Below are 144,179 nucleotides of genomic sequence, written 5' to 3' on the forward strand. Positions count from 1 at the left end.
CGCCAGACAGTCCACCATCTCCCTCCTGTCTGCCGCCACCTGTGGCCCATACACCCCAATTAACCTATATCTAGCTTCTCTAAACTTAACATCTATCCCCAAAACTCTACCCTGCATTATTACAAAAGTGTTCTCTATTTTAACCTCTCTATGCCCACACAACATCCCTACTCCTGTTGAGTGCACCCCTCCTATGCCCCAAAAAGATTCCCCCTTATCCCACTCCCTCTTAAATCTACACACATCCCCACCATCCCTCAGGTGAACCTCCTGTAAAAAACAGAAATCAAACCCCACACCCTCTAAATAACAAAAAACCGCCCTCCTTTTAACATTATCCCTTAACCCCCTAACATTTAGACTAAAAAAAGAAACAGAACTATTCATTTAATTATTAACAACAAATAAAAAACCAAAAAACCAAAAAAAAACAGGAGACTCACCCGATGCTCCCCTGGTCCATCTCCACCGGCGGGGACGTCCTCTCCTCTCCTGACGCCCCCCCGTCCTCCATCCCAACCCATGACCCAGGCAGTGTGTTGGGTCCTCCCTCCCCACCCACCATCCCCCCCTCCCTGTTTGCCTCGGGGCTGCATGTAGGGGACCCCATCTCCTCAAACAGGAGTTGGGATCCCTCTAGCAAACAGCCCACCGACCCCTCACTGGAGTCATCCACTAAAATGCAAGGGGCTGAGGCAAACCGGGAGGACAAATTACCCTCCCCCCGCCACTCTCTTAGCCCCCCCCTCCCCCTCCACACCCCCCTCCCTCTCACTTCCTGCCAAGCTCCCCCTCTTCATCCCTTTCTTCTTTGGTGAAGGAGGTAGCGGGGAGACACAACGTCCCATCCCCGCTAACTCCTCCACCAAATCCCTCATTTCGACCTTGAGGAAACCTGGCAGGCTGTCCCCCCACTCCTTCCCCCCATCCCCCCCCCCCTCCCAACTCCACTCCTCCCTCCTTCTCCGTCACTGTCCCCGTTCCTTCTTCCACTCCTTCTCGTACCACTGTCCCCTTCTCCCTCTTCTCAGCTCCTCCACGTTCTTCCACCTTCTTTTTAATCTCTCCTTCTTTTTCCTTCTTTCCATCTTCTCTCCTCTTTCTTTTCGCCTCTTCCTTCTTCCCTTCTTCGTCCTTCTCCTTCCTTTCCCCTGTGCCATCCGTACAATCCGCATGCGTCCTCTCTTTCCTCCCCCCATCCCCCGCTCCCCCCCCAGCTGCAGACGCGTATGACCTGTGACGAGCCGGGCAATCACGCCACAGGTGTACTTTCGAGCCACACCCGTGGCAAGCCTTGGGCTCGTCACACTCCTTGGCCTCGTGCTCTTCCGACCCACAAAAACGACATTTCTTGGCGCTGCACGAGGCCAGGATATGGCCGTAGGCCATACAACGCCTGCAGAACGGGGGCTGACGTGCATAGTAGAGTGTTCCCCTGTCAGCCCCCAGGGAGAACATCGCCGGAGGATGGAGGTAGCCATCCACACTCTTCGGGGACTCCCTGAGTAACGCCTGGAACCCTCTCCTCCCGTTCCAGAAACCCAGGGAGTCCCTGAGGTACCTCGCTGAGGAGACATTGTCCATGTACCTCCCCAGAAAGGCCCTCACCTCTTCATCCTCCACGCGGATTGTACATGGTTACGGTGACCACCCTGAAGTTGTTCTTCGCCAGGCTGGTCACCGCATAATGGCACAATACATCATCATGTTTCTCCTCTTTGTGAAACGTCACATCGAAAGCCTTCTCATTCGGGTTCCCTTGAAGGCAGAGTACCTCCTTCACCTCTATCCTGAGGCATCCCATCAATATAGTCCTTCCAAAAGTTTCCCTGCCCCAAGGTTCCATCTCCTTTTCAGTCCATGAAAATCTTACGTTATTTGCTATACCAATCCCCGGAACCGACCAGGTTTGCTTGTTTGTATTCATTTTTCTTAAAAAAAGCTCTCTTCAGAAAGAAGCTTCAACCTAAAATGAAAACATCTTAAAACAAAAAGGTGGAGCAACTAAAGGTGTTGACTCTCCACATCTATCAAGACAACTGGAGCACTGGGCTAGACACTCTTAAATAGCACCTGGACCAGCTCAGCTGAAACACCTTCCCACTAACGAGATGGACAAGCCAGCACAGGTGTAACACATACTGACTAACGAGCTATACGTGCTAACGAGCTATACGTGCTAATGAGCTATACGTGCTAAAGTCCAACCTCAAAACATAAATGGAAAAACCAAACACCTTCCCCCTTAAGACAACAAATATATCCTATATTTTCACCACTAGCTTCTAGAACTCTCATCTTCCTAAAACTCCCTACGTTCTAGAACTCTTGTCCCCTTGAAACGAGCCCAAAGAAAACTCCTCTCCAATACAGAAAAACGTGCAATAAATTGTGATCCATGGCACTGGCTAAACGCAAAACTTGTTGACTGCCCACCCTTAAGACAACCAGCGACCAACTCCTGCAATATCCGTAGAAACTGTCCACCTCACAGAGGAGCTTCTCTCTCTTTTCAGGGGTCACTCGATAGGCATGTTGTTGGATCAGGGCCCAGTCCCGAATGTCATGCTCTAGTACATTTGGATTTGCACATCTGAGAATGAACCCTTGATATTCTAAAAGCAGGGCAACCATGTCAATATAATTGTACCCCAAAATTGTCAGTTGGTTGCATAAATAATTATGATTACTAAATGTTACATGAATTGGAAATATCAAAAACAAATGTACAGACCTTTGTTAATATGTATTGGCAATAATTCACTTAATGGTGAGGCATGGAATAATAAAACATGTATCTTTTGTCAGGCTGATTATATACCAATTTATTATACTGCGTCCATGTGTATAGGCTGCAAATACGTTGAAATTAATGTCACAGTTTAAACGTGTCCAAATCAATAGTCCAAATGCAGAAACAGTTTGTGATGAATTGAAATCCTAAACATAAAATGTACTATCTACACAAACATCTGCCACAATAATCATATTACTTGTATTTTTTTTAAACAAGCACCTTATAAACTGCACAATAAACTGCACAACACCAAAAATGTTGTTTTGACAAGTAGCAATAAATCACTGATATCGATTAGGGGGGAAATCAGGTTGTATGTGTTGTTGAAACTAACACAACAAAAAAAAAACACATGGAAATGGGAGATACCTTTTACCTCACTGGTTAGAGGACAACCTGCAGAAGACAGTCAGCTACATTTTGGAGTGATGCATTTAACTGTAGGGGTCGCTAAACAAAGGAATGCAACACTTATTTGTCATCACTCATCGATATCATGCTGAAATAAATCGTCGAGAGGAGGGAAATATGGTTGCAAGTCCTGGTTGCAAAAACAGCTCAAAAACCACACGGAGTCTGGGAATAATGTGTACATCACTGGTTAGAGGAAAATTTGTAGAAAACAGCTAGCTACATTTGAGTGTTGCATTTGATTCAAGTGGGTCCCCAACGTGGTAAATGTAACAACTTTTTAAAGGGACGTTTTGTTAAATCAAACGTTTAGGGTTCTACATTGTGAAATTAATTCAAATAATTCTACCACAATGTTAAAAACATTCTACATTTACATTATTTAATTGATTCCATGAAACAACTCCTTCATGTATGTATTTTCTGACGTTTGATCAGAGATCTTTTATCAGACTATCTCAGCTAGAAGGTTTGTCTCCTGTGTATGTTCTCTGGTGTGTCTTCAGATAGTCAGATGTACCAAAACTCTTCCCACGTAGATCACAGCTAAAAGATTGCTCTCCTGTGTGTGTTCTGTGTGTGTTCATCTTTCCCTCGATCCTGACTAGTCTCCCAGTCCCTGCAGCTGAAAAACATCCCCACAGTATGATGATGCCACCACCATGCTTTACGCCAGGAGAGACGCTTGGCATTCAGGCCAAAGAGTTCATCAGGCCAGAGAATCTTGTTTCTCATGGTCTGAGAGTCATTAGGTGCCCTTTGGCAAACTCCAAGTGGGCTGTCATGTGCCTTTTACTGAGGAGTGGCTTCTGTCTGGCCACTCTACCATAAAGGCCTGATTGGTGGAGTGCTGCAGAGATGGTTGTCCTTCTGGAAGGTTCTTCCATCTCCACAGAGGAACTCTGTCAGAGTGAACATCGGGTTCTTGGTCACCTCCCTGACCAAGGTCCTTCTCCCCCGATTGCTCAGTTTGGCCGGGCGGCCAGCTTTAGGAAGAGTCTTGGTGGTTCCAAACTTCTTCCATTTAAGAATGATGACGGCCACTGGAGACCTTCAATGCTGCAGACCTTTTTTGGCACCCTTCCCCAGATCTGTGCCTCGACACAATCCTGTCTCTGGGCTCTACGGACAATTTCTTCGACCTCTATTTCTTCGACCTCATGGCTTGGAGTTTGCTCTGACGTGCATTGCCAACTGTCGGACCTTATATAGACGGGTATAATCATAAACAATATGATTTCATGTGGCACAAAACAAAACCACAAATTCTCAGTCAAAAATATAAGTAGGAATACAGCCTTTCTCATGTGATTTCAGGATCGCTGACTGGGAAAATGTCCTTCCACACAGAGAGAGAGCAGTGGTTGGACTTTTATTGTGTGTGTCCTCTTATGCTCCTTCAGGCTCCTTAACCAGGTAAAACTCTTTCCACACTGGGAACATTGGAAAGGCTTTTCTCCTGTGTGTACTCGCACGTGAGCTTTTAGGTCCCCTACTCGTGAAATCATTTTTTCACTGTGAGCAGTGGTAAGGCTTTTCTCCTGTGTGTGTCCACTCATGGTCCTTCAGGCTCCCTAACTGAATAAAACTCATTCCACAGTGGGAACAGTGATAAGTCTGGTCCCTCTCCTACCAAAGACAGAGTATTTATTTAGTTAAATACTAAAGAGAGAACGGAATTAAACCGCCATAAAATAAAACTGTCTTCCTGCGAGGCTAGACTCCTCAAAAACCTGAAGTCAGTTTTCAGAACATACCATAATTTTCATAACTTGGCGGCTGCCCTAATAATAATAATGTTGAACATTAAATATAACCTTGCTTTCATGTTTATAGGCTGAGCAGAGCTCTATAATAGGGAATGGGTGACACCTAGTCAGTTGTACAAATGAATGCATTCAACTGAAACGTGTCTTCCGCATTTAACCCAACCACTCTAAATCAGAGAGGTGCGGGGGCTGCCTTATTCGACATCCACATCTTCGATGCCTCGCTTTTCTTCTGTGTGTATTCTCTCATGCCTTTTCAGGGTAGCTAACACGGTAAAACTCTTTCTACACTGGGAACATTGGAAAGGCTTTTCTCCTGTATGTGTCCTCTCGTGAGCTTTTAGGTCCCCTACTCTGGAAAATGTATTTTTACACTGGGAGCAGCGGTAAGGCTTTTCTCCTGTGTGTATTCTCTCATGCTCTTTTAGGTGCCCTCTCTGAGTAAAACTGTTTCCACAATGTGAACATTGGAATGGCTTTTCTCCTGTGTGTATTCTCTCATGCCTTTTTAGGTTACTTAACACGATAAAACTCTTTCCACACTGGGAACATTGGAAAGGCTTTTCTCCTGTGTGTGTCCACTCATGCTCCTTCAGGCTCCTTGACTGAATAAATCTCATTCCACAGTGGGAACAGTGATGAGGCTTTTCTCCTGTGTGTATTCTCTCATGCCTTTTCAGGTTAGCTAACACAGTAAAACGCTTTCTACACTGGAAGCAATGGAAAGGTTCTTGTCCTGTGTGTGTCCATTCATGAGCTTTTAGGTCCCCTGATCGGGAAAATCTCTTTTCACATTGGAAGCAGTGGTAAGGCTTTTCTCCTGTGTGTATTCTCTCATGCCTTTTCAGGTTAGCTAACAGGGTAAAAATCTTTCCACACTGGGAACACTGGAAAGGCTTTTCTTCTGAGTGTGTCCACTCATGTGCCTTCAGGCTCGCTAACTGAATAAAACTCATTCCACAGTGGGAACAGTGATAAGGATTTTCTCCTGTGTGTATTCTCTCATGCCTTTTCAGATTAGCTAACAGGGTAAAACTCTTTCCACACTGGGAACATTGAAAAGGCTTTTCTCCTGTGTGTGTCCTCTCGTGAGCTTTTAGGTCCCCTGATCGGGAAAATCTCTTTTCACATAAGAAGCAGTGGTAAGGCTTTAATCCTGTGTGTGTACTTTCATGAGCTTTTAGGTCCCCTACTCGTGAAAATCTATTTTTACACTGGGAGCAGTGGTAAGGCTTTTCTCCTGTGTGTATTCTCTCGTGCTCTTGTAGGTGCCCGCTCTGAGTAAAACGCTTTCCACAATGGGAACATTGAAATGGCTTTTCTCCTTTGTGTATTCTCTCATGCCTTTTCAGGTTATTTAACACAGTAAAACTCTTTCCACACTGGGAACAGTGATGACGCTTTTCTCCTGTGTGCATCCCCTCATGCTCCTTCAGGCTTCCTAACTGAATAAAACTCTTTCCAATGTTCCCAGCGTGGAAAGGCTTTTCTCCTGTGTGTGTCCTCTCATGAGCTTTTAAGTCCCCTAATCCGGAAAATCTCTTTTCACATTGTAAGCAGTGGTATGGCTTTTCTCCTGTGTGTGTCCTCTCATGGCGTTTTAGGTTCCCTAACCAGCTAAAACTCCTTTCACAGTGGGAGCAGTTGTGTTGTCTCGCTGGTTTGGGCGTCTCTGGGTCTGGTTCCTCTGAAGGACTCTTCCTGCTGTCATAGTGAGAGTCTGGTCTCTCTCCTGCCAAAGACAAACAGTATCTAGTTAAACAGAGACCTGAATGAAACCTACACATGATAAAGCGGTCTTCCTATGAGGTTTAACCTAGAGTAGATACCTCAATAAAAGAGCAGAACTGGTCATCACAGAGTGGCTGTAGTGCTTTGTAGGCTGGGTAAATCTATTTGAATTCAAAACATTTTGACAGCATCCCTTTTGATTAAAAAAAAGAAGCTTTCCTTACATTGTTTGACTATGGAAGAAGTAGTAAAAAAAGTGGTTTTCGTAACTGAATGTAAAAACATTCATGAGATATACAGTACCAGACAAAAGTTTGGACACACCTACTCATTCAAGGGTAATTCTTATTTTTTATTTCTACATTGTAGAAAATAGTGAAAACTATGAAAACACATATGGAATCATGTAGTAACCAAAAAAGTGGTAAACTACTCAAAATACACTGCTCAAAAAAATACAGGGAACACTAAAATAATACATCCTAGATCTGAATGAATGAAATATTCTTATTGAATATTTTTTCTTTACATAGTTGAATGTGCTGACAACAAAATCACACAAAAATTATCAATGGAAATCAAATTTATCAACCCATGGAGGTCTGGATTTGGAGTCACACTCAAAATTAAAGTAGAAAACCACACTACAGGCTGATCCAACTTTGATGTAATGTCCTTAAAACAAGTCAAAAGGAGGCTCAGTAGTGTGTGTGACCTCCCTACAACGCCTGGGCATGCTCCTGATGAGGTGGCGGATGGTCTCCTGAGGGATCTCCTCCCAGACCTGGACTAAAGCATCCGACAGTCTGTGGTGCAATCAGGAGACGTGGAGAAGGCCGTAGGAGGGCAACAACCCAGCAGCAGGACCGCTACCTCCGCCTTTGTGCAAGGAGGAGCAGGAGGAGCACTGCCAGAGCCCTGCAAAATGACCTCCAGCAGGCCACAAATGTGCATGTGTCTGCTCAAACAGTCAGAAACAGACTCCATGAGGGTGGTAGGAGGGCCCGACGTCCACAGGTGGGGGTTGTGCTTACAGCCCAACACCGTGCAGGACGTTTGGCATTTGCCAGAGAACACCAAGATTGGCAAATTGGTGGATGGAGCGAGACAGGATGTCCCAGATGTGCTCAATTGGATTCAGGTCTGGGGAACGGGCGGGCCAGTCCATAGCATCAATGCCTTCCTCTTGCAGGAACTGCTGACACACTCCAGCCACATGAGGTCTAGCATTGACTTGCATTAGGAGGGCCAACTGCACCAGCATATGGTCTCACAAGGGGTCTGAGGATCTCATCTCGGTACCTAATGGCAGTCAGGCTACCTCTGGCGGAGCACATGGAGGGCTGTGCGGCCCCCCAAATAAATGCCACCCCACACCATGACTGACCCACCGCCAAACCGGTCATGCTGGAGGATGTTGCAGGCAGCAGAACGTTCTCCACGGCGTCTCCAGACTGTCACATCTGTCACATGTACTCAGTGTGAACCTGCTTTCATCTGTGAAGAGCACAGGGCGCAAGTGGCGAATTTGCCAATCTTGGTGTTCTCTGGCAAATGCCAAACGTCCTGCACGGTGTTGGGCTGTAAGCACAACCCCCACCTGTGGAGGTGTGGAGGTATTTTTGTTGATACTTCAAGAGGTCTTACAATTCAAAATCAGAACGCCAAATTATCCTTGGTATAACCTTCTTAAAACAGTACTATACTGGGGAAGGCCTTCATGTTGGAGGGTGTTTCTACAGTACTATACTGGGGAAGGCCTTCATGTTGGAGGGTGTTTCTACAGTACTATACTGGGGAAGCCCTTCATGTTGGAGGGTGTTTCTACAGTACTATACTGGGGAAGGCCTTCATGTTGGAGGGTGTTTCTACAGTACTATACTGGGGAAGGCCTTCATGTTGGAGGGTGTTTCTACAGTACTATACTGGGGAAGGCCTTCATGTTGGAGGGTGTTTCTACAGTACTATACTGGGGAAGGCCTTCATGTTGGAGGGTGTTTCTACAGTACTATACTGGGGAAGGCCTTCATGTTGGAGGGTGTTTCTACAGTACTATACTGGGGAAGCCCTTCATGTTGGAGGGTGTTTCTACAGTACTATACTGGGGAAGGCCTTCATGTTGGAGGGTGTTTCTACAGTACTATACTGGGGAAGGCCTTCATGTTGGAGGGTGTTTCTACAGTACTATACTGGGGAAGGCCTTCATGTTGGAGGGTGTTTCTACAGTACTATACTGGGGAAGGCCTTCATGTTGGAGGGTGTTTCTACAGTACTATACTGGGGAAGGCCTTCATGTTGGAGGGTGTTTCTACAGTACTATACTGGGGAAGGCCTTCATGTTGGAGGGTGTTTCTACAGTACTATACTGGGGAAGGCCTTCATGTCGGAGGGTGTTTCTACAGTACTATACTGGGGAAGCCCTTCATGTCGGAGGGTGTTTCTACAGTACTATACTGGGGAAGGCCTTCATGTCGGAGGGTGTTTCTACAGTACTATACTGGGGAAGCCCTTCATGTCGGAGGGTGTTTCTACAGTACTATACTGGGGAAGCCCTTCATGTCGGAGGGTGTTTCTACAGTACTATACTGGGGAAGCCCTTCATGTCGGAGGGTGTTTCTACAGTACTATACTGGGGAAGCCCTTCATGTCGGAGGGTGTTTCTACAGTACTATACTGGGGAAGCCCTTCATGTCGGAGGGTGTTTCTACAGTACTATACTGGGGAAGCCCTTCATGTCGGAGGGTGTTTCTACAGTACTATACTGGGGAAGCCCTTCATGTCGGAGGGTGTTTCTACAGTACTATACTGGGGAAGCCCTTCATGTCGGAGGGTGTTTCTACAGTACTATACTGGGGAAGCCCTTCATGTCGGAGGGTGTTTCTACAGTACTATACTGGGGAAGCCCTTCATGTCGGAGGGTGTTTCTACAGTACTATACTGGGGAAGCCCTTCATGTCGGAGGGTGTTTCTACAGTACTATACTGGGGAAGCCCTTCATGTCGGAGGGTGTTTCTACAGTACTATACTGGGGAAGCCCTTCATGTCGGAGGGTGTTTCTACAGTACTATACTGGGGAAGCCCTTCATGTCGGAGGGTGTTTCTACAGTACTATACTGGGGAAGCCCTTCATGTCGGAGGGTGTTTCTACAGTACTATACTGGGGAAGCCCTTCATGTCGGAGGGTGTTTCTACAGTACTATACTGGGGAAGCCCTTCATGTCGGAGGGTGTTTCTACAGTACTATACTGGGGAAGTCCTTCATGTCGGAGGGTGTTTCTACAGTACTATACTGGGGAAGCCCTTCATGTCGGAGGGTGTTTCTACAGTACTATACTGGGGAAGCCCTTCATGTTGGAGGGTGTTTCTACAGTACTACACTGGGGAAGCCTTTCATGTCGGAGGGTGTTTCTACAGTACTATACTGGGGAAGCCCTTCATGTTGGAGGGTGTTTCTACAGTACTATACTGGGGAAGCCCTTCATGTTGGAGGGTGTTTCTACAGTACTACACTGGGGAAGCCTTTCATGTCGGAGGGTGTTTCTACAGTACTATACTGGGGAAGCCCTTCATGTTGGAGGGTGTTTCTACAGTACTACACTGGGGAAGCCCTTCATGTTGGAGGGTGTTTCTACAGTACTATACTGGGGAAGCCCTTCACGTTGGAGGGTGTTTCTACAGTACTACACTGGGGAAGCCCTTCATGTTGGAGGGTGTTTTATCTTTTGACACTTCAGCAACTGGTTACAGTGTGTTAGTACAAGGCATGGAGACAGGTTGCATGGAAGTTCCTTTATATAATGTGGAACTGGAATCGGATCTTATTTCTGCACTCCACAAGGAGACTGTCTGTTATGCAAATGCAGTAAGCCAAGGCAAGTTGCTAGCTAGCATTAAACTTATCTTATAAAAAACAATCAATCATAATCACTAGTTAACTACACATGGTTGATGATACTACTAGATATTATTTAGAGTGTCCTGCGTTGCATATAATCTGACTGAGCATACAAGCATACAAGTATCTAAGTATGACTGAGCAGTGGTAGGCAGCAGCAGGCTCGTAAGCATTCATTCAAACAGCACTTTAGTGCGTTTTGCCAGCAGCTCTTCGTTGTGCATCAAGCATTGCGCTGTTTATGACTTCAAACCTATCAACTCCCGAGATGAGGCTGGTGTGACCGAAGTGAAATGGCTGGCTAGTTAGCGCGTGCTAATAGCGTTTCAAACTTCACTCGCTCTGAGCCTTGGGGTGGTTGTTTCCCTTGCTCTGCATGGGTAATGCTGCTTTGATGTGGTGGCTGTTGTCGTTGTGTTGCTGGTTCGAGCTCAGGGAGGAGCGAGGAGGGGGACGGAAGTTATACTGTTACACTGGCAATACTAAAGTGCCTATAAGAACATCCAATAGTCAAAGGTTAATGAAATACAAATGGTATAGAGGGAAATAGTCCTATAATAACTACAACCTAAAACTTCTTACCTGGGAATATTGAAGACTCATGTTAAAAGGAACCACCAGCTTTCATATGTTCTCATGTTCTGAGCAAGGAACTGAAACGTTAGCTTTCTTACATAGCGCATATTGCACTTTTACGTTCTTCACCAACACTTTGTTTTTGCATTATTTAAAAAAAAATGGAACATGTTTCATTATCTACTTGAGGCTAAATTGATTTTATTGATGTATTATATTATCATTCATATTGGGAAATTATTTGGCTGGAGGGAAGGTTGCGCCAAATCCTGTCGTTTGTAAGGAACCCAGAATTGAGGAACCTGATGGGTTATCAGAAAAGTACCCTACAGTGTAATCCGCATGTGCCATTACACGTGCTCGGTCTAGGAAATTCACCGGGAGCAAGTCTAGTGTTAAGGATGTCAGCGATCCCACCATGGTCGATCTGCCAAACATTTATGGGTGATCCTGATTTCGGTAAACCTCCAGAGTTGACCTCTCCTTTGAAAAACCCAAAGGTGAGAGTTTGCAGAACCTCTGAATGAAGAGAGGATCCCTATAGTTGACACTTGGATGTCTAGGAAGCAGCTGAATGATGAACAGAGTCCAGATGTTTCTAGGAAGCAGCTGATTGCTGAACAGAATAAAGATGTTTCACCCTCTCCTATTTTTGCTGAGATACATCCAGAAGAGGAGTTTAATGAAGTTTCCATTGGTAATTTTGACAGAAATGGTGTTCTAACGAGGAAACTGTGTTCTAACGGGGAAACTGTGTTCTAACGGGGAAACTGTGCTCTAATGAGGAAATGGTGTTCTCGCTCCACTTCTGGACAACACGATTGTCCCAATTTATCTAAAATTGTTGTTCCAGTTGCACTTCAAGAAGAGATACTGAGGTTGGCTCACGATGGTAGTATTGCAGGCCATCTTGGGGTCAACAAGACGTCTGAAACAGGATGTTGTGGCTCACTGTAAATCCTGTGGCGTTTGCCAGCGGACAGGTAAACCGAACCAAGCCGTACCAGTTGCACCTTTGCAGCCTATTCCTGCTTTTGACAAACCTTTCAGCAGGTTTCTGGTGGACTGTGTTGGTCCTTTGGCTAAAGCCAAGAGTGGTAAGTATTTCAGTTAACTAGTGAGACTATTTATAATGCAGACATGATATGGCAGTTCATGTGTATTACTGGTTGAGTGTACTCTTCTGGTTGAGAGACATTTTTGGCTATCTTGCCGGGGAAGGTCACAATGAATGTTTAAAAAAAAATGATGCTACATCTCATTCATGTAAAAACATTGAGATATACAGTACTAGTCAAAAGTTTGGACACACATACTCATTCCAGGGTTTGTCTTTATTTTTTACAATTTTCTACAAAGTGAAATAATAGTGAAGACATGAAAACTATGAAATACACATATGGAATCATGTAGTAACCAAAAAAGTGGTAAATCAAAATATATTTTAGATTTTTCAAAGTAGCCACCTTTGCCTTGATGACAGATTTGCACACTCTTGGCATTCTCTCAACCAGCTTCAACTGGACTGCTTTTCCAAAAGTTTTGAAGGAGTTCCCACATATGCTGAGCACTCATTGGCTGCTTTTCCTTCACTCTGCAGTCCAATTCATCCCAAACCATCTCAATTGGGTTGAGGTCAGGTGATTGTGGAGGCCAGGTCATCTGATGCAACGCTCCATCACTATCCTTTTTGGTCAAATAGCCCTTACACAGCCTGGAGGTGTGTTGGGTCATTGTCCTGCTGAAAAACAAATGATAGTCCCACTAAGCGCAAACCAGATGGGATGGCGTATCGCTGCAGAATGCTGTGGTAGCCAGACAGGTGTGTGCCTTTCCAATAAATTGAATTTACCACAGGTGGACTCAAATCAAGTTGTAGAAACATCTCAACGATGATCAATGGAAACATGCACCTGAGCTCAATTTCGAGTCTCATAGTAAATGGTCTGAATACTTATAATAATAATAAATAATAATAAAGTTCTTTTAATAAATGTGTAAGTTTTCTAAAAACCTTTTTTCACTTTTTCATTATGGGGCATTGCTTGTAGATTGATGAGGATGTTTATTTATTGTAGAATAAGGCTGTAACGTAACAAAATGTGGAAAGACTTTAGTGAAATAAATAAGGGATTAAAGACATCCAAAAAAAGTATATATATATATAGCATTTTATTTATTTCTGTATAGACAGGAGTAATTACAGTGGGGCAAAAAAAGTATTTAGTCAGACACCAATTGTGCAAGTTCTCCCACTTAAAAAGACGAGAGGCCTGTAATTTTCATCATAGGTACACTTCAACTATGACAGACAAAATGAAAATATATATATTTTTTTACAAAGGGTATATAACAAAGTATTGAGATAAACTTTTGTTATTGACCAAATACTTATTTTCCACCATAATTTGCAAATAAATTCATTAAAAATCCTACAATGTGATTTTCTGGAATTCTTTTTCTCATTTTGTCTGTCATAGTTGAAGTGTACCTATGATGAAAATTACAGGCCTCTCATCTTTTTAAGTGGGAGAACATGCACAATTGGTGGCTGACTAAATACTTTTTTGCCCCACTGTATATCATTTTTACATCATTGAGCAAATGTATTTACCTCTCTGCCATTTCTCTCCTGTTCTATTAGAACCACCGCTATGCCAATTCTCTCCTGTTCAATTAGACCCACCACTATGCCATTTCTCTCCTGTTCTATTAGAACCACCGCTATGCCAATTCTCTCCTGTTCAATTAGACCCACCACTATGCCATTTCTCTCCTGTTCTATTGGACCCACCACTGTGTCATTTCTCTCCTGTCCAATGTGACCCACCACTATGTAATTTCTCTCCTGTTCTATTGGACCCACCACTATGTAATTTCTCTCCTGTTCTATTGGACCCACCACTATGTAATTTCTCTCCTGTTCTATTGGACCCACCACTATGTAATTTCTCTCCTGTTCTATTGGACCCATCACATCTAATTTCTCTCCTGTTCTATTGGACCCACCACTATGTCATTTCTCTCCTGTTCTATTAGACCCACCACTATGTAATTTCTCTCCTGTTCTATTAGACCCACCACTATGTAATTTCTCTCCTGTTCTATTGGACCCACCACTATGTCATTTCTCTCCTGTTCTATTAGATCCACCACTATGTAATTTCTCTCCTGTTCTATTAGACCCACCACTATGTAATTTCTCTCCTGTTCTATTGGACCCACCACTATGTCATTTCTCTCCTGTTCTATTAGACCCACCACTATGTCATTTCTCTCCTGTTCTATTGGACCCACCACTGTGTCATTTCTCTCCTGTTCTATTAGACCCACCACTATGTAATTTCTCTCCTGTTCTATTAGACCCACCACTATGTAATTTCTCTCCTGTTCTATTAGACCCACCACTATGTAATTTCTCTCCTGTTCTATTGGACCCACCACTATGTAATTTCTCTCCTGTTCTATTGGAGACCCACCACTATGTCATTTCTCTCCTGTTCTATTGGTTTTCATATCAACTTTATTTCGTTGTCCAGAAGCCAAAAGGCACAATTCTAGTTGTTGCAGCTTTAGACTCCCCCTCTTTCTAAGTTCCTAAAAGAGATTTTCATCTGTCAGATATGAACCTCTATCAGATGGACTGTATAGAACGGTGTGTTCATCTCTGTCAGATATGAACCTCTACCTGGTGGACTGTATAGAACACTGTGTTCATCTCTGTCAGATATGAACCTGTACCAGGTGGACTGTATAGAACGGTGTGTTCTAATAAAACACTGTAGGAGTTGTCTCCAGATGGTTATGCATATTCATGACATGAGGCTAGTAGCTTAGCATCTCTCTCCATTGAATACAGGCGGTTGACTTCAACAACTCTCATAGAATATATTTAAAAAAAATGATTACAATAATTATTAGTATACACCAATCCAAAGAAAGGTGTGAGCTAGAGAACCAGCAGTGCCGCTTTGTGGACAACGGCTCCCCTTGTTAGGGCGAAGAGACATCTTGTCAGTATATCCATAATCTTTGGTGTAGTCAACTCAACTCTCGCATGGCACTATTGGGCAGCAACGTGTGTAGTAAAAAATCACTACATGAAAACCACTACAAGCCATGCCCCCCAGTCTGCAGTCAGCAGATAGACTATTCTCAAATATATATGTTAAGTCAAACAAGGGGTAGCTTGCTCTCTACATAGTCTGATTCTAGACATAACAGTCATAATTCTAGTGCCCTCCGTTGAAGAGGTATTGACGAGCCAACTCCGAATATCCAAAGTTAAAAACTAATTTAAGGCGATACTTACTGGTGTTACTCAGATCTCGGATTTCCACCTCTTCATCTTTCAATGTGACAGTAATCTCTCCTTCCTTCTTCACTCCAAAAACGGCATCCTCCTCTTCTTTTACTGTAACATCCTCCTCCTCTTTCACTCTGAACGAGTCTTCCTCTTCTTCTTTCACGGTAACAGCCTCACCCTCTACTTCTTGTTTTACTGTGACATCCTCCTCTTCCTTCTCTTCTTTCACGACAATGTTCAGCCCCAGAGCTTCTTTCTCCGTCCAGCAGACCTCCTCTTCTTTAACAGGAGGGGAGTAGTTTAGGGAGCTCATGTTCGGGGATGTTAGCTAGCTAGCTATCATTAGCGACTAGGCTAGTGCTAACTTAACCAGCCAGCTACTATAGTTGACTAATAAAAAATAACGTAATATGAAATAGGTTAACAAGTAAATAAGACAGAAGCGTGTCTAAAACACAGAAGCTAATATACACTGAAAGCGTCTAAATAGCTTGAATCTTTCGGCTCTGTTGGCTAGCAAGCTACCGAGGTGGTTGACGAGCTGTTTATGAAGAACCGTCCACTAGATTATACGTCACGCTAGCAGCATCGCCTGAAAGACGCACGTCGCCGTCTGCTGACTGGAGTGGGAAACGCAGTTGAGGATCATATTTTAGTGTCAGACAATGATGTTTTGAAAGGGATTTAATTAAAGAATACTATTATATTGAGACGTCAAAGACAGGAATGTGTCGATTGATTAGTGCAAATATATATATTTTTTACTACAGCACATTTAAGACAGTTTCATTAAGTTAAACTAAATTTAAATAAGTAGCTAGCTACTTGTAGGTCTATACTGCTCCTACATGGAGTAACAATACATCATGTAGATATATATAATGAACAGACTAGGTCTATACTGCTCCTACATGGTGTAACAATACATAATGTAGATGTATATAATGGACAGACTAGGTCTATACTGCTCCTACATGGTGTAACAATACATAATGTAGATGTATATAATGGACAGACTAGGTCTATACTGCTCCTACATGGTGTAACAATACATCATGTAGATGTACACTACCGTTCAAAAGTTTGGGGTCACTTGGAAATGTCCTTGCTTTTGAAAGAAAATCTAAAATGTTGTCCATTAAAATAACATCAAATTGATCAGAAATACAGTGTAGACATTGTTAATGGTGTAAATGAATATTGTAGCTGAAAACAACTGATTTTTATGGAATATCTACATAGGCATACAGAGGCCCATTATCAGCAACCATCACTCCTGTGTTCCAATGGCACATTGTGTTATCTTATCCAAGTTTATCATTTTAAAAGGCTAATTGATCATTAGAAAACCCTTTTGCAATTATGGTAGCGCCACTGAAAACTGTTGTGCTGATTTAACAAAGCTTTTGTAAACAGTTTTGTTGCATAACAATCACGCAGTAGAACAACAATGATCATCACCCTCTTGACCAATCTTCCCTCCGCTTAACATTTGGTTTGATTCTGACCCTGTCAGTGTGCCATGTGGACCTAGGGTTTGATTCAGACACTGACAGTGTACCAGGTGGATATTGGGTTTGATTCAGAGCCTGCCAGTGTGCCAGGTGGACATTATGTTTGATTAAGACCCTGCCAGTATGCCAGGTGGACATTGGGTTTGATTCAGACCCTGCCAGTGTGCCAGGTGGACATTTATTCAGACCCTGCCAGGTGGACATTGGGTTTGATTCACACCCTGCCAGTGTGCCAGGTGGACATTGGGTTTGATTCACACCCTTCCAGCATGGGCAGAAATGTATTCCAAGGTCAGTAACTTATAACCACAGAATCACCCCAGAAGTTTCATGCATGACTAAAAACACCTACGTATTAGATTTACTGCCATGGTCTAGTATGTCACTGCATCAGACACCATTCACAATGCTGGCTGAGGTAACAGTAAAAATGACATTATTTCCTAATTGTAAAAAATGGCAAGGCCATTGTTGAGGAAGCAGGGGAAGTGTTGTGAGTAACAGAACTGCCTGAGATGTGGGGGAAGGGAAGCTGCTCACTGATTGGCTGTAGTGAAAGGGGCCCTCCAAAAATCTATCACTATTCCAACTGACATGTCAAATTCTCCCCAAATCTACCACTAATAGGCCAAGCTTCCACAGACCCAGTCTTGTATTGGCAAACATAACAAATAATTTGACATTCAAATATGTCATTTTAAATAGCTCAATTCAATCCAGCTGGGCATTTTTAACACACACATTTGTTCCTGCTGTAGATGTTATGCCTTTGTACAGATCTAGGAGCAGTTCTCATCCACAGTGCATACACAGTACTGGTCAATTGTTTGGACACACCTCCAAATTCAATGTTTTTTCTTTATTTTAACAATTGTCTACATTGTAGAATAATAGTGAAGACAACACAACTATTAAATAACACATATGGAATCATGTAGTAACCAAAAAAGTGTTAAACAAATCAAAACATATGTTATATTTGAGATTCTTCAAAGTATTCACCATGTGCCTTGATTACAGCGTTGTCCCCTCTTGGCATTGGATGTTGGAGTTATTACATAAAACCAATCAGAATTCAGAAGAATGCCAAAGTCAGTTGTGATGTAATATGGAGGACCAGCCTATTCCCTGTGATGCAAACTACAACGGAAATAACTTAACATGTAGAACTTAAAATTAAACCAATCGTTTGCACTCATGACTCGAGTGATTCAAGTAAATCAAAGTTTTGGAAAAACATAATGCCATCTAACCAAATATCAAAGAATGTTAGCAATATGCAGTTATCTTAGCCAGCCAGCTAACATGAGCGATTTAGCCAATGAGCTATGGTCAGTGAGCTGGAAGTACCTTAGACCATTCTGAACCCAACTAACAAAATCCAACTAAAACATGACTGCAGATCAAAAGAGCAGAGACATACAGAATGATGCCAGGGAAAATCCCTAACACCCAAAATAGATAGATTCCAGATGTCAGTTAGCAGCAGTAAGCCAAGGTGGAAAAGTTACAAAACTTCCGTAGTCTACTTCACAGAGAACATGCTGAAGAGTAGTTATGGGGAAACAAAGCTTCCTGAAGCATTGGCGCTTTCAGCCTGTTGTGTCAAAAATAGGTTCATTACTCAAGGCTTTGAGCAACACAGAATTTATAACAGCCACATTTTTATAGATGATGTCCCACACCATAGCGCGTGCGCAGCATAGCCTTTATGTCATCTACTAAACCACTGACCGTGTCCGAGAGCATCAAATCCATGCTGCATTGTGGGTAAACCGTTACTGGCTGACTGTTTTATAAATAATAATGAGTAGTTATTTATGATGCAAGGTTATTTGTAGATCAGTCAGTCAGCAGTCACCTGCACTGTCGCCTGCAATGTTGAACAAGCCCATTACCAAACCAATCAGGTGGTTGTTTGACGAAATTAATCGGGTTGATTTCCTTTGGCATTTTGAGCCCACGGCAAGAAGTCACCAGCGCCTACCCTGTTAACGGGTTCCCACTAGATAACACAACCACACAGTTTATGAAAGGCATGAGGTGTGGTTAATGTTTGCAAACTTGAGCTAGATATGGACCTAGTGTGACCTTCCTGGTCCCGTCCCTCAAGTCAGTGAGTCAACACAGGAAGGAGCAACAGATGGATAGTTCATTTATTTCCAAAGCTGCAATGATGGGACACACACAGTATGGATGAATGATCAGTAGTGACGGGATATAAATAGCACTCCCACAACAATTCTCCATAAATCTGCCCTATAATATACTAACAAAAAAACTATTGAAATGTCTATCAAAGTCATTGTGATCGTATAGTGGATTTAACAATTCCTAATAATTCTTAATTTACTATAATAAAAATGAATACATTGTTTCCATGTGTCTAATACTCACTGCATCAGAATAAAATATAATCCATTTTAGTATTAAAATATATCAAAATAACCTGAAATATGACTCAATGTTCCCCTCTGGTGGTGAAGAAGTATAATACACCTCAACTAACAAAACCGGGATAATAAACTGGCTGGTGTTCATGAGTTTATAAAACATAGACTTTATACATGTGTCATAAATTACCTGTATTGACGGGACACACTGTGTGGATGAATGATCAGCAGTCGACAGGGTAAAAATAGCACTCCTAAAGAAGATGCATTTTCCAGTTAGCTACCAACTTGAAAGAGGTAACTTTAGCATAAAACCCACCTGGAAAACTGAGATTTGGCAAATAACATATAAAGAGAGGCTTATTTGATGCCAAACCAACAACAGTAGTAACTAAAACATAAATTGTTGATGTATGATGTAAAAGGTGGATTTTATTATGTAATGTCAACTTTTTACATTTCTATCCCTGGACCATTCATTTTTCAATTTACCCACAGCAATTCTCCATAAACCTGCTGTGGATTACCCAGAAACCCATACCTTTATCACAGAGGTGGAACGTTTAAATTCCTCGGCGTACACATCACAGACAAACTTAAATGGTCCACCCACACAGACAGCGTGGGGAAAAGGCGCAACAGCACCTCTTCAACCTCACGAGGCTGAAGAAATTTGGCTTGTCAAGTAAAACCCTGACAATCTTTTACAGATGCACAGTCGAGAGCATCCTGTCGCGCTGTATCACCGCCTGGTACGGAAACTGACCCGCCCTCAACTGCAAGGCTCTCATCACCGGGGGCAAACTGGCTGCCCTCCAAGACACCTACAGCACCTGATGTCACAGAAAGGCCGAAAAGATCATCAAGGACAACCACTGCCTGTTCAATGCTGGGACTGAGAGACTGAAAAACAGCTTCTATCTATCTCACTAGCTCAGAGAGGCTGCTGGCTGCATTGAGACTCAAATCACTGGCCACTTTAATAAATGGATCACTAGTCACTTTTAAACAATGACACTTTAATCATGTTAAGATATCTTACATTACTCATATCACATGTATATACTGTATTATATACCATCTACGGCACCTTGCCTATGCCTTGCCATCGCTCATCCATATATTTATGTGTACATATTCTTATTCACCCCTTTAGATTTGTGTGTATTAGGTAGTTGTTGAGGAATTGTTAGACTACTTGTTCGATATTACTATAATGTCGGAACTAGAAGCACAAGCATTTCACTACACTCACATTAACATCTGCTAACCATGTGCACGTGACCAATAACATTTTATTTTATTTGAGTGTATAAGACAATGTAAACACACTACTCGACCAGGAGGTGACATAATACCCATTTTATGCAGGAATTTAACAACTTAATTACACCGTTACACTTAACATACAAACTCGGTAGCACAGAGTAGATCCTCCATATGACGTTGAGAAATAGTGCATTGTGGGTAGTTTAGAAGATATCCCAAAATAAATTAATACATATAATATTGCAAAAACATAACTTATAAGTAACCAGATGGTGAATACAACTAGGTTACTAAGTCTTTAACCACACTGTATTGTTACACTGGTGAGTAAAAAAATCATGCTTCCTACACTTTAACTTGTCTGAAAATAAAATATACATTTTACTCAACTACGTTACCCACTCCAGTCAGCAGGTGGCGGTATGTGGCTTTAAGGTAATGCTGTTGGTGTGACGTATAATCTAGTGGAAGGAACGCTTCTTTCAACAGCAGCAACAGTTTGTCAGCCACCTCGGTAGCAACTCGGTAAGCAACCTCGGTAAGCAACCTCGGTAGCTTGCTATCCAAAATAGCTGAACCAATAAACCTCTTTAGACGATTTAGTTTATATTAGCCACTGTTTTAAACCAACTTCTGTCGTCTAGTTAGTTATCCTATTTCATTTCATATTTACAGTGTTGTTGTTTTTAGTCAGTTAGCGGGCTGGTTAAATTAGCATAGCTAGCTAACATCTCCGACCATGAGTTCACTAAGCTACTGTCCTGGTAAAGAAGAGGAGGTCTGCTGGACGGAGAATGAAGCTCTCATCAAAGAGGAGGGAGGAGAGGCTGTTACAATACAAAAAGTAGATGCTGAGGCTGTTACAGTGAAAGATGAAGAGAAGGACGTTTCAGTGAAAGAAGAGGAAGACTCGTTCAGAGTGAAAGAGGAGAAGGAAGAGGAGGCTGTTACAATACAAAAACAAGTAGACAGTGAGGGTGTTACCGTGAAAGAAGAAGAAAAATACGTTACAGTAAAGGAAGAGGAGTTCAGAGTGAAAGAGGAGGAGGATGTTACAGTAAAAGAAGAGAAAGAGGAAGTTGCAGTTTTTGGAGTGAAAGAGGAGGAGATTACTGTCACATCGAAAAAGGAAGAGGAGGAAACTGGATATCTGGGCCCGGTTTCCCAAACTCATCTTACGGCATCCAATGGTTCTAACGATGAACGTGCCCTGGTTTACACTCGTAAGTACTGTCTTAAATACAGAGGCACAAGCTCTGCAGTTGTTGAACTGATGTGTGGTGTTAAAGGGGAAATATGCAATTGCTACATCAATATTTAAATGTTTTTTTATTTATTTCTAGCCATTGATTCTTGAAGAATATAACACATGCCTCATGAGGTTAGTTCAACTGTTGTACCCCATCAGAACCCCAAATAACCTTTTTTACTCCAATGTTTAGAAACAATGTAAACCAACACTGTATAGCCTCAACATGGTTAAAACTATAATGTTGGTATCATGGATGGTCAGTCCTTGTATCCATGTCTATGCATTTGAGACTAGTTACATTTCTCCAACCCCATCCATCTTATTAGCAAAACAGTGGTGGAATTACAGCTTTGTTATTGTTTGTACTGCATATTGGTTGATTGATTGTTGTGTGGCTTTTTTAAAGGGGCAACTTAGTTTTTAAACATAAACAAAATGGCAGAGACCTGAGCTGTGTTAGAATACTCATACTAACTGTACTATTTGTGATGTGAATTGAGTATATAGTATGCTTATTGGTCATAGTATGATGTAGTTAGTATGCCAAAAGTTCCCGGATGTCGTACTACATTCGCCAATAATTGGGCGTGGTTGAACTATTTTCAGATTTGAACAAAATGGCGGAAAATACGCATCCAAAGTCCGACGGGAGAATTGAACTGACACATGAACTAAATCCCCTTTTGCGCTATTGACACACAATCAGCATCATACCGCTCCTGGTCACTCGAAACGATTCCACTTTACCCAATTCATCCTTCACCATCTTTGAGACCGCGAACGGGTCACCCAAAAAAACATCCTTGCTGATGATTCCCACTTCAACCATAAACTGCTGTTCATGACCAACTAACCCTTTTCACTCCACTGTTCTTCACCATCGTCCACTCATTCTCAACAACTGTACAGAGTCAATGTGTGGGGGTACCGGTTAGTTGAGGTAATATGTACATATAGGTAGAGATAAAGTGACTGCATAGATAATAACAACGGAGCGTAGCAGCGGTGTAAAAAGGTGGGGAGGGGCAGTGCAAATAGTCTGGGTAGCCGTTTGATTAGATGTTCAGGAGTCTTATGGCTTGGGGAAAGAAGCTGTTTAGAAGCCGCTTGCCGTGCTGTAGCAGGGAGAACAGTCTATGACTAGGGTGGCTGGAGTCTTTGACAATTTTTAGGGCCTTCCTCTGACACAGCCTGGTATAGAGGTCATGGATGGCAGGAAGCTTGGCCCCAGTGATGTACTGGGCCATTCGCACTACCCTCTGTAGTGCCTTGCGGTCAGAGGCCGAGCAGTTGCCATACAAGGCAGTGATGCAACCAGTCGGGATGCTATCGATGGTGCAGCTGTAGAACCTTTTGAGGATCTGAGGACCCATGCCACATCTTTTCAGTCTCCTGAGGGGAAATACGTTTTATCGTGCCCTTTTCACAACTGTCTTGGTGTGCTTAGACCATGTTAGTTTGTTGGTGATGTGCTGACCTGCTCAACTACAGCCCCGTTGATGAGAATGGGGGCATGCTCGGTCCTCTTTTTCCTGTAGTCCACAATCATCTCCTTAGTCTTGATCACGTTTCCTTGCACCACACGGCCAGGTCTCTGACCTCCCTATAGGCTGTCTCGTCGTTGATCAGGCCTACCACTGTTGTCATCGGCAAACTTAATGATGATGTTGGAGTTGTGCCTGGTTGTGCAGTCATGAGTGAACACGGAGTACTGGACGGGACTGAGCACGCATCCCTTAGTGGCCCCTGTGTTGAGGATCAGCATGGCGGATGTGTTGTTACATACACTTACAACATGGGGGCGGCCCATCAGGAAGTACAGTATCCAGTTGCAGAGGGAGGTGTTTAGTCCCAGGTTCCTTAGTTTATTGATGAGCTTTGAGTGCACGATGGTGTTGAATGCTTATCTGTAGTCAATGAATAGCATTCTGACATAGGTGTTCCTTTTGTCCAGGTGGGAAAGGGCAGTGTGGAGTGCAATAGAGATTGCATCATCTGTGGATCTGTTAGGGCGGTATGCAAATTGAAGTGGGTCTAGGGTTTCTGGGATAATGTTGTTGATGTGAGCCGTGACCAGCCTTTCAAAGCACTTCATGGCTACAAACATGAGTGCTACAGGTCGGTAGTCATTTAGGCAGGTTACCTTAGTGTTCTTGGGCACAAGGACTATGATGGTCTGCTTAAAACATGTTGGTATTACAGACTCGGACAGGGAGAGGTTGAAAATATCAGTGAAAACACTTGCCGGTTGGTCAGCACATGGTCACAGTAAACATCCTGGTAATTCGTCTGGCCCTGCGGCCCTGTGAATGTTGACCTGTTTAAAGGTCTTACTCACATCGGCTGCGTAGAGCGTGATCACACAGTCTTCCGGAACAGCTGGTGCTCTCATGCACGTGTCAGTGTTATTTGCCGTAGTTTAGCTCATCTGCTAGGCTTGTGTCACTGGACATCTATCGGCTGTGCTTCCCTTTGTAGTCTGTAATGGTTTGCAAGCCCTGCCACATCCGACGAGCGTCAGAGCCTTTGTAGTACGATTTGATCTTATTGACACTTTGCCTGTTTGATGGTTCGTTGGAGGGCATAGCGGGATTTCTTATAAGCTTCCGGGTTAGAGTCCCGCTCCTTTAAAGCAGCAGCTCTAGCCTTTAGCTCAGTGCGGATGTTGCCTGTAATCCATGGCTTCTGGTTGGGGTATGTACGTACGGTCACTGTGGGGACAACGTCATCGATGCACTGATTGATGAAGCCAATGACCTTTGTGGTGTACTCCTGAATGCTATCGGAGGAATCCTGGAACATATTCCAGGCTGTGCTAGCAAAACAGTTCTGTAGCTTAGCATCTGCTTCATCTGACCACTTTCTTATTGATCGAGTCACTGGTGCTTCTTGCTTTAATTTGAGCTTGTAAGCAGGAAACAGGAGGATGGATAGATTTGCCAAATGGGGTGCAGGGGAGAGCTTTGTATGTGTCTCTGTGTGTGGAGTAAAGGTGGTCCAGAGTTGTTTTCCCTCTGGTTGCTCATTTAACATGCTGATAGAAATTTGGTAAGACGGATTTAAGTTTCCCTGCATTAAAGTCCCCGGCTACTAGGAATACTGCCTCTGGGGGAGCTTTTCCTGTTTGTTTATGGTGGAATACAGCTCATTCAATGCGGTCATAGTGCCAGCCTCAGTCTGTGGTGGTATGTAAAACAGCTACGAAAAATACAAATAAACTCTCTAGGTAGATAGTGTGGTCTACAGCTTATCATGAGATACTCTACCTCAGGCGAGCAATACCTCGACTTCCTTAGATATCGTGCACTAGCTGTTATTTACAAAAATATATAGTCCACCTCCCCTTGTCTTACTAGACCCGCTGTTCTATCCTGCTGGTACAGTGTATAGTATACAGCGTGACATCCGTCACCAAGATGGCATAGCAGTCAGACGTCCAGCGCAGCTCGGACCGGAACTTACCGGACCTATTTTTCTCTCCATGTCCCCGGATTTCAACCGTAAGCTCTGGAAATTTATACCTGGATCTCGCAGCTAGCTAGATGCTATCCGTGTGACTATCGGCTTACGTCGATCCCGGAGCAAACATCAATTATTCCGGAGCTAGCCAGCTGAAGAGTTCCATCAGCCACTCCTGGGCTACAATCACCTATCCGGACCCGTTTTACTGCTAACACGGAGCCCCACCGGGCCTTCACAACTGTACTACCAACGTTATCTGCCCGAGGGAGTTATCCAGCTGGCTCCTCCGTCGCGATGTTACCTGGAAGCCCATCTGCGGCCCGCTAATCGTTAGCTGTCTTATCGGCTGCTATCTGAATAGATCTATCGGACAATTATATATTTTTTTCTTGGGCCTCTATAACTATATATATTTTTTTGCTAATTGGATTGATCCCCTCTACCACACGGAACCCCACTAATCCTACCGACGGAAACGCACGAGGTGGCTAAAAACAGACCTCCATCCTATGCTAGCTTGCTACCGATGACCCGGCTAGCTCTCTGAATCGCCGTGACCGCAACCAACCTCACTACTCACTGGACCCTTTTGATCACTCGACTAAGCATGCCTCTCCTTATTGTCAATATGCCTTGTCCATTGCTGTTCTGGTTAGTGTTTATTGGCTTATTTCACTGTAGAGCCTCTGGTAGCCTTGGTTTCATGCATGTTAACATTAGAAGCCTCCTGCCTAAGTTTGTTTTATTCACTGCTTTAGCACACTCTGCCAACCCGGATGTTCTAGCTGTGTCTGAATCCTGGCTTAGGAAGACCACCAAAAATTCTGAAATGTTCATCCCTAACTACAACATTTTCAGACAAGATAGAACTGCCAAAGGGGGAGGTGTTGCAATCTACTGCAAAGATAGACTGCAGAGTTCTGTCCGACTATCCAGGTCTGTACCCCAAAAATTTGAACTTCTACTTTTAAAAATCCACCTCTCTAAAAACAAGTCTCTCACCGTTGCCGCCTGCTATAGACCACCCTCTGCCCCCAGCTGTGCTCTGGACACCATATGTGAACTGATTGCCCCCCATCTATCTTCAGAGCTCGTGCTGCTAGGCGACATAAACTGGAACATGCTTAACACTCCAGCCATCCTCCAATCTAAGCTTGATGCCCTCAATCTCACACAAATTATCAATGAACCTACCAGGTACCTCCCTAAAGCCGTAAACACGGGCACCCTCATAGATATCATCCTAACCAACTTGCCCTCTAAATACGCTTCTGCTGTCTTCAACCAAGATCTTTGCGATCACTGCCTCATTGCCTGCATCCGTAATGGGTCAGCGGTCAAACGACCTCCACTCACCACTGTCAAACGCAGTTCTTTCTAATCGACCTGGCCGGGGTATCCTGGAAGGATATTGATCTCATCCCGTCAGTAGAGGATGCCTGGTTATTTTTTAAATGCCTTCCTAACCATCTTAAATAAGCATGCCCCATTCAAGAAATTTAGAACCAGGAACAGATATAGCCCTTGGTTCACCCCAGACCCGACTGCCCTTAATCAACAAAAAGAACATCCTATGGCATTCTTCATTAGCATCAAACAGCCCCCGTGATATGCAGCTATTCAGGGAAGCTAGAAACCAATATACACAGGCAGTTAGAAAAACCAAGGCTAGCTTTTTCAAGCAGAAATTTGCTTCCTGCAACACTAACTCAAAAAAGTTCTGGGACACTGTAAAGTCCATGGAGAATAAGAACACCTCCTCCCAGCTGCCCATTGCACTGAAGATAGGAAACACTGTCACCACTGATAAATCCACTATAATTGAGAACTTCAATAAGCATCTTTCTACGGCTGGCCATGCTTTCCACCTGGCTACCCCTTCCCCGGTCAACAGTACTGCACCCCCCACAGCAACTCGCCCAAGCCTTCCCCATTTCTCCTTCTCCCAAATCCAGTCAGCTGATGTTCTGAAAGAGCTGCAAAATCTGGACCCCGACAAATCAGCCGGGCTAGACAATCTGGACCCTTTCTTTCTAAAATTATCTGCCGAAATTGTTGCCACCCCTATTACTAGCCTGTTCAACCTCTCTTTCGTGTCGTCTGAGATTCCCAAAGATTGGAAAGCAGCTGCGGTCATCCCCTCACTTCAAAGGGGGGACACTCTTGACCCAAACTGCTACAGAGCTACATCTATCCTACCCTGCCTTTCTAAGGACTTCAAAAGCCAAGTCAACAAACAGATTACCGACCATTTCGAATATCACCATACCCTCTCTGCTATGCAATCTGGTTTCAGAGCTGGTCATGGGTGCACCTCAGCCACGATCAAGGTCCTAAAAGATTTCTTAACCTTCATCGATAAGAAACATTACTGTGCAGCCGTATTCATTGATCTGGCCAAGGCTTTCGACTCTGTCAATCACCACATCCTCATCGGCAGACTCGACACCCTTGGTTTCTCAAATGATTGCCTCGCCTGGTTCACCAACTCCTTCTCTGATAGAGTTCAGTGTGTCAAATCGGAGGGTCTGTTTGGACCTCTGGCAGTCTCTATGGGGGTTCCACAGGGTTCAATTCTTGGACCGACTCTCTTCTCTGTAAACATCAATGATGTCGCTCTTGCTGTTGGTGAGTCTCTGATCCACCTCTACGCAGACGACACCATTCTGTATACTTCTGGCCCTTCTTTGGACACTGTGTTAACAACCCTCCAGGCAAGCTTCAATGCCATACAACTCTCCATCTGTGGCCTCCAATTGCTCTTAAGTACAAGTAAAACTAAATGCATGCTCTTCAACCAATCGCTACCTGCCCGCCTGTCCAACATCACTACTCTGGACGGCTCTGACTTAAAATACGTGGACAACTACAAATACCTAGGTGTCTGGTTAGACTGTAAACTCTTCTTCCAGACCCACATCAAACATCTCCAATCCAAAGTTAAATCTAGAATTAGCTTCCTATTTCACAACAAAGCATCCTTCACTCATGCTGCCAAACATACCCTTATAAAACTGACCATCCTACCAATCCTCGACTTTGGCGATGTCATTTACAAAATAGCCTCCAATACCTACTCAACAAATTGGATGCAGTCTATCACAGTTCCATCCGTTTTGTCACCAAAGCCCCATATACTACCCACCATTGTGACCTGTACGCTCTCGTTGGCTGGCCCTCGCTTCATACTCGTCGCCAAACCCACTGGCTCCATGTCACTTACAAGACCCTGCTAGGTAATGTCCCCCTTATCTCAGCTCGCTGGTCACCATAGCATCACCCACCTGTAGCACGCACTCCAGCAGGTATATCTCTCTGGTCACCCCCAAAACCAATTCTTTCTTTGGCCGCCTCTCCTTCCAATGAATGGAACAAACAACAAAAATCTCTGAAACTGGAAACACTTATCTCCCTCACTAGCTTAAAGCACCAGCTGTCAGAGCAGCTCACATATTGCTGCACCTGTACATAGCCCATCTATAATTTAGCCCAAGCAACTACCTCTTTCCCTAGTGTATTTATTTATTTTGCTCCTTTGCACATCCCTTGCACATTCTTCCACTGCAAATCTACCATTCCAGTGTTTTACTTGCTATATTGTATTTACTTTGCAACACTTTACTCTGTGTTGTTGTATGTGTCGAACTGCTTTGCTTTATCTTGGCCAGGTCGCAATTGTAAATGAGAACTTGTTCTCAACTTGCCTACCTGGTTAAATAAAGGTGAAATAAAATAAATAAATAAAAAATACCCAGTCAGCTGTATGTTGATAATGTTGTTTAGCCACGACTCCATGAATCATAAGATATTACAGTTTTGAATGTTCCTTTGGTAGTCTGTCCCCGGGAAAGCAGTATATCGTTCACGTCGGGCTCGTCGGACTTATTAAAGGAAAAAAATGATTCTGACAGTCCGTGGTGAGTAATCGCAGTTTTAATGTCTGGAAGTTATCTTCGGTCATAAGAGACGGTAGCGACAACATCATGTACAAAATAAGTTTAAAAAATAAGTTCCAAACAACGCAAAGAAACTATCAAAAAAACACAATTGATTGGGAATGCGTAAAACGTCAGCCTTGCTCTCCGTCTTAAAGATAGTTATACCATGCTCCACATTGGATCCAACCTCCCTAAACAAATTGATGTTTATAATGTTTGTTGTCTACTTGATTTCCAGTAAGGTCTCGTTAGTCTGTTAGGACACAGAGATTCTTAGCTCATAATGTGTAGAGAACTGTTCCTTGATGTATAAGCTATTGTACAACACACAGAGCTAATTTCCTTTATTCAGGACATTTAGAATGACAACACATTACAGAGTAGCCTAGTGGGATTATTCACAAAATTATCTGGTGATCAGGTTATGAAATGTCATGACAAAGACATTTTAGTTGCCATGTTTCACCAAAAATATTACATGATTTATAGTCCTAGGTCTATGTTGTTAGGTGAAGTTATGGGCCAATTTGGCATACACAACGTGTACAAACACTCATTGTCAGGCTAATGGAAAAGCTATCCAAAGAGCATTTTACTTGTTGAAGTATAAAGCAGTTGATTTGCGGCAATAACACAAACATATTACGCAGGAGATTCAAACGAGCCTTACAATTATAATCCAAAGTTGTAATATTCAGAACACATAGTGGAAAAACTAAAACCTTCGTACAAAACTAGCGATTTCCACATTAGCAGGGAGGAGTTTCTACAACCAAATTGCCTGCGCATTGTCCTCCTGACACAATTTTTGCATACACAGAAAAGGGGCACATATTGGAGACCAATAGTTGTCTGGCACACTGCTTAGGATTTCACAACTTTATTATAACTGAACAGTCATCAATGTTACTATTAACATAGTTACGGCCATAAAGGGAAGGCCATAAAGGTCATCAAGGACATCAACCACCCGAGCCACTGCCTGTTCACCCCGCTATCATCCAGAAGGCGAGGTCAGTACAGGTGCATCAAAGCTGGGACCGAGAGACTGAAAAACAGCTTCTATCTCAAGGCCATCAGACTGTTAAACAGCCACCACTAACATTGAGTGGCAGCTGCCAACACGCTGACTCAACTCCAGCCACTTTAATAATGGGAATTGATAGGAAATATATCACTAGCCACTTTAAACAATGCTACCTTATATAATGTTACTTACCCTACATTATTCATCTCATATGCATACGTATATACTGTACTCTATATCATCGACTGCATCCTTATGTAATACATGTATCACTAGCCACTTTATCTATGCAACTTTAAGTCAGTTAAGAACAAATTCTTATTTTCAATGACGGCCTAGGAACAGTGGGTTAACTGCCTGTTCAGGGGCAGAACGACAGATTTGTACCTTGTCAGCTCGGGGGTTTGAACTTGCAACCTTCCGGTTACTAGTCCAACGCTCTAACCACTAGGCTACCCTGCCGCCCCGTATCTTGCCTATGCTGCTCTGTACCATCACTCATTCATATATCCTTATGTACATATTCTTTATCCCCTTACACTGTGTATAAGACAGTAGTTTTGGAATTGTTAGTTAGATTACTTGTTGGTTATTACTGCATTGTCGGAACTAGAAGCACAAGCATTTCGCTACACTCGCATTAACATCTGCTAACCATGTGTATGTGACAAATAAAATTTGATTTATTAATGTGAAAACAAGACAAAATATGACTTGTTGCTAACTTGACTCTTAATTGTCAAATAATTTAACAGACGTCAATTATTGTACAACTTCATGGGTACGCTCTGGGCATCACCTTTCACCTCAAATAAACAATGGATTTCTGCTGTTGTGGGCCTTTAACCATCAGTCTGACTTTGTTGTTCACTCAGGAGAGAGACCGGACTATCGTGGATCATCTGGGGAGCTTCAACAACCTCATGATGCTGACGAGGCAGAGAAGAGTCTCTCCAGATCAGAACACCTCAAGAAACACCAGCAGAGACCCACAGGAAAGAAATCTCACTGCTGCTCTGACTGTGGGAAATGTTGCAAATATTCATCAGACCTTAAAATACACCAGCGAGTACACACAGGAGAGAAATCTCACCACTGTTCAGATTGTGGGAAAAGCTTTTCAACATCACAGATTTTGAAGCTGCACCAGAGAACACACACAGGAGAGAAACCTCATAGCTGTGATCAATGTGGGAAGAGTTTTACTCAGTCAGGCTCCCTGAAATCACACCGGAAACTACACACAGGAGAGAAACCGTATAGCTGTATTCAATGTGGGAAGAGTTTTACTACATCTAGCAATCTGACTATACACCAGAGAACACACACAGGAGAGAGATCATTTAGTTGTAATCAATGTGGGAAGAGTTTTGTTCAGTCTAGCGATCTGACAGTACACCAGAGAACACACACAGGAGAGAAACCTTTTAGCTGTGATCAATGCGGTAAGAGATTTATTACATCTAGCTATCTGAATATACACCACCGGACACACACAGGAGAGAAATCTTATAGCTGTGATCAGTGCGGTAAGAGATTTATTACATCTAGCCAGCTGACTACACACCATCGAGTACACACAGGAGAGAAATTTCACCACTGTTCAGGTTGTGGGAAAAGCTTTTCTACATCACAGACTTTGAAGCTGCACCAGAATACACACAGGAGAGAAATCATATAGCTGTAATCAATGTGGGAAGAGTTTTAATACATCTAGCCATCTGACTACACACAGGAGAGAAGCTTCACCACTGCTCAAATTGTGGGAAAAGCTTTTCAACATCAGTCTTTGAAGCTACACCAGAGAACACACACAGGAGAGAAATCTCAAGCTGTGATCAATGTGGAAAGAGTTTTACTCCATCTAGCAATCTGACTATATGCCAGAGAACACACAGGAGAGAGATCCTTTAGTTGTAATCAATGTGGGAAGAGTTTTGTTCAGTCTAGCGATCTGACAGTACACCAGAGAACACACACAGGAGAGAAATCTTATAACTGTGATCAATGTGACAAGAGATACTCTGATAAAAGATCTCTGAACAAACATCAGAAAATACATGAAGGAGTTGTTTCATGATATCAATTCAATAATTTCACAATGTAGAATGTGTTTAACATTGTAGTAGGATTATTTTAAGGAATCTCACAATGTAGAACCCTAAATGTTTCCCGCATTCAATTGATTTCAGCATGATTTGGATATTAGCCTCTGGAAAAATCCAGGGTCTGAATTTCACCTGAGCTGCTCCAGTTGTCTTGATAGATGTGGAGCGGCAACACCTTTAGTTGCGCTACGTTTTTGGTTTGCTTCCTGTCTTTAAGTTTGGTGTGTTTTTTTTTTTTTGTGTGTTTTTTTTCTCCCAGTTTTTGTTACTAGTCAACATTCAGAGCCCCTCCTAAAAAACAAGCCTATATTTTGGATTGGATATTGCATCCAATTCATATTTTAATCAATGCTCATTAGACAGTTTTTTAAATCTTATGTTTGTGTACTAAATATTTGTTTATTTTCATATTTTTTTCCTATGAAGCCTTTGTGTTGCATCCATATCTGAAATGTACTGTATAAATAAAGCTTGATTTGAACATATTGTAAGACAAATGAACCCAATGACCGACCAATCAAGACTTACGTCAAACCAATGAACAAATATGTGTAACAGCAACACGTATCTTGGTCCATCTTGGTATGAAAAACAGTACCAATCCCACTTTTCCAGCCTGCTGAAGGTGTGGTGGAGTGGTAAACACCACCCCTGGCTCTACCAGGGGCTTGAGGTGGTCTCCCATAGCTCTGCTTATGTTCTGTGGCCTTGCCGTTCCATTTCTTGACTGCCCCTGTAACACAGAAAGAAACACATTTAGTCATATTATATTAAACACTCAAAGTAATGGATATGGAGCATCTTTGGCCTCAGTTACACCTGGCACCTAAATGTGACTTCTGTCATCTGATCACGCAGAGCTGCATTATTAGGTTCAGATCTACCAGGATGGGCCTTTGACATTGTCTGGACACGGTCAGGCCACTGAATATGCATAAGCGGTGTGAATGAGTGGGGAAAAGTACCTTTGACACAAATTACCTTCATAATAACAAAGAACAAATGTGTGTGCCTGAGGGGAAATTTACTTTCATTCAGCTAAAAGGGTTGAGAAATTACACCAATATCAGTGGTCAATTTGCACTAATGTAAATAAACATAGATGGAACATATTACCTTTTGCTTTTGTGATGAACCACTAAGGCAACATAAATATTTACCATCTAAACCATGTGTGACCTCTCACCTCTCTGGCTGTAGAAGTGTTCTTCCTAAGCAGTCCCGCAACAGTTCTCTGACTGAGCTCCACCCTCACTGGGTCTTCAGGGGAGAGGAAGGCTGAGGAGGGATGGAAGGATGACTGGATCAGTCAGTCAATAAAGTGTAGAGCTGCTGTCTATGCTGTCTGACAAAATCACTATTTTAGTAGTTCATTAAAGTAAATTAGGCTTCATGACTGCTGAATACCAACTATCAATCACTTAGATCATGTATTTTCAGGTAGAGATACATCCTTGGGACATCCCTAGCCCGTTGAAGTTGACATTTAAAATGGTTAAGGTAGGATTTAGGGTAGGGATGTCCCAAGGATCCCGGATAGGATTGACCATTATTCTGTCTCTTTTACATAGCAGGTGATGGGTTCTGACTTCTGAACTTGAAAATATGAAATATGCTTATTATGTGAATTTGAATGGAACAATAATGTATGTTGATGCTAATATGAAGTAAAATATTCCATTTTCCTATAGGATAACAATAGTGTAATATATTTAATATGCAATATACTATTTTTTAACAATTTCACTAATTCATTTTAATTAACTTAATCATTATGACACACCCCTCACTACTGTCATTGGTTACACTAATTTTACTGTTTGTCTACATAACCTGGTTCAAGTATTCATGACATTACCCTGAGGAAGGCACAGTGATGCCCGAAATGTTGGTAAATACCCATTAAATTGCACGCCCAATTTTTCAGTTTTTGATTTGTTAAAAAAGTTTGAAATGTCCAATAAATGTCGTTCCACTTCATGATTGTGTCCCACTTGTTGTTGATTCTTCACAAAAAAATACAGTTTTATATCTTTATGTTTGAAGCCTGAAATGTGGCAAAAGGTCGCAAAGTTCAAGGGGGCCGAATACTTTCGCAAGGCACTGTAGTATGGGTCCTCAGATCCTCAAAAGGTTCTACAGCTGCACCATTGAGAGCATCCTGACTGGTTGCATCCCTGCCTGGTATGGAACTGCTCTGCCTCCGACCGCAAGGCACTTCAGAGGGGAGTGCGTACAGCCCAGTACATCACTGGGGCCAAGCTTCCTGCCATCCAGGACCTCTATACCAGGCAGTGTCAGAGGAAGTCCCCTTTGTTACCGCTTCGGTACCCCCTGTATATAGTCTAGCTATTGTTATTCAACTTCTACTCTTTAATTACTTGTTCCTTTTATTTCTTATTTTAATTTGTACTTAAAAAAAACTGCATTGCTGGTTAGGGGCTTGTAAGTCAGCATTTCACTGTAAGGTCTACACCTGTTGTATTCGGTGCATGTGACAAATTACATTTGTTAGACCAGACTCATAGTTCAGAATGAATGACTGACTGCCCAGTTCACCGTCTCACCTCATACTGTATTGGAGCAGCAGCAGCTGACTGCCAGGTTCAACTTCAGTTCACTAGGTTTGGATTATTTCCTCAACTATATTCTTTACCATATATTGTATATCGTTTCGAAAAAGCCAACATGGCTTTACACTCTCATTAACGTAAATTTCCAATCTAGAGAAGTTCTCACTTTTGTGATAATGAACTAGCTGACGTTAGCTTCGTTGACGTTAACTAACTAACTAAGGACGGTGACCTGTCCAGACGAGATGTTACAACGAACTGAATCGTCAAAGGAGGTCTTCCTCTTTATATAGCCTGCTACAGCATGCAATACTATTAACTCACAAGGGGGCATAACGTTACATGTACAATACTATCCCCTTTTGGAAACATGACATGTACAATACTATCCCATTTTGGAAATGTTACATGTATGCCCCCTTGTGGAGGGAAATTAATAGCTTAGAAGAACCTCCCCAACTCCTCTCATACTGGGAAGAACCCCCCCCCAACTCCTCTCAAAGGGGGAAGAACCCCCCCCCCCCCACTACTCCTTTCATACTGGGAATACCTCCCCCCCTACTCCTTTCATACTTGGAAGAACCCCCTCCCCACCAATTCCTCTCATACTGGGAATAAACCCCCCCCAACACCTCTCATACTGGGAAGAACCCCCCCAACTCCTCTCATACCGGGAAGAACCACCCCCCCCCCCTTCAGGCCTTAAGGGCATGTTTCATTTCAAATGTAGTGCCCGGATGGAGAAAATCCAGTAAGCGTTTTATAGTTACATAGTTAGGGTAAGTTAACCTAAAGTGGACACACTCCAATCAGTTTCTGAGACAATTGCCCGTAATCGATTATACACACATATAATTCATCATATTTTCATATATTCACAGAATCCATATAAAATGTAAGAAATTCTTAGGTACTCATAACATAACAACTCTCATATCACAGTCACACAATGCTATTCCCAAACATACCTAGTCAATTCGGGTTTTTTTCAACAATATTTTAACCTGCAGGAATATTTCCACATGTCTTTGTAGTCTCCCTGTGATTCCAATTTAGAGGGATCTCTCGTGCACCATTTACCCAGGTTGTCAGGAGCGGTCACCAAGTGAAGATTCACATCCCTGTCGCCAAATGTGGTGGTTAATTTCTTAAATATCAAATGAGGAGAGACAAACTTATCACACAAGTCAGAGTTATTCTTAAACTAAATATTTAATCACTTAATAATGGAGCAGGTCAAGACAACACACAAATATAAAGTGAATCAATTGAGTCCTCTACGATAATGATGGCTGGTCGACGAATCACCCCCAGATGATTCGTTGAGAGCCACGATACAAAGGTCTTTTACAGCCAAGATAACTACATGACGAACAACAGATGTATAGAACGGGTCACAAGATTAAGATTTGTATGAAAGATACTTATTATTCTCAGCAGACAATATCTGATGTAAAAACAGTATTCTTTGTGTAGAGACCAGGGTCTGGCCCTGAGGTTGTCTCTCCCTGGTACCATATAGAACAGAAACATTAACTCATGCTCTGGAATGCAGTCTCTTTAGGTTTTATCACCCAAAAGATATTGTAAATCTCCGGTCAGTGTTTTCTCCCAGAGGCCCATCCTTAGTAGAACACACAGACACAATAGTTATAAGAACCCTCTATTCTGTTGCATAAAACAACCATTTGAGGCAATAAAAGTATTATAACATAATCTTGCAGTTTTGCACTCAGTGTCCACAGAAAGTTGACTAGTAACAACAACTGGGACCTAAAAGACAGCCACCATGAGACCCACTAAATCTGCCCAAGAGGAAAACAAAAGAAAAACCCACAAACTAAAAAAGAAGAAACAAACGGTAGTGCAACTAAAGTTGTTGACTCTCCACATCTATCAAGACAACTGGAGCACAGGGCCAGACACTCTTATTAAATAGAACCTGGAACAGCTCAGGTGAAACACCTTCCCACTAATGAGATGGACAAGCCAGCACAGGTGTAACACATACTGACTAACAAGGTGACACCAATCAGTGCGTCCTACGAGCTAACGAGCTAATGAGATATACGTGCTAAAATCCAAACCTCAAAACATAAATGGAAAAACCAAAGACTGTAACACCGTAAGAGAATGCTTACAACCAACAGAAAACAACTTCCATTTCACATTATAATCAACTACAATGCTTCAACTTCACCAATATAAACATGGTGTCACCTAACTGTCAATAATTAAAATCAAGAAAAAAAAAATTTCTTCCCATCTAGCTTCTAGAACTCACTAGCTTCTAGAACTCTCGTTCCCTTGGAACGAGCCCAAACATAACTCATCTCCAATACGGAAAATCTAAATAAATTGTGATCCATGGCAACTCACTGGCTAAATGCAGAACCCCCCCTTTTTTTCACCTAAAATTACATAACAAAATGTAACTGTCTGAAGCTCAGGCCCTAAAGCAAGGATATGCATATTTGTGGTACTATTTGAAAGGAAATACTTTGAAAGTTGTGGAAATGTGAAAGGAATGTAGGAGAATATAACAGAAAAGATCTGGTTAAAGATAATCCAAAGAAACAAACAACTGTTTTTTGTATTTTTTTTTGTACCATCATCTTTTAAATGCAATAGAAAGGCCATAATGTATTATTCCAGCCCAGGTGCAATTTAGATTTTGTCCACTAGATGGTAGCAGTGTATGTGCAACGTTTTAGACTGATCCAATGAACCATTGCATCTCTGTACAAATGTATCAAGACTGCTAAAATGTGCCTAATGTTTTTTTTTTATATGTTTTCATGTTCAAAATTATGCACACTCCTCAAACAATAGCATGGTATTCTTTCACAGTAATCGCTACTGTAAATTGGACATTACTGTTAGATTAACAATAATTTAAGCTTTCTGCCAATATCAGATATATCCATGTCCTAGGAAATGTTCTTGTAACTTACAACCGTATGCTAATTGGATTAGCCTACGTTAGCTCAACCGTCCCATGGTTTGGTGCAGCATGGAATAATAAAAACATGTATCTTTTGTCAGACTGGATGTTTGAAATATGAGTAGGTGATTTGAGACTTGCTTCTTCAGTAGTGGCAGGTAGCCTAGTGGTTAGAGCGTTGGGCCAGTAACCGAAAGGTTGCTGGATCTGAATCCCGGAGCTGACAATGTAAAAATCTGTCGTTCTGAGCAAGGCAGGTAACTTGCCGTGGACGTTGATTAAGGCACCTCTCTGATTTAGAGGGGTTGGGTTAAATGTAGAAGATGCATTCAGTTGAACAACTAACTTCCTTGAAGACAATTAGCGTCACATTTTGTCAAGAAATACTGGAGTGATGTAAGATTGTTAATAAAATGGACTATTGGCCAATTTATTATTCTGCGTCCATGTGTATAGGCTGCAAGTACGTTGAAATTAAGTTGTTTTAAAGTCATTGACAAAATCACATAATTTCAACTAAAACCTAACGTATATTGGTCAACAACATTTAGCTATTTTGGTGGGATAGCCCCAATGTCAAAACACAGTTTTAACGTGTCCAAATCAATAACCAATATGCAGAAACAGGTTGTGATATATTGAAAACCTAAACATACCATGTACAATATAAACAAACATCTGCCACAATAATCATATTACTTGTATTTTTTAAACAAGCACCTTATAAACTGCACAAGCACCAGAAACACTGTTGTTTTGACGAGTAGCAATGAATCCCTGATTTCGATTAGGGGGGGAAATCAGGTTGTACGTGCTGTTGAAACTAACACAGCTAAAAAAACAAATGGAAATGGGAGATATGTTACCTCACTGGTTAGAAGACAACATGCAGAAGACAGTCAGCTACATTTTGGAGAAATGGAACACTTATTTGTCATCACTCAACAAACTAACAGCTCAAAAGCCACACGGAATCTGGGAATACATATTGATTCAAGTGGGTCGCCAACGCGGTAAGTGCAACACAACTCTTTTTTTGTTAGTCACTTTTTGTTAGACCACATAAATAGTACTCTTCCATTTCAGAGCCTGGATTTTTCCCGAGGCTAATCTCCATATCACACTGAAATCAATTGAACAGGGGGCAAACGTTTAGGGTTCTACATTGTGACTTCATTAAAATACTCCTACTACAATGTTAAAACATTCTACATTTTGAGATTTTATTTAATTGATATCGTGAAACAACTCCTTCATGTATGTTTTTTCTGATGTTTGATCAGAGATCTTTTGCTAGAGTATCTCTTGTCACATTGATCACAGCTATAAGGTTTCTCTCCTGTGTGTGTTCTCTGGTGTATAGTCAGACTGCTAGAAGTAACAAAACTCTTCCCACATTGATCACATCTATAAGGCTTCTCTCCTGTGTGTGTTCTCTGGTGTGATATCAGGCTGAATGACTGACTAAAAGTCTTCCCACATTGTTTACAGTTATACGGTTTCTCTCCTGTGTGTGTTCTCTGGTGTTTAGTCAGACTGCTAGAAGTAACAAAACTCTTCCCACATTGATCACATCTATAAGGTTTCTCTCCTGTGTGTGTTCTCTGGTGTGATTCTAAACATCCTGAAGAAACAAAACTTTTTCCACAGTCAGAGCAGCTAAAAAGTTTCTCTCCTGTGTGTGTTCTCTGGTGTTTAGTTAGACTGCTACATGTAAGATATCTCTTCCCACATTGATCACAGCAATAAGGTTTCTCTCCTGTGTGGATTCTTTGATGAATTGTAATGCCTGCTGAGGAGGTGAATTTCTTCCCACAGTCAGAGCAGCAGTGAGATTTTTTCCCTGTGGGTCTCTGCTGGTGCTTCTTGAGGAGTTCAGATCTGGAGAGACCTTTCTCTGCCTCGTCAGCATCATGAGGTTGTTGAGGCTCCCCAGAGGATCCAAGATAGTCACGTCTCTTTCCTGTGTGAACAGAGTCAGGCAGATGGTTAAAGGCCCACTATGGCCAAGACCAAAGAGCAGTCAAAGGACACCAGAAACAAAATTGTAGACCTGCACCAGGCTGGGAATTCTGAATCTGCAATAGGTAAGCAGCTTGGTTTGAAGAAATCAACTGTGGGAGCAATTATTAGGAAATGGAAGACATACAAGACCACTGATAATCTCCCTCGATCTGGGGCTCCACGCAAGATCTCACCCCGTGGGGTCAAAGTGATCACAAGAACGGTGAGCAAAAATCCCAGAACCACACGGGGGGACCTAGTGAATGACCTGCAGAGAGCTGGGACCAAAGTAGCAAAGCCTACCATCAGCAAGGGCATTGAAGATGAAACGTGGCTGGGTCTTTCAACATGACAATGATCCCAAACACACCGCCCGGGCAACGAAGGAGTGGCTTCGTAAGAAGCATTTCAAGGTCCTGGAGTGGCCTAGCCAGTCTCCAGATCTCAACCCCATAGAAAATCTTTGGAGGGAGTTGAAAGTCCGTGTTGCCCAGCAACAGCCCCAAAACATTACTGCTCTAGAGGAGATCTGCATGGAGGAATGGGCCAAAATACCAGCAACAGTGAGTGAAAACCTTGTGAAGACTTACAGAAAACGTTTGACCTCTGTCATTGCCAACAAAGGGTATATAACAAAGTATTGAGATAAGTATTTGGTCAATAACAAAAGTTTAATTTTCCACCATAATATGCAAATAAATTCATTAAAATTCCTACAAATGTGATTTTCTGGATTTTTTTTCTCATTTTGTCTGTCATAGTTGAAGTGTACCTATGATGGAAATTACAGGCCTCTCTCGTCTTTTTAAGTGGGAGAACTTGCACAATTGGTGGCTGACTAAATACTTTTTTGCCCCACTGTACACATGGTTAGCAGATGTTAATGCGAGTGTAGCGAAATGCTTCAGAATGCTGTGGTAGCCAGACAGGTGTGTGCTTTTGCAAATCATGTCCAATCAACTGAATTTACCACAGGTGGACTCCAATCAAGTTGTAGAAACTTCAAGGATGATTAATGGAAACAGGATGCACCTGGACTCAATTTCGAGTCTCATAGCAAAGGGTCTGAATATGTAAATAAGGTATTTGATTTTTCTTTATAATAAATGTGATTTTTTTTCTAAAAACCTATTTTCCCTTTGTCAATATGGGGTATTGTGATGTCATTATGGGGTATTGTGTGTAGATTGATGAGGATTTGTATTTATTTAATCCATTGTAGAATAAGGCTGTAACGTAACAAAATGTGGAAAGACTTTAGTGACATAAATAAGGGGTTAAAAACATTTTTTTATTCTCTCTCAGATAGAGGACAGACACTTCAGAACAAACTTCCTTTAGATGTTTTGGGGAAAACAATGTTACTATGGTTACTGTTGTTCCATGTGAATGTTATCCAATGTGTTACTATAGTTACTGTTGTTCCATGTTGTGAATGTTATCTAATGTGTTACTATAGTTACTGTTGTTGCATGTTGTGAGTGTTATCCAATGTGTTACTATGGCTAATGTTGTTCCATGTTATGAATGTTATCTAATGTGTTACTATGGGTTACAGCAGTATGGACTAATAATTGTGTCTTACAATTCAAAATCAGAAAGACAAACTAACCTTGGAGGGTGTTTCTACAGTACTATACTGGGGAAGCCCTTCATGTTGGAGGGTGTTTCTACAGTACTATACTGGGGAAGCCCTTCATGTTGGAGGGTGTTTCTACAGTACTATACTGGGGAAGCCATTCATGTTGGAGGGTGTTTCTACAGTACTATACTGGGGAAGCCCTTCATGTTGGAGGGTGTTTCTACAGTACAACACTTTTTCTAAAGAGACTCACTTATATCTTCACCACACAACCCTCCCCTTCTTCTTGCCTCAACATTTTAAATTATACTCAAGAAACATTATCTTCACACCAATTTGAGATGCTTGTCACTAACAGCCGAACTCAGTAATCAACGAGGCCTATTGCCACACACACTACCCAAATAGGCATAAGCCTACAAGCTTGTGATTTGAAACCATACACAGCTATTTTTTTAAAGAAGCTAATGATCCCTGATTCCTCTGTGGCAACGTCACGCTTTCTGGTAAAGGATTTTCTTTCTTTATGTATAGACAGGAGTTATTATATAATTTGGGCAAATTATCTCATTTATTTACCTGTTGGACCCACCCACTATGCCATTTCTCTCCTGTTCTATTGGACCCATCACTCTGTCATTTCTCTACTGTTCTATTGGAGACCCACCACTATGTCATTTCTCTCCTGTTCTATTGGACCCACCACTCTGTAATTTCTCTACTGTTCTATTGGAGACCCACCACTATGTCATTTCTCTCCTGTTCTATTGGACCCACCACTGTGTCATTTCTCTCCTGTTCTATTGGACCCACCACTCTGTAATTTCTCTACTGTTCTATTGGAGACCCACCACTATGTCATTTCTCTCCTGTTCTATTGGACCCACCACTGTGTCATTTCTCTCCTGTTCTATTGGACCCACCACTCTGTAATTTCTCTACTGTTCTATTGGACCCACCACTCTGTAATTTCTCTACTGTTCTATTGGACCCACCACTGTGTCATTTCTCTCCTGTTCTATTGGACCCACCACTATGCCATTTCTCTCCTGTTCTATTGGACCCACCACTATGCCATTTCTCTCCTGTTCTATTGGACCCATCACTGTCATTTCTCTCCTGTTCTATTGGACCCACCACTGTGTCATTTCTCTCCTGTTCTATTGGACCCACCACTGTGTCATTTCTCTCCTGTTCTATTGGACCCATCACTGTGCCATTTCTCTCCTGTTCTATTGGACCCACCACTATGCCATTTCTCTCCTGTTCTATTGGACCCACCACTGTGTCATTTCTCTCCAGTTCTATTGGACCCATCACTGTCATTTCTCTCCTGTTCTATTGGACCCACCACTGTGTCATTTCTCTCCTGTTCTATTGGACCCACCACTGTGCCATTTCTCTCCTGTTCTATTGGACCCATCACTGTGCCATTTCTCTCCTGTTCTATTGGACCCACCACTGTGCCATTTCTCTCCTGTTCTATTGGACCCACCACTGTGTCATTTCCCTCCAGTTCTATTGGACCCATCACTGTCATTTTTCTCCTGTTCTATTGGACCCACCACTGTGTCATTTCTCTCCTGTTTTATTGGACCCACCACTGTGTCATTTCTCTCCTGTTCTATTGGAGACCCACCACTATGCCACTTCTCTCCTGTTCTATTGGTTTTCATATCAACTTTATTTCGTTGTCCAGAAGCCAAAGGCACAATCCTAGTTGGTGCAGCTTTAGACTCCCCCTCTTTCTAAGTTCCTAAAAGAGATTTTCATCTGTCAGATATGAACCTCTATCAGGTGGACTGTATAGAATGGTGTGTTCATGTCTGTGGATTACAATGGATGACAATAATAAGAAGTATACCCAAAGAAAGGGGAGGCGGGAGCTAGAGAATCTGCAGTGCCGCTTTGTGGACAACGACTCCCCTTGTTTGGGCGGAGAGACATCTTGTTATTATATCCATAATCTTTGGTGTAGCCAACCCAACTCTCACATGGCACTATTGGGGAGAACAGTGTGCCGTAAAACATCACTACACGCCGTGCCCCCCAGTCTGCGGTCAGCAGATAGACCCTTCTTAAATATATATGTTAAGTCACTTTTTGGAAACAGAATGGAAAAAACAAGGGGTAGCTTGCTCTCTGCGCCGTCTGATTCTAGACATATCGGTCCTCATCATAGGGCCCTTCATTGAAGAGGTATTGACAAGCCAACTCCGAATATCCACAGTTAAATACCGATTTAAGGTGGTACTTACTGGTGTTAATCAGATATCCTATCTCCTCTTCTTCATCTTTCAATGTGACAGTAATCTCCCCTTCCTTCTTCACTCCAAAAATTGCAGCCTCCTCTTCTTTTACTGTAACAACCTCCTCTTTCACTCTGAACGAGTCTTTCTCTTCTTCTTTCACTGTAACAGCCTCACCCTCTACTTGTTTTTGTATTTTGACATCCTCTTCCTCCTCTTTCACGACAACGTTCAGCCACAGACCCTCTTCCTCCGTCCAGCAGACTTCCTCTTCTTTAACAGGAGGGGAGAAGTTTAGGGAGCTCATGTTCGGAGATGTTAGCTAGCTAGCTAGCTATCATTAGTGACCATGCTAGTGCTAACTTACACAGCCACCTACTATAGCCGACTAATAAAAAATTACGTAATATTAAATTAAATAGGTTAACAAGTAGATACGACAGACGTGTGTCTAAAACATATTAGCTAATATACGCCGAAAGCGTATAAACAGCTGGAATCTTTCGGCTATGTTGGCTAGCAAGCTACCGAGGTTGTTGACGAGCTGTTTATGAAGAACCGTCTCCTAGATTATACGTAACTCTAGCAGCATCGCATGAAAGACGCATATCGCCGTCTGCTGACTGGAGTGGGAAACGCAGTTGAGGATCATATTTTATTTTCAGACAAAGACTATTTTAAATGAGTTTAATTCAATAATACCATTATATTGAGACATACAAAGACAGGAATGTGTTGATTGATTAGTGCGAATAAAATATGTTTACCACAGCATATTTAAGGCAGTTTCATAAAGTCAAATTAGCAGCTAGCTACTGTAGATCTATTCTAATCCTACAAGGTGTAACAATACCTCATACAGATGTATATAATGAACAGACTAGGTGTATACTGCTCCTACAAGGTGTAACAATACATCATGTAGATGTATATAATGAACAGACTAGGTCTATACTGCTCCTACATGGTGTAACAATACACCATGTAGATGTATATGATGAACAGACTAGGTCTGGTGTGCGGCTTTAAGGCGATGCTGTTAGTGTGACGTCTAATCTAGTGGACGGAAGGCTTCTTTCAACAACTGCAACAGTTAGTCATTCACCTCAGTAGCTTACTAGACAAAATAGCCGAACCAATTAAGCTCTTTAGACGCTTTAGTGTATATTAGCCACTGTGTTTTAAACCCACTTCTGTCGTCTAGTTAGTTATCCGTTTTAATGCAATATTTACGGTGTTGTTATTAGTCATCTAGCGGGCGTGTTAAGTTAGCATTAGCCCAGCTAGCTAACATCTCCGACCATGAGCTCACTAAGAAAAGAGGGAATGTGGCTGAACGTTCTTGTGAAAGAGGAAGAGGTGGATGTCACAATACAAAAACAAATAGAGGGTGAGGCTGTTATAGTGAAAGAAGAAGAGAAAGACGTTTCAGTTAAACAAGAGGAAGACGCGTTCAGAGTGAAAGAGGAGGATGTTACTGTTAAAGAAGAGGAGGGGGAGATGAGTCACATTGGAAGAAGACGAGGATGAAACTGGATATCTGGGCTCGGTTTCCCAATGGCATCCAATGGTTCTAACGATAAACGGGCCCAGATTAACACTAGTAAGTACTGTCTTAAAAACAGAGGTACAAACTCTGCAGTTGTTGAACTGATGTGTCGTGTTACAGGGGAAATATGCAATTAACTACATCCATATTTAGACTTTTTTAAATTATTTATTTATAGCCATTGATTCTTGAAGAAAATAACACAGCTTAGTTCAACTCTTTACCCCATGAGAACCCCAAATAGGCTTTGTTTACTCCAATGTTTAGAAACAATTTAAATGATAAACAAACACTGTAAACACTCAACATGGTTAAAACTATGTTGATATCATGGATGGTCAGTCCTTGCATCCGTAGGTACTTCTATGAATTTGAGAGTGTCAGGTGTCAGTAAACGTAGGCAAAAAGGAGCAAAGAAATGTTTTCCAGCAGTACAGTTAGTTACCAACGCTCTGGCTAACATGAAAACTGCCTAACCAGCTCTGCTAGGGCGAGTAAAATGGTCAGAGTCTCGATTGTGTCTGGAAGTAGCTAGCAAGCTAAGGTCAGAACGGTCAAATCAACCTAACTCCTCGACCGAAGCGGCCAGTGGCTCCGAGAGAGAAACTGGATGAATTTACAAACAGACAATCTGACAACGGTCTGAATTTATGAAGCACTCTGGTATTCAAGATTGAATTTAAAAACACACCCGAAGTCGTAAAATGTCCAACTAGTAATGTGTTATGCTAACTAGCTCGCAAGAGGTTGCATAGCAACAGCATAAACTTCAGGCAGACCGGAGAAGAGCGCTCAACTGAAAGGATACGGTTCGGTTACAGTATACTACAATTAACTAATAGTATGTAGTATATACTCATTAAGTATATAGTTACAGTATACTAGGCCAATGAAATCTGCGCTTGGTTGGAAGTCCCGCATTCCACAGGTGATGAGCGTCAGGCTCAGAATCATTCCTTCAATTATCCCGCTCTTCACCTCGGTGTGAACAGGAGCAATTCATACTACTAAAACAAACAATTGGAACATGGGACTGTCTTAAGTTGCTCCAACTAAATTGACCCTTGGTGGTAGAGCGTGATCACCCCCTGGACTTTGTGTGGTTCTCATAGTTTCCTAATCACTAACAATATCCTGGCTTTAACAATGAGTAAGATGGCTAAAAATGAGACCTAGACAATGAAAGTTAAGACCTAGGTAAAGTTGGATTTATATTCACACATTCAGACATTGGCCAATATAATTACATTTGTAAAAATCAATAACTAATTCATTGATTGTCACATAAATATTAAACTAGGTATGATTTATTATATAAATGTCGAGCATACTTTTACAACCTATGTTTTGAATAAAAATTCCAGTTTTTATTTTATAGAAATACATAATCTATAAAATGCCATTTAAAAGCGGTATAAATAAATAACTAATTCGCCATTTGTTACAGAGAATTAATCATTAAAAGTTCATTTGTGGAATTTCTTTCCTTAATGCGTTTGAGCCAATCAGTTGTCTTGTGACAAGGTAGGGTTTTCTCACTTTCTAGTAGGCTTACATTGAAGATATGGCAAATAGGAGTGGCAATGTCGTCTGCTATTATCCTCAGTAATTTTCCATCCAAGTTGTCAGACCGCGGTGGCCTGAAAAATAAATGGAGAACCTCACACTCTAGGAGCTCAGATGCAATAATTTAATAACCTGATACCAATGTTTTCACAGACAAGCTGTCTTCATCAGGGTATAATGACAAACACTGCGTGTAACTGGTTTGTGTCAAAGGACACACACAGGTGTCTAATCATGTCCGAGTGTGGCCTAATATCATTGGTTAATTTACAGATATAAGTAGAACGTGTAAAAACATAAATGGATAGCATACGGTCATAGATACAATTTGGCTACATAGACCTACAAACATTTACAATGAATAGCAATATTACAATAATGGCTATGTTGATACCGACGGGAGCAAGGCTCTTTAAATTAAAGATCCAGGCAACCTCTCGTTTTAACAATAAATTGTCGAGGTCACCCCCTCCCCTAGGGAGGGTGATGTGTTCGATGCCGATATAAATGTAGTGACGAAATCAAGGGGTTCGCTTCCAAAAAGTTATAAGATGGGGCCACATCTATAAGTTAGAACTGCCTTAGTGGTGCATGTGATAACACCTTTGATTGGGATCTGTTTCCCTGTTTGGGGGTGTTTTTGGAGGATCTATATTTGTAAGTGCCATTGCATTGAGCACAGCCATTACACTTGTAGTTTCCATCCGGGAGAGGCGCAAATAGACGTTGTGCAGGAGTATTTTGGGGTGGTATATGAGAGTTTACCAATCGATCTCTGACATTTCTGCCCCGTGAGAATAAGACCAAGAGAGGGTCTGGAAACACATTACCGATACTGTCATCGTATCTTATGTGCCAATGTTTGTGAACGATTCCTTTCATTTGTTCACAGCACTTTGAATAGCGGGTAGTTTTTGCGAAACTGTGCTTGAAAGAGAATTTATTGATTTTAGTACCCCCTCTCCTCTGTCAATCGTTTGCAAATTCTTTTGATTCAAGTGTGAGACTCTCCTTTAGAGTTTGTTATTAGGTCTATGTTATTGTTAGGGGAAATTATGGGTCCTACAGTAGGTCTATGTTATTGTTAGGATCTTCCAGTAGTTATCGATGTTACTACTAATGTGAAAACAAGACAAAATATTACTTTTGTTGCTCAATTGACAATTAAGACAATTGTAAAATAATTTTAACAGTTGTTGTACAATTGTTGTACAACTTCATGGGTACGCTCTGGGCATCACCTTTTACCTCAAATAAACAGTGGATTTCTGCTGTTGTGGGACTTTAACCATCTGACTTTGTCGTTCACACAGGAGAGAGATGTGACTATCTTGGGTCCTCTGGGGACTCTCAACAACATCATGATGCTGAAGAGGCAGAGAAGAGTCTCTCCAGATCAGAACACCCCAAGAAACACCAGCAGAGACCCACATTGAAGAATCCTTACTGCTGCTCTGACTGTGAGAAGAACTGCAAATCTAAATCAGAACTTAAAATCCACCAGAGAATCCACACAGGAGAAAAAACGTAACACTGCTCTCATTGTGGAATGAGTTTCTCTAGATCATATTCATTGAAAACACACCTGCTAATTCACACAGGAGAGAAATCTTATATCTGTACTCAATGTGGGTAGAGTTTTACTACATCTTCCAATCTGACTAAACATCAGAAAACACACAACAGAGAAACCTTATAGCTGTGATCAATGTAGGAAGAGTTGTTACATCTGGCTATCTGACTGTACACCAGAGAACACACACAGGAGAGAAACATTTTAACAGTACTCAATGTGGGAAGAGTTTTATTTAGGCAAGCTGCCTGAAAGAACACCTAAGAACGCACACAGGAGAGAAATCTTAACACTGCTCTGACTGCGAAAAGAGTTTTGTTGGCTTAAGTGATTTAAAGATCAGAGAACACACAGTAGAGTTCCCATATAGCTGTGATCAATGTGACAAGAGATACTTTGATGAAAGATCTCTGATCAAACATCAGAAAATACATAGATGAAGGATTTGTTTTAATAATGTCAAATCAAATGTATTTATATAGCCCTTCGTACATCAGTTGATATCTCAATGTGCTGTACAGAAACCCAGACTAAAACTCCAAACAGCAAGCAATGCAGGTGTAGAAGCCCAAACCTAGGAAGAAACCTAGAGAGGAACCAGGCTATGTGGGGTGGCCAGTCCTCTTCTGGCTGTGCCGGGTGGAGATTATAACAGAACATGGCCAAGATGTTCAAATGTTCATAAATGACCAACATGGTCAAATAATAATAATCACAGGCAGAACAATTGAAACTGGAGGAGCAGCAGCACCGCCAGGTGGACTGGGGACAGCAAGGAGTCATGTCAGGTAGTCCTGAGGCATGGTCCTAGGGCTCAGGTCCTCCGAGAAAGAGAATTAGAGAGAGCATACTTAAATTCACACAGGACACCGGATAGGACAGGAGAAGTACTCCAGATATAACAAACTGACCCTAGCCCCGACACAAACTACTGCAGCATAAATACTGGAGGCTGAGACAGGAGGGGTCAGTAGACACTGTGGCCCCATCCGAGGACACCCCCGGACAGGGCCAAACAGGAAGGATATAATCCCACCCACTTTGCCAAAGCACAGCCCCCACACCACGAGGGATATCTTCAACCACCAACTTACCATCCTGAGACAAGGCTGAGTATAGCCCACAAAGATCTCCGCCACGGCCCAACCCAGACAGGATCACCATATAGGTTAATAATGTCACAATGTCTGTAGTGGCTTCCTTTCGTCCTTACCATAGCCACTGCCCAAGCCTGAAGCGGGGTTGTTTGGTACGCATACAGTACACACTCAAGGTTTCTAAACGGCCAAACATTCAATGACATCCAGGGATATGGTGCAACAAAAATGCTTATTCTTCTTATATCTAACAAATAAATGATACTCCAATCAACTTAAAGCATAGAATACTTGATATGGAAAACACATATTATGACCTGTCTGTATGGTCAAAAAACTATACCGCTCCCGCATCTAGCAAGGACTCCCTCCCCCGAAGGCCCAACTTCCTGCCTTTATCCTAACACACTTACCACAATACAATGAATAGGCAAGAGGGGGGGGGGGGCAAAAACTGAGTTACACTAACAAATGATTGTTTGTTGAATGTTTTTTCAATGACTTGAAAACAATTTAATTTCAACATACTAGCAGCCTATACACATGGACGCAGTATAATAAATTAGCCTATAATCAATTTTATTAACAATCCTACATCACTCCAGTATTTTTTGACAACATTCAAGTGCTAATTGTCTTTATTCCACTACTGAAGAAGCATGTCTCAAATCACCTCATATATTCAAACATCCAGCCTGACAAAATATACATTTTATTATTCCATGCCTCACCATTAAGTTAATTATTGCCAAAACATATTAACAAAGGGGTGTACATTTGGCTTTGATATTTCATATTTACAATTCATGTAACATTTAGTAATCATGATTATTTATGCAACCAACTGACCATTTTTAGGTACAATTATATTGACATTGTTGTCCTGCTTTTAGAATATCTGGGTTCATTCTCAGATGTGCAAATCCAAATGTACTAGAGCATGACATTGGGGACTGGGCCCTGATCCAACAACATGCCTGTCGAGTGAACCCTGAAAAGAGAGAGAAGCTCCACAGTGAGGTGGAAAGTTACGAATATTGCAGGTTCCTCTTAAAATCAGCCCGTGGTAAGGACAACTTGGTTGCTGAAATTATCAATAGTGGGCATTGAAAAATGTTTTGCATTTAGCCAGTGCGTTGCTATGGATCCCAATTTCTTTTGACTGCACGTTTTTCCATATTGGAGAGAGTTTTGTTTGGGTTCGTTCCAAGGGGACGAGAGTTCTAGAAGAATAACATTGTAGAAAAATATATATATTTAGAAATACGTGTTCTTGTTTTTAATTGTTGACAGCCAGTAGACACCATGTTTATATTGGTGAAGCATTGAAGTTGATTATAATGTGAAATGGAAGTTGTTTTCTTTTGGTGGTGAGCAAACTTGTCCAACAAAAATATAGGATATATTTGTTGTCTTAAGGGGGAAAGTAGTTACAGGTTTTGGTTTTTCCAAAACCGTTAGCACGTAGGACGCACTGAATGGTGTCACCTCGTTAGTCAGTATGTGTTACACCTGTGCTGGCTTGTCCATCTCGTTAGTGGGAAGGTGTTTCACCTGAGCTGGTCCAGGTTCTATTTATGAGTGTCTGGCCCAGTGCTCCAGTTGTCTTGATAGATGTGGAGAATCAACACCTTTAGTCAATCCACCTTTTTGGTTAAAGATGTTTTTCATTTCAGGTTGAAGCTTCTTTCTGAAGAGAGCTTATTTTTTTAAATGAATCAATACAAGCAAACAAGATCGGTTCCGGGGATTGGTATGGCAAATACCTTACGATTTGCCTGGACTGAAAAGGAGATGGAGCCGTGGAGTAGAGAGACATTTGGAAGGACCATTTTGATGGGATGCCTCAGGATAGAGGTGAAGGAAGTGCTCTGCCTTCAAGGGAACCCGAATGAGAAGGCTTTCGATGTGACGTTTCACAAAGAAGAAAAACATTACGAAGTTATGAAGATGGCAAAGGAAGCGGAGAAAACGGGACCCCTGTGCCATTATGCGGTGACCAGCCTGGCGAAGAACAACTTCAGGGTGGTCACCGTAACCATGTACAATCCGCATGTGAAAGATGAAGAGGTGAGGGCCTTTCTGGGGAGGTACATGGACAATGTCTCCTCAGCGAGGTACCTCAGGGACTCCCTGGGTTTCTGGAATGGGAGGAGAGGGTTCCAGGCGTTACTCAGGGAGTCCCTGAAGAGTGGATGGCTACCTCCATCCTCCGGCGATGTTCTCCCTGGGGGCTGACAGGGGAACACTCTACTATGCCCGTCAGCCCCCGTTCTGCAGGCGTTGTATGGCCTACGGCCATATCCTGGCCTCGTGCAGCGCCAAGAGGTGTCGATTTTGGGTCGGAAGAGCACGAGGCCAAGGAATGTGACGAGCCCAAGGCTTGCCACGGGTGTGGCTCAAGAGCACACCTGTGGCGTGATTGCCCGGCTCGTCACAGGTCATACGCGTCTGCAGGTGGGGGGGGAGCGGGGGATGGGGGGAGGAAAGAGAGGACGCATGCGGATTGTACGGATGGCACAGGGGAAAGGACGGAGAAGGACGAAGAAGGGAAGAAGGAAGAGGCGAAAAGAAAGAGGAGAGAAGATGGAAAGAAGGAAAAAGGAGAGATTAAAAAGAAGGTGGAAGAACGTGGAGGAGCAGAGAAGAGGGAGAAGGGGACAGTGGTACGAGAAGGAGTGGAAGAGGGAACGGGGACAGTGACGGAGAAGGAGGGAGGAGGGGAGGGGATGGGGGGAAGGAGTGGGGGGACAGCCTGCCAGGCTTCCTCGAGGTCGAAATGAGGGATTTGGTGGAGGAGTTAGCGGGGATGGGATGTTGTGTCTCCCCGCTACCTCCTTCACCAAAGAAGAAAGGGATGAAGAGGGGGAGCTTGGCAGGAAGTGAGAGGGAGGGGTGTGTGGAGGGGGAGGGGGGGGCTAAGAGAGTGGAGTGGGAGGGGAGGGTAATTTGACCTCCCGGTTTGCCTCAGCCCCTTGCATTTTAGTGGATGACTCCAGTGAGGGGTCGGTGGGCTGTTTGCTAGAGGGATCCCAACTCCTGTTTGAGGAGATGGGGTCCCCTACATGCAGCCCCGAGGCAAACAGGGAGGGGGGGATGGTGGGTGGGGAGGGAGGACCCAACACACTGCCTGGGTCATGGGTTGGGATGGAGGACGGGGGGGCGTCAGGAGAGGAGAGGACGTCCCCGCCGGTGGAGATGGACCAGGGGAGCATCGGGTGAGTCTCCTGGTTTTTTTGGTTTTTTGGTTTTTTATTTGTTGTTAATAATTAAATGAATAGTTCTGTTTCTTTTTTTAGTCTAAATGTTAGGGGGTTAAGGAATAATGTTAAAAGGAGGGCGGTTTTTTGTTATTTAGAGGGTGTGGGGTTTGATTTCTGTTTTTTTTTTTGAGGGATGGTGGGGATGTGTGTAGATTTAAGAGGGAGTGGGATAAGGGGGAATCTTTTTGGGGCATAGGAGGGGTGCACTCAACAGGAGTAGGGATTTTGTGTGGGCATAGAGAGGTTAAAATAGAGAACACTTTTGTAATAATGCAGGGTAGAGTTTTGGGGATAGATGTTAAGTTTAGAGAAGCTAGATATAGGTTAATTGGGGTGTATGGGCCACAGGTGGCGGTAGACAGGAGGGAGATGGTGGACTGTCTGGCGCCCCTGTGTGTTACAAACAGGCACTTGGTGATAGGAGGAGACTTTAATATAGATTTAGGGGTAGGCGGTGATAGCAGTGCAGGTGCCATCTCTGGGCTAATGGCTTGCCATGGTCTGGTTGATGGTGGCCTGCACACTACTCCGGCAATGGTCGGTCCTACATGGCGCAACTCCAGGGGGGTTGCGCGGAGGCTCGACTACATTTTTGTATCCAGATCTTTGGGTCAGTTGTCTGGGCGGCTGTTGCCTGTTTTCTTCACGGATCACGACGGGGTGTTCCTGCAGGTGGGGTCGCCAGTCTGCCTCTTCGGTAGGGAGTACTGGAAGTTAGATCGGGATATACTGGAGGAGCAGGCTTTCGTTGACGCATTTTTTGGTTTCTTTCGGAGGCTTGACGGCCTCCGGTCCATGTGCAAGGGGGTGTTAGAGTGGTGGGATTTAGTTAAGGTGAGGATTAGGGCTTTTATAATAGGATATTGTAGAAGGAAAAAAAGGGAGGAAAGGAGGGAGGTGGATCGTATCCAAAGGTTAATTGAACTCGAGTACGAGGCAGGCAACCTCGGCGGGTCGATTGACTGGGAGAGATTCGCAGCCCTAAAGGCGCAGCTCAGGGAGCTGCAGGAGCAGAAGGCTCAAGCTTTCCTGGAGCGTGCGCATAGTGGCTTTCTAGAACATAATGAGACTTGTTCCGCTATGTTCTTTAAGTCGGTTAGGGCCAGGCAGAGTAGGAAGGTAATGCATGGAGTTAGGGAAGAAAATGGTAGTATATTAAGTAAACCAGAGGAAATGGTCAGGGTGACAACTGATCATTTCCAAGGTTTATTTAAGGAAAGGGAAATAGATGTAGAGCAGGGAAACGTGTTTTTAGAACACTTGTCCCGGCGGTTGCCAGAGGACATTAGAGACGTGATGGAGGCCCAGATCTCACTAGAAGAGGTTGAGAGCGCTCTTAGGAGGATGGGAAAAGGGAAGGTGCCTGGGATGGATGGGCTGCCGCCTGAGTTTTACCTCAAGTTTTGGGGTATACTTGGACCAGTGGTTCTCGAAGTCTTGAAGGCCATCCTCGAGACGGGGGTCCCGGGGGGATCAATGTCTGTTGGTGTGCTGTCACTTCTTTATAAGAAGGGGGAAGCAACTGACCTTGGCAACTGGCGGCCATTGACCATGCTGTGTGTAGATTACAAGATTCTTGCAAAGGTTTTAGCAGACCGGTTGCGCACAGCCCTTCCCTACGTCGTCCACGAGGATCAGACGTGCGGGGTAGAGGGCCGCTCTATAAGATGGAACCTACAGTTGATCAGGGATTCCATCGCTTGGGTTGAAGATAGAGGGCTGCCTTTAATGGTAGCAGCGCTAGATCAGGCGAAAGCTTTTGATCGCGTGAATAGATCTTTTCTATTCAGGGTGTTAGGTAGATTAGGATTTGGGGAGAAGTTTATAGGATGGATCCGTACTTTATATGTCGGAGCGGGGTGTCGAGTTAGTGTAAATAGTCACTTAGGTGACGTTTTTGACCTCTCGTCTGGGGTCAGGCAGGGATGCCCACTCTCGGCTCTCCTCTTCGTTCTGTACATGGAGCCTCTGGGGGCTGCCATTAGGGCAGACACAGGGGTGGAAGGCTTGTTGATCCCTGGAAGTGGTGGGCTGCGTGTTAAGATGACGCAGTACGCCGACGACACTTCCTTGCTGTTGTGCAAGGACTCGTGCCTGACAAGGTCCCTTGCCATCTTTGGGGATTTCACCCGAGCGTCGGGAGCAGTTCTGAACCATGCAAAGTCTTCCGTCAAGTTTTTCGGAAGATGGCACGGTAGAACGGATGTGCCTGGGGGGTTATCTCTCTGTGAAGGGGCCCTGAGGATTCTCTGGGTTCATTTTGAGACCTCCGGCTCAGCGACGCTAAACTGGAACATGCGTATCGCAGTGGTACAGAGGAAGCTAGCAATGTGGAAGGCTAGGTATTTGTCTATTATGGGCAAAGTCCTGGTCCTAAAGGTGGATGTGTTGCCGTCTCTTTTGTATTTGGCATACATCTACCCATTGCCGGCTTGTCTGAGGAGGCCTCTAGTGAGGCTTGTGTTTCAGTTTATGTGGAGTGGCAGGTGCGAGTGGGTCGCCAGGGCACGCATGATCTGTCCCATCGGGGAGGGAGGTAGGGGGGTACCACATTTCCCCCTCAAGCTGGACGCCATTTTTGTTTCTTTCTTGTTGACGGAGCTTGCTCGTCCGGTTATACACCCGTCCGGTTACCTCCTGCGGGTGTTCTTCTCGTATAAGGCGAGAAGCGTAATGGTGTGGTCTAACGCGGGTCCTCGGGCGGAACAGCTGCCGTGGCACTTTGGCCATGCGGCCAAGTGGCTGCGTGCGCACCCCGAGGTTGAAGTTGCCCGAGTAGGTTTAGACCACAGGCACCTGTACGAGGAGGTCAGGCAGGCAGGGAGTCCTGCGCCTGTAGCGGGCATCTCGTCAGTGGTCTGGGAGGGAGTGCAGGCGCGGGGCCTGGACAACAGGCTCAAGGACCTGAATTGGTTGGTCCTCCATAAGCGCTTGCCGGTACGTGCCATCTTGTACCGGTATAGTTTGGTGCAATCCCCCACCTGTCCAAGATCCTCTTGTGGCAGGGAGGAGACTGTGCGCCATGCCTTCTGGGACTGTGCCTTTGCCGGACTAGTCTGGGCTAGGGCACGGGTGATGCTAGGTGTGGTTAGGAGTGATTTTGTTTTGACATGGGCTAGGCTAGAGAGAGGCGTAGGGAGAGCAAAGGGAACGGATAGGGACAGGTTTCTGCTCTGGCTTCTCATGAGTCTCTTTAAAAGGGGACTGTGGGAAGCCAGGCAGAATTTAGTCAAGACAGGGAGAGATTTGGGGGTGGAAGGGATAGTGAGAAGGGTGGAAGGTGATTTGAGGGGGAAGATGAAGAGGGAGGAGAGGAAGTGGGGGAAGCATGCGGCACGGGAGAGGTGGAAAGGGGGTTTAGGGCTGGGAGTGTTAGAGTGAGTTTGGTAAGGGGATAGATTAGGGAAGGAGAGATAGGGAAAGGGTTAGGTATTGGTTAGGTATGATGGGGAGGGACGATGCTCCCCTGAGGTTTGTTTTTGTTTGATGTTTTTGTAAATAGAATTAATTAAGAATGAATGAGAATTATGATTTTGTAATAGTATGAATGGTTTTGATTGTAATAAATTATTTTAACCACCACTTTTTTTTTTTTGGTTTGCTTCCTGTTTTTAAGTTTGGTGTGGGTTTTTATTTTGTCTGCTTCTTGGGCAGATTTAATGGGTCTCATGGGGGGTGTCTTTTTATGTCTCAGTTGTTGTTACTAGTCAACTTTCAGTGGACACCCCCATAGTGTCTATCAGAACCCCACCTGTTTAGTTGTGGTTGTTGTCAGTGACTCTTTATTAATTCCCTCTTCTATTTAAGGGCCATTTCTGGTTTTCTTTCTGGGGAACGTAACAACAAACAATGGAGTAAAACAAGCTTATATTTTGGGTTGGATATTGCATGCAATTGTTAATATTTTAATCAATGGCATTTCTTGAGGATGCTCATTGGTCTTTCAGTTGTTAATCTTCTGTTTCTAATCCTCATGTTTGTGTGCTCAATATTTTCCTGCGAAGCCATTGTGTTGCATCCATGTCTGAAATGTGCTGTATAAATAAAGCTTGTTTTGATTTGAACATATTGCAAAACAAATAACCCAATGACCGACCAATCAACAGACTCTTGCTAAACCAATTTACAAATATGTGCAAAAGCAACACATATCTTTGTCCATCTTATTATGAGAAACAGTATAAATTCAGTATTTCTCCCACTGTCAAAATAGTGCATGGTTCGTAAGTTTAGTGTCACTTTTCAACCAATCCAGTGCATTTTTTTAAATCGACAATATGTCAAACGATTCAACTACAGAAAACAAACAATCAAATTGATCAAACAGATCAATCCCACTTTTCAAGCCTGCTGGAGTGGTAAACCACCCCCTGCTCTACCAGGGGCTTGAGGTGGTCTCCCACAGCTCTGCTTATGTCATGTTCTGTGGCCATGCTGTTCCATTTCTTGACTGCCCCTGCAACCCAGAAACACATTTAGTTATATTATATAAAACACTCAAAGTAATGGATATGGAGCATCTATGGCCTCAGTTACACCTGGCACCTAAATGTGACTTCTGTCATCTGATCACTCCAAGCTGCATTAGGTTCAGATCTACCAGGATGGGCCTTTGACGCAGTCAGGCTACTGAATATGCATAAGCAATATAAAGAAATGGTGTGAATGAGTGGGGAAAAGTACATTTAACACTGAAAGATTAGTGGAATCTGTGTGGGTAGCTGGACAGGTAGGATGACTGACAGTGAAGGTGAACAGGTGGTCACGTGTCAGGTGACAGAGGAATGGATGAGACTGAGGCAGGAATTCCTTTAACCATAAAGTGGTATATTTACTGAGTAGTCTGTGCTGCATCACAAAGGAAACAAATAACATGTATCCAATCAAATTCATAATCAAAGATCAAATCATATCATTCATTATTAACATAATTTAGGGAATTCAACAGTCCAGTTCATTAAGAAGTCAATAGTAATCATCCGTGAGTAATTTAGGCTCCTAACTATTTATCATAAATCATGAAAGAATACATCCAGGGAATGGTTATACAATCTATAATCCCCATTATCAAAGTCAATCAGTTAGCAAACAATGACGTTTCTCATTTCACTCTTTCAATTGTCTTCATGTGTACATATAATTAATTTCAATACACATGAACCATATCGATTGCATAATTGGCCTATGAGGATCCGTAGGGCCGTGATCATTGACAATTCACATTACACAATATGTTTGAAGCTGCGCTCCAAGCCCCGCGGTAATAACTATTAACAATAACTGAATGGCCCACTCTCCCGATCGCCACAGATAATTCAGATGAAAGGTAACATAGTCGGTGGATTCATGGACGCACAGAACTTCTGGATCAGATGGAGTTAAGGAAGAGAAAGCAGCGAGATCAGGCGATGGCAATTTCCTCCTTTTATGGAGTTGAGATCTGTCGGACATTTCCACCTGACCTAATTAAAGCGCCCCTGGCCCAGCTGAGTAAATGGCAATGAATTAAAGGATTATTCCACCAACTCCATGGGCCTTTTCTACAGACACAAATGACCTTCATAATATCAAAGAACAAATGTGTGTGCCTGAGGGGAAATTAACTTTCATACAGCCAAAAGGGTTGAGAAATTGCACCAATATCAGTGGACAATTTGCACAAATGTAAATCAACATAGATGATGGAACATATTCCTTTTTGCTTCTGTGATAAACCACTAAGGGGGCATAAATATTTACCATCTAAACCATGTGTGACCTCTCCCCTCTCTGGCTGTAGAAGTGTTCTTCCTAACCAGTCCCTCAACAGCTCTCTGACTGAGCTCCACCCTCACTGGGTCTTCAGAGGAGAGGAAGACTGAGGATCAGTGGTGATTTTAGCATGTAAGTCTTGGTGGGGGAAAAAAACAAACATGTTTTTCAACACTGAACAATACATTAATTGCACTATAACGGTGACAAACGGTGCTCACAAACTGTTAGGGCCTACATAAAGCTGTCCAAACAGCAGTCCCAACATTTTACCACTGCTACACCTGATTATAAGTAGAGCCTTGTCTGGCAGCAAAACATTGCATTCAGCCTCAATTACTGCTTTTAAAATAACATAGCTGATTTGGCTAACTTGCTTAAACACGTGGTTTCTAATGACAATTGAGATGTACAAACTATGGCATAAGGGGACGACGAGGGGATAAGAGGCAATCCGTAATTTTGATTTAGATATTCATGGGCGAGCTAGGACGGACGTAGTCAATATAACTATTTGTTTAGCACTTTTGAAATGTACAGTGACAGAATTCAGAACATGGGCCGTTCTTACAGTGTCCTCCCTGTACACCAAGTCAGAACTGTATGATAAATAAAAGGGGCATATAAGCAGACAATGAAAGCTCTTACAATATTCAATGATTACATTTCTCTAAAACAGGTTATAGGCTACATGTGCACCACCAAGTCAGAACAGTAGGCAAAATTAAGAGGGGAAAATAGACAGAATTATTATGGTGAGAAACATGGGCTACTAATAGCTTACTACAAAAGATTCACTTAGTATTACTTTCTTAGCTACAGTATACATATCTCCCTGGCATATTACATAACTTATGCAGCAGCATGCAAGATATTTTTGGATTCACTGTGTTGTTCTGTGCTCACTTGAACAGGAAGTTGTCCTTCGTGGGCAAATGTTGTCATCAACATCTGTCATTTTCTGGATTTATGGTGATTTCAAGACAACTGGGAACTCTGGGTTAAAAAACAAGGTTGGATCCTGATGATGTCAGTGATCTTCAGTTTGTAGCTCTAGAAAGAGGCCCGAGTTCCGGATGTACAATTCCGAGTTGGATGACTGTTCAAAACGTTTTTTCCCAGTCAGAGCTTGTTTTTTCCCCGAGTTCCCAGTTGTCTTGAACTCACTGAAGTCAAGTTTTCATAGTTCCGAGTTAACATTTGTTTTGAGTGTGGCACAAATTATGCTTCATTGACAATTCATTCAAATTGGGTTTGATTCACACCCTGCCAGTGTGCCTGGAGGACATTGGGTTTGATTCAGACCCTGCCAGTGTACCAGGTGGACATTGGGTTTGATTCAGACCCTGCCAGCATGGGCAGAAATGTATTCCAAGGTCAGTAACTTATAACCACAGAACCACCCCCAGACCTTTCATGCATGACTAAAAATACCTAAGTATTAGATTTACTGCCATGGTCTAGTATATCACCGTGTATGTCACCGTCTCAGAGACCATTCACAATGCTGGATGAGGTACGAGTAAAACATTACATATTATTTCCTAACCATTCACAATGCTGGCTGAGGTATGAGTAAAACATGACATATTATTTCCTAACCATTCACAATGCTGGCTTAGGTACGAGTAAAACATGACATATTATTTCTTAATCATTCACAATGCAGGAAGAGGTACGAGTAAAACATAACATATTCTTTCCTAACCATTCACAATGCTGGTTGAGGTACGAGTAAAACATGACATATTATAGACCTACAAGGTGTTTGCCTACGGAGCAGAAAGCCACTCTACCTTCAGGCTCAAATCCAACGCCCGACCGAGTAGTTTATAGTTTGGGTTCTGACGAGGTACGACAGTTGAACAAAACTCATGAGACAAGTTATATTCTTCAATAATCAATGGGTACATATAATGAATTTATGAGTGTAAAAAAATGATGTAGCCACTGTGGATCACCAATTCATTAAAAAAAACATATGACAAAGTTGTTTTTGTTTTTTTACGCGGTGCAGCCAGCGTGTGACGTATAATCTAGTGGACGGGACACTTCAACAATAACAGCTCGTCCGACACCTCAGCAGCTAGTGAACCAATATAGCCGAAAGATTCAAGCTCTTTAGACTGTTTCGGTTGATATTAGTCACCATGTTTTAAGCCCACTTCTTTCGTATCTACCAGTTGCCCCATTTGATTTAATATTTACGTTGTTGTTGGTAGTCAGCTACATCAGCTGTCTCGTTAATTTAACACTAGCCGCTAATTCTGGCTAGCTAGTATCCCGACCATGAGCTCCCTAAACTACTCACTCGTTAAAGAAGAGGAGGTCTGCTGGACGGAGAAAGAAGCTCTGGGGCTGAACATTGTCGTGAAAGAGGAGAAAGAAGAGGAGGATGTCACAGTAAAAATAGAAGTAGAGAGTGAGGAGGAGGGAGCGATAACTGTCATATTGAAAGAGGAGGAAGAAGAGGAGGAGAGAGGTCAGATAAACACTATTACGTACTAATCTCAATAACGGGCACAAACTCTGCAGTTGTTGAACTGATTTGTGGTTTTAAAACGGCATTATGCACTTCCTACATTCATTTATATATACCAATGCCATGTATTGTTGAACAAAGTAACTTATAAATGCTAAATTCAACTTTCGCACCCCCATCAAATCCAAAATAGGGTGTTTTACTCCTATGTTTGTAAACAATGTGGAAACAAACACTGTAGCCTATATCCTAACAACAGAGTAAAACTATAATGTTGGATGGATGGATGGTCGGTCCTTGGATCCACAGTGGTTACGTTTCTCCAGCCACATCCCTCATCCTATTACCGAAACAGTTGTGGGTTGCCCACTTCGGTCAACATTGATTCTGATTTAAATGTAAAAAGCATGGCTGTCCTATCGTGGAATCGCCCCATGACTAAGAAAAACCATGAATGATGAGTGAGAAAGCTGGGGGTGTTTGATCTTTGTGCATCTAACTTTGTCACTCATCATGAATTCATTCATGATTATCCATAAGCATCATGGTAGTGTTCAGAAACATCTTCTATTCTGACTGAAAATAAAAGTAACTTCAAAATGACCGTTCATTCAGTTCCTATGGGCAAAACACAACCTGCAAGTGCATGCAACATGTTTGTATTCACAAGCTTACGGTTTGACTATTTTTCCAAAGACGTATGACTTCTCCAAATGGGGGGACTAGCTACATAAAGTGCTATCATTGTTGTTTTTCAATATTGGAGTTTGCTGTCTGCTGCTGGTGAAGAGACGTCAGATTCTCGTCTTTCAATCACAGACGCGTAATTTTTTGATTTCCGCTCGTATTCTGGACAAGACACGCCCCCACTGAAGATGAAGTGCTGTGATTGGCTGCTGGTCGTTAGCCCTGCCAGACTGCCTTCGAGCGCTTTGCCTGCTGCCCCTGAAATCAGAGCGTGAAACTGACCAGACTGACTTCAGATGGTTTCCCCATCAGCTGGTGAAGATGGAGGACTCAGATAGGACACAGACAATGTCATAATGTTGATATATCCTCTGAGTCCTATTTTCTGTTTTGGTAAACTAGTTACCAGCTGTTATTCAACACTAGGTTACAGAGTGAATGATCCACCAGCTAGCTAGCTAGGAATTAGTTATTCAACGCTAGGTTACAGAGTGAATGAGTCACTAGTTAGCTAACTAGCTAACTATTTGTTATTCAACACTAAGTTATAGAGTGAATGAGTCACTAGCTAGCTAGGTATTAGTTATTCAACGCTAGGTTATAGAGTGAATGAGTCACTAGCTAGCTAGCTATTTGTTATTCCACGCTAGGTTACAGAGTGAATGAGTCACTAGTTAGCTAGGTATTAGTTATTCAACACTAGGTTATAGAGTGAATGAGTCACTAGCTAGCTAGCTATTTGTTATTCAACGCTAGGTTACAGAGTGGATGGGTCACTAGCTGGCTAGCTATTTGTTATTCAATGCTAGGTTACAGAGTGAATGAGTCGCTAGCTAGCTAGGTATTTCTTAGTCAATGGTAGGTTATAGAGTGAATGAGTCACTAGCTAGCTAGCTAGGTATTTGTTAGTCAACACTAGGCACTAGCTAGGTATTTTTTATTCAACGCTAGGTTACAGAGTCAATGAGTCGCTAGCTATTCAATGCTTCACGGATGGATGACTTGTGTTTTGAAGTGAAGACCTCACCTGATCTACATAGTAGACATGTACCTGGAGAGCTGATCCTAACCTGATCTACATAGTAGACATGAACCTGGAGGACTGGTCCTCACCTGATCTACATAGTAGACATGAACCTGGAGGACTGGTCCTCACCTGATCTACATAGTAGACATGTACATAGAGAACTGGTCCTCACCTGATCTACATAGTAGACATGTACCTAGAGAACTGGTCCTCAACTGATCTACATAGTAAACATGAACCTGGAGGATATACATCGTAGACAGCAGAAGAAAGTCGGACTGAGTAAAGCCCTTGACAACCTGGCACACTGTGGTAGTGAGTAAAGCCCTTGACAGCCTGGCACACTGTGGTAGTGACTAAAGTCTCCCAAAATCCTAAATAAAGGCCCTAGAGCATCATGGTAGTTGTAGGCTAAATGTGTTTGACATTAATATATGAGGCTATTTATTCAGATCCATGTCATGTTGACGTCACCATATTATTTTTCTTCCATTTAAAAGTTGTTCAAAAGTGGTCTGTTTTGTCTAACTTGTTTTCCCAAGATGAAAGACGAAACCCCCGACCCCATAGAAAAGACCCACTCCCAACAGACCAATGCTGCACTTCTACCAGAAGCTCCCAGAGCAGTTTTTTTAGGGTCAGAGTTGAGATAGTCAGGGATTCTAGAACCTTGTGGGAGCAGAGTCTGTATTTATTAAGTATTTATTTCGGCACTAATGGAATATTGTACAGTTGATTGATCCACATAATGAATGTACAGTATGTATTTCATGATTCATGTGACATTGCAAAATAAATTGATCCAATTACGTTTTTAAATGTCAATGTGTCAATGCTTTGTTAGTTTGATATAATTTATATATATATATATATAATTTACATGTTAAATGAAAAATGTGTTTGTTGTATGAGTGGCATTGCTGTCTCAGATCAGTCATGAATGGCTGTGGTATTGGTGGACAGAATGTAACAGGGCCTACTGCATTTGCTACTATATTCTGCCACTGTTGTGTGCAACTTCAAGGTAGACATTTTTCCTTTGAAAGATGGGATGTTTGGCTTCCATAAGTGTTGGAAGGAACTGCAATTTAGGAACTCGTATAAACCAGCTGAGCCAGTGGAGGTGTTGATCTGTGTGTTTATTGTTAAGGGGGAAGAAAGCTATAAAACGCATTGCTCTCCAAAGTAAGTATTTCATAGGTAGAATGCTTATAATAGACATGTTGTGTCTGTCGGCAAGGAGAAAATAAATCAGTCTGCCTGACCCCTCTGAGTTTATTAGTGGTCTCTAGTAGGAAGGCTGCAACCATAGAGATGGATAGAGGACTCATCTTTATATCTGTGCCATTATAGAGTCTGTGACCGCATGGACAATATCCATTTTAAACTAGTCAATTTTCTTCATCATGATTGGCTGATCCCTCCTGATGGTAGGACATGACTCCAACAGGGTCTACCAGGAGGGATCAGCCATTGAAGTTGGAAGTCCCACCCAGTTGCCTACATTAAAATGGTGGAAGCCCTCAATGGCTCTGCCCATGCTAATACGCTCTTTTGGCCACTAGAGGCCTTTATCATTCTCTGGCATTAACGCACCTAGCAAGCAAGCTATATCATGGAGCCTGGTGCTCTCTTCAGCTAGCCAATCAGGAGTATTATCGAGATTAGCGGTGAGTAACCAATCGCAGCACTTCAGCTTCAGTGGGCGTGTTTTGCCCAGAAGACAAGTGGGAAATCAAAATAACACATCACAGACACCCAGCGCCCTGTTACCACGTTAACGGCCCTAATGCTCCAATACTTTCATTGAACATGGAACACTCACAAAACCTTCTAAAACACTCTAATACGTGTGCTCCTAAATGTATTTGTGCGTTCTTAACTTAGGAGCACATGTACTCCTTGTAATAAATGTCAGCGTAGAGCCATAAACTCAGCAGTTTATCTATCAGGACAGTGTGGTGGGTAGTGATCAGCAGTTTATCTGTCAGGACAGTGTGGTGGGTAGTGATCAGCAGTTTATCTGTCAGGACAGTGTGGTGGGTAGTGAGACAGTGTGGTGGGTAGTGATCAGCAGTTTATCTGTCAGGACAGTGTGGTGGGTAGTGATCGGCAGTTTATCTGTCAGTGTGGTGGGTAATGATCAGCAGTTTATCTGTCAGGACAGTGTGGTGTGTAGTGATGTGTTATGGAGGCACGTTGGTGATTCTTGATGTTCAGTTGTACCACTGTTCATCATTACTATTGTATCTAAATGAATTATTTTAACACATTGGTTAAAAGAGACGGTAAAAAAAAAACATTATATGGAGCAAATATCCCACATTACTTCTTACTACTAATACATTTCTGGTTTTAGAAACATTACAAAGCTTATTCGTCTTTTGTGGGGGGGGTTTCATCTACCTGCCGCATTGGCTGGTGGACCAAAAACAGACTTGGAAGACAATTGTCAAAGTGTGTAAAAACATTTAACATTCACTCTATTGACTATCTGACGTTGATGTTCACACAGGAGAGAGACTTGACTATCGTGGATCTTCTGGGGAGCCTCAACAACATCATGATGCTGACAACGCAGAGAAGAGTCTCTCCAGATCAGAACACCTCAAGGAACACCAGCGGAAACCTACGGGGAAGAAACCTCACTGCTGCTCTGACTGTGGGAAGAGTTACTCAAGATCTGATTCACTAAAAGTACACCAGAGAATTCACACAGGAGAGAAATCTTACAACTGTGATCAATGTGGAAAGAGATGCTCTTCTTTATCAGAACTTACAATACACCAGAGAATCCATACAGGAGAGAAACCTTATAGCTGCTCTCAGTGTGGAATGAGTTTCTCTCGATCATATTCATTGAAATCACACCTAAGAATTCACACAGGAGAGAAACCATATGGCTGTGATCAATGTGGGAAAAGTTTTGCTACCTCAGCTAACCTGACTGCACACAAGAGAATACACACAGGACAGAAGCCTTACCACTGCTCTGACTGCGGAATGAGCTTTATCACTTCAAGGGAACTACTCCTACACCAGAGAACACACACAGGAGAGCAACCTTATAGCTGTGATCAATGTGGGAAGAGTTTTACTCAGTCAAACAACCTGATATCACACCAGAGAACACACACAGGACAGAAGCCCTATACCTGTGATCGGTGTGGGAAAAGCTTTACTCAGTCAGGTCACCTGAAATCACACCAGAGAACCCACACAGGAGAGAAGCCTTATAGCTGTGATCAGTGTGGGAAGAGATATTCTGATTTAAGAGATCTGAATAAACATAATAACATACATCCAGATTGTGGAATGACTGCCAACACCAGTCCTGGGTAGTAGAACACAGATTGTGGAATGACCTCCAACACCAGACCTGGGTAGTAGAACACTGCATCGTGAGGTTTTTATATAGTACTTGCGCAGAGCATTCTATATTGGACATTTAGAAAAAAGTGTGTTTGTGTTGGAGGGGTTGTTATTCACACTCATTATCTTTCCTGATTGAAGTCAACTTTATTTTAATCTTTAGTTTTTCCTCACCACATGGAATGAATGTCAGAATCCTCTCAAATTACACTCCCTAGTGTCTTTTGGTCACTTCAGGGATTTGGTGAGATACCTGGACACAGGGGAATGGACGTGTTTCTCAGAACTTCTGATGACAAATATAACTGTCTTGATGAGTTGGTGAATTCGGATATTCTGGTTGATTGCGGCTAGTTTCCTGTTTGTTTCTTTGTATTTATCATGCCCCCCCTTCAGTTAATTGAACCTAGTTTATGATCAAATGATTGAAGCTACATGACAGACCCATTACAGTACATCCCATCCATCCTCCCCAGACTAAGATATTTTACCAGACGTTATAGTATGCCTGCCAACGGGTCCTGGTCGGAGGACGCTACGTGTTGGTGGTATGCCCTGGTCGGAGGACGCTACATGTTGGGGGTATGCCCTGGTCAAGGATACCGTTCATACATAAATAAATAAATTTCATAAATACAGTTGAAAAATAAATAGTTAATAAACAGTTGATACAGTGCCTTTGGAAAGTATTCAGACCCCTTGAATTTTTTCACATTTTGTTACTTACAGCCTCATTCTAAAATGGATTAAATGATGTTGCTTTAGTCAAATCCTTCTACTCAGCACACATAGTGGACTGGTGTGTGTATGTGCTTGTAATTGGTTTGTAAACTTTAAATGTTTCAAATTATCACTTTGAATTTGCTTTATTCAATGTATGTTTCCCTCTATGTACGTTTCATATAATGTTATATAAATTCATTAAATGAAAACTGGTTGAAAGTGAGACTTTTTTCCCTGAACTGCATTACCCACTCCAGTCAGCAGATGGCGATGTGCATTTTTCAGGCAATGCTGCCTGAGTGTGACGTATGATCTAGTGGACGGGACGCTTCTTCAACAGTAACAGCTAATCGGCCACCTCAGTAGAACCGAGGTAAAGACAGTTTCAGGTTGGATATTTGATGGATATTCGCCTTTAGTTTTCCTGACGTCCACCAACTGCAGTTAGGGACTGACAACATAGTGACAAATAAAAAAAAATCTAATTTCAATAGCTTTTTAACCATTACTCCAAACACTTTCAAAACTGGCTGTAGCTAACCGGATGGCATAGCACACCCTTTAGTTTGTCCATTTTTATCTCACATGGTTTTACATACATTTTTCTAAATGTAGAATTTCAATAAAGAATTTCCTTGGTCATGTGACCTACTGACCTCAAACAAGGTTCAGAATGTCCACTGACTCTACCTTCATAACGCACACTGATTCATATCATGCTATTAGACTTAAATCTGTAAACTTTGCAGGCCTTCATTTTACATGGGTGTTAAATTATAATTTTTTAAGCAAACAAATGTTCCATCCTCGCAGTAACTATCTTTCACAGGGACACTGAAAAGATCCGCAAATGGCTGTATGTGGTATGTATCAAGGACAGGAGAGGTGTTCGAACAGAGGTGCTTAAAGGAATGCGAACAGGTAGGCCTCATGAAAAACAATGTTTCATATGCGCTTTTTAATCATAGTAATAGGCAGTGATTTGTCAGTCACAGTGAGCTTGATATCATGATAGAATCCTTTTCATAGCATCACTTTCATATACTGTACATTAAGACAAATCCTTCTACGTTGAGTATTAGAACTCAGTTTACATAACCTGATAATGACTTGCTATTTGAGTGCATTCACAACAAGCCACCTGCAGACAACTTACAAAATGCAATATTGCATTTGAGGGTTCGTTTTTCTGATGAAAATAGTTATGATGCATGGCCTACTATTTCTAACTGGGAAAATAAATTCCTACTATTTCTAACTGGGAAAATAAATTCCTACGTCTTTTGTGAGTAAAATCCTTTTTCCAAAATTGATTTAGGTACATTTTTGTGAAGAGGTATGAGGGTTGTGATATGGGTCATTTAATAGTAAAATCATTTTAAGGGATCAATACATTTCTATATTGCTTCCCCAGTATCTGCATGAACCATCAGGCCAAGTGTTTTTGGTTGACCCTGCTGGGCAGAAAGAGAAGGAGGAATTGGAACACGCTGCATTCAAATTCATATCTTAGTTATTCCATTGTACTGGATCTAATACATATTAGCATTTTACATACATTCATAAGTGTAATACTTTTTTATGACATACTGTGTAAAACTCTCTTGGCTGCTGCCTCTGTCACTTTCAGACATGCACAGAGCAGACTTGAACCACAGGGGTTCTCTGTAAAGAGAGAGTAATCCAAAAGGCACAGACACACCCCTTGACTTTCAATTGGCACCGTTGACCTGTATGTATTCTCTCCTGATTGGCTCTGTGGTGAACAGTCTGGCAGTCTGACTAAAGTGCCAGAGGTATGAGGAGACATCCTCCTTTGTATATATGGGAACAGATATTTCCTAACACTTCGGATCCTATTCTTCGACAGTTAGAAGACACATTGTTTTTTTGCATTGATGCATTGTATTACTAATTACTGTCCACGAGTAACCTCAACCTTGTGGGTCTATAGGTGTTTGGGCCAATAAAGTGGCAACTCAATTCTACCACTGACTAGTCTCTCATTCCCCTATGAACGGGGACACAGGGCAATAGTTTTTAATCTAAACCAGCCCTTTTTTACTGGAGTAAGCTAACCCCTAATTGGGGCAATTTTCTTGACACATAGTAGCAGTTTACCAGATAACAAGTCAAGAAGAACAAAATGTAGATTGTTGTAATTGTGTATTACATCCTGTGCTGGCCCCATTGTCACATCCATTCTGGATTCTGAGTGCTAAAATCATAGCTGAAAAGTGCCTTTATGTATGTGTTTCCATCCCTAACTATAACATTTTCCGCCAAGACAGAACTGCCAAAGGGGGTGGAGTTGCAGTCTACTGCAGAGACAGCCAGCAGAGTTCTGTCTTGCTGTCTAGGTCTGTGCCCAAACAGTTCGAGCTTCTACTTTTAAAAATTCACCTTTCCAGAAATAAGCCTCTCACTGTTGCCGCTTGGTACAGAACCCCCTCAGACCCCAGCTGCGCCCTGAACACCATATGTGAATTAATTGCCCCCCATTTATCTTCAGAGTTTGTAATGTTGCCAGGTCGCAATTGTAAATGAGAACTTGTTCTCAACTTGCCTACCTGGTTAAATAAAGGTAAAATAAATAAAAATGTTAGGTGACCTAAACTGGGATATGCTTAACACCCCGGCCGTCCTACAATCTAAGATAGATGCCCTCAATCTCACCCAAATTATCATGGAACCTACCAGGTACAACCCCAAATCTGTAAACTCGGGCACCCTCATAGATATCATCCTGACCAAGCTGTCCTCTAAATACACCTCTGCTGTCTTCAACCAGGATCTCAGCGATCACTGCCTCATTGCCTGCATCAGTAATGGGTCCGCGGTCAAACGACCACCCCTCATCACAGTCAAACGCTCCCTAAAACACTTCAGCGAGCAGGCCTTTCTAATCGACCTGGCCTGGGTATCCTAGAAAGATATTGACCGCATTCCGTCAGTAGAGGATGCCTGGTTATTATTTAAAAGTGTTTTCCTCACCATCTTAAATAAGCATGCCCCATTCAAAAAATCCTTGGTTCACTCCAGACCTGACTGCCCTTGAAAAGCACAAAAACATCCTGTGGCGTACTGCATTAGCATCGAATAGCCCCCACAATATGCAACTTTTCAGGGAAGTTAGGAACAAATATACACTGGCAGTTAGGAAAGCAAAGTCTAGCTTTTTCAAACTGAAATTGACATCCTGTAGGACAAACTCCAAAAGGTTCTGGGATACTGTAAAGTCCATGGAGAATAAGAGCACCTCCTCCCAGCTGCCCACTGCACTGAGGCTAGGAAACACTGTCACCACCGATAAATCTACAATTATCGAGAATTTCAATAAGCATTTTTCTAAGGCTGAGCTTGCTTTCCACCTGGCTACCCCTACCCCGGTCAACAGCTCTGCACCCTCTGCAGCAACTTGCCCAAGTCCCCCCCCCCCCCCCCCCCGGCTTCCCCTTCATCCAATTCCAGATAGCTGATATTCTGAAAGAGCTGCAATATATGGACCCTACAAATCAGCTGGGCTAGACAATCATGACCCTCTCTTTCTAAAATGATCCGCCGCAATTGTTGCAACCCCTATTACTAGCCTATTACTAGCCTGTTCAACCTCTTTCATATCATCTGAGATCCCCAAAGATTGGAAAGCTGTTGCGGTCATCCCCCTCTTCAAAGGGGGTGACACTCTAGACCCAAACTGTTACAGACATATATCCATCCTGCCCTGCCTTTCTAAAATCTTCGTATGCCAAGTGAACAAACCGATCACCGACCATTTTGAATCCCACTGTACCTTCTTCGCTATGCAATCTGGTTTCCAAACTGGTCATGGGTGCACCTCAGCCACACTCAAGGTCCTAAACAATTTCATAACCGTCATCGATAAAAGACAGTACTGTGCAGCCGTCTTCATCGACCTGGTCAAGGCATTCGACCGAGTACCAAACTGCTGCTTGAATTGGATTTGATATATGATTTGGATATTGCTAAATGAATTTGATTGGATACAGTTGCAGATAAACATATTGGCACCGTTTCACTTTTCTTAAATAATAACCTATTTCTTCTAAAATAAGTTGAAATTGATGGTCTCCATACCTTATAGGATTTTCAACATTGCAGAACCAATACATTTTGTTGTTAGCTTGAGTTTACATTCGGCTATTTCAGCCACACCCATTGCTGACAGGTGTATAAAATCGAGCACACAGCCATGCAATCTCCAGAGACTAACATTGGCAGTAGAATGGCCGACCGACCCACCCACCCACCCACCCACCATAATAGGTAGTGTTAGTAGGTATGAACAGCCTCCCGAGTGGTGCTAGCAATTATAATAGGTAGTGCTAGGTATCAACAGTCTCTCATGTGGTGCTAGCAAGCATAATAAGTAGTGCTAGGTATCAACAGCTTCTCATGTGGTGCTAGCAAGCATAATAGGTAGTGCTATGTATCAACAGCCTCCCGAGTGGCGCTAGCAAGCATAATAGGTAGTGCTATGTATCAACAGCCTCCCGAGTGGCGCTAGCAAGCATAATAGGTAGTGTTAGCTATCAACAGTCTCCCGAGTGGCGCTAGCAAGCATAATAGGTAGTGCTATGTATCAACAGCATCTCGTGTGGCACTAGCAAGCATAATAGGTAGTGCTAGGTATCAACAGGCTCCCGAGTGGCGCTAGCAAGCATAATAGGTAGTGCTAGGTATCAACAGTCTCCTGAGTGGCGCAGCTCTGCATCGCACTACAGATCCGGGTTTGGTCCTGGACTATGTTGCAGCAGGCCGCAACTGGGAGACTCATGAGGCGGCATACAATTTGCCCAGCATCGTCCAGGATAGGGGAGGGTTTGGCCGGGTTGGATGTCCTTGTCCCACCGATCATAAGATCAAAAGATAGTTTTACAGTCTAAGCCCTGTCTGAGGGGGAGGTTCTTCTAAGCTATATGGAACTGTTTTAAGAAGGTTATACCAAGGATAATTTTCAACTGTAAGACACATGGAAGTATCAATAAAGAAACATTCCAAAGTTATTTTATTTAAAACATTATTTGGCCATACTGCTATAACCCATACTAACACATTGCATAACATTCACAACATGGAACAACAGTCCCCCCAAACACCTAACGGAAGTTTGTTCTGAAGTGTCTGTCAAATATCTGCGAGATACATGTCTTTAACCCCTTATTTTGCCACTTAAGTCTTTCCACATTTTGTTATGTTACAGCCTTATTCTATAATGGATTAAATAAATAAAAATCATCATCAGTCTACACACAATACCCCATAATGACAAAGAGAAAATAGGTTTGGAGAAAAAATGTCACATTTATTAAATATAAAAAACAGAAATACCTTATTTATGGAAGTGTTTATTTCTGTATTTCAATGTTGCAACGTGTTTAATTCTGTATTTCATTGTTGCAAATTGCTGAAAATTGTCCACCATGTTCCTTTCATCTAGTTTAAACAGTACTGCAAAATGTTTTACTTACAGAGTGAATCAAACATGATTTAGACCTTGTTCATGGAAAAGTGTTTATTTCTATATTTCCTGGTTGCAACTTGCTGAAAATTGTCCACAGTGTTCCTATCATCTAGTTTAGCCTCTCTAGGGTAGGTGAGACGCTAACCAGGCCAACCAGGCCAACATCCGGTGAAACTGCAGAGCGCTAAGATTCTAAATACACCATTTGTTATAGTAAACATTCTTGTAAATACATGTACCTTACGTCATTAAAAAATGAACGTCTTATTAATCCAGCCGCTGTGTCAGATTTCAAAAAGGCTTTACTGTGAAAGCAAACCATGCAATTTTCTGATTTTCTGAATTTACACACACTAAACAAACATTTATCCAGTCATGGTTGGTTTCATTGCAATCCCCTGGTTGTTACTAACACGACCATACTTGATGTTTCTTTTCCCTGGACATATTGACTGAAACAAACCGATTTGAAGACACCAATCAATGACATCATTGCGCACCAATGGTAGGACTGGTTTATCGTTGATTGACTGTATTTTGGCCCAATGACCACTGATCATCTTGAAATCTAGCTTGGAAGACAGCGAATGAGCTGAGGTACACGACAATATGTAATGCTTATACATTCGAAGATTAGCCTTTGTCGTAAACTCTGACTAAAAGAGGTTCATTCGCCATTGCAAATCCTACTTGACGGAGCCACGAGTGTTACGCATAGCAGTACATAGTCAATAGCATTTTCAGCAAGTTTATATATTTAAATTATGGCGAATAAATCAGGGAAAGCTAAAACAATGTCTAGGAATACTGATTTAACCCAAATTATAGAGGAAATTGATATAGAAGCGAGACCGAGTTGCTTCAGGAAGATGAATCTTTCAGCGAAGCTAGTTTTGATGCCCAGGCGGAAGACATGTTTCTGCACGGCGAGGATGCCATGCTGGACTGCTAAGTTCTAATGCTAATGTCATTGTTTGAAATTAATAATATCAAATATTATTTGTTTGAGATACTTTTTCAGATTTTCTTATTTTATTTGCAACATATAAAAATATCATCAGTAATGAAATGTGTAAAGTACACATTGGCTATTCTGTGTGTGTAATATTTTTTACATTTATTTTTCATAAACATGGAATGGAACAGCACTTCACCATAGTGATTATGTTCCCTGTACTCTATATATATATCTGTTTATTTTACAATTTGATACAGGTCTCATACGTGAAAGTATTGTTACTGATTTTTTTTAAATCTTTCACATTGGCAGTGATTCTGATTATGAGCCGCCAATGTCTAGGTGTCCATCTCCCTGTGAAGCTGGTTCATCCAGCTGGACCCCTGCTGTCTCCAGCTCCACACCTACCTGGCCATCTAGAGATGTGAAGTCAGTGACAGAGAAGAGGAGGTGGGGAAGAAAGAAACCTGCAGAGGGCCAGAGGGTCATTGGCACTCTGTGTTAGAAGATGATGTGGAACCAAATCCACCAGTATTTAGACCCAAAAGGCAGCCAGGACCTCCACTAGACATGACTGCAAAGTACAGCCCCCTTCAACTTTTTCAACTGTTTTTCACCTCATCAGTTGTTTACTCCCTGGTGTCGAACACCAATAAGTATGGGGCTAAGAAGCAGGCAGGAAAAAAAGAGGCATGGAAGACCATTTCCATGTCAGACCTTTTCTGCTACCTTTCAATGGTCATTTACATGGGGCTGCTGAAGTTGAAAACTCTAAGGGACTACTGGAAAACGTCAGCTCTCTATCAACTGCCTTTCTTCATGACTATCATGTCTTGTAAAAGGTTTCTGACTATCTCATGGGCGCTTCACATTAGTGACCCAGACGTTGATGGGGAGAATGACAAGAAGAGAGGCACACCAAGGTTTGATAGGCTCTGCAAAATCAAACCTCTCTACCCCAACATCGTTGAGGCCTGCAATACCTATTTTCAGCCTGTCCAGAACCTGTCCATCGATGAGAGTATGTTAGCCTCAAACAATACATGCGTAACAAACCAACCAAATGGGGTTACAAACTGCTTGTTTTGTCTGATTCTGTGTGTGCCTACACTTGCAATTCTTTTGTTTATGAGGGGAAAAACAGTTTTGCTACCGGTAATGGACTGAGTCATGATTCCGTTATGGAGTTATTGGATTTTCAACTGCCGGGGAAGGGCTACAAACGGTTTGTGGACAACATCTACACAAGCCCTACCCTGTTTACAGAGGTGAGGAAGCGGGATGTGTGGGCACCATTCGGATCAACAGAGTGGGCTTTCCAAAAACAAAGGTGAACGACATGCCTAAGCGGGCTCCATGCGATGGATTCGTGAAGATGGCCTGCTCTTTGTAAAGTGGATGGATACCAGAGAGGTGGTCATGTGCACAACTATCCACAAAATATGTCCCCATTCCAGCTGCTGTGAAGGACTACAACAAGGGCATGGGAGGTGTGGACCTGTCAGATGCACTGATAGGATACTACAATGTTGTCCACGAGACCATGAAATGGTACAAGACATGTTTCTATCATTTCATTGACATTGCTGTGGTGAATGCCTTCATTCTCCAGAAGGAAATGGCCAAGAGCTGTGGACAGCCCCCCATCTCACAGCTAGCCTTCAGGGAGCTGCTCATCCAGGAGCTTGCTAGCTAAAGCAAGTCCACTGTAGCACCTTCTGTCCCCTCTACCTCTGTCCCTTCTGCTCCAACCAGTGGTGTTCACCTGCCCAGATTCATCTCTGCAGGCATAAATGTGCATCAGGGCAAAAAGGGCACAGTAGGGAGACGTCGTTGTGCCCTTTGTCACAGGAAATTCCCCATCACCTGCACACCTGTTCAGTAAGCCTCTGCTTTACAGCAGAAAAAGACTGCTATGGGCCATGGCACCAGCAGCACAATATTGTGTAGAGGACTGAGGGTCTTCACAATATTGTAAATATAAAATGTGTAAATAGTTACCCTTGTTATTTGTTTAATTATTATTATTATTTAAAACATATTTTTTACATATATTTTTTTTTGGGGGGGGGGTGTTAGAATAGCATGTATGTATATTTGTATATAGTTATTTCCTAAAAAATTTATCACTGCACCAATTCAGCCACTTGGGTACATTTAGGTACATTTGTGTGGGACACCTGGGTGACTTCATGCTCAATGTCATGTAGCTTGCTCATTTTTGAAGTTATTTGTCTAAAACCTTGCTCAGCTATTGTTGCCATCTTATGTTCTTCATTCAAATCATCCCCAGCATCCTATCTGTATGTTTGCGTGTTCTTCTTTATTTGAAAGATGATGCAGCAACAATAAAAAACAGAAAATGAATGTTTATTTCCTTGTATTTTCTTCTACCAGATCTATTGTGTTATATTATCCTACATTCAATTCACATTTCCACAACATTCAGAGTGTTTCCTTTCAAATGATACCAATAATATGCATATCCTTGCTTCTGGGCCTGAGCTACAGGCAGTTAGATTAGGGTATGTCTTTAGACGGAAATTGAGAAGAAGGGGGGGTACCCCAAAGAAGTTAAGTGAGAAAGAATCCTAAAGATGGTCCAATGGGCATGGTCTGAAGCCTCTCGTCATCTCAGTATGTTGAACCACCTGATTTCTTGCAGGCTTGAGATTCAGATCCTGCTGAACGATGTCAAGCATTCGATTCTACCTGGCCATGCTGCTGCTCCAGTTTCAACTTCCACCTGACTGTGCTGCTGCTCTAGTTTCAACTGTTCTGCCTTATTATTATTCGACCATGCTGGTCATTTATGAACATTGAACATCTTGACCATGTTCTGTTATAATCTCCACCAGGCACAGCCAGAAGAGGACTGGCCACCCCACATAGCCTGGTTCCTCTCTAGGTTTCTTCCTAGGTATTGGCCTTTCTAGGGAGTTTTTCCTAGCCACCGTGCTTCTCCACCTGCATTGCTTGCTGTTTGGGGTTTTAGGCTGGGTTTCTGTACAGCACTTTGAGATATCAGCTGATGTACGAAGGGCTATATAAATAAATTTGATTTGATTTGATTTGATAACCACATGCAGGGGACGCTGAACACCATGCAGGGGCAGTGTATTGAGTTGCAGACCGCCATGTCTAAGGTAGTATCAGGTGAGTATCAGATACAGAAGAATAAGTCTATGATGGTATGGTGATAATGACTGAGATGGTGATTATAATAATGACGACTAGCGGTACCCCACCCTACAGGCGGTAAATCATTGGATCGGATCAATTCAATTCAATGCAAATGTACCTGGGGCCATGTAAATAATTGTTAGTCTACTCATTTTAAATCCACCGGTGGCAACTTGTGTGACCATAAAAGTCTGTGCGGCTGGGCATAGTAAAATAATTTGGTTACTGACCTGCCCTACATCATAGAAGGCCCTTCAAGTCGAAACTAGGAAATTCTGACATTTCTGACTCGCTAACTCGTTATGTAATGGTGATTTTAAGTTTCCCACTTGGGAAGTATCAGAATCAACCAGTAGGAAGCTCTACACTTTTAACTAACATTCATTTTCACTCTGAGGTTCCAAGTTTCCGATGGCATGTGAATGCTTCAATAATTGCCATGGTAATTTTGAATGTTCAGTCAGTGAGCATTATGGGTAATTATCCTACATACTTACATCAAATACTTTATGATAGCATCATTTCCTATAGTAACAGTGCCATTCCAAACACAATACATGTGAAAATTAGCAAGATACAAAATATTGCTAAAGTTGCCACGCCCTGACCTTAGAGATCCTTTATTCTCTATTTTGGTTAGGTCGGGGTGTGACTAGGGTGGGCATTCTAGTTTTGTTATTTCTATGTTGGCCGGGTATGGTTCCCAATCAGAGGCAGCTGTCTATCGTTGTCTCTGATTGGGGATCACACTTAGGCAGCCTTTTCCTAACTGTTTGTTGTGGAATCTTGTTTTCGTGTTGATGCCTGTGAACTCTACAGAACTTCACGTATCGTTTATTCTTCTTTGTTGTTTTTATGAATTTAATTTGATTAAACATGTGGAACTCTACGTACACTGTGCCTTGGTCCGATTCTTACAACAACGTTCGTTACAAAAGTGAAGAAAATCAGCTCAAAATTGTAGGAGGAAATGCCGCTGCAGCAGGGAGGCTTACGGTATTATAATATATTGTAGATAACATTAATATAATTTGTGTATTTACAGTATCACTACACATACAAATGAAAGTGTATGCTAGGGATTTATCTACACTGAGTGAACAAAACATTAAGAACACCTTCCTATTGAGTTATTATTGATACTCAGGGAAAACTGTTGAGCTGAAAAACCCAACAGCATGGCAGTTCTTGACACAAACTGGTGCACCTGGCACCTACTAACATACTCTGTTCAAAGTGACTTAAAACTTTGGTCTTGCCCATTTACCCTCGGAATGACACATACACAATCCATGTCTCAATTGTCTAAAAATCCATCTTTAACCTGTCTCCTCCCCTACATCTACAGGTACACATCTGAGGTAAACGGCAATATGTAATGGTTATGTGTTGGAAAACCAACCCATGTAGTAAACTCCGGCGTAAAGAGGGTCATTCGCCATTGAAGATTCATACTGGAAGGAGGCATGCATATTACACACAGCACTATTTTGGTAAAGCGCATCTTCAGCTGTTTATATATCAATCTGTATGGCGACTAAGTCAGGGAAAGCTAAATCTAAGTCTAGATATACAGATGTACACACAATTTTAGAAGAAATTGATCGGGAAAGTGAGACAGAGATTGTTGGAGGACGATTCATTTAGCTAGCATAGCTTTGATTCCCAAATGGAGGAATCTTTTTTCAACGGAGAGGACATCGTTTTTGACTGGTAAGTTCTTCTCATGCTAATGCGGTTGTTTGAAATTAATAATATAAAATATTCTTTGTGATTTTTTTTTATAGTTAGCAATATATAAAAATGTAATGAAATGTGTAAAGTACACGTTGGCTATACATTGTGGGTGGGGGTATGTTTGTATGTATGTGTATGACCCATAGCCTATGTTTGTGTGTATGTGTATGACCCATGGCCTATGTTTGTGTGTGTATATAAACAGTACATATTGTGGATTAGAGGGAGCATGGCCGAGATGCGTGTCTGCCGCTCCACCCCACCTCACCCCCACATGAAATAGCCTATTTGAGGTTGTTGAGGGGAGGGCAGGGCAGGCCCACAACAATGGCCAAAGTGAAATGGAGACAGTAGATACAGCTGGTCTGTTGTAATATAATAAAGACAGTAGATCTAGCTGGTCTGTCATAATATAATAGAGACAGTAGATCTAGCAGGTCTATAATAATATATTCAACCTTATGTTCCCTGTACTCTATATATATATATATAATGTTTATTATACCTGTTGATACAGGGCTCATATGTAAAACTATTCTAACGGAACATTTTCTTTCACAGTGACACTGACTCCGAATGGGAGCCCCCAGTGCCAAGGTGTCCATTCCCCACTGAAGCTGGTTCATCCAGCCGGATACCTGTTGTCTCAGCGCTACTGGGGCATGGACCGCAAAAAAAATTCTCCATTCCAACTGCAATAAAGGACTACAACAAGAGGATGGGAGGTGTGGACCTGTCAGATGCGCTGATAGGCTATTACAATGTTCTCCATAAGACGATGAAATGGTACAAGACCTTCTTCTATCATTTCATCGACATTGCTGTGGGGAATTCATTCATCCTACACAAGGAAATGGCCAAGAGCTGTGGAAAGCCCTCCATCAGAGCTGCTCAACAAGGAGCTTGCTGGCTACAGCACCACAGCACCACTGCACCACATTCTGGCCCCTCTACCTCTGTCCCTTCTGCTCCTGCCACAAGTGGTGTTCATCTGCCCAAATTTATTTCTGCAGGCATGGATGTGCCTCAGGGCCAAATGGGCACAGCATGGAGGCGTCGGTGTGTTCTTTGCAAAATGAAGTCCCCCATCACCTGCACCACATGCTTGGTGACCCTCTGCTTTACAGCAGAAAGAGACTGCTATGGCACCTGGCATCATCATCACAATATTGTGTAGAGGACTGAGGTTCTTCCAAATATTGAAAGTGTTATTTTGTAAATGTATGTATATATTTTTCCAGTTTTTTCTCAATTTTTGGGGTGTGTGTGTTAGAATACAATTTTGGTATTTCGTATATAGCTATTCCATTCAAAATGTATAACTTCACCAATTTGGCCACTTGGGTACATTTAGGCTAATTGTGTGGGACACCTGGGTGACTTCATGATAAATGTCATGGAGCATACTCATTTAGGAAGTTATCATTCTGAAACTTTGCACAAGTACTGTTGCCCTCTTATGTTTTTCACTGAAATTGTCCCCATCATCCTCTCTGAATATTTGTTTTGTCTTGTTCATTTTAAAGATGATGATATAACAATACAAAAACGTATGGTTTTTTCACTGTATTATCTAAACCAGATTTATTGTGTTATATTCTCCTACATTCAATTCACATTTACACAAACTTCAGAGTGTTTTCTTTCAAATGAAACCAAGAATATGCACATCCTTGGTTCTGGGCCTGAGCTACAGGCAGTTAGATTTGGGTATGTCTTCAGGAGGAAATTGAAAAAAGTAGGGGGTTAGCTGTAAGAGGGGGGAAAACCTTTTGAAAGTTTCTGTCGGCTGAATGAGCGATACCGGTTTAGCATTCTTACAGCATTTCCCCCCAGAAGCTATAAGAAAGTTGTCCGGCTGCTGGGACCGTGCGTTATACTAACGTTACTATCTGTACTTACTGGTGGCAGACGCTGTTTCATCCTTTCCGACACTGAAATTATCCTTGCCTAACGATTGCGTCTGAAGCTGGGCTTGCAGCACAGCTATCCTTGTCATAAGGCGATCATTCTCCTGTATATTATGAGCACAGCGACTGCAATTAGAAGGCATCATGTTAATGTTACTACTTAGCTTCGGCTGTTGGAGGTCCTGACGAACCATGTCCAGATAAAGCGTCCGGAGTGAAAAAGTTGACTGAAAAAAAAAGTTGAGTGAGGGAAAAACTAAAAATATAAACGTAATTAAAAAGTAAAAACCGTAAAGTTGTCAGGTAGCAAAGTAAGATTGGCAACAAAACGCACAGCAACACGTAAACAAGTCTGCAAGTTGTGACCGGCAATAAGGAGAGGATCACTGTATGTCACTGCATCAGATACCATTCACAATGCTGGCTGAGGTACGAGTAAAACATTACATATTATTTCCTAACCATTCACAATGCTGGCTGAGGTATGAGTAAAACATGACATTATTTCCTAACCATTCACAATGCTGGCTGAGGTACGAGTAAAACATGACATATTATTTCCTAACCATTAACAATGCTGGCTGAGGTATGAGTAAAACACGACATATTATTTCCTACTTTAAAAAAAATCTCCTCTCCATAAATCTGCGTATTCCTCCAAAGCTCAGTTGTCCTGAGTCTGCACAACAATGCCAGGACCTAGGATCAAGAGAGACACTCAAGTGTTTTAGTACTATATCTCTTGACACAATGATGAAAATAATCATGGCCTCTAAACCTGTGAAGGACCTTGGCGTTACTCTGGACCTTGATCTCACTTTTGACGAACATATCAAGACTGTTTCATGGACAGCTTTTTTCCATCTACGTAACATTGCAAAAAATCAGAAACTTTCTGTCCAAAAATGATGCAGAAAAGTTAATCCATGCTTTTATTACATCTAAGTTAGAGTACTGCAATGCTCTACTTTCCGGCTACCCGGATAAAGCACTAAATAAACTTCAGTAAGTGCTAAATATGGCTGCTGGAATCCTGACTAGAACCCCAAAAATGTATCATATTACTCCAGTGCTAGCCTCCCTACACTGGCTTCCTGTTAAGGCAAGGGCTGATTTCAAGGTTTTACTGCTAACCTACAAAGCATTACATGGGCTTGCTCCTACCTATCTTTCCGATTTGGTCCTGCCATACATACCTACACATACGCTACGGTCACAAGACGCAGGCCTCCTAATTGTCCTTAGAATTTCTAAGCAAACAGCTGGAAGCAGGACTTTCTCCTATAGAGCTCCATTTATATGGAATGGTCTGCCTACCCATGTGAGAGACACAGACTCGGTCTCAACCTTTAAGTCTTTACTGAAGACTCATCTCTTCAGTAGGTCATATGATTGAGTGTAGTCTGGCCCAGGAGTGTGAAGGTGAACAAAAAGGCTCTGGAGCAACGAACCGCCCTTGCTGTCTCTGCCTGGCTGGTTCCCCTCTCTCCACAGGGATTCTCTGCCTCTAATCCTATTACAGAGGCTGAGTCACTGGCTTACTGGTGCTCTTCCATGCCGTCCTTGGGAGGGGTGCGTCACTTGAGTGGGTTGAGTCACTGACGTGGTCTTCTTGTCTGGGTTGGCGCCCCCCCTTGCGTTGTGCCGTGGCGGAGATCTTTGTGGGCTATATCGGCCTTGTCTCAGGATGGTAAGTTGGTGGTTGAAGATATCCCTCTAGTGGTGTGGGCGCTGTGCTTTGGCAAAGTGGGTGGTGTTATATCCTGCCTGTTTGGCCCTGTCCGGGGGTATCATTGGATGGGGACACCGTGTCTCCTGACCCCTCCTGTCTCAGCCTCCAGTATTTATGCTGCAATAGTTTATGTGTCGGGGGGCTAGGGTCAGTCTGTTATATCTGGAGTACTTCTCCTGTCTTATACCTGGTGTCCTGTGTGAATTTAAGTATGCTCTCTCTAATTCTCTCTTTCTTTCTGTTAGTGGAATTCTAAATTCCTCTGTATTATTTCCCAATCAGAATTAATTACTCTGTCAATGCATTCTATGGGATTGTAAAACCCATATTATTATAAGAATGGACAGAACCCCGGTCTTAAAAGTCAGGTAACAGCGTTTAATTCAAGAGAGTACTGACCCAAAATACAAAGAACATTACATTTTAGAGAGAGAACATAAAATGACATCATCAGTTTCTCACACTGTCTCTGATCCACACAATAGCACAGTGTCTTCAGGTCTGGAAATGGTCTTCTACTCCCCTCATAAAACAAACATTCCAATCTGTCTAAAAATACATTTTCTCCTCCACTAATGGAACATTAAAGAACATTCTTATCTGTCTGAAAAGATATGCCATCCCTCTCCCTTAAACCCGCAAGGTACAGGCAATTAATTCGTTTTACCTACATTTTCAGTCCTAGTTTAACCAAGAACCCATACATTTCATACCATAACATAATAGTATTAAAATAAATGGTTCTAATTTAAATGTATACATAATTAATCATTTCAACTATAATTTCCTCCAACAATCCTCCCTTTGATTAAATATTATACATTCAAATCTACATCTAATTTTATCAAACATAAAAAATCAAAATATGAACAAACTTATAACTAACCTTATAAAGGTTTATCAGATTTATCATACAAATAGACTTATAATGAACCTTATTATAAAGGTTTGTCAGATTATCATATGAATAGACTTACAATTAACCTTATTATGAAGGTTTATCAGATTATCATATGAATAGACACATAACCAACATTATTATAAATGTCTATCCGACTCTTCACCCATCATTAATCAAATCTAACCTTAACCTTGATCTAACCTTTAAACCTACATCAGAATTATAACTCTTCTTATCAGGATTTTCGTTACAATCTTTATTAAAAAACAGTCTAATCCTGAGATGGGATACAACCTAGCCTCCCTAAACATCAAAAATGGTCTCATCAAATATAAATTCCCCACAAATAAAAGATCCAGATTCGTCCACTTGTTCTGTAGTCATACATTCAGTCCTCCACGGGTCAGAACCTGGAATCGGCCCATACCGCACCATCTATTGTCATATATTTCTCCAGAGTCCTGGAAATAAGGCCTCATACACAGGGAATTAGACACCAGCCCCCTAAAACTAAAACAGTCACACAGGTGAATGTAGCCCATAACACAGTGATCATAACATTTTTCCATTTTCCAAACGTACTATCAAACCTAATCAGTCAGAGAAGTATCGACCCCAGAGTTTTCTGCCAACCCGTGAGCCAGGGTGGTCAAACCAGCTGAGGCTTCGGGCACTGATTCGTCCGGAGCTGTGTTACTTGGGATGTAAGCACAAACATGGTCCTGATAATCACGCATACTTCTCCCTTTTCAGCCATTAACATATCTAATGTAATTCTATTCCGCCAAGCCATCCAACTGGTTGCTTCAGTCTGTTCTGCAAAACCTTTAATAGCATCTCTGGTATACTTGTTAAAGCGCTGTTGATTATTATAAATATAATTAATCCAGTCCACGTTCTTATTGAGAGTAGATCCCCCGGAAATGCTTAACTCTAATCCTGCTAGGATTTGATTTCTTGCTTTGACTCATCTGGCAACCCCCTTGGAACCCCAATGTTATCAAGGTATACTTAGTCAATAAGAGACCCGGATGGAATAGCTCTTTTCTCGCATTTGGCTATACTTTATGTCTTGGTGTTGAATGAGTGTGAAAAGCATTACAATGGAGCATAATCCTGTCCAATCTGTTGGTAAAAACTCGCCCTGACATCATTTCCCAAGAGTACTGTACCGGGCCAAACGGTAATAATCTCCTCCGGTCACTGTAAAGGGAGGAACCTGGGGATTTAAATAGTGCAAATCAATACAACTGTCATTATCTGGCATTCCTGCTTTCGTGAACAGCTTTACCATACCGGCCCAAACTCCTCTACCCAGAACCGTACTAGGGTGTCGACCAAGACCTGGTCATATCCATACCACAACCCTAGATTCTCCTTTATTTCTGTTTAAAGGGTTAAGCGTATCTTCTCATCTTCACTCTACTCTACCTTCTTCCATACTGGGTGAGTGGATTCATATAGCCCTCTCTCTCCAAATGAGCTATGACCTGTGTCCACGATCAATATGGGAACCTGCACCGATATATGCCATAATGGCTCAGAGTCCTAGACTGCCATGTAGTTAGAGACTCCATTTTGGTCTACATAAAACTCCATTGAGAGATCCTTCCCAAACTTTACTCTAACTTCCTGTCTACCCAGATCTAGGGATCTCTTATGCTTATTTTGGAACAAAATCCTCATCGTCTAACCCTTGAGTCAAATTACCACTCTCAAGTAGGACGTGCCGTATTTGGAATATATCACCCACGATAAAACAGCTCTGACGAACAGCTTCCATGTGAAGCCCCACCCTGTCCCCGAGAACACATCACTTAGCAAGAGCCAGACACATCTTCACTTCTATGAACAACAACAGGGATGAAAAGACAGGGAGGATTTTTTCATTCGAGTGATGGCCCCCGGAATTCTGTTAATTCCAGTTCTCCTCTCGATCACTGTTTATTGTTCGACAGTGTCACTGTGTCTTACCCTCCCGCCGTGCGATATGAATCCGGGTAGCTCTTTCAGCTAGCTGTCACCAGGAGTCCTTGGTATGGTCCCCCCAACAAGCCTCTGGGACTGGATTGAGTGACTTCACCTGTAGTTCACTTGTAGTGCATAAAATCTTGGACATACAGGTTTGGTTAACAAACACTTTCTCATTTGTTCTATCTGATTATTAGCAAAAAAAAATAAAAAAGTTAATTTTCCCGTAGGTCACATCCTATCCTAGAACACAATTTGCCCATCCCCCCTTTGTTACCTGGCTCTGCCCAGGTAACAACCTTGCCTACTCTTAAACAATGACTTAGGTAAGATTAGTAAATTATCCTAATGTCTGACATCATCATGTAGGAGCCCCTTTTAGTTTTCCACATGTCCAATTCTCCCTTGGGCGTCCATTCATGTCAATCCTGTAACAATACTCTGTCAAGTTTCTTATCTACTTTAAGAACTATCTGTGCTACTTATATATTTTCTTAAATATATATATATTTACCAATTTAAACCGTAACCCATTTCTCTCATATCTCTCAAATACCGCTAAGCTTCTAACTGTTTGACTTTCTCTAAAATCATTGATTTTTAGAAAAAACATGTCTATGAGTGGCTTTTCTCTAAAGTCCTTACATTTCCTTAATCAATCTATCTTAATCCTAACAATGATCCTAAATCATCACAGATGTCCTATATTCCTGTTAAATTTAATACTATTTATGAACATCTAATAATCAAACAAAGTCTAATAAATGCTAACCATATCAAAATCCTTCCTACACTAACAAGCCCTTTCCTTCAGGGACCCTCAGTAAACATAACATGAATTTAATAACATGAATTTAATATGTGTTGCAAAGTGTGGAATACCTTATCTACAGTAATTTATCACCCCTAAAAACTGTAACTTATTTTTCTATGTAATTCACTGCCCTATTGGCTTAATCTATCTCCTATCCAAACCTCAATGTATCTTATCTTCCCCTATTCATTCTCAATGATAAATATGACTTTTTCTCTGTTACAATACCAAATCATTAATAGCCCATTCAAAAACTTTACAGCTAATGTTGTAAAACAGAATCCTGAACCACTTTCTCTTCAGTGATTCAAACAATAATTCTAAACCCCTAACCAAAACTTCATTATAATGAATTTACCTTAAAACTAGTAACTCAATATGACCACATTCATTATACAAATGACTCTCCCCTGAGGCTGATCAGACCTCAGAAGACAGTCACGATAAGATCAATAGGTCATAAAATAAAAAAATTCACTTGTATAATTAAAACTCATAAACTAAAAACTCATAAAGTTCCATATGTGAGCGTGCCTCTTTAAAATACCTTTGCACTAAAACAAATAGTCCTAACAATTGTTTAGTGTGTATATACTTGCAGACCTGTTTTAATTTGGTCGTTTATGGCCTCATTCTCCCCAAGATTATAATCCCAGGAAACATCTAAAATTGAGACACCTAAACATCAATTTTCCCAGAAGAACACAACACGCCTAACTAGCATTCACTATGCTACTTCCGATTCAGAAACTCAAAAGTGAACTGTAAACTAAACCTAATGATGATTCCCCTTTAACTCAAATCATTAATCATAAGTTTTAAACAACGCCAATGTATATGTTTACTTAAATGAACATGCTACCCTTAGATACAATTAACCCGATAACATTACTGTATTACTTTTTCTCCTCTGCCACAAATGTCGTTCATTTCTCTGTGTAAGAAATCCTAATCCCAGATATTTACTAAAAATGTAAACGCGTTTTCCCTTGGCTCCTTCAACTCACATATTTTAGATAACTTCCATCCGTCCCGGTATGAAGAATCCTACTCAAACACACCAGAACAAATGCTTAATTAAGTTAAATCAACTCCTAGAATAACTAGTCTCATAGGAACCAAACAAGTAGGTATATGGACGTTTTTATCACCTTCTGAAAAGTGACTCAAAACAATAATGCACCCATTTTCCTTCTAAAAGACACTTTCTCCGTTACCCCCAGTCACGACATCATTTCCGTGGCGACGAAAGCCTCGCGAGTGATGTCATCATCAAACGCTCAACCTCAGCCCAATTCGTAGCGACTTTCAATGAATTGTAACTAATTGTTGTTCGATAAACCAAACCTAATTTATCACATCTGTTAAAATCTTGAATTATAATTTATCACCCCATCGCTAATTTTATAAAACATTTCGATGGGTATAGATCGTAATTGTCTCTTCGTTATTATTTAGAATTCATTTTGATCTAAGTAACTGTCTCGTCTTTGACTTAGACTCACTTATCTAATTAAAACTCATAATAATCCATATGTGAGTGTACTCATTTAAAATACCTTGTCACTGGGAACAGGGAAATCCCCTTAACCCGAACTTTTACTATTACAACGAAACCTAATAATTCTGATAATCCCTTCACATAATTTGTTTTAAATCTCTCGATGTTTCATGTAACTCATTCAGTCTATCTTCAAATTGTCGTCCCAAAATATTTTATACACTGCCATACACTCAAACCACTGTGATTGAGATGCACTGTCCCTTTAAGATAAGACATTTTATTTTTCCCCCGCAACGAAAACGGAAAACAGATCATGTTTAGAATACGTTACTTTTTGTTCGAATTCCCTGGCGTTACCTAACCAAAAATCAATACCTAGGAAAACAATCACAACTTTTCACGATGAAACTATTCTTACCTATCTTATAGTCCAAAGCGTTGCACCATATAGCCCATTGAGTGCCTAGCACTTCCGTTGCAAACTGTAGCATCTTTCCAGACTATCTTTACGATACTTCTCCTTTTTAAAATAAATGTATTTGGAACTTTTGGCCACTTTTGAAAAGTAACTCTAAGCTATAATGCACTCATTTTCCCTCTAAATGCCACAACCCCTTTTCTCTGTTTAAATTTGAGGAACGATGTTGTTCAACGTGAAACGACCCCACACATCTGCCTGCCTCTGTAAAATATATATTCCCTATTCAGATTGCGTTCAGTTTTAAATTTTAATCATCAAAGTAAAACCAACCCAGCTTCTCAACTTACTATACCCTAACATCTGAACGTACCATTTTTTATGCTAAATTTATCATATGTCAGTCGATTCATAAATAGCTATAACGTCCGGATAGCACGAAATTGTATCGTATCTCTCCGTTATTCCCTACATTTAACTTTAGGTGACCTTTTCTCCTATGATACATTTATTTTCAATACGACTCCCCTTTCAATACATTATTATTATAATTGTCCGTAGTAGCAAAACTTCGACACCGGGAATTCCCAGAAAATCGTCCTAATTTAAAACCCTTCCTGGCTATATTCGTAATATCAGCTTCCATTCAGGTTCTTTGTCTGAGACAGATTTTGGATGCCTCCCTTCCATTCTCTTTGTTCTCCTATTACGGTAATCTCCGCTAGTAAGAAGTTAGACACTTCTTTTGAGGAATTTCTAAACAATCCTTACCGTTACTTAGCAATGGTATTTAATCACTTATCTATGCCTTTCTATATTTAATTTTAAATTCTATGTGCGTGTACTTCTATAAATTTGCAATTTACCGTTACTAAATCACTTTTGTTCCTTTTCTGTCTGACTATGTGTGTGTCTCTTTGATGGAAATCTTATCAATAGCTTTGACTTTTGAATCAGATATTAGGTCTTACCTTACAACTATAAGCCCAGGGTTTGTAAATCCCTAGTTAATATCTTATTTTCCGGTTGTGTCAGAGGGCTTTTAACGAACGCTAATAATCGTTATCTCACGCCACTAATTGTTAGACTCCCCTCTCGCATGGAACTATCCTGTCTATAGATTTGGCTTTTATCTCATTTCTTTAGATTTAAGTTCCTTCTCCTCCTTATTTGGATATTTCCGTAGTATTAGTTGAATCGGAACGATGATCAATACTGCCACAATTCAAATGACCAATCCAGTTATCTTGCGCATTCTTGCTGTCTTCCCACGCCCAGTATTTGTACAAGATCACCGTCCTATCCCCCAGTACCTATTCAATATCCCGTCTTAATCTCGGGCGGGTGTGCCTCTCATGATTAAGTTTAGTTTATTTACGGTAGTGCACATTACCACAGGTTATTTTCGAACCTGCTTCAGTGTATATTGGTTATACAAAACCCAGTGTATGTTGGTCATACAAAACCCTGTGGGAATAACAAAGCTCCCATTATTGATGAATTCAGAAAATTTTAGAACATCAATTAAAGAACTCAAATCCCCCCAGAATCGAGAATAAAGGCTACTATACCTGCTGCCGACTGGGAAAAGCACTGTTCGTTTGAATCTGTCACCGTATCTGCCATCTGTAGTGTATACCTGCCTGTTTTTAACCTCCATTCCGGGGCCAGGTCTTTAAATTACGTGCACAATTTTTTTTCGGCGTATGGCCTCCAGATGGCAGAGACAGATTTTTAGATCCCGGCTTCGAAGGACCAATTTGTTAGTGGAATTCTAAATTCCTCTGTATTATTTCCCAATCAGAATTAATTACTCTGTCAATGCATTCTATGGGATTGTAAAACCCATATTATTATAAGAATGGACAGAACCCCAGTCTTAAAAGTCAGGTAACAGCGTTTAATTCAAGAGAGTACTGACCCAAAATACAAAGAAGATTACATTTTAGAGAGAGAACATAAAATGACGTCATCAGTTTCTCGAGCTCGTCATCAAGCTCGAGACCCTGGGTCTCGACCCCGCCCTGTGCAACTGGGTACTGGACTTCCTGACGGGCCGCCCCCAGGTGGTGAGGGTAGGCAACAGCATCTCCACCCCGCTGATCCTCAACACTGGGGCCCCACAAGGGTGCGTTCTGAGCCCTCTCCTGTACTCCCTGTTCACCCACGACTGCGTGGCCACACATGCCTCCAACTCAATCATCAAGTTTGCGGACGACACAACAGTGGTAGGCTTGATTACCAACAACGACGAGACGGCCTACAGGGAGGAGGTGAGGGCCCTCGGAGTGTGGTGTCAGGAAAATAATCTCACACTCAACGTCAACAAAACTAAGGAGATGATTGTGGACTTCAGGAAACAGCAGAGGGAACACCCCCCTATCCACATCGATTGGAACAGTAGTGGAGAGGGGAGTAAGTTTTAAGTTCCTCGGCATACACATCACAGACAAACTGAATTGGTCCACTCACACAGACAGCATCGTGAAGAAGGCGCAGCAGCGCCTCTTCAACCTCAGGAGGCTGAAGAAATTCGGCTTGTCACCAAAAGCACTCACAAACTTCTACAGATGCACAATCGAGAGCATCCTGGCGGGCTGTATCACCGCCTGGTTTGGCAACTGCTCCGCCCACAACCGTAAGGCTCTCCAGAGGGTAGTGAGATCTGCACAACGCATCACCGGGGGCAAACTACCTGCCCTCCAGGACACCTACACCACCCGATGTTACAGGAAGGCCATAAAGATCATCAAGGACAACAACCACCCGAGCCACTGCCTGTTCACCCCGCTATCATCCAGAAGGCGATGTCAGTACAGATGCATCAAAGCTGGGACCGAGAGACTGAAAAACAGCTTCTATCTCAAGGCCATCAGACTGTTAAACAGCCACCACTAACATTGAGTGGCTGCTGCCAACACACTGACTCAACTCCAGCCACTTTAATAATGGGAATTGATGGGAAATGATGTAAAATATATCACTAGCCACTTTAAACAATGCTACCTAATATAATGTTTACATACCCTACATTATTCATCTCATATGTATACATATTTTGTACTCTATATCATCTACTTCATCCTTATGTAATACATGTATCACTAGCCACTTTAACTATGCCACTTTGTTTACATACTCATCTCATATGTATATACTGTACTCGATACCATCTACTGTATCTTGCCTATGCTGCTCTGTACCATCACTCATTCATATATCTTTATGTACATATTCTTTATCCCCTTACACTGTGTATAAGACAGTAGATTTTTTGGGAATTGTTAGTTAGATTACTTGTTGGTTATTACTGCATTGTCGGAACTAGAAGCACAAGCATTTCGCTACACTCGCATTAACATCTGCTAACCATGTGTATGTGACAAATAAAATTGGATTTGAATTTGATTTGATTTGATTTGATTTCACACTGTCTCTGATCCACACAATAGCGCAGTGTCTTCAGGTCTGGAAATTGTCTTCTACTCCCCTCATAAAACAAACATTCCAATCTGTCTAAAAATACATTTTCTCCTCCACTAATGGAACATCAAAGAACATTCTTATCTGTCTGAAAAGATATGCCATCCCTCTCCCTTAAACCCGCAAGGTACAGATTCCAAGAACACAGGATGAGATGTTACTATCCTTTGTGCAAGCACTTCCAAGAGTTAATGAACAGTGAGCCTGGTGAAATTTGGGGAGCGCATCGTCAGTAGTGTACCTTTGGTTCCTAGGGTGTTTCAGCCTTTCACACTATACACCCTCCCCAAAGGTGGCCAGCGACAGGGGGATCAATCCTACGCTTGCGTCCCATTCCCAATTAGTCATAGGAGTTGCCTTGTTGATGATAGCCAACATCCCATGGGACTATGCATGGCAGGGGCGTCCTCCTCCCTGAGTCAAGCATTGTTGACCGCATACGTCCTGGCCCTCTCACTTCGGGGCCCAGCTGGGGTCTTTCCTCTTCATCCAGAGCCACTGACTGCTGCCTTCTGCCGCCTCCGATACAGCTTTGATTGCCGAACGCTGGCTCTGGCCCTTAATTCCAAGGTCTCTAAGCAGTCTGGTTGTAGATGTTGCCACAAAACCTCTGCAGCCCACCTCCACTGGTCGGACTTCTGTGTTCCAGCCATGATGCCGTGCTTCGGCAGCTAGATCGGCATAGCGCAGATGCTTTCGCTCATAAGCCTCATCTGAGTCCTCCCAGGGTACTGTGAGCTCAATGATGAAGACCTTCTTGAGCGAACGGGACCAGAGCACCATGTCAGGTCTTATGGTGGTGGTTGCGATCTCCGGAGGAAACACAAGTTGCCGGCCAATGTCAGCTAGCATTTTCCAGTCGCGGGCCAAGCGCAGCTGGTCTCGCTCTAATGGTGTCGAGCCGCGCTTCGGTGGTTTAGCCCCTTCGCGGACAAAGTTTGTCCGTAAGGGGTGTGATGCTGCTGGGGGTGGTAGGGAGTTGGTGGCAGCTCGCTTGTCCTCCAGGGCGGACGCAAGGTTTTTAAGGACTTGGTTGTGTCGCCAAGTGTAGCGTCCTTGGGTGAGGCTTGTTTTACACCCCGTGAGAATGTGCCAGACAATTAATTCATTTTACCTACATTTTCAGTCCTAGTTTAACCAAGAACCCATACATTTCATACCATAACATAATAGTATTAAAATAAATGGTTCTAATTTAAATGTATACATACAGTGCCTTGCTAAAGTATTCGGCCCCCTTGAACTTTGCAACCTTTTGCCACATTTCAGGCTTCAAACATAAAGATATAAAACTGTATTTTTTTGTGAAGAATCAACAACAAGTGGGACACAATCATGAAGTGGAACGACATTTATTGGATATTTCAAACTTTTTTAACAAATCAAAAACTGAAAAATTGGGCGTGCAAAATTATTCAGCCCCTTTACTTTCAGTGCAGCAAATCTCTCCAGAAGTTCAGTGAGGATCTCTGAATGATCCAATGTTGACCTAAATGACTAATGATGATAAATACAATCCACCTGTGTGTAATCAAGTCTCCGTATAAATGCACCTGCACTGTGATAGTCTCAGAGGTCCGTTAAAAGCGCAGAGATGTTTGAAGCCTGAAATGTGGCAAAAGGTCGCAAAGTTCAAGGGGGCCGAATACTTTCGCAAGGCACTGTAATTAATCATTTCAACTATAATTTCCTCCAACACTTTCTCTCTCTCGGAGGTCCTTAGCCCTAGGACCATGCCTCAGGACTACCTGGCATGATGACTCCTTGCTGTCCCCCGTCCACCTGGCCATGCTGCTGCTCCAGTTTCAACTGTTCTGCCTGCGGCTATGTAACCCTGACCTGTTCACCGGACGTGCTACCTGTCCCAAACCTGCTGTTTTCAACTCAGCAGGAGTGGTAGAGATATTCTTAATGATCGGCTATGAAAAGCCAACTGACATTTACTCCTGAGGTGCTGACTTGTTGCACCCTCGACAACTACTGTGATTACTATTATTTGACCATGCTGGTCATTTATGAACATTTGAACATCTTGGCCATGTTCTGTTATAATCTCCACCCGGCACAGCCAGAAGAGGACTGGCCACCCCACATAGCATGGTTCCTCTCTAGGTTTCTTCCTAGGTTTTGGCCTTTCTAGGGAGTTTTTCCTAGCCACCGTGCTTCTACACCTGCATTGCTTGCTGTTTGGGGTTTTAGACTGGGTTTCTGTACAGCACTTTGAGATATCAGCTGATGAAAGAAGGGCTATATAAATAAATTTGATTTGATACTAGACCATGGCAGTAAATCTAATACCTAGGTGTTTTTAGTCATGCATGAAAGGTCTGTGTTGGTTCCGTGGTTATAAGTTACATCTCTGGCCATGCTGGCACGGTCTGAATCAAACCGAATGTCCAGTGGGATTGATCTGTTTGATCCAATTGTTTGTTTCTGTTTTCAGTAGTTGAATCCTTTGACGTATTGTTGATTTCAACATTTTTCATTTTAAACAAATGCACTGGGTTGGTTGAAAAGTGATACTAAACTTACATACCATTTACTATTTTGACATATTGGAGGATATACTGAATTTATACTGTTTTTCATACTAAGATGGACGAAGATACATGTTGCTTTTGCACATATTTGTTCATTGGTTTTGCAAGAGTCTGTTGATTGGTCAGTCATTGAGTTAATTTGTTTTGCAATATGTTCAAATCAAATCAAGCTTTATTTATACAGCACATTTCAGACATGGATGCAACACAATGGCTTCACAGGAAAAAACAAATAATAAACAATGAAACTGAACAAATATTTACTTCAACAAACATAAGAGGATAAAAAAAGAAGAATAACAACTGAGCATCCTAAGGAAAATCCATTGATTAAAATATTAACAATTGGATGCAATATTCAACGAGATGGACAAGCGAGCACAGGTGTAACACATTCTGACTAACGAGGTGACACCAATGAGTGCGGCCTACGTGCTAACGAGCTATACGTGCTAAAGTCCAACCTCAAAACATAAATGAAAAAACCAAAGCCTGAAACAACTTCCCCCTTAAAACAACAAATATATCCTATATTTTTGTTGGACAAGTTTGCTCACCGCCAACAGAAAACAACTTCCATTTCACATTATAATTGACTACAATGCTTCACTTTCTACAATATAAACATGGTGTCTACTGGCTGTCAACAATTAAAAACAAAAACACGTATAAATAATAATATACAATAGTTTAAAAAAAAATCTAATTTTTCTTTCTATAGAATCCTAAAAATAGTTCTGATAAACTTCTTCCTAAAACTAACTAGCCTCTAGACCTCTCGTCCCCTTGGAACGAGCCAAACAAAACTCATCACCAAAACAGAAAAACTTGCAGTCAAAATAAATTGTGATCCATGGCAATGCACTGGCTAAATGCAAAACACAAAACTTCTTGACTGCCCACCCTTGAGACAATCAGCACCCAAATACTCATTCTACAATGTTAAAACATTCTACATTGTGACATTATTTAATTGATATAATGAAACAACTCTTTCATGCATGTACTTTCTGATGTTTATTAATCAGATATATTTTATCAGAGATCTTGTCACATTGATCACAGCTATAAGATTTCTCTCCTGTGTGTGTTCTCTGGTGCGATATCAGGATGGGTGGCTGAGCAAAACTCTTCCCACATTGATCACAGCAATAAGGTTTCACTCCTGTGTGTGTTCTCTGGTGTACAGTCAGATTGCTTAATGTAGCATAACTCTTCCCACATTCATCACAGCTCCAGGGTTTCTCTCCTGCGTGTGTTCTCTGGTGAGATTTTAATTGTCCTGAGAAAAGAAAACTCTTCCCACAGTCAGAGCAGCTAAAAGGTTTCTCTCCTGTATGGATTCTCAGATTTATTTTAACGACTTTTGAGGAGGTGAATCTCTTTCCACATTGAGTACAGCTAAAAGATTTATCTCCTTTGTGGATTCTCTGATTAATTTTAATGCCTGATGAGGAGGTGAATCTCTTCCCACAGTCAGATCAGCAGTGAGTTCTCTTCCCTGTGGGTCTCCGCTGGTGTTTCCTGAGGTGTTCTGATTTGGAGAGACTCTTCTCTGCCTCTTCAGCATCATGAGGTTGTTGAGGCTCCCCAGAGGATCCACAATAGTCACGTCTCTCTCCTGTGTCAACAACAAAGTCATACAGATGGTTAAAGTCCCACAACAGAAGAAATACACTGTAAAAGTTGATACCAAAAGCTTAGCCATGATCTGTAATGAATGTTAAAATGAGAAAGAATAGTCTAATTTTGTCTTCACATTAGTAGTAACATCGATGATTGTAGGCTAGAAATATGATATTCAAGTTGTTGAAATTCTAAGCACTGTTCCAGATGACTTTTGGTCTCCAATATAGGCCCCTTCTGTGTTTAGTAAAATTGCGCCACGAGGGCAATGCACACACAATTTGATTGCAGAAACTCCTCCCTGCTAATGAGGAAACCACTAGTTATGGATGTAGTATATCTGCCTGGAGCAAAAATGGTGAGCGAAGATTGTAGTTTTTCACAATATATTCAGAATATTACAGCGCAAGGTCAGGAGTGCTACTCAAGGAAACTCACATTAAGCTCTGTGTCTATTCACTAATTGTCCACCATCGGGGAAAACTCAGGGGAGTTCTCATAGGCTGACAGCAAAAATAGCCTCCATTTCCAGGTTGATTATGAGTGCATTTCACACTACTTTGGATAAAAATTTTAAGGCATGTTTGAATGTCCTGCTTAATATAATGTTTGTGTTGTCGCAAATCAACTGCTTTATAGTTAAAAAACACTAACCAGTAAAATGCCCTTTGGCTAGCTTTGCTACCAGTCTGTCAATGAGCGTTTGTAAACTAAGTGCACAAATTGGCCCACCTAACAACAACATAGACCTAGGACTATAAATCATTTAATATTTCCTGGTGAAACATGGAAACTAAAATGTCTTTATCGTGACATTTCATAACCTGATCACCAGTTAATTTTGTGAATAATCCCACTAGGCTACTCTGTAATGTGTTGTCATTCTAAATGTCCTGAATGAAGGAAAATAGCTCTGTGTGTTGTACAATAGCCTATCCATCAAGGAACATTTCTCTACACATTATGAACAAAGTATCTCTGTGTCCAAACAGACTAACGAGATCCTACTGTAAATCAAGCAGACAATAACACATTCTAAACATCAATTTGTTAGGGATGTTGGATCCAACATGGAGCATGGCATAACTGTCTTTACCAGAGTAATGAATGAAGAAGCACTTTGGTTGTTGTTGCATGTCGTGATGTTTGTCATTTGACTGGCATTCAGAAAATTTTTTCCTGGATCAGCTGATGATAGTGACTAACTAAATGGCTACAGAATGTCTAATTATAGAGTAACCGCATTAATGACAGTATCCATTTTGCTGTTGTCAGTAAAGTTACAGTGACTCTCGGGTTAGAACCATTGAATTTTGCGAACTCTGAAAATTATTTAGGATCTATGCCCATGAAAACTGTTTTCCCAGTGTAATATAAGGAGACACTAAATGTTTGTAGGTAGAGTGCATTTCAGAGATCTGAATACAAAAAACTGTACTATCAGGACAATAACCTAAACCACAAGGCCAAATCTACACTGGAGGAGCTTACCAAGATGACATTGAATGTTCCTGAGTGGCCTAGTTACAGTTTGGACTTAAATCGTCTTGAATGTCTATGGCAAGACTTGAAAATGGCTTTCAAGCAATGATCAACAACCAACTTGACGGAATAGGAAGGATTTTAAAAAGAATAATGAATATTCACATGAAGATCTGTCTCCTATTGGATGACATCACGACTTCCAATCAAGCCAACTCCTTGAAGGCCTTACTATGGCATCACTCCTAGTTTCCAGTTGTCTAAAAACACTATTTTGCTCAAAACATTTATTTGTTTCCCTTCAGTGTGTTTATACTTTACTGTTTTTATATATCACTTTTCAACAGGAAAACTTTTAAATCACTGGAGGACGTCATGAACAATTCATACAGTACAAAAACATATTCAAGTGTGGAATGCCCCTTTAAAAATCACACATTAGTTCAACAACTGCAGAGTTTGTGTCCCTGTTTTATAAGATAGTACTCACTGTATTTACTGGTGTTAATCAGTTCTCCAGTCTTCGTCCTCCTCTAATGTGACAGTAATCTCCCCCTCTTCATCCTCCATTCCAAAAACTGCATCTTCCTCCTTTTCTTTCACAGTAACATCCACCTCCTCTTTCACTCGGAAGGTGTCTTTCTCTTTTAATTCCACGGTAAAATGGCCTCCCAGGTGGCGCAGTGGTTAAGGGCGCTGTACTGCAGTGCCAGCTGTGCCACCAGAGACTCTGCGTTCGCGCCCAGGCTCTGTCGTAACCGGCCGCGACCGTCTGTGGGGCGATGCACAATTGGCCTAGCGTCGTCCGGGTTAGGGAGGTTTTGCCCGGGAGGGATGTCCTTGTCTCATCGCGCACCAGCGACTCCTGTGGCGGGCCGGGCGCAGTGCGCACTAACCAAGGTTGCCAGGTGCACGGTGTTTCCTCCAACACATTGGTCGGGTTGGATGCGCACTGTGTTAATTAACTCTTAAAGATCGGGTGAATTTTTTCAACTTTTTGTTAAAAATCACGCAAAATTTCAACGTCCTGCTACTCATGCCAGGAATATAGTATATGCATATGATTAGTATGTGTGGATAGAAAACACTCTGAAGTTTCTAAAACGGGTTAAATCATGTCTGTGACTATAACAGAACGTGTGTAGCAAGCAAAACCCCAAGGAAAAACTGTTCACAAAAAAAAAATATATATCCCTCCGCCAGTCTCTGTATTATCTATGGCAAGGGAAAATAGATAGCGCCCAGTTTACAGTTCCTACAGCTTCCACACGATGTCGCCAGTCTTGAAGTTAATCCTTGGTGAAATGAGAAATAGGCACTTCCTGTCATCGGGTACACCGGGGGAAGTTATGAAAGAGAGAATATCGCCCATGATTTCAAGACTTGCTGCTATTGAATACAGATCGCCCCGTGATCAATTTGATAGATTATTAACATTTAAAAATAACTACAGTTGGATTACAAAAGTAGTTTGAAGTGTTTTGGCAAAGTTTATAGGCAACTTTTTTAATTAAAAAAAATGACGTTGCGTTTTGAAAAGCAGTTTTTTCCTGGATCAGACGGGCTTCATAAATGGACATTTTGGGTATACATGGACGAATTTAATCGAAAAAAATACCCAATTGTGATGTTTATGGGACATATTGGAGTGCCAACAAAGAAGCTTGTCAAAGGTAATGAATGTTTTATATTTTATTTCTGCGTCTTGTGTAGCGCCGGCTACGCTAATTATTTTGTTTACGTCCCCTTCAGGTATTTCGGGGGGTGCATGCTATCAGATAATAGCTTCTCATGCTTTCGCTGAAAAGCATTTTTAAAATCTGACATGTTGGCTAGATTCACAACGAGTGTAGCTTTAATTGAGTACCCTGCATGTGTGTTTTAATGAAAGTTTGAGTTTTATCGAGTACTATTAGCATTTGGCATTGCGCATTTCCATTTCCTGTTGGCTAGGTGAGACGCTAGCGTCTCACCTTGCTCTAAGAGGTTTTAAGAAGCGGTGCGGCTTGGTTGGGTTGTGTATCGGAGGACACATGACTTTCAACCTTCGCCTCTCCCGAGCCCGTACAGGAGTTGTAGCGATGAGACAAGATAGTAGCTACTAACAATTGGATACCACAAAATTGGGAGAAAAAAAAGGGGTAAAATTCTAAAAATAATTCCACCCTATATTGTAACAACCTCCTCTTTCTCCGTCCAGCAGAGCGCCTCTTCTTTAGCAGGAGGAGAGTAGTTTGGTGACCTCGTGGTCGTGAATAATCGCAAATTATCATTATCGACTAGTTCTAGTTCTACTTAACCAGCCAGCTCATTGACTTACAACGTAAATGTTAAATTAAATGGGGTAGCTAGTTGTTTCCACAAAAGTACATGTAAAGCATAGTGGCAAATAAACCACGAAATTGTCTAAAGAACATGAATGTTCCGACTTTGTTGGCTAGCAAGCTAGGGAGGTGGCTGCAGTTGTTGAAGAAGTGTTCTGTCCACTAGATTATACGTCACAATAGAAACATCGCCTGAAAGACACATCGCCATCTGGAGGGAGTAAACACAGTTGAGGGATTTTTTTTTTTTCATTGAATTATATCATAAAACAGTTTAGGGAAACGTTTTTTCACTCTCCATGAAATATGAATATTATATAAACACGTACAAAGAGCAACAAGTGTTGTTTGATTAGTTCAGATTTTTTACGAGACTTTCAAACAAACTCTACATCTACTCCACATCTGTATTTCTGTAACGGTTTTCTTCTGGTGAAATGAGGCGGACCAAAATGCAGCGTGGTTAGTTTTGTACATCTTTAATAAAGATGAAAGTACAACAATCTACAAAACAAGAAACACGAAAAAACCAAAACAGTTCTATCTGGTGCCACAAACAAAGACAGGAACAATCACCCACACAACCAAACACAAAACAGGCTACCTAAATATGGTTCCCAATCAGAGACAATGACTAACACCTGCCGCTGATTGAGAACCATATCAGGCCAAACATAGAAATAGACAAACCAGACACACAACATAGAATGCCCACCCAGCTCACGTCCTGACCAACACTAAAACAAGGAAAACACACAAGAACAATGGTCAGAACGTGACAGTACCCCACCCCCCCCTCAAGGTGCGGACTCCGACCGCACAACCTAAACCTATAGGGGAGGGTCTGGGTGGGCATCTGTCCGCGGTGGCGGCTCTGGCGCTGGACGTAGACCCCACTCCATAATTGTCTTAGTCCACCTCCTTAGCGTCCCTTAAGTGGCGACCCTCGCGACTAGGAACCCTAACAACGGGCCCCACTGGACTGAGGGGCAGCTCGGACTGAGGGGAAGCTCAGGCAGGTTGATGGATCTGGCAGATCCTGGCTGGCTGGTGGCTCCGACAGATCCTGGCTGACTGGCGGCACCGGCGGCTCCTTGCAGACTGGCGGCACCGGCGGCTCCTTGCAGACTGGCGGCACCGGCGGCTCCTTGCAGACTGGCGGCACCGGCGGCTCCTTGCAGACTGGCGGCACCGGCGGCTCCTTGCAGACTGGCGGCACCGGCGGCTCCTTGCAGACTGGCGGCACCGGCGGCTCCTTGCAGACTGGCGGCACCGGCGGCTCCTTGCAGACTGGCGGCACCGGCGCTGGGCAGACTGGCGGCACCGGCGCTGGGCAGACTGGCGGCACCGGCGCTGGGCAGACTGGCGGCACCGGCGCTGGGCAGACTGGCGGCACCGGCGCTGGGCAGACTGGCGGCACCGGCGCTGGGCAGACTGGCGGCACCGGCGCTGGGCAGACTGGCGACTCTGATGGCGCTGTGCAGACGGGAAGCTCCGGCAACGCTGGAGAGGAAAGCTCTGGCAGCGCTGGACTGAGGAGCTCTGGCGCCTCTGGAATGAGGGGCTCTGGCGCCTCTGGAATGAGGGGCTCTGGCGCCTCTGGAATGAGGGGCTCTGGCGCCTCTGGAATGAGGGGCTCTGGCGCCTCTGGAATGAGGGGCTCTGGCGCCTCTGGAATGAGGGGCTCTGGCGCCTCTGGAATGAGGGGCTCTGGCGCCTCTGGAATGAGGGGCTCTGGCGCCTCTGGAATGAGGGGCTCTGGCGCCTCTGGAATGAGGGGCTCTGGCGCCTTTGGAATGAGGGGCTCTGGCACCTCTGGAATGAGGGGCTCTGGCACCTCTGGAATGAGGGGCTCTGGCACCTCTGGAATGAGGGGCGGGAGCTCTGGCAGCGCCGGACAGGCGGGAGACTCCGGCTGCGCTGGAGAGGAGGAAGGCTCTGGCAGCGCTGGACTGAGGAGCTCTGGCGCCTCTGGAAGGAGGGGCTCTGGCGCCTCTGGACTGAGGGGCGGGAGCTCTAGCAGCGCCGGACAGGCGAAGCGCACTATAGGCCTGGTGCGTGGTGCTGGCACTGGTGGTACTGGGCTGAGGACACGCACAGGAAGCCTGGTGCGGCGAGCTGCCACCGGAGGGCTGGTGCGTGGAGGTGGTACTGGATAGGCCGGACCGTGCATACTATGCCAAACCAACAGCTTTCTCTCTACTCTGTCCAATACATCCTCAACACTCTCAGACTCAGCACTCAGCTTCGCCGACAGCTCCAATTCCATCCATGGCTCCTTACGGTAAACAGGGGGAGTTGGCTCAGGTCTAACTCCTGACTCTGCCACAGTCTCCTTGTGCCCCCCCAATAGATTTTTGCGGCTGCCTCTCGGGCTTCCAGCCGCTCTGCCGTGCTAGCTCCTCATAATGCCGCCTCTCTGCTTTCGCTGCCTCCAGCTCGGCTTTGGGGCGGCAATATTCCCCTGGCTCTGCCCAGGGTCCTTTCCCGTCAAGGATCTCCTCCCAAGTCCATTTCTCCAAATAGTGCAGCCTCTCCCACTGCTGCCTCTGTTGCTTCTCCTGCTGCTGCTTTTGCTGCTGCTGCTGTTGCTCCTGCTGCACCTGTCGCTTCTCCTGCTGCTGCTGCTGCCTCTGTTTACCACGCCGCTTGGTCCTTGGTTAGTGGGTGATTCTGTAACGGTTTTCTTCTGTTGAAAGAGAGGCGGACCAAAATGCAGCATGGTTAGTTTTGTACATCTTTAATAAAGATGAAAGTACAACAATCTACAAAACAAGAAACGTGAAAAAACCGAAACAGTCCTATCTGGAGCCACAAACACAAAGACAGGAACAATCACCCACACAACCCAACACAAAACAGGCTACCTAAATATGGTTCCCAATCAGAGACAATGACTAACACCTGCCTCTGATTGAGAACCATATCAGGCCAAACATAGAAATAGACAAACCAGACACACAACATAGAATGCCCACCCAGCTCACGTCCTGACCAACACTAAAACAAGGAAAACAAACAAGAACGATGGTCAGAACGTGACATTTTCTGATTCAGTCAAATAACTAGATATCAAAATAAGCACCTAGTTATTGATACCTTTGACAAAGATGAGCAAAAATACCAGTATAAAATAGATAAATGAACTTTACCCACTACCAGGATATTTTAGCCCAAAACCTGGCTACCTCTCTGCTAGGAGGCTGAAACGTGGGCCATAAGTGGATCTTCCCACAAGACACATCAACATCCACGAATAAACTGTTAATTGGGCACAAAATCAACATTTTTTTATGGCCATCTCAGTCCTCGGACATCTACTCCATTGAAAACCTGGGGTTTGAATTGAACAGGGCAGTCCACAAGCGCAGAAAGAAGAAATCAAGGACCTGGAGAGATTCTGTTTGGAGGAATGGTCTAAGATCCCACCCAATGTGTTGTCTAATCTCATAAAACATTTCAGTGTCGTTATCATCCCAAAGGGGTATTGAAAACAAGGGTGGCAATATTTCAGACCCCTACCTTTGGAGAATTACATATTAACCCATATCTCTTTCTCTTAGCAATTGTATTAGTTTAAAATAATATAATTCCCCTTTATTTTTTACATACAATATAGCTCAGTATTTGAATTCTTTATTTTATAGAGTTGTTTTTGCTCATCTTTATCAAGGGTGTCAACAATTTTGTCCCCCACTGTACCTCCATACTGCTCCTACATGGTGTAACAACACATCATGTAGATGTATATAATGAACAGACTGGGTCTATACTGCTCCTACATGGTGTAACAACACATCATGTAGATGTATATAATGAACAGACTAGGTCTATACCGCTCCTATGTGGTGTAACAACACATCATGTAGATGTATATAATGGACAGACTAGGTCTATACTGCTCCTATGTGGTGTAACAACACATCATGTAGATGTATATAATGGACAGACTAGGTCTATACTGCTCCTATGTGGTGTAACAATGCATCATGTAGATGTATATAAGTAACACCGGGCAATTGTTTGGACAGCTACAAATTCAATGTTTTTTATTTTAACTATTGTCGACATTGTAGAATAACAGTGTTAAATAACACATATGAAATCATGTAGTAACCAAAAAAAGTGTTAAACAAATCAAAATATTCCACCTTTTTTTGATTACAGCTTTGCACCCTCTTGGCATTGGATGTTGGAGTTATTACATAAAACCAATCAGAATTCAGAAGAATGCCAAAGGCAGGTGTGATGTAATATGGAGGACCAGCCTATTCCCTGTGATGTAAACTACAACAGAAAGAACTTCAAACGTATAACTTCAAATTAAACCAATCGTTTACATTCATGACTTGAGTGATTCCAGTAAATCAAAGTTTTGGAAATACATAACGCCATCTAACCAAATATCAAAGAATGTTAGCAATATGCAGTTATCTTAGCCAGCTAACATGAGCTATTTAGTCAGCGAGCTATGGTCTGCGAGCTGGAACACCAACTACCGGAGACCAGTTTGAACCCAACTAACAAAACCTTACTAAAACATGACTGCAGATCAAAAGAGCAGAGACATACAGAATGATGACAGGGAAAATCCCCAACATCCAAAATAGATAGATTCCAGATGTCAGTCAGCTAGCGTGCTAGCAGAAAACCAAGGTAGAAAAAGTTTCAAAACTCCCGTGGTCTACTTCACATCAAAGTATTGATGGGGAAACAAAGCTTCCTGAAGCATTGACACTTTTCAGCTTGTTGTATCAAAAATAGGTTCATTACTCAAGGCTTTGAGCAACACAGAATTTAGAACAGCCACATTTTTATAGACAATGTTCAACACACCCTAACGTGCGCAGCAGCGTAGCCTTTGTCTTCTTCTAAACCACTGTGTTCGAGACAATCAAATCCATGCTGCATTGTGGGTAAATGGTTACTGGCTGGCAGATTTATAAATAATAATGATTAGTTATTTATGATGCAAGGTGATTTGTGGATCAGTCAGCCGGCAGTCGCCTGCAATGCACAATACCAAACCAATCAGGTGGTTGTTCGACAAAATTAATCTTCAGGTGTCATTGATCACATGCTGCTGATCAAGAAAAATAGACAAATAGACAAACACTACGGATTATGTATGCCCACAGGCCTTTTGCCTGTGGGCAAGAGGACGGGGTCAGCTCTCCAATCGTTGATGTGGCCGACCAATCAGCTGCTTGGGGCAAATTTTAGGAAGCCATCCTGAAACCGACTCTCACAAAAACACAAACCACAACACAGAAACTGGGGAATGTAATGGCAAGAAGTCACCTGAGCCTACCGCCTACCGCCCCTCTAGATAACACAACCATAAAGTGCATAAAAAGCATGAGGTGTGGCTAACGTTTGCAAGCTTGCACTAGCTACCGAGCTAGTATACAAACTTTGTAGCACAGAGTAGATCCTCCATATAACGTTGAGAAATATTGCATTGTGGATAGTGTAGAAGATATTCAGAAATAAGTAAAGAAATATGTAATAACGCAAAAACATAACTGTTTGTACTTATAGGAAACCAGATCATGCCTACAACTAAGTTACTAAGTCTTTAACCACACTGTGTTGTTACACTGGTGAGTAAAAACTCATGCTTCCTACCCTTTAACTTTTTGTCTGAAAATAAAATGTAAATTTTACTCAACTGCATTACCCACTCCAGTCAGCAGATGGCGGTGTGGGACTTTAAGGCAATGCTGGTAGTGTGACGTATAATCTAGTGGACGGAACGCTTCTTTCAACAGCTGCAATAGTTAGTCAGCCACCTCGGTAGCTTGCTAGCCAAAATAGCCGAACCAATAAAACTCTTTAGATGCTTTAGTGTATATTAGCAACTGTGTTGTAAACCGACTTCTGTCGTCTAGTTAGTTATTCGATTTAATTTCATATTTACGGTATTGTTGTTATTATTCAGCTAGCGGGCTGATGAAGTTAGCAAGTTAGCATCCCCGACCATGAGGTCACTAAGCTACTCTCCTCCTGCCAAAGAAGAGGCGGTCTGCTGATAGGAGAAAGAAGTTATCGTGAAAGAGGAGGATATCATAGTAAAACAAGAAGTAGAGGATGAGGCTGTTACAGTGAAAGATGAAGAGTAATACGTTTCAGTGAAAGAAGAGGAGGAAGAGAAAGAGGATGCAGTTTTTGGAGTGAAAGAGGAGGAGGGGGAGATGACTGTCACATCGAAAGAGGAGGAAACTAGATATCTGTGCCCGGTTTCCCAAACGCATCTTAAGGCATCCAATGGTTCTAACGATGAACAGGCCCTGGTTAACACTAGTAAGTAGTGTCTTAAAAACAGAGGCACAAACTCTGCATTTGTTGAACTGATGTGTGGTGTTAAAGAGGAAATCTATATTTGGACTTTTAAATTATTTATATATAGCCATGGATTCTTATAGAATTTAACACATTCCTCATGAGCTTAGTTCAACTGTTGTACCCCATGAGAACCCCAAATAATATTTTTTTTACTCCAATGTTTAGAAACCATATAAACCAACACTGTATAGCCTCAACATTGTTAAAACTATAATGTTGATATCATGGATGGTCAGTCCTTGCATCCGTCGGTCTGTCTATGAATTTGAGAGTAGTTACATTTCTCCTGCCCCATCCATCATCTTATTAGCAAAAGAGTTGTGGAATTGCAGCTTTGTTATTGTTTGAACTGCAGATTGGTTTGTTGATTGATTGTGTGGCTTTTTTAAAGGAGCAACCTAGTATTTAAACAGCAACAAAATGTCTGCCCAGAGATGTGGTTTGGTAATCAGCTGAGGGATGGGGGCTAGAGAAATGTAACCACTCTCAAATTCATAGAGAAAGCAACCATAACTCAAAACCTAGCCATCTTGGCGTAACAGTTATAAGGCATTGGCTTGACAGTCGCTGGACCCAGGTTTGTGTTTAGCTCAGGGCTACTCCCTGAATAAATTATGAATACGAAGACTGGCCATCCATGATATCATAATGATAGTTTAACCTCACTAGGGTATGTGGGACGCTAGCGTCCTACCTCGTCAACAGCCAGTGAAACTGCAGGGCGCCAAATTCAAAACAACAGAAATCCCATAATTAAAATTCCCCAAACATAAAAGTATTTTACACCATTTTAAAGATACACTTGTTGTAAATCCAGCCAGTGTCCGATTTCAAAAAGGCCTTACGACGAAAGCACAACAAACGATTATGTTAGGTCAGAGCCAAGTCACAGAAAAACACAGCCATTTTTCCCGCCAACGAGAGGAGTCACAAAAAGCAGAAATAGAGATAAAATGAATCACTAACCTTTGGTGATCTTAGTGTACAAACCCTCAGTTTCAGGCTGATGGCAAAGCTAGCCAAAGAGCATTTTTCTAGTTGAAGTGTTTAAGTATAAAGCAGTTGATTTGCGACAATAACACAAACATATTAAGCAGATGATTCAAGTGAGCCTTACAATTATAATCCAAAAGTCATGTGAAATGCACTCATAAGCAACCTGTAAATGGAGGCTATTTTTACTGTCAGCCTATGAGAACTCCCCTGAGTTTTCCCACAAGGTGGTGAATTAGTAGATAGCGACACAGAACTTAATGTGAGTTTCCTTCAGTAGCACTCCTGATCTTGCGCTGATAGTGAGCTGTAATATTCAGAATACATTGTGAAAAACAAAAATCTTCGCTCACAATTTTTGCTCCAGGCAGATATACTACATCCATAACTAGCGGTTTCCTCATTAGCAGGGAGGAGTTTCTGCAATCAAATTGTGTGTGCATTGCCCTCGTGCTGCAATTTTAGCAAACACAGAAAGTGGCCTATATTGGAGACCAAAATTGTCTGGCACACTGCTTAGGATTTCAACAACTTAAATAACTTATTTCTAGTTACCACTAATGTGAAAACAAGACAAATTATGATTGTTTCTAACTTGACTGTCATAATTGTCAAATAATTTAACAGATGTCAATTGTTGTACAACTTAATGGGTATGCCAGGAGAGAGACGGGACTATCGTGGATCCTCTGTGGATCCTCAGCAACATCATGATGCTGACGAGGCAGAGAAAAGTCTCTTCAGATCAGATCTCCTCAAGAAATACCATCAGAGACGCACAGGGAAGAAATTTCATTGCTGCTCTGACTGTGGGATACGTTGCAAATATTAATCAGAACTTAAAATACACCAGAGAATACACACAGGAGATACATCTTATAGCTGTGATCAATGTGGGAAGTGTTTTATTCGGCTACAAACCCTGAAATCACACCAGAGAACACACACAGGAGAGAAATCATGTAGCTGTAATCAATGTGGGAAGTTTTATTTATCTAAACAACCTGATAGTACATCAGCGGACACACACAGGAGAAAAATCTTATAGTTGTGATCAATGTGGGAAGAGTTTTATTCGGCTACAAACCCTGAAATCACACCAGAGAATATACACAGGAGAGAAATCTTACAGCTGTAACCACTGTGGGAAGAGTTGTACTCACCTAACCAACATGATAGTACAAGCTCTGAATTGAAAGATTACTATTTATGAGATTTAATAATGAATGACTAACAAAAAAAGAGTTGTGTTACACTTACCACGTTGGTGACCCACTTGAATCAAAACACTTCAAAACGTTTTCTACAAATTGTCCTCTAACCAGTGATGTACACATTATTCCCAGATTCGGTGTGGTTTTTGAGCTGTTAATTTTAACATGACGTGCAACCTCATCTCCCTCTTGCACAATTGATTTCAACATGATATAGATGACTGGTGACAAATAAGTGTTGCGTTCCTTTGTTTAGCGACCCCTACATTTAAATGCATCACTCCAAAATGTAGCTTACTGTCTTCTGCAGGTTGTCTTCTAACCAGTGAGGTAAAAGATATCTCCCATTTCCATGTGTTTTTTTTAGTTGTGTTAGTTTCAACAGCATGTAGAACTGATTTCCCCCCTAATCGATATCAGTGATTTATTGCTACTTGTCAAAATAACAGCATCTCTGGTGCTTGTGCAGTTTAAAAGGTGCTTATTAAAAAAAAAATGCAAGGTATATGGTTATTGTGGCAGATATGTGTAAATAGTACATTTTATGTTTAAGTTTTCAATATATCACAAACTGTTTCTGCATACTGGTTATTGATTTGGACACGTTAAAACTGTGTTTTGACATTGGGGCTATCCCACCTAGCAAAATGTAATTGAAAAAAATGTTGTTTCCTCTTGTGGTAAGGATAACTTGGTTGCTGAATGTCTCAGGGGTGGGCAGTCAAAAAGATTTGTGTTTTGCGTTTAGCCAGTGCGTTGCCATGGATCACAATTTATCCAATTTATCAATTTTTTCCCGTATTGGAGATGAGTTTTGTTTGAGTTCTAATTCTTAGGAAGACGAGTTTCCTAGCAGCTAGTGAGTTTTATATTGTAGAAGGTGAAGCATTGTAGTTGATTATAATGTGGAGTGGAAGTTGTTTTCTGTTGGTGGAAAGCAAACTCATCCAACAAAAATATAGGATATATTTGTTGTCTTAAGGTGTGAGGGTGGACTTTAGCATGAAGGAAACAGGGATACCTAGTCAGTTGTTCAACTGAATGTGTCTTCCGTGCACTGATTGGTGTCACCTCGTTAGTCAGTATGTGTTACACCTGTGCTGGTCCAGTGCTCCAGTTGTTTTGATAGATGTGGAGAGTCAACACCTTCAGTTGCTCCACCTTTTTGGTTTGCTTCCTGTCTTTAAGTTTGGTGTGGGTTTTTCTTTTGTTTGCCTCTTCTTGGGCAGATTTAGTGGGTCTGATGGTGGGTGTCTTTTAGGTTCCAGTTGTTGTTACGAGTCAATTTTCAGTGGACACCCCCAGTGTCTTTCAGAGCCCCTCCTAAAAAACAAGACTATATTTTGGATTGGATTTTGCATCCAATTAATATTTTAATCAATGGCATTTCCTTAGGGTGCTCATTAGTCTTTGTTAGTCTTCTGTTTGTTGTGTACTAAATATTTATGTTTATTTTCATAGTTTTTTCATGTGAAGCCATTGTGTTGCATTCATGTCTGAAATGTGCTGTACAAATAAAGCTTGATTTGATTTCAACAAATGAACACAATGACCGACCAATCAACAGACTCTTGGTCCCTCTTAGTATGGAAATCCCTTCGTACATCAGCTGATATCTAAGTGCTGTACAGAAACCCAGCCTAAAACCCCAAACAGCAAGAAATGCAGGTGTAGAAGCACGGTGGGAGGGAAAAAGTCCTTAGAAAGGCCAAAACCTAGGAAGAAACCTAGAGAGGAACCAGGCTATGTGGGGTGTCCAGTCCTCTTCTGGCTGTGCCGGGTGGAGATTATAACAGAACATGGCCAAGATGTTCAAATGTTCATAAATGACCAGCATGGTCCAATAATAATAAGGCAGATCAGTTGAAACTGGAGCAGCAGCAAAGCCAGGTGGACTGGGGACAGCAAGGAGTCATGTCAGGTAGTCCTGAGGAATGGTCCTAGGGCTCAGGTCCTCCGAGAGAGAAAGAGAGAATTAGAGAGAGCACACTTAAATTCACACAGGACACCGAATAGGACAGGAGAAGTACTCCAGATATAACAAACTGACCCTAGCCCCCCGACACATAAACTACTGCAGCATAAATACTGGAGGCTGAGACAGGAGGGGTCAGTAGACACTGTGGCCCCATCCGAGGACACCCCCGGACAGGGCCAAACAGGAAGGATATAACCCCACCCACTTTGCCAAAGCACAGCCCCCACACCACTAGAGGGATATCTTCAACCACCACCTACCATCCTGAGACAAGGCCGAGTATAGCCCACAAAGATCTCCGCCACGGCACAACCCAAGGGGGGGGGGGGGGCAACCCAGACAGGAAGATCACATCAGTGACTCAACCCACTCAAGTGACGCACCCCTCCCAGGGACAGTATGAAAGAGCCCCAGTAAGCCAGTGACTCAGCCCCTGTAATAGGGTTAGAGGCAGAGAATCCCAGTGGAAAGAGGGGAACCGACCAGGCAGAGACAGCAAGGGCAGTTCGTTGCTCCAGAGCCTTTCCGTTCACCCTCCCACTCCTGAGCCAGACTACACTCAATCATATGACCCACTGAAGAGATGAGTCTTCAGTAAAGACTTAAAGGTTGAGACTGAGTTTGCGTCTCTTACATGGGTAGGCAGACCATTCCATAAAAATGGAGCTCAATAGGAGAAAGCCCTGCCTCCAGTGTTTGCTTAGAAATTCTAGGGACAATTAGGAGGCCTGCGTCTTGTGACCGTAGCGTACGTGTAGGTATGTACGGCAGGACCAAATCAGAGAGATAGTTAGGAGCAAGCCCATGTAATGCTTTGTAGGTTAGCAGTAAAACCTTGAAATCAGCCCTTGCCTTGACAGGAAGCCAGTGTAGAGAGGCTAGCACTGGAGTAATATGATCAAATTTTTTGGTTCTAGTCAGGATTCTAGCAGCCGTATTTAGCACTAACTGAAGTTTATTTAGTGCTTTATCCGGGTAGCCGGAAAGTAGAGCATTGCAGTAGTCTAACCTAGAAGTGACAAAAGCATGGATAAATTTTTCTGCATCATTTTTGGACAGAAAGTTTCTGATTTTTGCAATGTTACGTAGATGGAAAAAAGCTGTCCTTGAAATGGTCTTGTAATGTTCTTCAAAAGAGAGATCAGGGTCCAGAGTAACACAGAGGTCCTTCACAGTATCAATCCCATGTAAAAGCGTTCAACTACTGAAAATGGAAACAAACAAATGGCTCAAACAGTATCAATCCCACGTTTCAAGCCTGCTGAAGGAGTGGTAAACACCACCCCCGGCTCTACCAGGGGCTTGAGGTGGTCTCCCACAGCTCTGATTATGTCATGTTCTGTGGCCTTGCCGTTCCATTTCTTGACTGCCCCTCCAACACAGAAACACATTTAGTCATATTATATAAAACACAAAGTAATGGATATGGAGCATCTACAGCCTCAGTTACACCTGGCACCTAAATATCAAATCAAATGTATTTGTCACATACACATGGTTAGCAGATGTTAATGCGAGTGTAGCGAAATGCTTGTGCTTCTAGTTCCGACAATGCAGTAATAACCAACGAGTAATCTAACCTAACAATTCCAAAACTACTACCTTATACACACACAAGTGTAAAGGGATAAAGAATATGTACATAAAGATATGAATGAGTGATGGTACAGAACGGCATAGGCAAGATGCAGTAGATGGTATCGAGTACAGTATATACATACGAGATGAGTAATGTAGGGTACGTAAACAAAGTGGCATAGTTTAGTGGCTAGTGATACATGTATTACATAAAGATGCAGTAGATGATATAGAGCACAGTATATACAGTATTGTTTAAAGTGACTAGTGATATATTTTACATCAATTCCCATCATTAAAGTGGCTGGAGTTGAGTCAGCGTGTTGGCAGCAGCCACTCAATGTTAGTGGTGGCTGTTTAACACTGATGGCCTTGAGATAGAAGCTGTTTTTCAGTCTCTCGGTCCCTGCTTTGATGCACCTGTACTGACCCCGCCTTCTGGATGATAGCGGGGTGAACAGGCAGTGGCTCGGGTGGTTGTTGTCCTTGATGATCTTTATGGCCTTCCTGTGACATCGGGTGGTGTAGGTGTCCTGGAGGGCAGGTAGTTTGCCCCCGGTGATGCGTTGTGCAGACCTCACTACCCTCTGGAGAGCGTTACGGTTGTGGGCGGAGCAGTACCAGGCGGTGATACAGCCCGACAGGATGCTCTCGTTTGTGCATCTGTAGAAGTTTGTGAGTGCTTTTGGTGACAAGCCAAATTTCTTCAGACTCCTGAGGTTGAAGAGGCGCTGCTGCGCCTTCTTCACGATGCTGTCTGTGTGGGTGGACCAATTCAGTTTGTCTGTGATGTGTATGCCGAGGAACTTAAAACTTACTACCCTCTCCACTACTGCCCCATCGATGTGGATAGGGGGGGTGCTCCCTCTGCTGTTTCCTGAAGTCCACAATCATCTCCTTTGTTTTGTTGAGGTTATTTTCCTGATACCACACTCCGAGGGCCCTCACCTCCGTCCCTGTAGGCCGTCTCGTCATTGTTGGTAATCAAGCCTACCACTGTAGTGTCGTCCGCAAACTTGATGATTGAGTTGGAGGCGTGCATGGCCACGCAGTCGTGGGTGAACAGGGAGTACAGGAGAGGGCTCAGAACGCACCCTTGTGGGGCCCCAGTGTTGAGGATCAGCGGGCTGGAGATGTTACCTACCCTCACCATCTGGGGGCGACCCGTCAGGAAGTCCAGTACCCAGTTGCACAGGGCGGGGTCGAGACCCAGGGTCTCGAGCTTGATGACAAGTTTGGAGGGTACTATGGTGTTAAATTCTGAGTTGTAGTCGATGAACAGCATTCTCACATAGGTATTCCTCTTGTCCAGATGGGTTAGGGCAGTGTGCAGTGTGGTTGAGATTGCATCGTCTGTGGTAAGCAAATTGGAGTGGGTCTAGGGTGTCAGGTAGGGTGGAGGTGATATGGTCCTTGACTAGTCTCTCAAAGCACTTCGTGATGACGGAAGTGAGTGCTACGGGGCGTTAGTCGTTTAGCTCAGTTACCTTAGATTTCTTGGGAACAGGAACAATGGTGGCCCTCTTGTAGCATGTAGGAACAGCAGACTGGGATAAGAAAAATGTGACTTCTGTCATCTGATCACTACAAGCTGCATTAGGTTAATATCTGCCAGGATGGGCATTGCGTTCGGAATTTGAGTCTGGCCACCGAATATGCATAAGCAATGTAAAGAGATGTGGGGAAAATTACATTTGACACAAATTACCTTCATAATATCAAAGAACAAATGTGTGTGCCTGAAGAGAAATTAACTTTCATACAGCCAAGAGGGGTGAGAAATTACACCAATATCGGTGGACAATTTGCACTAATGTAAATAAACAAAGCTGATGGAACATATTCCCTTTTGCTTAGGTGATGAACTGCTAAGGGAACATAAATATTTACCATCTAAACCATGTGTGACCTCTCACCTCTCTGGCTGTAGAAGTGTTCTTCCTAACCAGTCCCTCAACAGCTCTCTGAGCTCCACCCTCACTGGGTCTTCAGAGGAGAGGAAGGCTGAGGAGGGATGGAAGGATGAATGGATCAGTCAGTCAATAATGTGTAGAGCTGCTGTTTACGCTGTCTGACAAAATCACTATTTTAGTAGTTCATTAAAGTAAATTAAGCTTTATGACTGCTGAATACCAACTATCAATCACTTAGATCATGTATTTTCAGGTAGAGATACATCCTTGGGACGTTCAACGGCCCATTGAAGTTGACATTTAAAATGGTTAAGGTAGGGGTCAGGGTAGGGATGTCCCAAGGATCCCAGATTGCATTGACCATTGGGCACTTTTACATAGCAGGTGTAAAAGAAACAGACAAGACAAGTAGACGGGTTGTTTGAGAAGAAAGTCTTTGTCAGCCCTAACAATCCATTCTTGCACCCAAACCTCCCCTCCCTCCAGACCAACACATTCAATGCTTCATTCAGTACTCCCCAAACCTCCCACCCTCCAGACCAACACGTTCAATGCTTCCTTCAGTACTCCCCAAACCACCCTCCAGACCAACACGTTCAATGCTTCCTTCAGTACTACCCAAACCACCCTCCAGACCAACATGTTCAATGCTTCCTTCAGTACTACCCAATCCTCCCCTCCCTCCAGACCAACACGTTCAATGCTTCCTTCAGTACTCCCCAAACCACCCTCCAGACCAACACGTTCAATGCTTCCTTCAGTACTACCCAAACCACCCTCCAGACCAACATGTTCAATGCTTCCTTCAGTACTACCCAATCCTCCCCTCCCTCCAGACCAACACGTTCAATGCTTCCTTCAGTACTCCCCACTTGGTAAACAGTTTGACCACATCATTAAAAACACTGGTGCATCTTGATCACTGATCCACAACTGGAGAAGACGTTTAAAGAACCCCAGAGGGTAGTCTTCAGACACGCCCCCAACATCAGTCAAATGGTGGTGAGGTCTGATCTTCCACCAGTCCCACCTAGTACCTTCCTAGACAATGTGCCGGATGATAATTATAGATGTGGCCCATGTACCCAGTGTAACTTTACCAACTAATGTACAGAGTTAAATCATTATATTACAGGCCAGACCATTGAGATTAAGGGCATCATTACATGTTCCACAAAAAATGTGATCCACCTGATCAAGTGTATTTGTGGTCTATGCTGTTTAGGAAAAACTAAACGAGCTCTGAAAACAAGGATAACAGAACACAGGAGTAATATCAGGACCCTTGACCAGAGAAACAAGGATAGCAGAACACAGGAGTAATATCAGGACCCTTGACCAGAGAAACAAGGATAGCAGAACACAGGAGTAATATTAGGACCCTTGACCAGAGAAACAAGGATAGCAGATCAAAGCAGTAATATCAGGACCCTTGACCAGAGAAAGCCTGTGGCTGCGCATTTCATGGAGGCTTGTCACAACATCAGCTCCCTGAGATACATTGGTATCGAACATGTTAAGACTCCAAGGAGGGGGGTGGGGGAAGAGATACTGATAATCTATAATTGAGAAGATAATTTGATATCAGACCATTTGTGGACCATGTCTCCTAGAGGTCTGAACCAACAGTTTGATATCAGACCATTTCTAACATGAATATGTCAAATTGATGTGTCTTTCCTTGCAGGTCTCCACTTGGTCATTTTATACATATACAGTATATTATTGTCTGGAACTACTACATGTGCCCATCTCATTGATATCACATTACTAGATTGTTTTAGCCCCCACCATGAGTCATGTGCATAATGGTCATGTGAGGTGAAATGTGTATATTTTGGGATGTGAGCACTCAGTCTGTTTCACCTGACGGAGATCCATTTTGGATTGAAAAGTTGTCAATTAAAGCAGTGAATAACAGTTATTGTTATTTAACAAAGCTTTTGCATAACAATCATGCAGTAGAACAACAATAATCATCACCCTCTTGACCAATCTTCCCTCCCCTTCACATTTGGTTTGATACAGTCCCTGCCTTGTGCCAGGTGGCATTAGGTTTGATACAGACCCTGAATTTTAACTTTCAAAAGGCACACCTGTTAATTGAAATGCATTCCAGGTTCCACCTTATGATGCTGGTTGAGAGAATGCCAAGAGTTTGTAAAGCTGTCATCAAGGCAAAGGGTGGCTGCTTTTAAGACTCAAAAATATAAAATATATTTGGATTTGTTTAACCCTTTTTTGGTTAATACATGAATCCATGTGTTATTTCATAGTTTTGATTTCTTCATAATATTCTACAATGTATAAAATAGTAAAAATAAAGAAAAACCCTTGAATGAGTAGGTGTGTCCAAACTGTACTGTACATCAATGTGATATTTCAGGTTGTTTTTTTAAAACATTTGCAATCACTGATATAGTTAATGTTTTTATGGTGTTGTCATTTGTATGTTTAGTATTGTTTATAAAATATCAAAGAATATAAGATTTGTTTTATTCCCAATGCAAAGTAACACCTCACGGTTCTATTTTTGGAGTCATTACATAAAACCAATCAGAATTCAGAAGAATGACAAAGTCAGGTGTGAAGTAATATGGAGGACCAGCCTATTCCCTATGATGTAAACTACAATAGAAATAACTTAAAATGTAGAACTTCAAATTAAACCAATCGTTTGCACTCATGACATGAGTGATTAAAGTAAACCGACGTTTTGGAAATACATAACGCCATCTAACCAAATATCAAAGAATGTTAGCAATATGCAGTTATCTTAGCCAGCCAGCTAACATGAGCTATTTAGACAACTAGCTATGGTCAGCGAGCTGGAGCCCAACTACCGGAGACCAGTTAGAACCCAACTAACAAAACCCAACTAAAACATGACTGCAGAACAAAAGAGCAGAGACATACAGAATGACACGCTAGCAGTAAGCCAAGGTTATAAAACAAGCAGGTATGATTCTACCTTTCATTTTGAGCCCATGGCAAGAAGGCACCAGAGCCTACCGTGCTAACGAGTTCCCACCGGATAACACAACCACACAATTCATGAAAAGCATGAGGTGTGGCTACGTTTGCAAGCTTGAGCTTGATACTAAGCCAGCATGCAAACTCCGCAGCACAGAGTAGATCATCCATATGACGTTGAGAAAAAGTGCATTGTGGGTAGTTTAGAACATATTCAGAAATAAATTAAGAAATATGTAATAATTCAAAAACATAACTGCTTGTACTTATAGGTAACCAGATCGTGACTACAACTAAGTTACAAGTTACAACTAAGTCCTAAACCACACTGTGTTGTTACACTGGTGATAGTGTTACAATGCTGATAGTGTGACGTATAATCTGTTGGACGGAACTCTTCTTTCAACAGCAGCAACAGTTAGTCAGCCACCCCGGTAGCTTGCTAGACAAAATAGCAGAACCAATACATCTATTTAGACGCTTTAGTGTATATTAGCCACTGTGTTTTAAACCCACTTCCTTCGTCTAGTTAGTTATCCGATTAAATTTCATATTTACGTTGTTGTTGTTATTAGTCAGTTAGCGGGCTGGTTAAGTTAGCATTAGCCTCGCTAGCTAACATTCCCGACCATGAGCTCACTAAGGTTCTCCCCTCCTGCTGAAAAAGAGGAGGTCTGCTGGACGGAAAAAGAGGGACTGTGGCTGAACGTTGTTGTGAAAGAGGAGGCAGAGGAGGATGTCACAATACAAAAACAAGTGGAGGGTGAAGCTGTTACAGTGAAAGAAGAAGAGAAAGACGTTTCAGTTAAAGAAGAGGAAGACGCGTTCAGAGTGAAAGAGGAAGAGGATGTTACAGTAAAAGAAGAGGAGGAAGAGGATGATGCATGTTTTCGAGTGAAAGAGGAGGAGGGGGAGATGACTGTCACATTGAAAAAAGAGGAGGAAACTGGATATCTGGGCTCGGTTTCCCAAAGGCATGTTAAGGCATCCAATGGTTCTAAAGTTGAACGGGCCCTGATTAATACTAGTAAGTACTGTCTTAAAAACAGAGGCACAAACTCTGCAGTTGTTGAGCTGATGTGTGGTGTTAAAGGGGAAATATGCAATAGCTACATCCATATTTAGACTTTAATGTGTTTATTTATAGCCATTGATTCTTGAAGAATATAACACGCCTCATGAGCTTAGTTCAACTGCCCTACCACACCAGAACCGAAAATAAGCGTTTTTTTTATTACTCTAATAAGCGTTTTTTACTCCAATGTTCAGAAACAATGTAAATCAACACTGTAAAGCTTCAAAACATGGTTAAAACTATAATGTTGATATCATAGATGGTCAGTCCTTGCATCCGTATGTCTGTTTATGAATTTGAGACTAGTTACATTTCTCCAGTCCCATCCATCATCTTATTACCAAAACAGTGGTGGAATTACAGCTCTGTTATTGTTTCAACTGCAGATTGGTTGTGGCCTTTTTTAAAGGGACAACCTAGGATGTTAACAGCAACAAAATGGCTGCCCAGGGACATGGTTTGGTAAACAGCTGAAGGATTGGGGCAGGAGAAATGTAACCACTCTCAAATTCATTGAGAAAGCTGTTGTGGCAACGTTAACCCAGAACCTAGCGACCTCGTCAAGAAGTTCAGACATCTTGGCGTAACAGTTATAAGGTGTTGGCTTGACAGTCGCTGGACCCAGGTTTCAGTCCAGCTCAGGGCTACCCCCTGAATACACTACACCATGAATACAAGGACTGGCCATCCATGAGGTCAAAATGATCGTTTTAACAAGATTTCAAGGCTATACAGTGCTTGTTTACAAACAGTGGTGTTATAAGAGCTTATGTTTGATGCATTTATAAGTTATATTCTTCAAGAATCAATGATTATATAGTAAATGGGTGTTTCTATAACTGCCAGGGTAGATTTCCTGTGTGGGTCAAATTGTTAGAGCTGTTGATAAGTCATTAACTGTGTTAGAATACTCATACTAACTGTACTATTTGTTATGTTAATTGAGTATATAGTAGGCTTATTGGTCATAGTATGATGTAGTTAGTATGCCAAAAGTTCCCGGATGTGTCTGGAAGTAGCTAGCAAGCTAAGGTCAGAACGGTCAAATCAACCCAACTCCTCGGCCGGAGCGTCCAGTGGCTCCGAGAGCGAAACGGGCTGAATTTACAAACAGACAATCTGACAACGCTCTGAATTTATGAAGCACTCTGGCATTCAAGATTGAATTTAACACACCCGAAGTCATAAAATGTCTAACTAGTAATGTGTTATGCTAACTAGCTAGCAAGAGGTTGCATAGCAACAGCATAAACTTCAGGTAGACAGGAGAAGAGCGCTCAACTGAAAGGATACGGTTAATTTACAAAATACTACAATTAACTAATAGTATGTAGTGTATATTCATTAAGTATGTAGTTACAGTATACTACAATTAACTAATAGTATGTAGTATATACTCCATTAAGTATGTAGTTACAGTATGTTAGCATGGGTATTCAATCACAGCTATTTGCCTTTTTTCAATGCCATTACATTAAAGGCGTAAAATACCTACATTCAATAACATTTATGAATTGTTTGAAACCTTTGTTTTCAACCCTTCTCAATGTTGGTGCCTTGCCGGATTTGTATATATTTTTTTATATAACACTACTTGACTTTCCTTGTATTTATGGCAGTGTAGTTCCCTTAAGGGTCAGTCAACTTTGGTACAACATACTATGGGGAGTCGTGACTTCGGTTGAAGGATCTAAAATCACACCTGAAAAGGCCAATGAAATCCACGCCTGGCTGGAAGCCCCGCCTTCCACAGGTGATGAGTGTCAGGCTCAGATTCATTCCTTCAATTATTCCGCTCTTCACCTCGGCGTGAACAGGAACAATTCATACTACTAAAACAAACAATTGGAACATGAGACGGTCTTAAGTTGCTCCAACTAAACTGACCCTTAGTGGTAGAGCGTGATCACCCCCTGGACTTTGTGTGGTTCTCATAGTTTCCTAATCAAAAACAATGTCCTGGCTATAGCAATGAGTAAGATGGCTAAAAATGAGACCTAGACATTGAAAGTTAAGACTAAGGTAAAGTTGGATTTATAGTCACACATTCAGACGTTCAAAAGACATTGGCCAAAAGCCATTTAAAATGGTATAAATCAATAACTAATTCAGTGATTGTCACAGAAACATCAAACTGGGTATCATTAATTCTATAAATGTCTAGCATACTTTTACAACTTTTGTTTTGAATAAAAATTTATAAAAATTCAGTTTTGATGTTATAGAAATACATAAAATCAATAAAGTGCCATTTAAAAGCGGTATAAATCAATAACTAATTCACCATTTGTCACACAAAATTCATAATTAAAAGTTAATTTGTGGAATTTTTTTCCTTAATGCGTTTGAGCCAATCAGTTGTGACAAGGTAGGGTTTTCTCACTTTCCAGTAGGCTTATATTGAAGATATGGCAAATAGGAGTGGCAATGTCGTCCGCTATTATCCTCAGTAATTTTCCATCCAAGTTGTCAGACCGCGGTGGCCTGAAAAAGAAAAGGAGAACCTCACACTCTAGGAGCTCAGATGCAACAATTTAATAACCTAATAACCAACGTTTTCACAGACAAGCTGTCTTCATCAGGGTATAATGACCAACACTGCAGGTAACTGGTTTATATTGTGTCAAAGGACACACACAGGTGTCTGTAATCATGTCCGAATGTCGCCTGATATCATTGGTTAATTTGCAGATATAAGTAGAACGTGTAAAAACATAAATGGATAGCATATGGTCATAGATACAATTTGGCTACATAGACCTACAAACATTTACAATGAATAGCAATATTACAATAATGGCTATGTTGAGACCGACGGGAGCAAGGCTCTTTAAATTAAAGATCCAGGCAACCTCTCGTTTTAACAATAAATTGTCGAGGTCACCTCCTCTCCTAGCGACTGGGGACCTGGTCAAGAAGTTTAGACATCTTGGCGTAACAGTTATAAGGTGTAGGCTTGACAGTCGCTGGACCCAGGATTGAGTCGGTGTCGGCTTTTTTGGTCCTCCAATAATCGGTATCGGCGTTGAAAAATCATAATCGGTCGACCTCTACTTTGAATAGCAGGTAGTAAGAACTCTTGGTTTTTGTGAGACTGTCCTTGAAAGAGAGAATTTCTTGATTTTTGTACCCCCTCACCTCTGTCAAATTGTTTTTTGCAAATTCTTTTGATTCAAGAGTGAGACTCTCCTTTAGAGTCTATGTTGTTCTTAGGTGAAGTTATGGCTCCTACAGTAGGTCTGTGTTACTGTTAGGATCTTCCAGTAGTTATCGATGTTACTATAATGTGAAAACAAGACAAAATATGACTTGTTGCTCACATGACTGTTTTAAGACAATTGTCAAATAATTGAACAGACGTCAATTGTTGTACAACTTCATGGGTATGCTTTGGGCATCACCTTTTACCTCAAATAAACAGTGGATTTCTGCTGTTGTGGGACTTTAACTTCTTGGCGCACCCATCCCGTTAGCGGGATCATTTTCGTCAACATCCGCTGAATTGCAAAATTCAAAGTAAATTACTAAAAATATTTAATTTGAATGAAATCACAAGTGCAATATAGCAAAACACAGCTTAGCTTGTTGTTAATCCACCTGGCGTGTCAGATTTCAAAAAAGCACTCACGAGACTCCCAGTTACACAATAAATGTTCCTTTTGTTCAATAAAGATAATTTTTATATCCAAAAACCTCCATTTGGTTAGCGCGTTTTGTTCAGAAATCCACAGGCTTGTGCTGGTCATGACGGGCAGACAAAAATTCCAAATAGTATCTGTAAAGTTCGTAGAAACATGTCAAACGTTTTTTATAATCAATCCTCAGGTTGTTTTTACAATAAATCATTGATAATATTTCAACCGGACCGTAGCCTTTTCAATAGGAGAGAGAGAAAATGTCTGCTCCAAGCTGTTGCGCATGCAAAACTCTGCTGGCACCCAGCCATCCACTGACGCGATGTGATCGTTCTCGCTCACTTTTCAGGATAAAAGACTGAAACTATGTCTAAAGACTGTTCACACCATGTGGAAGCCATAGGGAAAGGAATCTGGTTGATATCCCTTTAAATAGAGGGGAGGCATGCAATGGAACAGGGAGATTCGTTTCTTTAAGGATTTTGGATTTTCCTCTGGTTTTCGCCTGCAATATCAGTTCTGTTATACTCACAGACAATATTTTGACAGTTTTGGAAACTTCAGAGTGTTTTCTATCATAATCTGACAATTATATGCATATCCTAGATTCTGGGCCTGAGAAATAGGCAGTTTCATTTGGGTACGTTTTTCATCCAAACATCAAAATACTGCCCCCTACACTCAACAGGTTAACCATTTGTCTGACTTTGTCGTTCACACAGGAGAGAGACGGGACTATTGTGGATCCTCTGGGGAGTCGACAGGAGAGAGATGTGAGTATCCTGGGTCCTCTGGGGTGTCTCAACAACAACAACATGATGCTGAAGAGGCAGAGAAGAGTCTCTTCAGATCAGAACACCTCAAGAAACAGCAGCAGAGACCCACATTGACAAATCCTTACTGCTGCTCTGACTGTGAGAAGAATTGCAAATCTTCATCAGAACTTAAAATACACCAGAGAATCCACACAGGAGAAAAGCCGTACCACTGCTCTCATTGTGGAATGAGTTTCTCTAGATCATATTCATTGAAAACACACCTGCTAATTCACACAGGAGAGAAATCTCATAGCTGTACTCAATGTGGAAAGAGTTTTACTACATCTTCCAATCTGACTAAACACCAGAAAACACACACAACAGAGAAACCTTATAGCTGCGATCAATGTGGGAAGAGTTATGTTACATCTAGCTATCTGACTTTACACCAGAGAACACACACAGGAGAGAAATCTTACAGCTGTGATAAATGTGATAAGAGTTATGTTACATCTAGCTCTCTGACAGTACACCAGAGAACACACACAGGAGAGAAACCATTTAGCTGTAATCAATGTGGGAAGAGTTTTACTACATCTAGCTCTCTGAAGGTACACAAGAGAACACACACAGGAGAGAAACCCTGTAGCTGTACCCAATGTGGAAAGAGTTTTACTCGGTCAAGCTCACTGCAAATGCACCAGAGAATACACACAGGTGAGAAACCATATAGCTGTAATCAATGTGGGAAGAGTTTTACTCAGCCAAATGGACTGATATTACACCAGCGCACACACACAGGAGAGAAACCGTATAGTTGTACTCAATGTGGGAAGAGTTTTATACAGGCAAGCTGCCTGAAAGTACACCTGAGAACGCACACAGGAGAGAAATCTTAACACTGCTCTGACTTCGACAAGAGTTTTGTTAGCTTAAGTGATTTAAAATCTCACTAGAGAACACATACACAGGAGAGAACCCTTATAGCTGTGATCAATGTGATAAATGATACTTTGATAAAAGATCTCTGATCAGACATCAGAAAATACATACATGAAAGAGTTGTTTTAATAATGTCACAATGTAGAACCTAAACGTTTGTCCTCTGTTCTATTGATTTCAGCGTGATATGGATATTAGCCTCACGGAAAAATCCAGGCTCTGAATTGAAAGAGTACTATTTATGTGATTTAACAAAAAGTGACTAACACAAAAATAGTTGTTACACTTACCACGTTGGTGACCCACTTGAATCAAAATGCAACACTTCAAAATGTACAGTTGAAGTCGGAAGTTTACATACACCTTAGCCAAATACATTTAAACTCAGTTTTTCACAATTCCTGACAATTAATCCTAATTAAAATTCCCTGTCTTAGGTCAGTTAGGATCACCACTTTATTTTCAGAATGTGAAATGTCAGAAAAATAGTAGAGAGTGATTTATTTCAGCTTTTAATTCTTTCATCACATTCCCAGTGGGTCAAAAGTTTACATACACTCAATTAGTATTTGGTAGCATTGCCCTTAAATGTTTTAACTTGGGTCAAATGTTTTGGGTAGTCTTTCACAAGCTGCCCACAATAAGTTGGGTGAATTTTGGCCCATTCCACGTCAAAGAGCTGGTGTAACTGAGTCAGGTTTCTAGGCCTCCTTGCGCTCCTTACACACTTTTTCAGTTCTGCCCAAAGAATTTCTATAGGATTGAGGTCAGGGCTTTGTGATGGCCACTCCAATACCTTGACTTTGTTGTCCTTAAGCCATTTTGCCACAACTTTGGAAGAATGCTTGGGGTCATTGTCCATTTGGAAGACCCATTTGCGACCAAGCTTGAGCTCTGTCCTGGGCAGGTGCTCTATCCAAGTTTTAACTTCCTGACTGATGTCTTGTTGCTTCAATATAGCCACCAAATTTTCCTTCCTCACGATGCCATCTATTTTGTGAAGTGCACCAGTCCCTCCTGCAGCAAAGCACCCCCACAACATGAAACTGGCACCCCCGTGCTTCACGGTTGGAATGGTGTTCTTCGGCTTGCAAGCCTCCCCCTTTTTCCTCCAAACATAACGATGGTCATTATGGCCAAACAGTTCTATTTTTGTTCCATCAGACCAAAAAGTACGATCTTTGTTCCCATGTGCAGTTGCAAACCGTAGTCTGGCTTTTTTAAGGCGGTTTTGGAGCAGTGGCTTCTTCCTTGCTGAGCGACCTTTCAAGTTATGTCAATATAGGACTCGTTTTACTGTGGATATAGATTATTTTGTACCCGTTTCCTCCAAAATCTTCACAAGGTCCTTTGCTGTTGTTTTGGGATTGATTTGCACTTTTCACACCAAAGTACGTTCATCTCTAGGAGACAGAACGTGTCTCCTTCCTGAGTGGTGTGACGGCTGCGTAGTCCAATGGTGTTTATACTTGCGTACTATTGTTTGTACAGATGAACGTGGTACCTTCAGGCATTTGGAAATTGCTCCTAAGGATGAACCAGACTTGTGGAGGTCTACAATTTTTTTCTGAGGTCTTGGCTGCTTTCTTTTGATTTACCAATGATGTCAAGCAGAGGCACTGAGTTTGAATGTAGGTCTTGAAATACATCCACAAGCACACCTCCAATTGACTCAAATTATATCAATTAGCCTATCAGAAGCTTCTAAAGCCATGCCATCATTTTCGGGTATTTTCCAAGCTGTTTAAAGGAACAGTCAACTTAGTGTATGTAAACTTCTGACCCACTGGAATTGTGATACAGTGAATTATAAGTGAAATAATCTGTCTGTAAACAATTGTTGGAAAAATGACTTGTGTCATGCACCAAGTAGATGTCCTAACCGACTTGCCAAAACTATAGTTTGTTATCAAGAAATGTGTTGAGTGGTTGAATAACGAGTTTTAATGACTCCAAACTAAGTGTATGTAAACTTCCGACTTCAACTGTAGCTAGCAGTTTACCACGTTGGTGACCCACTTGAATCAAAATGCAACACTTCAAAATGTAGCTAGCTGTTTTCTACTAAGTTGTCCTCTAACCAGTGATGTACACATTATTCCCAGATTTCATGTGGTTTTTGAGCTGTTAGGTGTAACAGGACGTGCAATCTCATCTCCCCCTTTTTCACGCAATTGATTTCAACGTGATCTCGATGAGTGATGACAAATAAGTGTTGCGTTCCTTTGTTTAGCGACCCCTACATTTAAATGCATCACTACAAAATGTGGCTGACTGTCTTCTGCAGGTTGTCCTCTAACCAGTGAGGTAAAAGATATCTCCCATTTCCATGTGTTTTTGTTTAGTTGTGTTAGTTTCAATAGCATGTAGAACTGATTTCCCCCGTAATCGATATCAGTGATGTATTGCTACTTGTCAAAAACAACAGCGTTTCTGGTGCTTGTGCAGTTTAAAAGGTAATATGTGTAAATAGTAGATTTAATGTTTAGGTTTTCAATTTATCACAAACTGTTTCTGCATATTAGTTGTTGATTTGGACACCCCACTTAATGTAATTGAAAAGACGTTGAAAATAAGACTATGCCCAATACATGCTCGGTTGTAGTTGAAAGTGAAAATTGAGATGTTTTTCTGGTCGTTTTTTCAATGACTTGAAAACAACTTAATTTCAATGTACTTGCATCCTATACACATGGACTCAATATAAGAAATTGGTCTATTATCAATTGTATTAACAATCTTACAACACCACTATTTCTTGACAACATTCAAGTGGAAATTGTCTTTATTCTACTACTGAAGAAGCATAACTAAAATCACCTCATATTTCAAACATCAGCCTGACAAAAGACATGTTTTATTATTCCATGCCTCACCATTAAGTTAATTATTGCCAAAACATATTAACAAAGGGGTGTACATTTGGTTTTGATGTTTCATATTTACAATTCATGTAACATTTAGTAATCATAATTGTTTATGCAACAAACTGACAATATTTGGGTACAATTATATTGACATTGTTGTCCTGCTTTTAGAATATCAGGGTTCATTCTCAGATGTGCAAATCCAAATGTACTAGAGCATGACATTGGGGACTGGGCCCCGATCCAACAACATGCCTGTCGAGTGAACCCTGAAAAGAGAGAGAATCTCCACAGTGAGGTGGAAAGTTACTACAGATATTGCAGGAGTTTCCTCTTGAAATCAGACATGTCTGTGGTAAGGACAACTTGGTTGCTGATTGTCTCTGGGGTGGACAGTCAAAAAGATTTGTGTTGTGCGTTTTGTCAGTGTGTTGCCATTGATCACAATTTATTTTGACTGCATGTTTTTCCGTATTGGAGATGATGTTTGTTTGGGCTCGTTCCAAGGGGACGAGTGAGTTTAAAAAAAAATAAGATTGTAGAAAAAATATATATATTTAGACGTGTTTTTTCCTGTTTTTAATTGTTGACAGCCAGTAGACACCATGTTCATATTGGTGAAGCATTGTAGTTGATTATAATGTGAAATGTTGTTTTCTGTAGGAGGTGAGCAAATTTGTCCAAGAAAAATATGGGATATATTTGTTCTCTTAAGGTGTTACAGGCTTTGGTTTTTCCATTTTTGTTTTGAGGTTGGACTATAGCACGTATAGCTCGTTAGCACGTATGACACACTGATTGTTGTCACCTCGTTAGTCAATATGTGTTACACCTGTGCTGGCTTGTCCATCTTGTTAGTGGGAAGGTGTTTCACCTGAGCTCGTCCAGGTTATATTTAAGAGTGTCTGGCCCAGTGCTCCAGTTGTCTTGATAGATGTGGAGAGTCAACACCTTTTTGGTTTACTTCCTGTCTGTAAGTTTGGTGTGGGTTTTTCTTTTGTTTGCCTCTTCTTGGGAAGATTTAGTGGGTCTCGTGGTGGATGTCTTTTAGGTCCCAGTTGTTGTTACCAGTCAATTATCAGTTGATGCCCCCATAGTGTCTTTCAGAGCCTCTCCTAAAAAACAAGTTATATTTTGGGTTGGATTTAGCATCATATTTTTTATATTTTAATCAATGGCATTTCCTTAAAATGCTCTTTAGTCTTTCAGTTGTTATTCTTCTGTTTTTATCCTCTTGTGTTTGTGTACTAAATATTTCTCTTTCATTGTTTTTTCCTGTGAAGCCATTGTTGCATCCATGTCTGAAATGTGCTGTATAAATAAAGTTTGATTTGAACATTTTGCAAAACAAATTAAGCCCAATGACAGATCAATCAACAGACTCTTGGTCCATCTTAGTATGAAAAACAGTATCAAGCCTGCTGAAGTGGTAAACACCACCCCCGGCTCTACCAGGGGCTTGAGGTGGTCTCCCACAGCTCTGATTATGTAATGTTCTGTGGCCTTGCTGTTCCATTTCTTAACTGCCCCTGCAACACATTTAGTTATATTATATAAAACATTCAATGTAATGGATATGGAGCATCTATAGCCTTGGTTACACTTGGCACCTTCTGTCATCTGATCACGCCAAACTGCATTAGGTTCAGATCTACCAGGATGAGCCTTTGACACAGTCAGGCCACTGAATATGCATAAGCAATGTCAAAAGATGAGTGTGAAAAAGTACATTTTACACAAGTGATCTTCATAATAAATCAAATCAAATGTTATTGCAGGTGTAGCGAAATGCTTGTGTTCCTAGCTCCAACAGTGCAGTAATATCTAACCATTTCACAACAAATACCTAATACACACAAATCTAAGTAATGGAATAAGAATATATAAATATATGGATGAGCAATGTCAGAGCGGCATAGACAGATACAGTAGAATAGGATAGAATACAGTATAGACATGAGATGAGTAATGCCAGATATGTAAACATTAAAGTGACTAGTGTTCCCTTCCTTAAAGTGGCCAATGATTTCAAGTCTGTATGTAGGCAGCAGCCTCTCTGTGTTAGTGATGGCTATTTAACAGTCTGATGGCCTTGAGATTGAAAAACAGCTTCTGTCTCTCGGTCCCAGCTTTGATGCACCTGTCCTGACCTCGACTTCTGGATGATAGCGGGCTAAACAGGTAGTGGCTCGGGAAAGAACAAATGTGTGTGCCTGAGGGGAAATTAACTTTCATGCAGCCAAAAGGGGTGAGAAATGACACCACTATCAGTGGACAATTTGCACTAATGTAAATTAACATAGATATTGGAACATAATCCCTTTTGCTGACGTGATGAACCGCTAAGCGAACATAAATATTTACTATCTAAACCATGTGACCTCTCACCTCTCTGGCTGTAGAAGTGTTCTTCCTAACCAGTCCCTCAACAGCTCTGACTGAGCTCCACCCTCACTGGGTCTTCAGAGGAGAGGAAGGCTGAGGAAGGATGAATGGATCAGTCAGTCAATAAAGTGTAGAGCTGCTGTCTATGCTGTCTGACAAAATCACTATTTTAGTAGTTCATTAAAGTAAATTAGGCTTTATCACTGCTGAATACCAACTATCAATCACTTAGATCATGTATTTTCAGGTAGAGATACATCCTTGGGACGTCCCTAGCCCATTGAAGTTGACATTTAAAATGGTTACGGTTGGGGTCATTCTTCTGTCTCTTTTACATAGCAGGTGTAAAATAAACAGAAACAAGACAAGTGGGCACGCAATGGATTATGGTCATTGTAGTTAATTACATTTTATATGACAAACTATGTGGCATATTGTCCTGTTGGAAACTACAACTCCCTACTACATCACACAGTTCAGCCTAGATCTGACTTATCTCCAGACTAGCTCTAGACACACCCTCTGGGCAGATAGGCCAAAGGCGCTTGCTTGCCCCAATTCGGGAACCGTTGATCTACTTCAGAGGAACTATGCAGAGTGATTTCCTGTTGTTTTGATACCTCACTAGAAGACTAGAATAACTAGCTGTTGCTACAGAACGAAATGACCAATTCACAGTTAGTCTGTCTTGTTCTCCACACACCAAGATCACGTGTTTTCTATATGCACAAGAAAGTTTGACTATATAAGGCTTCTGAACTCCTTGTGTCATCGAGCTCTCGGCCTTCCACCTCAGAGTGTAGGGCTGACCAGCTACATTATTGCAATTCTTATTAAAAAGTTGATTGTTTGAAGAAAAGTCTCTCCTTGTGGGTTACAATTTTCACCAGAATGTGCAGTAACAATGTTAGCCCAGACTCATAGTACAGAATGAATGACTGACTGCGCAGTTCAACGTCAGTTCACTTTCTCACCTCATACTGTATTGGAGCAGCAGCAGCCGACTTGATCGTTGATGCTAATCAGCATATTTGAATCTGAGAGTAAATAGAGCCGACTACACTCTAAAAATGAAGGGTTCAACTGGAGTTGTTCTCAGATCCCCTAAGAACCGTAGGGTTCTTGTCAATGAAAAACAGCCCAAAAGGTTCTTCAAAGAACTTGTTAGAAGGTGGGTTCATCGAGGAACCTCCGTTGTTGCTGGACTTCTTCCTGGAACTTCGCAATTACAACTGAAAACGCCAGTGGCAAGTTTGGATGCGACAACAGTTAAAAAGGTAAGTTGGGTTGATGTTTAGCTCTCAATATATATCGAAATAATTTATATAATAATATAACATACTAATAATGAATAACGAAGACAATGATGGTTTTCTGTGAATAGCTTCCATAACGTTACTATAGCTAATTAACGTAAATATTAGAAACGGTTTGACAGTCGGCGTTGTATGAGCTACAGTACAGTACCGTTAGCTAGCTAGCTAACGTTATGTCCTAACTAGGCAGAACTAGGTTTGGATTATTTCCTGAACTATATTCTTTCCCATATATTGTATATCGTTTCCATAAAGCCAACATGGCTTTACACGGATTAACGTAAATTTCCAATCTAGAGCAGTTCTCACTATTGTGAGAATGAACTAGCTAACGTTAGCTTCGTTAACTAACTTTGTTAGTGTTATGTGTTAATAACATGTAGACTACGTTACCCAGCAGGCTATGCGGGCGCGGGAGATGGTTAAAGAATGCCTTGCATGGCAAAACATGGGAGTTTTCTAGCTGAAGTATATGTTCATTAAAAGTAGTTAAACCTACGCCCCTGTTTGTCATTATAGAAGGAACAAACATAGCATGGTGTCAGATTGGTAGTCGCTATGACGAGACAGAGAAAAGGAGTAACTCTGCAAATTTCCGCGACGAAAATAGAACATTCTACCACAAGTCAAGTCAAGTGACGTGAGTAGTCGAAGATGCTAGCTTGTGTTAGTAATTGGATATGTAGACGGACGAGTCGGTCAAGGATCGATTCAGACAAGGTGGTAAATTGTATGACAAGCTACAGTTTATTCAGAGTGAAGATATCTAGAACAACGTAATTACGGCTCTCCCGCTGGTTCGTACGGAAGCGCAGACGAAGAAGAGGCCGTTACAATCAGTACACCACTATTATATAGAAAAGAATGTAGGTTGATTCTGGAAGATCGGATCTTTGGATTGGTTCAGCTGGGGTGTAGTCTGTAGTCTTCCGCCATTGGCTCAGTTGTCTGTCCGTCATCGTAGAATCCTCTTCGGGCATTCAACGTTCAGCTACAACGGAGATCATGTGTGTGTGCGCTGGTTTTGGCCATTAGTGTAATGCGGGAGCTATCCTGTAGGGGACCCCACAGGCTCAACTCTGAGTGGTAGCCCTTTATCAACAATAGTTTGGTCACCTACATAAGAATTAGCATTTCTCTACAAAACCCTCTCTTCACGTCTCACCAGAGACGTGACACAACCTAACTGGATCCAGACACAAAGAGAAACTTCTCCCAATGGGACTATGAAATAAGGCACGGTTTTAAACAGAAATAGATATATATGTATTACATCATGTTCTCCATTCAATCCCACTATGTACTAAGTTGGCTACCAGCCACCTAGGAACTTACAACCCTCATTTTACAGAGCGGAGAACAACAGCTCAAAATAAAAGTAAATGCTTGTCTACATAAGCCAACTTTTTTCCCGCAGGAAAAAGTTGTGATTCCCTCTCTTCACATCTCCAAAGAGATGTGACTTAAACTAGGCAAGTCAGGCGGAATGATCCACTTGCATAACACATACATACATCCCCATAAGGCAACAGCAGATATAATGTAAACCTAAATAGGCACTCTCCTCCTCATCCTCGAATTCATGTAGGTCTTTATCCAGCAGAGGAAACATCTGGGAAGGGGAGGAAGGGTCAATGGCTTTAGAGATAACCCTAGTGGCAAGGGAACGGATGCATGGAATGCAACAGCATCCACAGAGAGCTAAAATGGCAGCGAACACCGAAATGGATACCAAAATGGAGGACACCAGGGTTTTATATTTACCAAACGCACTCATCCAGGAGTCCCACATCGAGGTATCCATCCCAGAATGAGATTTCATTTTACCATTAAGCGTCCTCAAACCTTCTAGGGCCATGGTCAAGCTACCATCGGAGGCTGCGTTATTAGGGATGAAAGTGCAACACTGTTCACCAAACATAGTACAAGCTCCACCTTTCTCCGCCAGTAGCATATCTACTGCAATGCGATTCTGGAATGTCATAAGAGAAGTTGCAGCCAGGCTCTCATGCTCCATACCGTTATCACGCACCTGGCTCCTGTTATCTAACAACAAAAAAAACGCTTGTTCTCGCAACCCCACGCTCTGAATGTGCCCTCCCTTCTGTATTTTTCCAGCATGAGAAAGTCCCCTGGCCCTGACACTTTTAACAATGTTTCAAGTCAGCTATGTTGCATAACACTTGCATACATCAACACAAGCCAACAGCAGATAATATTCAATCATATATATGGTAATGGCTATAATGTAAAACACAGGAACCAATAATCCCTCTTTTTCACACCCCCAAGGGTGTGAACAAAAATTCAGCAATGAATCATATAACAGTCACAGAGTTTAAAATACCTTCATGTCAAAAGAGAACAGCTCATTCAAAAACAGAACATTAAAAAAAATGTAAGTCCCCCTTTTGACACCCACAAGGGTGTCACTTAGCAAAAACAGGATAACACTTTATTGTTTATTGACATGTAAGATATAAAACTTTGGTCATGGAAAACAGAGTAAAGCAAAGCAAAGCATTATTATAAACCATCTGGTCCTCTCAGCTACTCCTATCCTAGACCAGTTGGGCTTCATGCCACCCAGGGACTCAAAACCTTCACAACAGGGAGAACAAACATACTGGAAAGAAAACCCATCATAAAGATGTATAACAAGGAACTGTGGTGGTGTAAGATTTATTCTACTACCTCACCCACAGCATACCATGGGTCATCCTCAGTCAGTCTCATCCTCCCCTGAAAGCATGCTTCAGTATCAGCATCTCCAACTGGAGCATCACGCAAAGGCATCATCATGCCTGAAGCCTTCACCACATCTGTAACAGACTTCTTGAAACACGGTATGATGCAAGCAGCACAACACATCAATAACAAAAATACAAAAATTAGGGTCAGAAATCCAGTAACCACCATTCTAGTGTACTTACCAAAACCAGGCTCCCACTCAAGAGAACAGGCCAGACTCCTCCACCCCCGCCATGGTCCACATCTCAGCAGATAGTGCATCAAGCCCACTAAGGGCCTTAGATATACTACTATCTGGACTGGTGTTATTAGGAATATACGTGCAACATTGTTCACCGAACATCTTGCATACGCCCCCCTGACTGGCAAGAAGCATATCCAAAGCAAGTCTATTCTGTCTGGCAACCCTAGATATGGCCTCAAACTGTTCAGACATACCAGTGAGTGCATCACGGGGGTAATTAACAAAACGCTGTTGATCATAGTAGATGTAATAAATCCATGCAGTCTGTCTTGCATCCACCATGGCTAGACCTATAATCCATCATTCCTGCCCAAGGCCTGAAGCTCATGAGGAACCCCCACCGGCACTCCTAACAGGTTAGTGTGTATGTCAACTACATCCTCTGTCCATGGAGCACTACTTCTATGTCTCCCATGGGATGGAATGTTTTCAGGTCCCCTGGATACAGAACCCAACAACTGTTCAGCAGTAACATCAACAATGGTCAGTGGAATTATCAAACTGGTCAGAGCACACGTACCTTGCCAGTCTCCTCTAAGAATGGGTCTCAGCACTCTTTTGGGTCCACAGATCCACCACACATCAGCCAGACCACTAGTTTGGTTTAGGCCTGTAACTGGCCAAGTGGAATTAATGGTTATGTTACTACTGCAATCAGCTTCAGGCAATCTCCCATAATCAATGCCATTACCTGTACCCGTGATGCAACTGTAATTGCCCCCATATGCCTCAACACCCCAAGGGGCCCGATGAGGAGGTACTGTAGGAAACACAAGGCTCAAAGAGGAACAGAGAGTTGAATTGGCCTCAACCAGGTATAAACCTCTCAGAATACACAACCACCCCTCTCCTTCTCCTATAGCAAATGGGTGTGTAGCCAGAACAGGTCCATCATGACCAATGTTTCATGTAACTCATGTAGTCCTTTCTTTTCAGGGTCTTAACTGTACCTCATAAGAAAGCCACAAATTGTCCCTACCAATAACACCAGTGCCTAATTGATCAATAGCTGAATAGTCTAACATTAATTACCTGAATGGGATTTTTTAATACAGTGGTGGCAGGTTCGGTCCAGGGGTGGTAGAGGAGTGTGTCTGGCCCTGGTTCATCTGGGACCTCTGGTTTTGGCAGCACCTTAATAGAAAACACACCCATCGTGTCTGTCCCGGTCCTTTGTAGTCCGAGGGTGTAAGTGCCTGCATCAGAGAGCTTAATAGTTTTGATGGTTAGCAAGATTTCATCACCTTTACAAAGTTCAACAGTGCTCCCAGGTTTTCCCATATCATGAAAAGCCTATCCACCTTTGTGGGATCCCCTATGCTATAAGGATACCCTCTCTTCCAATCACAGAACTGTCCCAAGTCGGTTATCCTGTAATCCCCATACGGACACCCTCCCAATTTAATATAATTTCATTTATAATTTTCGTCCACTTGTTCTGTAGACATACATTCAGCATTCCACGGGTCAGAACCTGGAATCCGCTGGTACATCACCATCTATTTCCATCGATTTCTCCAGAGTCCTGGAAATAAGGCCTCATAGACAGGGAGTTAGACAACAGCCCCATAAAACTAAAACAGTCACACAGGTGAATGTAGCCCACAATACAGTGATCATAATATTTTCCCCATTTTCTAAACATATTATCAAACCCAATTAATCAGAAGTATCCACCCCAGTGTTTTCTGTCAACCCGTGATCCAGGGTGGTCAAACCAGCTGAGGCTTCAGGTACTGATTCATCCGGAGCTGTGTTATTTGGGATTTCACCCACGATAAGACCGCTCAGACAAACAGCTTCCATGTGAAGCCCCACCCTTTCCCCGAGAACACATCACTTAGCAAGAGCCAGACACATCTTCACTTCTATGAACAAAAACAGGGGTGACAGGACAGGGAGGATTTTCTTCATTCGAGAGATGGCCCCCGGAATTCTGTTAATTCCAGTTCTCCTCTCGAACACTGTTTATTGTTCGATAGTGTCAGTGTGTCTTACCCTCCCGCCGTGCGATATGAATCCGGGTAGCTCTTTCAGCTAGCTGTCACCAGGAGACCTTGGTATGGTCCCCCCAACAAGCCTCTGGGACTGGATTGAGTGACTTCACCTGCAGTTCACCTATAATGCATAAAATGCTGGACATACAGGCTTGGTTAACAAACAGTTTCTCATGTTTTATCTGATTCTATCTTTAACTTCTATGCCCATTTGTTAACTACATTTTAAAAAATATTAGTTTCTTATCCAATAGGCCCCATCCTATCCTAGACCACAATTTACCTATCCCCCTTTTGATACCTGGCTATGCCCAGGTAACAACCTTACCTACTCTAAATAATGACTTAGGTAAGATTAGTATATTATCCTTCTGTTCTGACATTATCATGTAGGAGCGCCCCTTTAATTTCCCACATGTCCAATTCTCCCTTTTGTCTCCACTCAGTGACTGTTATCTACACACTCCGTTATCTTTGCTCGTCCTGGCTCTCTTCTAAAACTTCTCCTCTCTGCTCTCCAACCGTCAAGGTCTCTGCAGTGCGGGGGAGGGCTCATCTGTCTGCCTTTTCCCATGTTTCCACATTTTAACTAAATGTCTCACTGTTTGGCTTTATCTAAACTCATGGATTTTTAGAAAAACATGTCTATGGTGGCAATTTCTAAAGTCTTTATATAGGTTAAGTAAACTCCACTATAATTAAGTTACCTTAAAAAAATTAATTTCAAAAAAAATGTATTCTATTTTTTATTTTATTTTTTTAAACAGTATTACCCATGACCACAAATGTATTATTCAAATGGCACCCCCTTGTGGCTGATCAGACCACCCGAGAGAGCCATGAAATCCGGTCACGGGTTACACCATCCCCCCACATTCGTGTTCCATACCATATTAGACATATTAAAGAACCCTTTATCCTTAAAATAAAATAAAAATTACTTGTGTAATTAAAACTCATAAAATAAAAAACTCATAAAGGTTCCATATGTGAGCGTGCCTCTTTAAAATATCATGTCTCTGGGAACATGGAAATCCCCTTAACCCAAACATTTACTACAAAAACAAAACCTAATAATTATGATAATCCCCTCAAACTCAAATAATTTGTCTCGATGTTTCATGTCTTATTCGTGTTTCTCCAAATTTTCTCCCAAAAATACTTCTTAAATACCCAGCCATTAGACAGACACACACAACCGTGATAAATGTGCACTGTCCCTTTAACATAAAAACCTCAGCCTGCAATCCACTCTGCGGGCCTTTCATAGTTCTCCATAATGAAAACAGATTCTAATGTTAGTATACCTTGACCTCCTGTTTAATTTCAATGATGTTATCTGAACAATCAAACCAAAATCAATACCCGGGAAGTACTTGTATAAATGAATTAAAATAACTAAATAATTTGGTTAGAACACCACTCCCGTCTTACATCGACCACACCCTTCACCCCGTACTTAGTGTACAGCTTATCTATTACTCAGTGGCTCAATTAATGTTTAACGTAAGTATGTTCAGATGTTGATTATGTAATTCTACAACATTAGTATAGTTCAAACCTCATAATATAAATCCGCAAAAAGAATTTTTGCGTTAATAGAGTTTATCACTCTTTCCAACAGTCATGCACCCCCCTCAATATTCTATGATATAACTCTCATCAGCAAGCCTGCGACTTTTTCAACATTCTCACCGGTTCCAGCTCCAACTGAAACACCTCATGTGCCACACTCGCTTTGTCCCCGACCTCATTCATATCGATATTAGTCCCCGACTGAATATCAAGCGTGTTTCATGCACAGGATTTGATTCTTACAAATCTTCATTTACGCCAGTAAGCAGACCAGTGGGAGACGCAATGGCCCCGCCTTCTGTTCATTCTCTGTTTGGTCCCTTGGTTCTTAAATACATGGCTTTTATTTCTTTCAACTTCCTTGTCTCTGGCCTCCTGCTACGTCCCTCTCAACTCACATTCCATTGTTTTCAGCTGGGCCCCTGTTGGCGGCCACCCCCCTAGATAACCTGCTTGTGTCCATTTTAACTTCAATCCCTCCCAAACTTTCTTTATAGGCTTCCATTGTTCCTGTCCCCCTGATCTATATTCAATTTTTTGTTCTAGGAACTCATTAAACCTCAGCTTTGGAGTATTAGGGTTCGCCATTGTGAATTGGCTTTAAACGTAATTTAATTTAATTCAATCGGAATTTAATCGTAGTTTTAATCGAAATTCTCTCCTTCTATCTGAATATAGTTAGCATATACTTCGCCCGACGTTGATTAATGCCCACGAGGTATTCGAAGAGACACTATTGCTCGTGCTCTGCCTTATCTCAGAGCTTCTCCTTCGTATATTCAGGTTGAGAAAAACCGCATGGGCTGGTATAGCATTTGTGGAGCGCACAACCAAGGGATCTATTCGACTATTTAGTCTCAATATTTACATATTATATTCAGATATTATTTCAATTATACATCAGTCATTTCATTCCTGATTATACATTTATACATGTACCTATTAACATGGGTACATGGGTACAATATAGAAGTTTCGGATTTATCCAATATCCCTTATTATAATTCTCTCTCTCTCCCTCTATCTAACCACCAACAATCTTAATGGAAACAATTACAACCACATTGCATTTTAACATAACATAACATAAACAGTTACAAATAGACAAAACAAGACAAAACAGCACGTTATATCTCTGACCCCTGAAAGCCGATCCTTATCAGTGAATTTCCATCAGACTGAGCCGTACCGGACCACAGGATAAAATTACAACTTATCCCCATCGGCGCCAGATTTGAAGAATAGTAATTAGCTATCCCCTACTGATCTCTATTCCTGATCCCTATCGAGCTGACCCCTATCAGAATTATTACACATGTCCGACCCCTATCGGTGAATCTCTATCAGACTGAACCACACCGGGTCACGGGTCCCAAAATTACAATTTGTCCCCTCGGCTGCAGAATTAATGAATAGTAATTAGCTATCCCCTACTGATCTCTATTCCCGACCCCTATCGGAACTATCAAAGACAAAACAGTGATCACTCATCATTGAAAGCTAGCAGACTGTGCTGACCGGGTCACGGGTCCCAAAATTACAATTTGTCCCCTCGGCGCCAGATTTAATGAATAGTAATTAGCTATCCCCTTACTGATATCTCATCAATGATTTAAATCACACCGGCCGTCGCCGGTTCGTTACTACATATGTTCACGTACACTGTTATTTCGACTCGTCAGCAAATTATAAATTTACACAAGAATTCATACTTACTCGGAAAAACTGATAAAAATTTGGACAGACTATTCGACAATATGCAAAGTTTGATTTAACAGGCTTTTGCTTACCTTATTTTTATATGGTGCACCTTGAAATCAGTTTTCCGAGTTGAGCAGAATTGTTGCCCTCCCCCGAAAGTCTTCACCCGTCTTTCTTATTTATTTAATGAATCGTCCTTTCCCCAACTCGCCTTCTCCACACCCAAATCAACTCACTTCGACTGGATCGTTAGTAAACCATCCTCTGCTACCATTTCTGTTAGTAATTGGATATGTAGACGGACGAGTCGGTCAAGGATCGATTCAGACAAGGTGGTAAATTGTATGACAAGCTACAGTTTATTCAGAGTGAAGATATCTAGAACAACGTAATTACGGCTCTCCCGCTGGTTCGTACGGAAGCGCAGACGAAGAAGAGGCCGTTACAATCAGTACACCACTATTATATAGAAAAGAATGTAGGTTGATTCTGGAAGATCGGATCTTTGGATTGGTTCAGCTGGGGTGTAGTCTGTAGTCTTCCGCCATTGGCTCAGTTGTCTGTCCGTCATCGTAGAATCCTCTTCGGGCATTCAACGTTCAGCTACAACGGAGATCATGTGTGTGTGCGCTGGTTTTGGCCATTAGTGTAATGCGGGAGCTATCCTGTAGGGGACCCCACAGGCTCAACTCTGAGTGGTAGCCCTTTATCAACAATAGTTTGGTCACCTACATAAGAATTAGCATTTCTCTACACTTGCGAGGACAAGGAGCCGCAGCAGCGAGGGCGAGGCTGCATTGGAATCTGTTGACGAGGAAGTTGATGAGTAACATACTGAAGTAAGAGAAATTGACACTGTTCCTGTTCTCTGTCATGGATAGGCTTAGTCCTCCTATGCAGTTAACAGGCAATTTAGCTGACAATTGGAAACGTTTCAAGCAGAGATTCAATATCAACCTAGCAGCCAGTGGTGCAGGGGGAGATGATGACAAATTGAAAGGGTCCATTTTTCTGCATGTTATTGGAGAGGATGCATTGGACATTTACAATAGCTTTCAGCAAGACGAGGCAAACTTGACATTGACTGTGCTAATGGGAAAATTTGAGGAGTACTTTGTACCAAGCCAGAACGTCACGTTTGAGAGATACAAGTTTTTCTCTCATGATCAGAAACAAGGAGTCAGTTTTGACCAGTATTTGACTGAGCTGAACACACTGAGCAAAACGTGTGAATTTGAATATCTGAAAGACTCACTAGTGAAAGACAGGATAGTCTGTGGCATACTTGATAATGGACTCAAGGAGAGATTGCTGTTTGAGCAATATTTAATATTTAACTTTAATATTTAGCTCTTTTCTGCATGCATGGGGACAGAGAGATTGAATATGTTTGTAATATGTCTCATAGCAAAGGGTCTGAATACTTATGTAAATAAGGTATTTCTGTTTTTTATTTGTAATAATTTCCAGATAATTTTGAAAACCTGCTTTCATGTTGTCCTTATGGGGTATTGTGTGTAGATGAGGATTTTTTAAAAATTTAATCCATTTTAGAATAAGACTGTAACGTAACAAAAGGTGGAAAAAGTCAAGGGGTCTAAATACTTTCCGAATGTGCTGTAAACCCCCCCCCCAAAAAAAGTTAATTAAATTAATTTAAAATGAAAATAAAATATTTCCTCAACTGTGTTTCCCACTCCAGACGGCAATGTTCGTCTTTCAGGCAATGCTGCTAGCGTGAGATATAATCTAGTGGACGGTTCTAAATAAACATCTAGTAAACCCCCTCGGTAGCTTGCTAGCCAACATAGCCAAAAGATTCAAGCTATTTATACGCTTTCGGTCAATATTAGTTATTGTTTTTTAAACACACTTCCGTCGTATCTACTTCTTAATCTATTTAATTTAATATTTACGTTGTTTTTGTTAGTCAACTGGCTGGTTGTTAGCACTAGCCTAGTTGCTAATGATAGCTAGCTAGCTAACATTCCCAAACATGAGCTCCCTAATCTTCTCCCCTCCTGTTAAAGAAGAGGAGGTCTGCTGGACGGATAAAGAAGCTCTGGGGCTGAACATTGTTGTGAAAGAGGAGAAGGAAGAGAAGGATGTCGCAGTAAAAAAAGATGTTGAGGGTGAGGCTGTTACAGTGAAAGAAGAAGATGCGTTCAGAGTGAAAGAAGAGGTTGTTACTGTGATAAAGAGGAGAAAGAGGATGCAGTTTTGGCGTGAAGAAGGGAGAGATTACTGTCACATTGAAAGATTAAGAGGTGGAGATAGATCTGATTAACACCAGTAAGTACCGCCATAAATTGGTTTTTAACTTTGGATATTCGGAGTTGGCTCGTCAATACCTCTTCAACGGAGGGCCCTACGATGATGACTGATATGTTTAGAATCAGACGTAGAGAGCAAGCTACCCCTTGTTTTCTCCGTTCCGTTTCCAAAAAGTAACTTAACACATATATATTTGAGAAAGGTCTATCTGGGGGGCACTGCGTGTAGTGATGTTTTACTACACACCGTGCCCCCCAATAGTGCCATGCGAGAGTTGGGTTGGCTACACCAAAGATTATGGATATACTGACAAGATGTCTCCGCCTTAACAAGGGGAGTCTTTGTCCACAAAGCGGCACTGAGGGTTCTTTAGCTCCCGCTTATCCTTTCTTTGGATTGCTGGATACTTATTGTAACCTATTGTTTATATTCTATGAGGGTTGTTGTTTTCAACCACCTGTATTCAGTGGAGAGAGATGCTAAGCTACTAGCATGAATATGCATAGCGATCTGGAGAGAACTCCTATAGTGTTTTTTTATCAAAGTTGTCGGTTTGTCACGTGTCCACATAACTTAAGCATTACGAAACTTCCGTTGGATCAAGTAAACCTCATGTTGCAAATAAGCCATTAATTTGGTTGTTGACCAAATTAGATACTCATTGACCTCCATACTGTTGATGAGTGATATATGAGAAACGAGACCAAGTTGAGACTCTTGACAAGGCGGATACGGTATAGTAAAGGCCGTTTATTCAAGAGTAATGATATCTGGCAAAACGTGCTGCACGGCCCCATTTCGTCAAGCTCTTATGGAACTATCGGAAATAAAAAAGAGACCGGACACATGTCGGACAGTTCATTTTATACATTGAAATGACGTAGGTAGATTCTGGTAGTCCTGGCTTCTGGTAGGTTGCTTGTAGATGATAGACAGTCTCCTCCAGCCTGGTGTCAGTATCCCATTGGTTCTCGACAGAGTTCTTTGTCTTTGGAGCCCATCCCCAGGGGAGGGGCTGCGTGTGTGTATGTGTGTGCGTTCCTGTCTTGGCAAGTCTGTGTGTCCTCGCAGTGAGTGTGTGTGTGTGTGTGTGAGAGATATCCTGTATGAGCCCTACCATGTTTTACTGTGAAAATACGTTGCTATGTGTTGTCTCAGTTATAGCAATGCAATAGCAGTAAGCTGGTCATTTGCATAGGAAATAGCACTTCATTACAATACTAAAAGTCATTGCTTGGTGGGCGAATCAACGAATAAACTCTACCTGCTTGAGGGAGACAGATTTCTCTCTCTTCCTCTCTGGCTACACCCATTTATAATGCTACCAGGGTTTCCATGAAGGGTAATGAATCACAACAGAACATTTAGATTATGGTAATGATTCACAACAGAACAATTTGATTGTGGTAATGAATCACAACACAACATGCACCTCATGTAATGAAACGGACAATAAAACAACATTTTATAAAATGCAATTCAGGGGAAAACACTGTTCTGAATAGTCCACCTGTTAGAGGTTCATATCTGACAGAGACACTTAGAAAGAGGGTGAATCTATTCCACTTTGGCTTCTGGACAATGAAAGAAAGTGAATATGAAAACCAATAGAACAGGAGAGAAATGGCATAGTGCTGGGTCCAATAGAACAGGAGAGAAATGGCATAGTTCTGGGTCCAATAGAACAGGAGAGAAATTACATAGTGGTGGGTCACATTGGACAGGAGAGAAATGACATAGTGGTGGGTCCAATAGAACAGGAGAGAAATTACATAGTGGTGGGTCTAATACAACAGGAGAGAAATTATAGTCGTGGGTCTAATACAACAGGAGAGAAATTACATAGTGGTGGGTCACATTGGACAGGAGAGAAATGGCATAGTGGTGTGTCCAACAGGTAAATAAATTGAAATAAATTGTCCCAGATGATATGACTGCTGTCTATACAGAAATAAATAAAATACTTTACCAGAAAGCATGACGTTGCCACAGAGGAATCGGGGATCATTAGCTTCTTTAAAAAAAATAGCTGTTATTGTTTCAAAGCACAAGCTTGTAGGCTTATGCCTATTGGGCAGCGCGTGTGGCAATAGGCCTAGCTGATTATTGAGTTGTGGCTGTCAGTGAAAAGCAGCTCAAATATGTGTGAAGATAATGTCTCTTGAATATAATTTAAAATGTTGAGTCAAGAAGAAGGGGAGGGTTGTCTGGTGAAGATATAGGTGAGTCTCTCTTCAGAATGTCCTCTGCTGGCTTCCACCAATTCTTGCTCCTTCATTGTTTCATTGTGTGAATTGATTGCCTTTAGATTGAGTTAAATTATATCAATTCCCCATTACAAATGTCACCAGTAGTAAATGTACCATTACTTCTTGTCATTTGGTTACATTCATTTCTGTTAATGCATGTATTAATTGCAATCATTTACCGTTGTCATTCTCGGAGTGGAAACGTTGTCTGTTCAAAACCCGCTTCACTTGTGAGAAACAACTTTTGGTTTATTTCATAATCGTCATCTACAAGATTTGTCAATTTTTTTCATCTTCTTTTTGTTTGGAGTGCTCCTTGTGAGCGATGAGCGTGTCTGATTGCTCTGTCCTGATAATGTTGAGAGAGCGCCCACCTGAGCATAGAACTACTTGGCCTGCTGCGCCGAAATGTAGGAAAGTGTTTTTTTGAAACTTCCATTGTGACGTTCCCTGGCAAGAAAGCCAAAAATGTCTCTCAAACAGAAGAGTACACTCAACCAGTAATACATATGAACTACTATATCATGTCTGCATTATAAATAGTCTATCGCTAGTTAACTGAAATACTTACCACTCTTGGCTTTGGGCAAAGGACCAGCGCAGTACACCAGAACCCTGCTGAAAGGTTTGTCAAAAGCAGGCATAGGCTGAAAAGGTGCAACCGGTACGGCTTGGTTCGGTTTACCTGTCCGCTGCAAACGTCACAGGATTTACAGTGAGCCACAACATCCTGTTTCAGATGTCTCGTTGATCCCCAGATGGCCTGCCATACTACCATCATGAGCCAACCTCAGTATCTCTTGTCGAAGCGTAACTGGAACAACAACTTGAGATAAACTGGGCCAATCGTCTTGTCCAGAAGTGGTGCGAGAACCACATTTCCTCATTAGAGCTCCATCTCCCTCATTAGAGCACCATTTCCTCATTAGAGCACCATTTCCTCATTAGGACACCATTTCCTCATTAGAATGTTATTAGAACGCCATTTCCTCATTGGAATGCCATTTCCTCATTAGAGCGCTATTTCCTTGCTGGAGCGCCATTTCTGTCAAAATAACCTACACAAACTTAATTAAACTCTTCCTCTGGATGTATCTCAGCAAAAAGAGGCTAGAGGGAAACATCTTTACTCTGTTCAGCAATCAGCTGCTTCCTAGACATCCAAGTGTCAACTGTAGGGATCCTTTCTTCATTCAGGGGTTCTACAAACTCTCACCTTTGGGTTTTCAAAGGAGAAGTCAACTCAGGAGGTTTACCAAAATCAGGATAAGAAGCTAGACTTGCTCCCGGTGACTTTCTTAGACAGAGCACGTGCAACGGCACATGCTGGGAACACTCTAGGGTACTTTTCTGATAACCCGCCAAGTTCCTCAATTCTGGGTTCCTTATAAACGACAGGATTTGGCACAACTTCCCTCCAGCCAAATAATTTCCCAATATGAATGAGACCCCCTTCACTGGTAGGCTAGGCCTCACTCCAACGACAACGGAATGAGACCATAAGATCCGATTCGAGTTCCACATTACAGAAACAAACTTCCATGCAACCCCTCTCCACGCCTTTTACTAACACACTGTAACCAGTTGCTGAAGTGTCAAAAGATAAAACACCCTCCAACGTGAAGGGCTTCCCCAGTATAGTACTGTAGAAACACCCTCCAACGTGAAGGGCTTCCCCAGTATAGTACTGTTATAAGGTCATACCAAGGATAATTTTGCTACTTGATTTTGAATTGTAAGACCAATAGAAGTATCAACAAAAAATGTTCATAAGGTAATTAATGTCAAAAAATGATTAGTCCATACTGCTGTAACACATTGGATAACATTCACAACATGGAACAACAGTAACCATAGTAACATTGTTTCCCCCAAAACATCAAAAGGAAGATTGTTCTGAAGTGTCTGTCTATCTGAGAGAGAGAGAAAATTATATGTATATATTTTTTTACATGTCTTTAACCCCCTTTTTTCCCACTTAATTAAGTCTTTACACATTTTGTTACGTTACAGCCTTATTCTACAATGGATTAAATAAATAAAAGTCCTCATCAATCTACACACAATACCCCATAATGACAAAGAGAAAATAGGTTTGGAGAAAAAATGTCATATTTATTTAAAAAAAACACATACCTTATTATAGCACCACTGAAATAAGTATTCAGACCCTTTGCTATGAGACTTGAAATTGACCTCCAGGTGCATATTGTTTCCATTGATCATCGTTGAGATGTTTCTACAACTTGGAGTCCACCTGTGGTAAATTCAATTGATTGGACATGATTTGGAAAGGCACACACCTGTCTGTGGCTACCACAGCATTCTGAAGCGATACGCTATCCCATCTGATTTAGGCTTAGTGGGACTATCATTTGTTTTTCAGCAGGATAGTGAACCAACACACCTCCAGGCTGTGTAAGGGCTATTTGACCAAAAAGGAGAGTGATGGAGTGCT

At 41.9% G+C, this 144,179-nt stretch overlaps 5 protein-coding genes and 1 long non-coding RNA gene across 7 annotated transcripts; 4 read left to right on the plus strand and 2 right to left on the minus strand.

Moving 5' to 3' along the window:
* Nucleotides 1-2,807: 2,807 nt before the first annotated feature.
* LOC109866752 (zinc finger protein 271-like) lies at nt 2,808-15,639 on the minus strand. Its single transcript, XM_031800822.1, has 2 exons — nt 15,492-15,639; nt 2,808-6,709 (listed from the first exon to the last, which is right to left on the minus strand). The coding sequence occupies exon 2, from the start codon at nt 6,393-6,395 to the stop codon at nt 5,172-5,174; it is 1,224 nt and encodes a 407-aa protein (XP_031656682.1). The 5' UTR covers nt 6,396-6,709; nt 15,492-15,639; the 3' UTR covers nt 2,808-5,171.
* Nucleotides 15,640-21,129: 5,490 nt separating this feature from the next.
* On the plus strand, nt 21,130-32,933 carry LOC109866155 (zinc finger protein 664-like). The gene is made up of 2 exons (XM_031800821.1): nt 21,130-21,884; nt 31,216-32,933. The coding sequence occupies exons 1-2, from the start codon at nt 21,401-21,403 to the stop codon at nt 32,019-32,021; spliced, it is 1,290 nt and encodes a 429-aa protein (XP_031656681.1). The 5' UTR covers nt 21,130-21,400; the 3' UTR covers nt 32,022-32,933.
* On the minus strand, nt 32,660-44,393 carry LOC109866754 (gastrula zinc finger protein XlCGF17.1-like). Of its 2 annotated transcripts, XM_031800826.1 has the most exons (3): nt 43,810-44,393; nt 33,635-33,726; nt 32,660-33,181 (listed from the first exon to the last, which is right to left on the minus strand). In XM_031800826.1, the coding sequence occupies exons 1-3, from the start codon at nt 44,105-44,107 to the stop codon at nt 32,978-32,980; spliced, it is 594 nt and encodes a 197-aa protein (XP_031656686.1). In that variant the 5' UTR covers nt 44,108-44,393; the 3' UTR covers nt 32,660-32,977. The 2 variants fall into 2 exon arrangements, with proteins under 2 accessions (XP_031656686.1, XP_031656685.1); XM_031800825.1 differs by lacking the exons at nt 32,660-33,181; nt 33,635-33,726 and adding an exon at nt 36,209-39,928 and having other exon boundaries at nt 43,810-44,371.
* A 465-nt stretch (nt 44,394-44,858) lies between these two features.
* On the plus strand, nt 44,859-49,859 carry LOC116356230 (uncharacterized). The gene is made up of 2 exons (XR_004204715.1): nt 44,859-45,403; nt 48,229-49,859. It is a non-coding gene; the product is annotated as an uncharacterized LOC116356230 (long non-coding RNA).
* A 1,676-nt stretch (nt 49,860-51,535) lies between these two features.
* On the plus strand, nt 51,536-67,364 carry LOC109866156 (zinc finger protein 239-like). Its single transcript, XM_031800150.1, has 2 exons — nt 51,536-51,655; nt 65,289-67,364. The coding sequence occupies exons 1-2, from the start codon at nt 51,536-51,538 to the stop codon at nt 66,135-66,137; spliced, it is 969 nt and encodes a 322-aa protein (XP_031656010.1). The 3' UTR covers nt 66,138-67,364.
* A 49,447-nt stretch (nt 67,365-116,811) lies between these two features.
* On the plus strand, nt 116,812-122,761 carry LOC109866751 (gastrula zinc finger protein XlCGF17.1-like). Its single transcript, XM_020455588.2, has 2 exons — nt 116,812-116,979; nt 121,385-122,761. The coding sequence occupies exons 1-2, from the start codon at nt 116,868-116,870 to the stop codon at nt 122,317-122,319; spliced, it is 1,047 nt and encodes a 348-aa protein (XP_020311177.1). The 5' UTR covers nt 116,812-116,867; the 3' UTR covers nt 122,320-122,761.
* The last annotated feature ends 21,418 nt before the right edge of the window (nt 122,762-144,179 follow it).

The sequence above is a fragment of the Oncorhynchus kisutch genome, linkage group LG21, assembly GCF_002021735.2.
Source record: "Oncorhynchus kisutch isolate 150728-3 linkage group LG21, Okis_V2, whole genome shotgun sequence".
Classification (NCBI taxonomy): Eukaryota; Metazoa; Chordata; class Actinopteri; order Salmoniformes; family Salmonidae; genus Oncorhynchus; species Oncorhynchus kisutch.

Coding starts and splice junctions, on each gene's coding strand:
- LOC109866752 (XM_031800822.1), bottom strand. CDS start 6,395: ATGCACACAGGAGAAAAGCGTCATCACTGTTCCCAGTGTGGAAAGAGT.
- LOC109866155 (XM_031800821.1), top strand. CDS start 21,401: ATGAGTTCACTAAGCTACTGTCCTGGTAAAGAAGAGGAGGTCTGCTGG. Junction 21,885..31,215: donor ACGTGCCCTGGTTTACACTC/GTAAGTACTGTC, acceptor TTGTTCACTCAG/GAGAGAGACCGGACTATCGT.
- LOC109866754 (XM_031800825.1), bottom strand. CDS start 44,107: ATGAGCTCCCTAAACTTCTCCCCTCCTGTTAAAGAAGAGGAAGTCTGC. Junction 39,929..43,809: donor AGGATATCTGATTAACACCA/GTAAGTACCACC, acceptor CTGTTCACACAG/GAAAGAGACGTGACTATCTT.
- LOC109866156 (XM_031800150.1), top strand. CDS start 51,536: ATGGCAAAGGAAGCGGAGAAAACGGGACCCCTGTGCCATTATGCGGTG. Junction 51,656..65,288: donor CGCATGTGAAAGATGAAGAG/GTGAGGGCCTTT, acceptor CTCTATTGACTA/TCTGACGTTGATGTTCACAC.
- LOC109866751 (XM_020455588.2), top strand. CDS start 116,868: ATGACTGTCACATTGAAAAAAGAGGAGGAAACTGGATATCTGGGCTCG. Junction 116,980..121,384: donor ACGGGCCCTGATTAATACTA/GTAAGTACTGTC, acceptor TCGTTCACACAG/GAGAGAGACGGGACTATTGT.